Source organism: Mercurialis annua, linkage group LG8 (genome assembly GCF_937616625.2).
Source record: "Mercurialis annua linkage group LG8, ddMerAnnu1.2, whole genome shotgun sequence".
Lineage (NCBI taxonomy): Eukaryota > Viridiplantae > Streptophyta > Magnoliopsida > Malpighiales > Euphorbiaceae > Mercurialis > Mercurialis annua.
In genome coordinates this window covers 9,328,142-9,450,037 of record NC_065577.1, presented here as the reverse complement: position 1 = coordinate 9,450,037, position 121,896 = coordinate 9,328,142, and the positions used below count along the sequence as shown (strand labels likewise).

At 33.4% G+C, this 121,896-nt stretch overlaps 12 protein-coding genes and 1 long non-coding RNA gene across 21 annotated transcripts in view; 5 read left to right on the top strand and 8 right to left on the bottom strand.

Annotated features, from left to right (window-relative positions):
• Positions 1-2,326: 2,326 nt before the first annotated feature.
• On the bottom strand, positions 2,327-7,011 carry LOC126660955 (pentatricopeptide repeat-containing protein At3g53170). Of its 2 annotated transcripts, none has more exons than XM_056104032.1 (5): positions 6,526-7,011; positions 4,762-5,857; positions 4,378-4,449; positions 3,401-3,503; positions 2,327-3,198 (listed from the first exon to the last, which is right to left on the bottom strand). In XM_056104032.1, the coding sequence occupies exons 1-3, from the start codon at positions 6,874-6,876 to the stop codon at positions 4,427-4,429; spliced, it is 1,470 nt and encodes a 489-aa protein (XP_055960007.1). In that variant the 5' UTR covers positions 6,877-7,011; the 3' UTR covers positions 2,327-3,198; positions 3,401-3,503; positions 4,378-4,426. The 2 variants fall into 2 exon arrangements, with proteins under 2 accessions (XP_055960007.1, XP_050210640.1); XM_050354683.2 differs by having other exon boundaries at positions 4,308-4,449; positions 6,526-7,010.
• A 9,927-nt stretch (positions 7,012-16,938) lies between these two features.
• On the top strand, positions 16,939-19,291 carry LOC126661576 (uncharacterized). Its single transcript, XM_050355431.1, has 2 exons — positions 16,939-18,765; positions 18,860-19,291. The coding sequence occupies exons 1-2, from the start codon at positions 16,939-16,941 to the stop codon at positions 19,289-19,291; spliced, it is 2,259 nt and encodes a 752-aa protein (XP_050211388.1).
• Positions 19,292-20,619: 1,328 nt separating this feature from the next.
• Positions 20,620-25,696, bottom strand: LOC126661128 (uncharacterized). Of its 2 annotated transcripts, XM_050354922.2 has the most exons (11): positions 25,307-25,696; positions 23,769-24,614; positions 23,313-23,666; positions 23,051-23,197; positions 22,495-22,965; positions 22,312-22,428; positions 22,169-22,193; positions 21,931-22,066; positions 21,724-21,847; positions 21,122-21,630; positions 20,620-20,995 (listed from the first exon to the last, which is right to left on the bottom strand). In XM_050354922.2, the coding sequence occupies exons 1-11, from the start codon at positions 25,544-25,546 to the stop codon at positions 20,803-20,805; spliced, it is 3,162 nt and encodes a 1,053-aa protein (XP_050210879.1). In that variant the 5' UTR covers positions 25,547-25,696; the 3' UTR covers positions 20,620-20,802. The 2 variants fall into 2 exon arrangements, with proteins under 2 accessions (XP_050210879.1, XP_050210877.1); XM_050354920.2 differs by having other exon boundaries at positions 21,931-22,193.
• Positions 25,697-27,627: 1,931 nt separating this feature from the next.
• On the bottom strand, positions 27,628-30,433 carry LOC126659484 (uncharacterized). The gene is made up of 5 exons (XM_050352770.2): positions 30,306-30,433; positions 30,064-30,214; positions 29,533-29,652; positions 29,301-29,420; positions 27,628-27,958 (listed from the first exon to the last, which is right to left on the bottom strand). The coding sequence occupies exons 2-5, from the start codon at positions 30,181-30,183 to the stop codon at positions 27,893-27,895; spliced, it is 426 nt and encodes a 141-aa protein (XP_050208727.1). The 5' UTR covers positions 30,184-30,214; positions 30,306-30,433; the 3' UTR covers positions 27,628-27,892.
• Positions 30,434-41,575: 11,142 nt separating this feature from the next.
• LOC130014952 (uncharacterized) lies at positions 41,576-44,528 on the bottom strand. The gene is made up of 5 exons (XM_056104109.1): positions 44,415-44,528; positions 44,176-44,324; positions 42,633-42,755; positions 42,438-42,583; positions 41,576-41,622 (listed from the first exon to the last, which is right to left on the bottom strand). Exons 1-5 carry the CDS (start codon positions 44,526-44,528, stop codon positions 41,576-41,578), a joined length of 579 nt encoding a protein of 192 aa, XP_055960084.1.
• A 2,312-nt stretch (positions 44,529-46,840) lies between these two features.
• On the bottom strand, positions 46,841-59,561 carry LOC126661832 (wax ester synthase/diacylglycerol acyltransferase 4-like). Of its 5 annotated transcripts, XM_050355707.2 has the most exons (7): positions 59,247-59,555; positions 58,016-58,606; positions 56,742-56,808; positions 56,277-56,389; positions 55,589-55,798; positions 48,875-48,997; positions 46,841-47,169 (listed from the first exon to the last, which is right to left on the bottom strand). In XM_050355707.2, the coding sequence occupies exons 1-7, from the start codon at positions 59,463-59,465 to the stop codon at positions 47,029-47,031; spliced, it is 1,464 nt and encodes a 487-aa protein (XP_050211664.1). In that variant the 5' UTR covers positions 59,466-59,555; the 3' UTR covers positions 46,841-47,028. The 5 variants fall into 5 exon arrangements, with proteins under 5 accessions (XP_050211664.1, XP_050211665.1, XP_050211667.1 ...); XM_050355708.2 differs by lacking the exon at positions 48,875-48,997 and having other exon boundaries at positions 59,247-59,559; XM_050355710.2 differs by lacking the exon at positions 55,589-55,798 and having other exon boundaries at positions 59,247-59,559.
• A 2,612-nt stretch (positions 59,562-62,173) lies between these two features.
• LOC126659950 (uncharacterized) lies at positions 62,174-65,843 on the top strand. Its single transcript, XR_007635151.2, has 2 exons — positions 62,174-62,413; positions 65,327-65,843. It is a non-coding gene; the product is annotated as an uncharacterized LOC126659950 (long non-coding RNA).
• A 4,601-nt stretch (positions 65,844-70,444) lies between these two features.
• LOC126661575 (uncharacterized) lies at positions 70,445-71,838 on the bottom strand. The gene is made up of 3 exons (XM_050355430.1): positions 71,351-71,838; positions 71,256-71,295; positions 70,445-71,098 (listed from the first exon to the last, which is right to left on the bottom strand). Exons 1-3 carry the CDS (start codon positions 71,836-71,838, stop codon positions 70,445-70,447), a joined length of 1,182 nt encoding a protein of 393 aa, XP_050211387.1.
• A 17,739-nt stretch (positions 71,839-89,577) lies between these two features.
• Positions 89,578-93,682, top strand: LOC126660916 (wax ester synthase/diacylglycerol acyltransferase 11-like). Of its 2 annotated transcripts, none has more exons than XM_050354634.2 (7): positions 89,578-89,804; positions 90,687-91,277; positions 91,591-91,657; positions 92,218-92,336; positions 92,846-93,055; positions 93,155-93,277; positions 93,449-93,682. In XM_050354634.2, the coding sequence occupies exons 1-7, from the start codon at positions 89,586-89,588 to the stop codon at positions 93,587-93,589; spliced, it is 1,470 nt and encodes a 489-aa protein (XP_050210591.1). In that variant the 5' UTR covers positions 89,578-89,585; the 3' UTR covers positions 93,590-93,682. The 2 variants fall into 2 exon arrangements, with proteins under 2 accessions (XP_050210591.1, XP_050210592.1); XM_050354635.2 differs by having other exon boundaries at positions 89,579-89,804; positions 92,221-92,336.
• Positions 93,683-104,448: 10,766 nt separating this feature from the next.
• On the bottom strand, positions 104,449-105,647 carry LOC126661321 (uncharacterized). The gene has a single exon (XM_050355144.2). It carries the CDS (start codon positions 105,613-105,615, stop codon positions 104,521-104,523), a length of 1,095 nt encoding a protein of 364 aa, XP_050211101.1. The 5' UTR covers positions 105,616-105,647; the 3' UTR covers positions 104,449-104,520.
• Positions 105,648-111,260: 5,613 nt separating this feature from the next.
• LOC126661269 (cyclin-dependent kinase C-2-like) lies at positions 111,261-116,195 on the top strand. Its single transcript, XM_050355098.2, has 12 exons — positions 111,261-111,545; positions 111,691-111,772; positions 112,208-112,298; positions 112,411-112,440; positions 112,559-112,671; positions 112,775-112,847; positions 112,934-113,054; positions 113,217-113,334; positions 114,466-114,605; positions 114,693-114,750; positions 114,858-114,928; positions 115,032-116,195. Exons 1-12 carry the CDS (start codon positions 111,436-111,438, stop codon positions 115,582-115,584), a joined length of 1,560 nt encoding a protein of 519 aa, XP_050211055.1. The 5' UTR covers positions 111,261-111,435; the 3' UTR covers positions 115,585-116,195.
• A 607-nt stretch (positions 116,196-116,802) lies between these two features.
• Positions 116,803-117,341, top strand: LOC126661272 (uncharacterized). Its single transcript, XM_050355102.2, has one exon. It carries the CDS (start codon positions 116,993-116,995, stop codon positions 117,233-117,235), a length of 243 nt encoding a protein of 80 aa, XP_050211059.1. The 5' UTR covers positions 116,803-116,992; the 3' UTR covers positions 117,236-117,341.
• Positions 117,342-119,479: 2,138 nt separating this feature from the next.
• LOC126661270 (cycloartenol-C-24-methyltransferase) overlaps positions 119,480-121,896 on the bottom strand; it is a 5,655-nt gene continuing 3,238 nt past the window's right edge. For both annotated transcript variants that reach the window (XM_050355099.2, XM_050355100.2), the window contains exons 7-14: positions 121,835-121,889; positions 121,671-121,718; positions 121,431-121,514; positions 121,119-121,235; positions 120,948-121,031; positions 120,638-120,763; positions 120,401-120,498; positions 119,480-119,878 (exon numbers count right to left, since the gene is read on the bottom strand). In XM_050355099.2, coding sequence (XP_050211056.1) covers positions 119,815-119,878; positions 120,401-120,498; positions 120,638-120,763; positions 120,948-121,031; positions 121,119-121,235; positions 121,431-121,514; positions 121,671-121,718; positions 121,835-121,889 — 676 coding nt within the window. In that variant the 3' untranslated portion in view covers positions 119,480-119,814. The remainder of the gene's footprint in view (positions 119,879-120,400; positions 120,499-120,637; positions 120,764-120,947; positions 121,032-121,118; positions 121,236-121,430; positions 121,515-121,670; positions 121,719-121,834; positions 121,890-121,896) is intronic.

Below are 121,896 nucleotides of genomic sequence, written 5' to 3'. Positions count from 1 at the left end.
GACGTGCCATAACTTGATAGGTTTAGTACACGGATGACGTGGTGGACTGAGTCTCCCTAAGAATTTTTCAAGCAATTAAGTATATTAACATGAGAAAATTCTTAGGTAGACTCGGTCTACCACGTCATCCGTATACTAAGTCAATCATATCATAACACCTCATTAAAATGAGGGTATTCTTGTAATTTCATTATTCAAAAGTGTATACAAATAATAAACAAAATTAAAAGAATTCCCTTATTTTAATGAGGTGTTATGATATGATTGGCTTAGTTCACGGATGACGTGATAGACTGAGTCTACATCAGAATTTCTGCTTAACATGAGATCTAAAATAATCTATGAACAAAAAATTCAAATTATAAATAACAATTAGATTTTGGATCTTATTAAAAAAATCTTAACAGTCATAAAAAAACAACGGATTAAAAGGAACAGGCTCGTGACAAATTGTTGGATGCCGCCATTTCTTGAACACAATACCATCGGAAAAAAGATGATGGCGGCGAAGTTTATTTTTATTAAAGTTGAATGATTTGAAAAAAGAAATCGAAATTGATGAAGAAAAGAATAGTGGAGTTTGAAAAACAAATGGAAGTAGATGGAGAAAAGAAATGGCGGCTAGGGTTTCTCACAAAGAAAAGGTAAAATAGAGAATAAAAGGCGAAGAAGATATTTTTAAAAATAAATTGCAAAACAAAGTAGCTAATGAAACAGGTTTGGTTCAATGGCTGGAGTGGCTTTTGATGGTTCAGGTAGAAAATTAGGCCAATTTTCAGCAGTATTTAGGCACATCTGGGATCTTGGCGATCTAGAATTCTTGGCCTTGAGAGAGGTTATGAATTGGTCCATTAGTAACAATTGGAAGTCAGTCAGTTTTGAAGGCGATGCCGTCCTGGCATCTCAGTCTATTAACTCAGGTGCTTGTCACTTAAGTTCCAGCTGGGGTATCTATCAAGATATATGGCATTTTTCGACGTTCTTCAACAACTGCAGGTTTCGGCATATTAACAGAAAGGAGAATTCACATGCTCATAGATTAGCTCAGGAAGCAAAAGCAGCTTTTGCTTCTTTAGCTGGTGTAAATAGTTGATGTTATGTCCCTACTCCTTGTTCTCCTATCTTTTCTATCTTGGAAAAAAAAAGTAGCTAATGAAACTAGCAAATTATGTTAGGTGTTCATGAAATTATTTCTCAAAATTAGGATAGTATGCGATTTTCCCTTTGGATTTGGGTTATATGAGACCTTTTATGTAAATGGTTCATTTGCTTTAAAGAAAAATTGCACTTCAACTTTTTTAACCATTTAAATTTTATAGTATTTCTTTGAACTCCCTAAAATTTCATAGAAAACCTAATCCTGCCATTTGTATTAGTAGGTAGTTATGAATCAGTGAATTCCTATGAAATTCTTATTTGCTAATGATTCATGCATTTTGTATTTCATGTTTAAATATTGATTTTATCATGAAATAAACGTTATTAATTAGTTCAATGCTAAAACTTACGCTTGTATTTCTTTTTCTAGGACAATCTATATTATGTGTTTTTATTATAAGCCTTTCAAAAATACCTCAACCTTTTCGACCTTTCCTATCTATAACTTAATTTTTTTTGAAAATGTCAGGTCTAATTTTGATTGATATATAAAGCAAATTACTGTGAAACTCCCTATATATATATCATAATTCACAATTTGATATTTCTTATTTAAAATCAAACAATTTTGGAGGTTTTAGATAATTTGCTATAATATATATATATCAATTGTAGCTAAGTAGGCTGATTTCTAAAAAAAACAAACGCCAAACTGTTTTTAATTTTTTCATTTATAACCAAACCTTACCCTTTTTAAACGAAGATAATTAATTGAGTTACAATTGACAAAATTAAAATATTTTGTTGTTAAATGATAAAACATTGAAAAGGTTTAGTCTTTATTTGAAAAATTGAATACTTAGCTATAAAGAATCAAATTAACATTTTTAAAAAGTTTAGCCATTAACAAAAAAATTATATATTGTTGAGTGATTACATCTATATTTCACTAATCATCATATTTACTGATAGGTAAACTCTCCACGGAAATGTTCTTCAATTCCGTTTCAGTAAAATGATAACATAATTTGGAAGTAACAATTAGGATTTATTATTAGGCCTACTCACTCAAAACTCTCCCACCTTTAACCCTTTTTACAGTAACACTATAACATAGGAATTTCCCCAATTTTAATCTAATTTGGGTTCTTGTGTTTCAATTGTACCTCGAATTAAAAATTTCTGACAATTTAATTACTCTAAGGATGAAAAATTCAAAACAACTAAATAGAAGGATAAATATCATATTCTCTTCCATTTGAAAAAATACAAATAAGTCCTTAATCTTTAAAAACATTCAAATAAGTCTTAAATAAATAATCAAATAATTTTTAAATTTTATTATAAAACTAATTAAATAAAGGATTAACCCCTGAAAAACCCCCCACCTTTCAACCTCCCTTCGTTTGCACCCTCACCTTTCAAAATCTCCAATTTTACCCAAATTATCACCTTTCATTTTCAATTGCACCCTACAAGTATTAAATTGGGCTTTTGTCACTAAAAAAAGTTGAAATTGATACTTTATATTTTAATTCATGTTCTAAATAGTCCTTAATGTTTAAATTTCAACAACAAAAATATATTTAATGATATTTTTAATTGATTTATATTTTATATAAAAAAAATTAACTTTTCAAATTTTAGGAAATATGGTTTTATTGTTGAAATTTAAACATTAAGGACTATTTAGAATATGAATTAAAATATAAATTATCGATTTGAATTTTTTTATAGTGAAAAAGGGCTAATTTAATACTTTTAGGGTGCAATTGAAAATGAAAGGTGGAAATTTAGATAAAATTGGAGATTTTAAAAGGTGAGGGTGTAAATGAAAGGGGGTTGAAATGTGGGGTGTTTTTCAGGGGATTAGCCTTAAATAAAAAAAAACACGACCCCATCACCATCCACTATACTCCAATTTTTTAATTTTATTAAAAGAATTAATTAAAAAAAAAAAAAACGCTTTCGACCCCATCACCATCCACCATACTCCTTTGATTTAACATAAGTGAAACTATGTGCAATTTAATCCCATTCTATGTCCATCTTTTATATCCTTCCAGTTTCCTTGTAGTGCAATCTCCAGAGATCTGAAACCTGCTCATTACAATGGTAAGCCAGATGGTGATTCTAAGTTGATAAGATTGAGAAACGGTTACTGAAACGACATATAACCTGCTTGCATTTCTCCAGTCTAACTTTGCAGCACAGACTAACTATTGAACTCCGAGTATTACCCTCTAAGCAGAAAACAATCTAAATGTAGTTTTCGTAAGTCGAAAATGCAGATTGAACTTACCAATGTATATGGAAATATAGAACTGCATATCGAATCCTTTTAAGAATTTGAAAGATGGTCGTCATAGTATCCATATCGGTTGATTAAAAAAGAAATAGTCTCCCTGCAGCAAATACATGAATGCAAAACCAAGTAAAGAATCCCTTTCTAATATATATGTACAAATACAGATAAGTAAATTTAACTTCCATGTCAATAAATAAAAGTGTAATGGTCTAAATAATCTATATCTTTTTGTTTTCTATCAAATATTAACCAAAACTTTTAATTTTCCACTATTTTAGCTCAGTTTCATTCATTGTTCAATTTGACATGTGTTTGTAGTGTTTTCAGCGATGAATTAAAGAAATTTACACACGCAATTTTTGAGTTTAACTTAACTTTTGTAGTTTAATACATATGATTTCTAAAAGTTAATGCATCATATAACATAGGCCTTAAGTAAAAACAACCGAGAATTAACAAGCTGGACGGATTGTAGGTTTTACAAAGGCTTTCATGCCCATAAGTTCCAACATCAAAACCAAACAAATGTCTTTGGGTTACTGCCTTGCTCCAGGGTAAAATGTGGACACATAAATTTTAAGTACCATGACATGAGACCCAACTAAGCCCTAAATCTCAGGAAAAATCTAACAGTTCAGAAAAAAATGTTGAAGAAAAATAAATTAATTACCAAAAAAAATTATCTAAATAAGTTAGCCTCTATAAACCAAGTTTGCTATGATGTGAAGCAAAAAACTAAACCATAGATATTTGCTGCTACGAGATGACCTGATTCACGAGTTCCACATTGGAGCTTATATTTCCTCTTTATGTTTATTTTCTTCTCTTTATTTACAAGTTTCAACAGTTTATAATAAAATTAGTGAAACTATTTCGCAAGCACTAGGAATAATAACCTCACCTGCAACGGAAGTCGACACAAAAAAGGAGATAGGAAAGCTATTCCCAAATTGCACCTCATCTTGAATTACCTATTATCAAGGTTTAGTCCCCATCATTGAATAATAACCACCAACAGTTCTAGGCTTCAATCATCTTTGTTCCTGAACACAGAGGAGGTAAATGTGTCAATCAGTCCTTGTGAAATGGCAACATCAATTATATTTAAACAATAATATGACCCGGAAAAATATGTTTCAGGTTAAGTACTATAAAAATCTAACTGCTCAAGTGTCTGAACGCTATAGAGTAGAGTCATACAAACCATCATAGACTGCAATTTGAATGCCAGCAAAATATGGAATAGAAATTGCCAGCAACATAAAGTGAGAAAAAGTAATACTAGTTATTGGCGATAGGGAAGGTCTTTATAAACCAGTGTACGTGCTATAAGAATGTTGAAGACATCACGGTACCTGAAGTCGTATTTGCTCCAAGAATCTTATTTTCCAACTCTTGAGCAGCTTCGGTCATTCCTTGCGCTATGTAGGCTTGAATCATGGTCGCAAAGGTGATATTGTCAGGTTTGCATTCTCTTTCACTCATTTTCACGAATAGTTCAGTCATTTTTTCTATATCACCAGCCTGACCATAGGCATGGATAATGCAGTTAAAGAAAGTGGTATCGAGTACTACATCAGAATTCTCTACATGCCTTAAAATTGAGTCAACCTTCATTATAAGTCCAGCTTTGCTGTAAGCACTAACAAGAGAACAATAGGTAATAGCATTAGGCTTCATTCCCTGATGCTTCATTATTTTAAAGTACTCATCCATCTTCTCGATATTACCAGCTTTTCCAAATGTCTCAATGATAATATTGTAAGTAACGATGGTCGGAGAGTAGAATCTTTTGTTCATAAATTTCATGACAGAATTTATCTTCTCATACATTCCTTCTTTTCCATATGATTTTATCAGGATATTAAATGTCTTAATGTCGGGGTCTATTCCCATAAGCTGAAATTCATCATACCATTTCTCCATCTTCTCAAGTCGGCCACTGTTCCCGTAAGCCCCAATTACAGAATTAAAAGTGAAAAGATCTGGGAGTGAGTTGCCACTTTCAATCATTTCTGTCAGCGTGTTCTCCATTTCTCTAAACATTTTAGCCTTACCATATCCCTTGATAATAGTGTTGAATGTGACAGTGCTGCATTCAACTCCCAAATATGACATCTCATCAAGAATTCTACCAATCAGATCAAAATGACGGAGTTTAGTGCAAATATTTATTAAAATAGAATACGTATATACGTCTGGTTTACAATCAGAAACCGATTTCATTTCATTAACCAATAAAAATGCCTTGTCAAGTTGGCCACTTTCTCCATAAGCACTAACAAGAGCAGTGTAAACATCAATAGTAGGTTGGAGGCCTTCAGTCTGCATGGTCTCAAAAAGAAAACCGGCTTCCTCAGGTTGCCTGCACTTGCCAAGCATCATCAACAACTTCGTGTATGTTCGGCTTCTTGGCTCATACCAATGTTGCTTACGGAGAAGCTCAAAAATCTAAAATAAACATGCATTTTTCATTTCAGTAGTTATTAGAAGTGTCAAAATATAGTCATACTTTAACAAAAACAAAATGTAAAATATCATGTTTCTTAGAATTTGCAAGAAATCACAGAGATGCAGCTGTACTTGACAACCGGTAACTGAGCTAGTAAGGGCCTTGGCCTCCCTCAACTTTCAAAGAATGTTTAACTTAGTATCTATTGCAAATTGCAATTTGCGCCCCCCCCTTAAACCCTTTCAACAATGAAATATGCATTGCAAAGGAGATGTTATTATTCTATAAGTTTATTTTCGATTACAACTTCGTAGTTTAAGGAAATGCGCCAATGACTTTCGTAGGAAGCATTCATTGTATCACTAACTATAAGCAGGAACACAAAAGATTACCAGAATTATAAATCCAAAATAATAAAATTCTGAAATGAACTTAATATGAATGACTAGGTAGCACGGACCCTTTACTCGATCAACATTTCCCATTTCGGAAACATGTCATCCACTTTGATATTTCGGACACAAAACTTCAATTTTACTTCAATTTTAACATAAGAAACCTTAAAATAACGCTGTTTCACTGTACCCATGTCCAAATGTCCTATTTTCCTGTGTCCGTGCTACCTAGCTTTAAAACATGAACAAAGAAACTACAAGAATCCACAAACCTTAAGAGCCGATTCCCAGCGATTCTCCCTCATAGCATCGTCAAGAGCCTCCAACACAGCCTTAGGCCAAAGCCTATTATACTTGTCCGAGTTAGCTTTCTGCTCAATAGCTTGTATAGCAGCATCAGTCCTCAGAAACCGAGACAAATCCTTCTTGGGATGTCTCTGAAGCCCAACTGGGGCAACTTTGGAACCCAATTTGGATGATTTAACGGCTAGAATTACCGGGTGTACATGAAAGTTGAGTTCTGTGAGGAATTTTATCAAATGGTTGGTGGGTGGTGTGGAGATGGAGTGTGACCAGCCAAAGCTTGTGTAAGAAATGGGCTGTGGCTGTGAGTGTATTGCCATGGTTAGGTGTTGGAAACGATTTTTCCTAAAGTGGCGGGAGTTACTGGCTGTTGGACGAGGATAATAGCTAAACGGTCGTGCTGATTAAGGCCGCCTTTGAAACAATTCTTTTTACTCACTGGAATTCATTTATAAATGAATTTCACGGAAATTCATTTGCAAATGAATTCCGCTGTTTGGAATGAAAAAACTGTAAATTATAGAATTTAAATGAGGCCTAATTACTTAAAAACCACCCACCTTTTAACTTTTTTTTATTTATACCATAACCTAGAAAAAATTTCAATTGTACTCTATTTTCGATTTTTATGTTTCATTTGTACTCCAAAATTAAAAATTTTGATAATTTAAATAATTTTAGAATAAAAATATTAAAAATAAAATACGTATATGATTAACATTAACGTTTTATCAGAATATAGGTAAAAAATGAAGGAGTAATTTAAACTCTTTTTTCAAAGAAAATAGGTCAATTTAACTCATTAGGGTAGAGATGAAACATAAAAATCAAAAATAGGGTACAATTGAAAATTTTCCTAGGTCATGGTATAAATGAAAAAAAATTATAAGGTGAGTGGTTTTTAAATAATTAGGCCTTAAAATGAATTCTGCATATTTATGTTTAAAATGAATTCTAAAATTCAATTCTTTTTAATCTATTCGTAAATTAACCTTATAACTATTTTACTAGATATTAAAATACTAAATTACTAGCATAAGCTATTAACATAAATGAACATATATATTTTTCAATTTTCACAAAATTAAAGTATAACAACATAAACCACAAAATTAGTATTTTTAAAAAATGCCGTGGGCACGCTCTAACTAAAGACATTTCCTGTTTTTTTTTTTATTTTGTCCATTTAAAAGTTACACACATATAATTAAAATTACATAAATAATTATGAAAGAAAAAATAAAAAAATTACCCACTAGTTTATTCAACTAAAATCTGAAAAAATATTAATAAACTAATTGAAATAATTAATTGAAAAAAATAAAGATGAGTTTATAAAACTAACCTTTTTATTTTCAAATTTGTTGTACTGGGTTGTGTAATATGGAATAGAAAAGATGGAACGAAATTAAATGAGAAAGAAAGATGGGATGAAAGTGACGGCATATATGCCAAAAGAGAAGACAAAACCCTTAAAAAGATGAGGGTATTATTGTCAGAAAAAAATTGTTCCTTTTATCATGTGTTGTTCATTTGTAAATTCTATCTATTTTGTTTGGATTTGTAAATCCACAAATTATAACTAACATTAATTCTCTGATTTTAATTCCAAGAATTGTATTTGCTCATTCATTCATTCCAAACATAAAAAATTGGAATTGTAAATGGATTCCAATTTTTTTTAAAGAATTCATTCATTCCAAAGGGGCCCTAAGGTTATCATGTTTTAATTTATATTTGTTTCAGCTTGTTGGTGGAGTTTTTAATTTTTGTTTTTTAAAAAGCTCCACTAAAATATTTAATAAGAATTTTTTTAAAAATTTTCGGAGTTTTTTGAACCTCCAACACCTGCCGTTAAAAAATTTCATTTTGGAATTTTTTACTAACAACTGATAGCTGTTTCAATATTTTTAATTATTAAGATAAAATTATCCTTTCGAGAATATATCGTTTTTTAATATATAAAATTATATAAAATATTTTAAAATACTCTAATCAATTTATAAATTATATAAAAATATTTTATTTTAAAACAACTATTATTTAATAATTTTTTAATTTTTTTTTTATAAATTTATCAAAAAAAATATCTAAATAAGATTAAACTAAAAATTTCTTCTTATAAAAAATAATTATTAATATTTTTATTAAATAATATATGAAATATAATATATTCATAATTTAATAAAAAAAAAACAAAAATTATGTCCTTTAAGGTCATTTTATAGAACAGTTACAGCTAATTAAATCTCAACAAAGACTTATGGTCTATCAGCTAGCAGCCAACAGCTAACAGTTATCAGCAACAGCTAACAGCCACCAGCTACAAGAAACAGCTGAACCAAACAGCCCATAGACTTAATCTCGGTTGCTGCACTTGAAATTTTTGCACATAATATTCCGTACCCCATCATTAAATCCTTTCACTAAATTATTTTAAAACTTAAACTTATATTTTTTTTATAAGAGGCTTAATCACTAAAAAATATCTCATCTTTTCAATTGTCCAAATTGAAGTGGAAAAAGTTCAAATGCGTCGTTTATATTATTTTAATAACATTAGAGCCTTTTATTCTTGGCGTTTGTTTAGAGCTCGGTATCCCTCCTGGGCAGTTTCATCACAACGATGTTCGGGTCCTTATTTTCTTTTTAGAGTCTTGTAGGGCTCGTGGGCGAATCCCGTCGCTGGGCATCTTTAGTTATTTTTATGTTTTTCATAATGTAAAGGTAAGATGTTCGTTTATAATGGCTGTAGGCCAAGGCGATCGTTATTTAAGCTTTCGAGTTTATTAAAGAAATGGACTCCCAAATTTTTCTTGTTACGCATGGTTCCTTTTCTAAGATATCCCGAGGTTTTTCCTTTTCCAAGCCTTCTCTTTCTTCTTTTTCAACGACTCTTGTTGAGTCCTACTTTGCTTCTGAACTGCTTTCAGATAGTAAGACGGTTAATCTTTTATTTTTCCAATTTAGTTAATAGTTATCTTGGCCGCCAGGCTATACCTTTGGCGGATCAGCACTACCTTGGAGGTATATTTTTCTAACTCGTTTCATTTTTATTTTTATATGTAGGATGTCTACCAATCTTAATGATCTTCTTTTAGTCTTTGAAGTAGACATGTCCGCTCTAATGGGCGAAGCGAGCACAAGCGCTTCTCGGCTACTAAATGACCCCATTTATCAGGCTCTTCTTCCCGAGGTTTTAGAGGTCCCTGAAGAAACTTCCAAGGATATTAGGGAGTCTGTTCCTGTCACGACCCAAAATCTAGGGCCGCGACCGGCGCTAGGGAATGGGTGTCGTTGCACCAAAACTCGTAGCAAGCCTAAAAGAAAAGAAAACAAAATCCTATGTATATTTTTATCAAATAAAATAAAAGTTTTCTAAGTATAGATCAAAGCTTGCAAACACAATTTACATAAAACGTTTAACGTTTACAAAACATCCATCGTCGTCCATACATGACGTAAGGAAACCAGGGTCTTACTGCGTGGTCACACATTCCACCTAGCCCTGCCATATACACATCAGAAACAAACAGTTTTGCGGAAGCGAATTCAAAACTTATACACATCAGAGTTTGGCAACATCATAAAACCGTATCAACAAACCACTAGGTCCTGATACTTCAAAACAAACCACTGTACAACTAGGTCTTGACACCACTACTGCAGCGCTAGCGATCGACTTCGTCTTCTATACAAACTGCCAAAAAGATGGACTTCTGAACTAGAACAGATGTCCGGTATACCAAAAGACTACCTTAAAGGAAACACTATGGGGGGGGGGGGGTCAGTCGACACTGAGTGAGTTCATAACTTACAAGTGAGTATATAAAACAAAACGATGCACAAACAATTTTACACAATGCAACCAAATATAAGTCTCTGAATGAAACTTTAATCCTTGATTGTTAAATCCTGATGATCTAGTACAAGTACTTGTTACTTGTACTGATTCTCACAATCCACTATATCAAACGAATAAACAGATAAACGTACGTACGTCCAAACAGAACTAGGTATGAGCCTCGAGATACTTAGCTCGGGTTCATCTATACTAGTCATGAATTTATTTAGCTATGAGTCCCGAGATTTACTCGAGTTCACCCATGCTAGGTAAAACACATAATAATTCACAACCTTAAATCAATGTACCAACGTAGAAATTCCAACTTTGTTAAGCTTAACTGGTGATCACACAGTTCTTATTGCCGCCTAATTGGAAGCTCGTTTCAACAGGTCCATATTGGTTTCAAATTGATGATGTATGTATTTTACACAAACCATTTTGACACTGAAATGATGCTTATGCAATTCGTATAAACAATTTGCATTTAAAAGCAATGCACACGTAATACATCAAATGTAAATATTTATAAACTCACCGCTTGCTAATCCTAACATTGAGTGATCACTTTCTGTCAAACTCGAGGAACTCCTGGTTCGTTATTCGCTTGCCTAGTCGGATTTATGCAAGATACAAATAACATAGATAAGGGTCTAACTTAAAGACGTTAGACTCAAGAAAGAACATGTACCAAACATATCATTTTAGTCGCGTCTAAATTCTATATCAAACTAACTTGATATAGCTTATTGCTATGGCAATCTCATAGTACTATAAAAATGTATCCTCGATACTGTTTCTGTATCATAAAACCACATATCAAAACCTTACAAACCTTTATCACAAACCTCGCTTCAAAACATCACAAATTGCCGTGAATAACATATGAATTTCGCATTCAAACTTCAACAAACGTTACGATTACAAACTACTGTTTAAACTCATAAAAAACATCATCCCCTTCAGCCATAGGGACTGGTTTTGCAGCCTCTATGGGCTGCCATGATAGCCCCGCCCTGAGCAGAGCTCACGTCGGTAATTCTGCCGGAGCAGAATTCGGCGACGCAGAATTCTGCTTCGCCATGCAGCAATTCTGCCAGGGAGGCAGAATTTCCTTGATCTCCGAGCAATGATATGGCTGGCCGGAGCTAGCCTCCTCTACACCTGAAAACAAACCTCAAAACAACACCCAAATACTCCATAGATTTATCCTTAAGCTTAACCAAACCATAGCAATCAAAACTCAAAAAACTTCATCATAAAACCTAACTTTTATTTCGCATCATATCTCCTAAACAACTAACAAACTCTATAATAGATAGAGGGAAAGAGATTACCTAACCTTTATCATTACAATTGTTGCAAAAATATGGAGTTTTGAAAGCTTAATCTTGATGATGATGGTGATGGTAAATACACGGCAAAAAGGAGAGGAGAAAGGGTAAGTATTTCTTTTCTAGTTCTCTTTTATTTTCTTATTTTCTTATTTTGTTTTATGTCTTTATCTTATGCTATCTTAACTTATTTAAGATAGATGAACAAAAATACTCCTAGCCCTTAACCTTATACCATCTCAACATATAATAAAATGTTTGAATTAAATATCAAATTTAACTCAAGCACAAAACCGACGTACTTAACACTTAAAGTTTTATCGGAAAATCTTATTTCTAAACATACATACTAATTTGAATTAATAATAGTCCTTACCTCAGACTATTATTAAATCCAACCATATATAACAATTAAACTCTAATTTACGACCTACTTGACCTAAATTACTCAATTTAGGTACGAATCGCTCAAACTTATCAAAACCTTTTCAGGGTTGTTACATTCACCCCTCCTTATAATAAATTTGTTCTCGAATTTATAATCTTATTCACGTACCTGAATTAAACAGATACAAATACTTTGGTCGCATATGCTCTTTTATTTCCCACGTACATTCTTCGATAGTATGGTTCCTCCAAAGAATTTTTACTATCGGAATCTCTTTAGTTCGTAACTTACGTACTTGCATATCAGTAACCTTCACTGGTCCCTTTTCGTATGTCAACTCCTCGCTTACTTTCATAGTTTGTGGTTGTGTAACTCGTGAAGGATCCGATATATATTTCCGAAGCATGGAAATATGAAACACCAGATGAACTTGTGACATATCAATTGGTAATTCCAACTTATATGCAACCTTTCCTATACGTTCTATAATCGGGTATGGTCCCACATACCTTGGTGATAACTTTCCTTTCTTGCCAAAACGTATTACACCTTTCATAGGTGATACTTTGAGAAAAACATAGTCTCCAACTTGAAACTCTACGTCTTTTTTCTTGGGATCTGCGTAACTCTTTTGTCGACTAAAAGCAGTGTTCAATCGTTGTCTAATCAATGATACCTTTTCCGAGGTAATCTGAACAATCTTTGCTCCTGTCCTCCAACTTCATTCCAACATATAGGGGATCTACACTTAGCTCCATTCAAAGCTTCATAAGGAGTCATTTCAATGCTCGAATGATAGATGTTGTTGTATGAGAACTCTACTAACGGTAAGTAGTGTTGGACCCTTGTCCTTTCAAATTTCTTAATTTTGACTTTGACAATCAACTATGAGTGATCTAATCTTGTTTATTAGTGTATACGAACTCATAGAAACAATCGGAAGTCAATTCGAAGCTCTCTAGCAAAAATCGAGTTTTGGAGTTGCAAGCTGTCTAGTAGCATATCTCGCCCATGATGAACTTTAATCTCGGGGGCGATATATATCACGGGGGCGACACAAAATATCATGGGGGCGATATTTGAGCTGACTAAACCTAGTCGACCGTTGGAGAGAATCTCGGGCGCGACAAATGGATCTCGGGCGCGATAAATGAGTCCGTTGAAGATCCAAGAATATATTTTTTAAGACCCAATGAAGCGTTGACACGAGGCACTAGCCGTTGAAAGATTTTGGCTTATTCAAATATATCGCCCGTGATATTTCCTTCTCGGAAGAGATATTTTTGCTGAAAGCAAAATTTGTTTTGTTTGTTAGTGCTTTGTTTGGGGATTGGTTTGGGTATAAATATAAACCCATTTGCAATGTTTTAAGGTTAATGATTTCCAAATCTTAAAACAACAAACACACAACTTTAAATCATATTTGTTTTGTTGTAGTTTGGGAATAAGCTTATAAACTCCTCAATCATTGTGGATTCTTGATTAGCCTTAGAAAATCAAGTGTGAGTTAGAGTTTAGCTTTGAAAAAACTCAACCCTTATAAGTTAAAGATTAGCTTTGGAAAATCTCATAGTTGGTGTTTAGCTACAAAGTACTAAGTTGGAAGTTAGCTTAAAAAACTTCTTGTGAATCTCTTTTAGTGGATTCTAAATCTAAATTTTTGATTGAGTAGTGGAGTAGGATCGTTTTGTGATCCGAACCACTCTAAATCTCTCGTGTCAATCCTCTAAACTCGTAACCTCTGTCAATTCTTATTTTGGTAATTTTTTTTATTTTGTCGATCTAAGTTTAAACCGATCAACTTTAAAGTTCCATTTCATTTTATTTAAATTGCATTGATGTGTGATTGCTCGTATTAATAGTAATGATATTATGTAAGGGAAGACAAATTTGTTTAGAGGATTTACGATACTATGCAAGGTTTAGCTGTTGTATTTGTCACCAGTCACACTGTTGTTCAGCTTTTTGCTCCTTCTCTTTCGTATCTTGCTCTTATTCATGAACAGAGCAAGATTTGATTTTTGTTATTATGTTAGCGTATAAAATTTGTCTTTAATTCTAATGGATTTGATTTTTGTTATTATGTTAGCGTATAAAAATTATACTTTACGTGTTTGATAATACGCTTCAACTAGAGTTTTAACTTTCCGTTTTTTGTGTGAATTAGAACAAATACATTGCAACCTGTAATTTGTGTGAAATCGAGCTTTACTACCGAGGCATGTAAGAAATAGGGTCCATACAGCGATTCAAGTAATCGGATCATTTGTAACTACTTCTGCGAATCCATGCAAACAGAAAGTAGCACAATTTGCTGCTAAACTAGAACAATATTGGCTTTTTCTTTTTGCATTATTGTCATTTTTTACGTGATTCTGCAACATGTGTTCTTCATATTGGTTTTCTATATGTCTACCTTCTATTTGGGATTTCTCTGCAGTTCATTAGCTGGTATTTATTATTTGTATTGACAATTAACTGAAGATATTATTAATAATTCATACCATAATATGTTGAAATCATATTACTTTATGTTTAACCAACTTGAATGTGCATCTAAAATTGTAGGGGTTTTCTAATGTTTGTTACTTCAATTTTTTCCTTGCTATTTTAATTGTGAGGCTTAATATCAGTTCAACAACTGTGTGCAAATGGAGGCATCATCCAATCAAGAAATGACTCGACAAATTACAAGGTTTAATCTTCTTTTGAATTCTTTTGTTGTATTGACATTTAACATCTGGTCTGCTATGCTAATATGTTGTTTTATGTTAATAGTTGTGCAAAATTGGGAGTCATATCAGGCTTATCTTTTGGGGAATAAAAAGAGTTTTGTATTTATTACTAAGTTAGGGATGTGAATGGGAACTAAAATTTGTTGATATGATGATTGCAGCAAACAGATATATACTACTAGAAAACTGCATTTTAGCAACGGATTTTTCCGTCGCTAAAAGCTGAATTTCGTTGGTAGATTAAGTTTTCCGTTGGTAAAAGGCTAAAATCCGTCGTTAAATCAAAAAAGTTCTGTCAGTAATTCTCTATTTTCTAGTAGTGATATATATATAATGGTTGTGTATTAAGTTTGCTTGTAGACGGCCTGTCAACTTCTTTATAAATCTTATAATTTTTGAACTGTAATGTACTATGTTGTTTTGTTTTTTTGACAAATTGTAGTGTACTATGTTAGTATGTTCTACTAAATTAATAATTTTGGATGAAATTGTAAAACTCGAAAGATAGATGGAATGAAAATAAATTTTTACAAGCAAGAAATTAAATGTTATATGCCAATTATGTTTTATTTAGATTATGACCTTTAAAAAGTTTCTAAAAGGTAGTCTAATCTTTTTAATTATATTATGTAATAAATTAAAAATTATGGAATTTAATTTATTTTAAGAGATTAAATAATTTAATGCAAGATAAGTTACATATATGAAAGATTTTTTATAATCCACATTAAATTTAGAAATTATATTGAAAATTGCATCTTAATTGAACATTACATATTTTTAAATTAATATTGCATACATCTAAATTTTAATTATGAAATTCTAATTTTTAATATCATTTTAATTTTTATTTATTATGAAATATGAAATTGAATTAAATTAGTTAAAGTTTCTAACTCATAGAAATTTTTGAAAATTATGATTATGAAATTTGAAGAAATTCTATGAAATTGAACCATCGTTTATAAAAATTATATAATTTGATTTTTTAAATATATCATTCATAATTATTTTTAAAAATAATGTCATTTGATTTTTATTCATAAATTAAATTATTTTAATGCAATCTAAGTTATAATAATGAAATAATTTTAAACCAACCAATTTAGTTTATTTAAAATTTATATTAATTACATGAAATTAATTTATAGTCACAATCCTAATCCTTTTTGTTTAAGGGGCCTTTCTTTTTAGATGAAAAAAAAGGGTTTTTTTCATAAATCCCCTAAAAAGGCTATGATGTAGCACTTTTCCCTCAGCTTTTTAATATTAGCAGAAATCTCTCAAAAAAAAAAGGAAAGTTATTAATAATCCCCCATAACTCAGCGTGGACTAAATAATATAGGAAATAGGACAATAATGCCCTTATGGTAATATGCGCGTGATCAAAAAATCAGGAAAGGAATTTCTTTCCTAACTAACTACTACAAGATTCTCTCATCTTCAACCTCTAAAAAATCACGCCATTGATGAAGCTTCAAGACTGACAGTGTGCTTCTTCTTCCTTAAACGAGCATTGGATTCAATAACATCAAAAGAAATCAGAGAAACATTCAAAATCAGGTAAATCAGTTACAATGAACTATTATACAACAAGATTTATGCTAATTTTAGATTTTTTAGTCTTTGATTAGATTTAAATTTCGAATCAAAATAGATTGATAACAGGTTCTTCATGTTTACTGTTAATTTTCGTAATCAAATAGCTTTTAAAGACTATAGCTCAAACTAATTCAGCTTGTTTGGATTTATAATAATTTTTAAAAATCTAAAGTAGATTTCAGGTTCTACAGATTTCAAATAAACATAGATTATATATGAAACGTAGATTATGTATTAGAAGCTTCATGTTTATTGTTTATTTTCATAATCAAATAGCTTTTAAAGACTATAGCTCTAACTAATTCAGCTTGTTTGGATTGATAATAATTCTTAAAATTTCTAGTAGATTTCAGGTTCTGCAGATTTCAAATAAACATAGGTTATATATTAAACGTAGATTATGTATTAGAAGCATAGGAATCAGTATAATGATATATTATAGCTATTATAAACCGTTTCTTTCTTTAATAAATGCAGATATGGAGAATATTCTAATATTTGTTCATTATAATGGAGAATGGAATCAAAACATGGAATATATTAACTTTGAAGCAATGGGAATGCTGGTACAACAAGAAAGTAGCTATAGGAATTTTGTGGAAATATTGTCACAACAACTCAATATAAACCATATGTCAACCTTACTGGAGATCAAATATCAAGTGAAAATCAATTATCCCCCGATGAAAATAACAGACAATGGAAGCTTGAAATTCTACTTGGAGCTTAAAAAGAATGCAACAGATTGCATGATATATCCATTATGCGTTTCAGTAGCATCGTCCGGAAGGGAAATAGCGTTCTTCGACACAACATTCAAAGTATCAAATGCAGACATCCAGTCAGCACAACAATCTGCAAGCGCAACAAAATCTACACATGAGATTGGATCAACAAGTGAAAAACAGAAGGAAGCAATATCTGATGTGATACTTTATGCTAAGTCCTTGACAAATGACTTGATAGATAACGAAGATGAAGTAGAAAGTAACTTTAAAGATGAACATGTCATATCAGACACGAGACATAGCGATATCAAAGAAGGACAGTCCTACAAAAACAAAGAGGTTCTGAAGTCAGTTTTAAGCTTCTATGCAATCAAAAACCATTTTCAATTCAAAGTACGAAGATCATGTGAAAGGCAGTATTTCTTGAGCTGTTTGGATACAGATTGCACATGGAAACTTAATGCTTCAAAACAAGGAAAAACAGAGATTTTTATAATTCGGAAACTCAATATCAACCACAGTTGTGCAATGGTTGTCAGAACAGGGGATCAAAGGCAAGCAACATCAATTGTAATTGGAGAGTTCATTAAATCAAAGTACATCAACCTCAAGACTGTTTACAGACCAGCAGATATTCAGAGAGACATGAAGGATGATTACGGAATAAAGATGACATACTCCAAAGCTTATAGATCAAAGGCAGTAGCTCAGGAAATGGTGAGAGGAAGGGCTGACGAATCTTTTTCATTAATACCGAGCTACTTGTACATGCTAGAGGCTAGCAATCCAGGCTCTTACACCAGATTAGAAGTACAAGATGACAATAGCATGCTTTATGTTTTTATGGCATTAAATGCGTCTATAAAAGGATGGGAATACTGCATTCCGGTAATTGCAGTAGATGGAACATTCCTTACTTCAGCCTATGGAGGAACGCTTTTAACAGCATGTACACAAGATGGAAATGGAAAGATATTTCCGCTAGCATTTTGCGTGGTTGATTCTGAAAACGATGGATCATGGGAGTGGTTTATGAAGAGAATTAGAGATGCATTTAAAGTGAGAAAAGACATGTGTATAATATCTGATCGACACGAGAGCATCAAGAATGCAGCCTCTTCTGTTTTTCCAGAATCAGCTCATGCATTATGTACATTCCATTTGTTCAACAATGTTAAAAAGAACTTCAAAAAGACGACAAAAGAACTTCGGGAAGCATTTTATGGAGCAGCAAAAGCTTACACAACTGATGTATTTGACACCTACATGAAACAAATTAGCAGTATGTGTAGAGGTTTAAAGCCATATCTAGAATCTGTTGGTTACAAGAAATGGGCAAGATCACATTGCGAGAGTAACCGACACAAAGTCATGACAACAAACATAGCAGAATCAATGAATTACAGAATAAAAGCAGGTAAGGATCTCCCCGTCACTACATTACTTGAGTACCTACGCAAAATGGTACAAGAATGGAGTTACACAAACAGGCATTTGGCTAGATCAACTTTCACAGCCCTATCAAAAAGAGCAGAAGATATCTTGAATGACAATTACATTCAATCAATGAAACTAGTGGTATGATTTAATTCTATCATGTTTAATGAACAAAATTCACATATAGTTTATATATGGTTCACATCAGGTTACTAAAATTTATCAACATATGCAGGTTTCAAATTCAAATGACAGTGTAAAGACAGTCTATGCACATACAACAAAGTTCATTGTAGATCTAAAAGAAAGAACATGCACATGTAGGAGATTTCAGATTGATGAAATTCCTTGTCCACACGCAATGGCTATACTCAAAGACATGAATCAAGATCCTTACAAATTTTGTTCACATTACTTCACCAAAGAAACAATACTGAAAATTTATGACGAAACAGTTTATCCGGTGGAAGATGAGAGTAACTGGAATGTGCCGGAAGAAGTAGCACAAAAGATTGTCACACCACCGCAAGGAAGAACAAAGTCGGGACGGCCTAAGAAGAAAAGAATGAGATCTGGTACGGAAAAAATAAATCATAACAGGTGCGGTAGATGTCGAAAATATGGACATAATGTGAAGACGTGTAAGAATATGCCTCAGAAAAAATAATTCAATTTGTTAAAGTTAACTTCAGGTTGATTTTAGGTTCTTTTTTAAGATTCAAATACATTTTACTTAAAAAAAAAATTCAATAAAAATTTCAGTTTGTCTATATATAGAATGCTATAATATATATATATATATGTTTCTTACTAGTATAACATATTAATGGAATACAGAATACATTTAATAAAATAACAACATCGTTGGTGATTCAATTTTATCAAAGTTGATGTGAGGTTACTATTAAGTTCATATCTGATCATTACAAATAATTTTAATATATATTCCAATTTAAAAAAAAACTAGTACCATCAAGAGACAAATTTATATATATATATATATATATATATATATATATATATATATATATATATATATATATATATATATTAATGGAATCCAGAATGGATTTAACAAAGTAACAAAAACATTGGTGATTCAATTTTATTAAAGTTGATATAAGGTTACTATTAAGTTCATATCTGATCATTATATATATATATATATATATAAATATATATATATATATATATATATATATATTAATGGTGATTAAATTTTATTAAAGTCGCTAAAAGGTTACTATTAGGTTCATATCTGATCATTATAAAAAAAATTGAAATATTAGAAGGAATTTCTACTTTTTAAAATCTAATATATATTCCAATTTAAAAAAAAACCTAATACTATCAAGAGACAAATATATATATATATATAAATATATATATATATATATGTGTGTGTGTGTGTGTGTGTGTGTGTGTGTGTGTGTGTGTGTGTGTGTGTGTGTGTGTGGAATCAATAATGCATTTAATAAAATAACAAGAGCATTGCTGATTCAATTTTATACAAGTTGATATAAGGTTACTATTAAGTTCATATGTGATCATTATAAAAACAGTTTAAAATATTAAAAGGAATTTTAACTTTTGAAAAGCTAATTTCTATTGCAATTTACAATAAACTAATATTAGCAAGAGACAAATTTATATATTTTTTATAAACTTATGTAGAGTTAATATGGTTAATATATAGTTCATATTAGGTTTAACAAACAACAATCACTATTTATATAAATAATTTTAAATGTTAAAATGAACTTTAAATTTTAGAAATCTAATATCTATTCCAATTTACATAAAACTTATACTAAAAAGTGACAAAAGTATATATTTTTTATACAAATTGTATAAATTAATCATATGGTTCACATATGGTTTATATTAGGTATAATAAACTCACTTTTTATATAAATAGTTTTTATACATACTTGAAATATACATAAAAAAATAAAAAATAATATAGTAGAATAAGTATAAAATAACATAAGAAAATGAAACAAACAGTACCCAACTAAAATTAAAAACATCAAATCTGTTTACAATGCAACACAAAAACACACAAATGAAACAAACTTAAAATAACAACATCCGAAGCACGATAATAGAAACAATATTAAGACCTATTTCTTAAAAGGAACCAAAAAAATATAGACAAGAACAAAAAACACATGGTGTCTAACCACCAACCCTCCTGAGTCTTGGAGGAGCTTCATCATCACTTTCAACTACAGAATCTGCCTTCCAAGTCGAGTATAGATACAATGCGGAAGCGTAGCGAGCACGATGTTGTTTGATATCAAAATCAGGACCCATGACCTTACCCTTAACAAAAAACTCAGCAGCGCAAAACATGTGAACTCCACAATCACTACGAAAAGGAGAGAAGAAGATAAGAAATATAATAGATGCACAGTTCACATAAAGTTGATATAAAGTTATAAAAATCTAAAGCAAACTGCTACTAAATAAGATAATGAAAAAATATAAAACTTACATATCGGTTTGAACAGGTAAGTTTTCAACATTCTCAATCCTGAATGGGTCTGACAACCTCTTTCCCTCATAAGGACCGGTAGTAGTATCAATGTCAGGTCGGGAATCAAAAAACTTGATTTCTTCTAACAAAATTGGAACCAGCTCACTGTAACATTTAACATATTCATTCGCTGATTTGTCCTGTCGGGCTGACCTCAATGAGTTATAAACGTAGATGCAGCGATCCTTGAAATTCAGACGGGCTAATATCCAATGCCAGTCTTTCTTACAATTGATAGGGATAAGAACATCATCGACATCTGACCACTTCGTGTTGCAACGCATGAAACCACCTTTCATGTAAAGAGACACAGTATTTTTTTCGGATACAAATGTAGTATCACCCTTTTTTGAGTACAAATCATAGATGGCTTGCATACGTCGGTCGAAAAAGTTATCAGTTGTCGCACATCTAATATTTTCAGTTTTGATCTTCTTTCTCAGATAGTAAAACAGAACATCAACATGCTGCCAAAAGAACAAAAAGTAAACTTAAGTTGATAATAACTTAACTAATAAATAAACTAAATAATAAAACGGAAAACAAAGGTAAATACTTACAGAACAGGAAATAGGATATCCAGAATGAAACAGGTTATAAAACCATGTTTTGGATTCAATATCAACTACGCCAAAATGAAGGCGAGGACGCAAGATGTCATTCTTCACATCATATATTTTCTTCCTATAAATATAAAGATAAACAAAGTAAATAAAATCAACTTAAATAAAATAAAGGATAAAAATAAAAAAAATTGTGAAACGAACTTCAAAGGCTTCATGCGTCCTTCATCAAGCCATAGCCGAACTTGCTCTTGTTTTTTGACATCGCTAAAACATATGCTTTTTTCATCAAATGGACATAAACAAACACTGCCAATACTTTGCTTCGGCACAATTAAGCCTGAAGAAGATCCAAAATCATTCAAAAAAGGGGACTTGAGTAAAAAACTAGGTTTTCCAATCCTCTTAGAAGGAACTGGAGTGACAAGATCAGATTCAATACCAAAGTTTGCTTGAACATAATCATCCTATCAAAAAATTTAGGAAAAATACAGTTAGTAACCTAATATAAACTCTATAGTAACCTAACACAAACAACAAAATCTAAACTTAAAAATACATATAGTAATTGAAAATAAAATGTACCTTCTGAGATTTCATTTTAGCAATGGTTTCCATTGCATTTTGCATAGCCTCTTCAATGCACTCTTCTGATAAATCAAACGTAGGAGATACTGGCGAAAACTGAGGTTGGCGCGGAACCTATTAAATTGAAAATATGGAAATTAGAAAGAAAAAAAAAACTTAATTTCAAATTATTAAATGTACCTCAACAACCGACGGGACAGCAAAATTTCCACCACTAATTCCCATATCCTTGGAGCAACCGGCAGCTTCCATATTACTAACTTTTGGAAGTTCCTTATCAAAGCCAGATTCAATAACATCAATTTTCTCCTCAACCAAATTATGAACATGTTCAGATTCCATAACATTCATTTTCTCCCCAACCACATCTTCCATTTCTTTATCCATATCTTCCAGTTTTTCATCACCTTGTTCTTCATCAGAAGACCCACCCTCATCACTTTCGTGCTTCGAAGCAGACTTATCCGCAATATCTTTATCAGGAGTTACCTTTTGACAATCAACAGAATCTTCAACTCCTATTCCGGATCCCATAAAACTACCATTAAAACTACCCTTCTTTGAACTCTCCTCAGCAGGAAGATCAACATTTTCTTCCTTCACAACACTTGCTGTGTGCGCGCTAGATGCTGCTTTTTGTGATCGTCTAACCTGATACAGATATGAAGTTCACATTAGGTTCATATCAAGTTGCAAAAACATAAAAAAAACCAAGTAAATTTTTTTTTCACAAAACCTTTAAAACTGGTTCTAATTCAGCAGAAGCAGTATATTCTGAATCAACATGATGTTCATGTTCAGCAGGTTTTCCACCAGAGTACGACTTATCGTCATCATTTTTATTGCCAATAGGCGAAGATGAGGCACCTAACTGTGAATGAACCTGTAATTAGAACAAAGTATTAGAATTACATATAACAAAATATTAGTTATTTAAATAACATAAACATGTAAAACTAAAATCATAATATTAAAAAAGACAAATCAGAATACATTACCTTTTTTGAGTCACCTGTACGCTTAATATTTGAATTCAACGAATTCACAACCTTCAAGACTTCGGAAAATTTCGAAGTGAACAGATGCTTAAATTCCAAAATATCAGCCTGCATTGTCTTCTGACCAGCCATAAGAAATTCTAACTTCTCTTCCATAACACTTAAGTTCAAAGTGTTTGATGTTTCTTCAGATTCTTTCGATAAATCAATTGCCGGAAAATAGCCATCCTGATTTCCAACTTCTTCACTAACATCCAATCCAGCCTTACCTTTACCTTTATTTTTTCTGAAAAAGTCACCTAAATTAAGCGCGTTCCTTTCAGCCGGTGTTGGAACAATAGACCGGAAACTTACCTATGACATAAGAAAACACATATAAACCTAATGTAAACCATATATGAAACAGACCAAACAAAGAATTAAGTAAATAAATATGAAATTTTTAAATGTACAAACCTCATCAGATGACACTTCAGCAAATAACTCTCTGTCAACTGCATAGTATTTTGCAACAATGAAAGCTTGCCAACGTAAAATACGGGGAATAGCAGTTTCATTCACCAACTGAGCAAAGGTATTTTTCGCTTTTGAGCAGCACTCGTAAAACCAACATTGGAGTACATAGGGAAAACCTTGCAGGCGATAGTCGTACCTATTTATATCTTGCTTGAAACTGCCCGGACTAAGAACGGACTTTGTTGTAAAACAATCAAAAGTATACTTGAAGACGTCAATACCCCACGGATAGTCATTGATGTCGTCAGAATCAACTACGTCAAAATCCTTCAAAGAAATACGAGTAGTATTTGGTGAAGCCAGCAAAAAATTTTGCAACAAATGCATAAATGCAAGCTTAAAACCATCCTCCTCCGACTCCCAACGTCTAGACAAAAACATATCCCTGAGTGTTTGCTTCGAAACCGATTGACACCCGCTGAAATACTTATCGTAAAGGCCGTTTAAAACTTTTGGATAACTGTACTTATTACTAGTTCCTTGGCAATTTAAACCAGACACCAACGCGAACTCCTCGATGCCAAACTTCAGCCTATGACCACCTACATGAAACCACATCTCAGATTTGTTCAACTGCTCGACCTCCCTCATTAAAAGACAGTGAACAATTTGGTTCTGCAGTTTAATCTTAGGAATGTCTATAATATATCCTAAGCAAGACTTCTTGAAGAGTTCCAATTCACCAGGACTGAGAGTAGACTTAATTTCAGTAATCACATCGTACGACAAACATGTATCGATCTTAGAATGAAAACGAGCTGCTGGGTTTAGTTTGAACTGCCAAAGCTGTCAAAAGGTAAAAGTGAAAATTAGTATATACTAAAATAACTCAATCTTATCTATATATGAACCATAAAATAGAAAAAAACAAATGAAACTAAAATTATGAACAAAAAATATTGAAAGAACAGACCAAAAAATAGGCATAAAATATAAAATTATGTACAGTAAAGGTTAACACAATTCAATATAACATGTAAACAAAGAAAATAAAAATTATCATACATCAAAATAACTCAATGTTACCTATATGTCAGCCAGAAAATAGCAAAAAAAGTATAAAATAAAATTCTGAACAAAATTATTGAAAAAACAAACAAGAAAATAGGCATAAAATATGAAATAATGTGGATTACATGTTAACACAGTGCATTGAAAACATGAAAACAAGGAATCTAAACCCTAAAACATAAGAAACACAGGAAATAACCAAAATATATAAAAAATTCTTTAAGAAAGAAAAAATTAACTACCTAATTAAATAATGTCAAAAATAATGAAGACATATATTAAAAATCAAAACAAACAGATATAAAAAATTAAAATCAACCCTAAAACTAAATAACAGAAACTAAAAAAAAGTAAACGAATGAAGCCAAAAATTAAAAATCAAAGCAAACAGAGGATTAAAATCAAACAAAAACCTAAAAAATAGAAGCTGAAAACATAAAACAACAACATAATCAATAAAAACAGACCTTAGGAGCAGATTCCTTAGGTTCATTGATGCAAACTCCTTTTTGCTTCTTTGATAAACCGGATAAGTGCTCTGCATGTCTCTTATTCAAAGAAATAGGAGAACGGCGAACTGAAGCTTCTCCAGTTGATTTACCTTTAGCCGATTTTGGAGTTTTCTTCGCTACTGTCTTCATCTTCATATCTCTGGTTTTGATTTTCGGTTTAGGTTGAAGATCAGAGGTGCGGCGTGTAGCAACCATGGAGTTACTGATGAAGAAAAGTGATAGCTAATAAACAGAGTATTAATGGCGAAAATGTAGGAAATCGTGGAGAGAGTGGGAGAAGTTAAAAAAATTGTTGCATTTGAAATGTAATAAATGAAATAACCGTTTGAGAAAAATGGAGAAGAAGAAGTGGGGTATAATGATTCAGTGTGACAGATACACAATAGTCTATATGTACAAGAGGGTTAAAATAGGAATATAAAATATAAAAAGGTAGGCATGAAAAGCATTTTAAAATTTTGGGAGATTTCTGCAAAAAGTTAAAACATGGGTCACTAACATAAACTTTTCAATATTTGGGGGATTCCATGTAATTTTCTCAAAAAAAAAAGATGACTCAGCTGCTCATCAGTCACATCTATTAATAATAATAGAAAAGATTAATTTGATTTTTAAATTTGTGTTTCATTGTCAGGCAAAACACATTTAATTTTTTAATCGACTAAATTCTAAAATTTGTGTCTCAGGGTCAAAATTTGTGTTCCATGGTCGGTATTTTTAATCGATTTTTAAATTTGCATTTCATGGTCGGTATTTAAATATGTCACTTTTAATTGTTTTAGTCAATTTGAGGTATACAAATCAGAAGTTATTAGATCCCGAAACACAAGTTTTGAGATCTAAAGGTTAAAAGTATTTGAACCTAAAATATAAATTTTTTTAAATCTAAAGAGTTTGTTTAAAAAAAGTTAAAAACAATTTATTTAATTCCTAAATACATGTTCGAAAGGCGGATTGTTCACTAATAATCATATGATGCATGAGTGTGAAAAAACAAAATAAACCAAATAAACACCTGTAATTCTTTTGATTATAAAAAACTAATTTTTACACAAATCGTACTGAACATACTGGTTCAATTCTGTTTAAAAAATTTAAATTTTTAGAGGGGTTTTTACAAAAATACCAGAAAAAGTGAAAAACTTACTTTTTTACCATGTAAAAAAAGTTTTTTCAAATATGCCATATTTATCCGTCATATTTATTTTATGTTTATTTTTAGTTTATTTTTTTTTTTAAAAAAATCTGGTATAAAAGTAACTAAAAATAAATCTGGTATAAAAGTAAATAAAAATAAAAAAATCTGGTATAAAAGAAAGTCTTTAGAAAAACATGGTAAAAAATAAAAAATTTTCAAAAAAGTGGTATTTTTAGTAAATTTCCCATTTATGAAATGTTAATTGATTTCAATTAGGTGGCAAATATTTTAAAAACCAGACATATGACCGAACCGATATGGTTCATATTCATTGAATAATGTAACTTGATCTAAGATATAAAAAAACAAATAATTCAAGACCAATCAATATATTTAATTTTAAATTTAAAATAATTACATGAAATTAATTTATTTAAAGTACATTTTAAGCATTATTTAGTTTTAGCCGCGCCATGCGATAGCATTGACCTATTAGTAATATATTTTTAATCTCTTTTTATTTTGGAATTATACCTTTGATCTTTTTAACAGCTAATGAGGGTCTTCTTCTTGTTACATGGCATATTTCAGCTCTTATAGTGTTTTTTATCCCTACTTTTTCTTATTTCTTTGGATGGAAATTTAGCCTAATTTTGGGATCAATGGATTAACTCTTTTATTAAAATGGAATGATTGTTTAAAATCATGAAGAAGAAAAATATATGCATACAATCATATTGTAAAGGCTTAATTACTTAAAAACCACTCACCTTAAATTTTTTTTTCGTTTATACCCTGACCTAGGAAAAAAATTCATTTATACCACGACGTATGTATTTATGTTTCACCTCTACCCCGAGGCACTAAATTAACCTCTTTTCATTAAGAAAAAGTTTAAAATATTTCTTCATTTTTAACCTAAGCTAATTAGAGTTTAATTAGAAATGAATTTTTCTCTAAATGAAGGACTATTTTAAACTTTTTTTTAAATAAAAAAATGTTAATTTAATACCTCGGGGTAGAGGTGAAACATAAACACATACGTCATGGTATAAATGAATTTTTTTCTAGATCAGGGTATAAACGAAAAAAAAGTTCAAGGTGGGTGGTTTTTAAATAATTAAGCCTATTGTAAAAGTAACTGAAATTTCCAATTGCATATCTGCAACATATTCCTATAATAATATATGTACCAATTCAAATAAAACAATATTTAAACTAATCAAAATAGGAAAAAGAAATAAAACCAAATTTAAAGCCAAAAAGGAAAACTCCTAAATTAAAGCGAATTAGGAAAATTCTTAATCCTAAATCAAAGCAAAAATCTCCGAAGGCCCTAAAATAGTAAAAATCATGTCCTACACTGCTCCGCATCAATCTTGTTTCCTCTTAGTCTTACCATGTCACTGGATATTGAAAATCTTCTTCAGTTTGACAACCAGCCTCCAGTCATTCATTGAGAGAGAATGCTATATACATAAAGGAGAAAATTTATGGGAGAAAAAACTCGAACGACTCGAGGCTTGGCAAATTTATTACTTGCATTTCCTTTTCTGAGAATAAATAGGATAGTGCTGCAGTTCTTTGTTTGGAAACACAGAGTATTTGAAAATTTAGACACACAAAATCTGATTAATCAAAAGGAGATGACTCCCTCCCTCCCTCAGTGAGGCGAGTCATGCAGTTCACAAAGTAAAATCATTGGCAGATAGATCAAGCAAACCTAATAATACTAGTATGAACTGCATGAAAGAAACTAATTCAAACTGAAATTGTCGAATAATGAGCATTTTATGTCAGCCGTCGTATATAAATAACGATGAAAAATGGCATAACAATGCTACCTTGCTATTCGTACAATTTCTTTAATATTACTAGGGATACAATCAGACTATGTTATTTTATCTTATTGTTATTTCTTTTCACAAGCTTTATGCACCTAGAGAACTTAGCAAAAAACTAATTTCCTAAAATTTAAAAAAAGGACCAAGACACATGCAAACAACCAAATAAGATGTTGCTAAAGGTCTCTCATGATTTCATTTAGTTTGTGACATAGATTTATGACAATGCATGGAGCAATACAACAATGGCTTATTATTAAATGGTGGAACTTTCCCAGCAAGAATTTATAGAGAAAATCCAATTCTGATGTTTGGTGATATTAAGGAGAAAAGGTTATTACTGTTTGAATTGATGATTCCCAAGTCAAGAGAGCAGCTTAAGCCGTTAGTGCTGGGACAAAATACCAAAAACATAGAAAAAGAAATTGACACCAGGCAGTGAACATTGGTAAAATTGCAAGCACTGGCCTAGCATTTCTTGATGACGTGAAGGTAAAAATGTTGGTAGGGAGGTAAAGTGTCAATATTAACATATTGCAACAGTTCATTCATATATTTGTTGGAGATAACAGCTCAGGGACTGTTCAATCTGATACAGTGATATTTATTTCACACAAACTTAATAATTAATACACATTGACTGGTCGCATTACGAGCACCGTGCGAGACACATAAAGCGAGACTAGTTCCATAGAAAGCATGTTCAATGAAACTTGTGGAGTTAGCTAATTAGTCTATTCATTGCTTCTTTCAATAGGAGAATTGATTGTGTTTAAGTGCATATTCTCATTTTGTCCACTGCTCACAATTCTAAATTTAGGATAATCAACTCAACTTAAATATCTAGAAAATCTAGAAAAATCCCAAGAAGTTCAAAAAGCAAAATACCTTTATAAATAGTCAAAAAAATCAGAACTCAATTCAAAAAATCGATGAGAAAAACAGATTTCAAATGCAAATCAATTACCCGGTAATGAGTTTTAAGAGCATCAATTGACCTCCTCGAAATATGGCTGACAAGAAGATCTCCAAAATCAATATTCATGCCGTTCAGTTTTTGTTGCTCCTCAGGACTGTTGTTAATAATCTACAAAATAACAAAGCACCCAATAGGGCCAAATAGATCAAACTAAGAACCTGGACTCATCGGAAAATGAAAACATAAACAAACAACAAAAGATCAAGATTCAGAATTCAACCTTAATTGCCACCTTCTGGCCTTTCATGGCATTATAAACAGGCATAAAGTCCTTCTCAATGCGGGCAACCTGGCCAACGTCAATAAACTCGTTGCGAGGAACACAAATTGGTGTCCCAACCTGTGTGAATAAAACACCGCATTCAGATACAATTGTTTTATGTACAAACTAACCTTTTTAAAAATACATATAACCGCATTAGATAAGACTTCAAAATACGGATAGCCTGTACCGTGTGTGTGTTAACAAGTAGCTTAATACAAAGGCATTGGCGTCGTTTTGAATACACCAACGGACCATTTGCTCATCAAAATATGTCACAGAATAGGCAACATCGAGTGTATTGTAAGTAGCCACAATGTATACAAATGATGTAATTGGTGACCGATATATTTCGATAAAATTAAGACGGACATTTAAGGGCCAGGGCCACATACCCTCAAAGATAAACAAGCATATCACAATCATTTAGGCACATAATGAAAGCCATCAGAACCAAATAGCATTCCCTAAATTAAAAGTAATACAAACCCTAAGTATGCCTTGGACGACTTCAACTCCCAAGATAATAGGATCATTCAGGCGGAAGATGCACCCTGGTATAATCTTCAGTGTGCAAGGGAACACTGCTTCCGCTGCAGCTATCTCCATCAAATTCCTTCAGATTCTCAATGTAAATTCTCTAGTAAACACAGAATTTTAATTCAGGATCATTACGAATGGTTCAAATTGAATTAGAAAACTAATAATAAAATATGAAATCAAGAACATACTGTTTTAGAGATTGAGAAGAGAGAATCGTGCGATTCGCGCCGTCTGGATAATTGAGCAACGACGTTAATCAGAGGTGTAGCTTTGGCGGCAACAAAACTTGTTTAGTAAAAGTAAAGGGAACAAAAACAATTGTAGAGTTGCTACTACATTTATAGGATAATTGATCCTGAAGATCACTAAACTTTAAATTTTTTCATTTCAGTCATTAAACTATTTTTTTTTATTTCGATCATTAAAATTTCATTTTTTTTCATTTTGGTATTTCAGGCCAAAAATATTTAGGTGGCAGTCAGAAGTTGACATGTGACAACCGGATTTTACAAGTTTTACTTTGAAAATTTATCATACATACATACATAATTTCACTTTTAAAATGACTTTTTGGATAAAATTAAGCATATATGGCAAGTTTTCAGGGTAAAAAAATGAATTCTGGCTGCCACCTAAGTATTTTTGGCCGGAAAATAAAATGAAAAAAAATGAAAGTTCAGTGATCAAAATGAAAAAAAATAGTTTAGTGACTGAAATGAAAAAATTTGAAAGTTCAGTGATCTTCAGGATTAATTACCCAAGAAGTATTTTTAGACTATTTTGTCATTTTGGCCGTTCGATAAAACTGATCCAATGGTGCAAAGATAAAAGGGCTTCTTCTTACATGAATGCTTAAATAAGTGGCCCACTATGCATTTATACGCCAGACTCAATTTTTGTATAGTTATACGCTTTTTGGGTTTAATACATCATTTGACCACTAAACTATACCATTTTATTCTCTGCGACCTCTAAACTAATTTTATGTTTTTTTGGACCTCTTAACTCTTTTTTTGTTCTATTTAACCCCTCATCCGGAATGTGCACACCACGCACGATGACGTGGATAAAATTGCTGACATGGCTTTGCTGACATGGGGTTAAATAGAATAAAAGAAGGCAGAAGGTACAAAAAAACCCTCGACTTTTTCTCAAAAGTACAAATCAGCCCTTTTACTTTTTTTGGGCACAATTAAACCCTCGTATTTTTAAAATTGAACAATTAAACCATTGTTGTTTTAAAATTGAATAAATAAACCCCTTTAGTTTACTTTTCGGACACTTACCCCCTCAAAATTTTGGTAAATATTTTAAATATTAAAATTATTTTTGAATTTTTTTTCTATATGATTATGAGAGACATGTCAGCCATTAACGAGTGTTTCTAATGATGCTGGATGAAAGGGGCTATTTGTTCTTTTTGTAAACAAAAAGGGCTTAATTATACCTCAAAAAAGTAAAAGGGCTGATTTGTACTTTTATGATAACTACGAGGGTTTTTTTGTACCTTCTGCCATAAAAGAAATAGTTAAGAGGTCCAATGGAATACTAAAATAGTTAAGAGGTCATATGTAATAAAAGGGTAAGATTTACGAGTCAACAAATATATTAAGCCTAAATATTTTTTAAATTTAAAATAAAAAGTAATGTACTTTACCTATTATTTGAAAAAAATCATTTAAGGCTTTAAAAATCATGAAATTTAGCGTGTTTTCCAATTTTAACACAAATTTTAAAAATTCAGAATTGCTTTGAAAAGTTTAAAATTGCAAAATATTAAAAGCTGGTGTATTAAATTTTTAAAATTGAAAATTCGAGACACACATTAAAAATTATAATTTTTAAAAAAATTTAGTCTTTATTTAATATTATCACAGTATAGTAAATTATATATTTTATAATATCGTTAAAAACAGACAAACTCCATTTATCATTATTGAAATGTAAACAAATATTTACATGTACAAGAAGTTATATTATATAATTATTTGACTAAATTTCAATATTTATTTATTTTTCTAGAAGATTAATTAGGTAAAAATTAACTAATTATATTTTTGAGAAGGTTAAATGGGTAAAAATTAAAATTTTGAAGGTGCAATAGGAAAATAAAATAAGTTCAGGGGTCAAATAGAATAAAATAGTGTAGTTCGGAGTTAAATAGAACAATTTATACATTTTAATTGTCCTTCACGCGCTTTAAAGCGTTTGAAAACACGCGCTTTTACCACGTTGGAAGAAAAAGGTCAGATCGGCAAAAAAGTTGCAGTGTTAAATAGAACAAAAAATTAAAGAACAAAGGATCATTTTACCCCCTGAACTTGGCGCAAAGTATCAAAAACGTCCAAATTAGCAAAATGGGATCACTTTTACCCTGAACTTGTCAAATTTGGTACAAAAACCCCCTCCCCACTCTCACTTAAGAGAGTGAGATGCACTCTCCGGTTTTCAAAGGTGGTTTTTCTTTTAAGGTGGTTTTAAATAAAAAAAAGGTTTAAAATAGTCCTAATTTTTTTCAAACATTTTAACTTAATACCTAATAATTTAAAAAAAAAAAGACAATTTCACCCCTTCAATAATAAGCTTAAAATAACAAATTAATCCTCCAATTTTAATTTTTTTACAATTTTTTTTAATTTATATAGATATCAACAATTTTATAAAATCAAAAACCGTAAAAAAAACTATACACTAAAAATTAAAATCAACCCTTCGGAATAAGAAAAATTAATTTTCGAAAAAAAAAAGTCTGTTTTCAGGCGAGGAGGAGCTCCTCCTCGCCTGAGAAGAGCTGCTGCTCCGGTAAGGAGCAGCAGCCCTTCAAGAACAGATCCAACGATCTATTCTTGCAAGAACAGATCGTTTGATCTGTTCTAGGTAGAACAGATGTTGCGATCTGTTCTTGGGCAAGAACAGATCGCTATATCTGTTCTTGCCCAAGAACAGATCGCCTCGGATCTGTTCTTGGCGAGAACAGATCCGTGGATCTGTTCTTGGATCAAGAACAGACCGTGGGTCTGTTCTTGATTCAAGAACAGAGAACGTTCTTGAAGGAGCTGCTGCTCCGATGAGCAGCAGCTCCTCTTCTCCGGCGAGGAGGAAGAGCTCCTCCTCGCCGGAAATGAAAAAAGTATTTTTTTTGTGTAAAAATATCTAAAAGGGTCCTTAGATTAATTAGGAGTTAATTATGATTAATTAGAATTCAATTAGGAGTTAATTATAACTAATTAGAATGAATAATGGTTAATTAGAAACTCACTCTCCATTTAGGGTGCCACGTCAGCGTAGGGGTGTTTTTGTACCGGTTTTGACAAGTTCAGGGTAAAAGTGATCCGGTTTTGCTAATTTGGACGTTTTTGATACTTTGTGTCAAGTTGAGGGGGTAAAGTGATCCTTTGTTCAAAAATTAAATTAAGAGGTCCAATAGAATATAAAATTAGTTTAAGAGTCTCAGAGAATAAAAATATATAGTTTAGAGGTTAAATGATGTATTAAGCCAACCCTTTTTCTTTGTTTAAATTTGCATGTATACATTATTTTTTGGTGGTAATTTCCCAAAATACATGTTTTGGCATTTTATTTACAATTTTACATTGCAAGTTTTTACTTTTTTTTTCTGACTTTTTTCATTTACGAAAAATACCTTTTTTTTTAATTTCATAAATACCTTTTTTGGTTTTCAATTTCGGCTTTCGGTTTTTCGGTTCGGTCAACCGAACCGGCCGAAACGACCGGCAGTTTTTTTATATAGTGTAAGATTAGTGTATATATAGTGTTAATTTTTATTTTTTATTGATTTTTTTCCTGTAATTTTTTATTTTATTTTTTATAGTGTAACAGTAGTGTATATATAGTGTTTTTATGATATTTATATAGTGTAAAATTAGTGTATAGGTAGTGTATAAGTAGTGTATTAATGACATTTTGTAGTGTTTTTTGTGATTTAACCATGAAACTCTGCAAATACACCATAAACACTGCAAATACACCATAAATATTGTAAATGCACCATAACTATACTAAAAAACGGCAGAAATACACCATTGATACACCAAAAATACACTAAAACGTAAATATATTATAAAATTATTACAAATGCATCATAAATCAATATTTTCTTTACAAAATCAGTAGCAATAAACAAATCTATGAATAAAAGAAGACAAAATAAATAATTACTATGAATAATAGAACAATTTTATAAACAAAAAACTATAGATCTATAATAATTTATTTACAAAATATTTAAATCACTAAAAAAACCTAAAAAATTACACAAATCTAAAAACGAGTCGAGAAATCCATAGCGCGAACGGAAAAGACGAACGGACTTGCGCGAACGGAAAAGACGAACGGAAAAACGAGCGGAAACGACGACAAATCCATCGGAAGTAGACGAACGGAAGCGCGACCGGAAAGACGAACGGAAAAGTAATCGGAGAAGATAAACTGAAAATCAAATGAAAAAAAGAAAAAAAGAAGAAGATAAGTTTAGAGAGAGAAGAAGAGAGAGAAGAGAGAAAAAAAGGTGGCTATGTAAAAATTTAACCTAAAATGAGATAAAACTTCTTTATATAGTGGATATTCTTGGTAAATAAGTTAGCTTATTAGGTAATGTAGGATAAGAGAAAAATGATGTAAATATTTTACCCAAAACAGGTATTTAGAGAGAAATTCTTAGGTAGAGTAAATCCATCACGCCATCCGTAGACTAAGCCAATCATGTCATAACACCTCATTAAAATGAGGGTATTCTTGTAATATTATTGTTCAAAAGTGTATGTAAATAACAAACGAAATTATAAAAATACCCTCATTTTAAGGTGTTATAATATGATTGACTTATTATACGGATGACGTGGTAGACTAAGTCTACATAAAAAAAATTTATATTTAAAAAATAATTCCTATTTTTTTGTTATCCTTTGGACAATTAAAGAATTACACTTCTTTTTATATATAAAGACTTTCACTAATAAAATAAATGGCCTACATCACATTTATTCGTCTTGACATATATGTTCTCTATTGTTGCTAATTTATAAAATAAACAAAACCATTATTTAAAGGAAACTTAAAATTTTAAGTCACCTAACAAATTTATGTATTATATATTTTTTTGAACTCTTTAGATTTTTCACAAAGATAAAAATAACAAATAAGCTAATTATTTATTATATATCAATTTTTTTATGAAGATATCGATTATTATTTTCAACAATTTATTTATTATATTAAATTTTTTATTTTTAAACAATAAACATCATTTGTATTAGTTCAAAACATTTAAATATTGATGTTTACATATATAATAAAATTATAAAATATAAAATATATAACCTTTTATCTTTTTTTTTATGAATTTAAATTTTATAAAAAGCCACAAAAGGCAAAAGAACTACTACAAGAGCTTACGCCATTTAAGGCTACGACTCTAAAGAAGGAAACACAAGCTAGGAGAAAAAAATGCTATCCGAATTCCTATACAAATCTAATCCCGAGTAAACAAAAGAGGGATGAAAGCATTTGAAATAGACCACCGAACAAGTAAAGCTACGAAAGACCACGTCCAACAAAGAAGAGTCTTTGTTATCAAAAATTCTCCTATTCCGACATTTCCACAACTCCCAAATAAAGACCATTCAAGTCGTAATCCAAAGTTTTGTGCAAACCCCTGAAGGGATAATAGCTGTCCATTGTAACAAGAAATCTTCCAACGTACAAGGCAATACCCAAGCAACTCCTAAACTTTGAAAGACCAAATACCATAATTTCCTTGCAAAGGAACAATGCAAAAAAATGTGATTCATAGATTCACCTTCACCACAATGAACATTACCGTTAATGATAATCCTCCGAGAAGCCAGAAAAACTAGAGACGGAATGATATTATGTAAAGCTGTCCATATAAAGAATTTTATTCTCGGAGGAGCCTCTTATTTCCAGCACAACTTGAAACCGTCCAACTGATTTGAACTCGCTGCTGATAAACCCGCTAAAGAACTAGAACAGTTGCGCAGAACTGTTACCATACTAGTAGCTGAAAATCCTTTTGATGTAGACCCAACACATAAGTCATCATCACCTGCTTGCCGGCCTTGAAGCTTACTCAAGTACAGCCGCTGCAAGTCATCAAAAGATGTAGCTTCCGCAAGCCTTAATCTCCTTCTCCATTTCCAGCCAGTGTTATGCACCATTCCAACAGTGGCCATCTTCATGTTTGATAGCTGAAATAGGCGTGGATAAAGAACTGCAACAGTCCCGGTCCCTACCCAATTATCATGCCATAACGACGTTGAATTTCCATTGCCAATTATGAATCTCACATTATTAACAAAATTCTGCCAAACCATGACATCAAGACAGCAACACTTTCTTATTCCTTTCCAAACAAATGAAATCTGACTGACGTTACCATTAAGAAGATTATTCCAGCTTTCTAACGAAGAGCAAGCTGAAATAACCTCAAACCATAACGAATTTTGATTAGCCGTGCGTAGCTTCCATATCCATTTAAATAATAAGCTTTGATTCCTCAATTTTAGATTACAAATCCCCAAACCTCCTGCATTGAATTCTTGACAGACAACATTCCAAGATATTTTACACCATACCCGAGAAGACGTTGACCCTTTCCAAAGAAATCACCTCATATAAGACTCAAGTTCTATTTGCACATTGACTGGCATAGCTAACAAAGACATGAAGTACACAGGTATGCTGAAAAGGACTGATTTTAGCAAAACTAACCGACCTGCAGGAGAAAGCAAAGAACCTTTCCAGAGTGCCAACTTAGATTTGAAACGCTGAATTACAGTATCCCACATAGAAACTGGGATACGCTTAATTGCCAACGGTAAACCGAGGTACTTCAAAGGGAAATACTCCACACGGCAGCCAACCACCAAAGAAGCTGATGTCAAATCCTCTTATGAAACATTAACTCCCAAAATAGAGCTCTTGTGGAAATTAATTTTCAGACCTGAGATTAGCTCAAAACAACGGAGAATGCGAGTTAAATTATGCAGCTCAGCCAAATCATAAGGAAGGAAAATAATAGTATCATCTGCAAATTGAAGAACAGAGATTGGTTCCGAAGAACCCGAAAAATTAAACCCCTTTATCAGACCAAGATCAACCGATTTTTTTAAATAGATTTCAGACCTTCTGCTGCCAAAACAAAAAGAAAAGGAGAAATCGGATCTCCCTGGCGAACTCCCCTTTTTAACTGAATTGGATCTGTTGGACTTCCGTTAACAAGAACAGAAGTGAAAGCAGAAGATAAACAAATTGACATCCATTCAATCCATTTCGCAGGAAAAGACATTGATTTCATAACATTCAATAGGTAATTCCAATCCAAGCTATCGAAAGCCTTATGAAAATCAAGTTTAAGGACTAAAAGCTTGTCATTTCTTTTTTTTGCAAAATGAATTAATTCATTTGCAATCATGGAACAGTCCATGATATTCCTCCCTTTAATGAACGCCTGCTGATGATCCAAAATTAAAAAAGGAAGTAAGGGGGCTAACCTGGTAGACAGACATTTAGAAAGCACCTTATAAATTCCATTGATCAAACTTATAGGTCGATAATCATTGATGTTTGTACTGCCATGCACCTTAGGAATAAGGACAATAAATGAAGAATTTACACCCTTAGGAATTACGTTTTGTCTGTAAAAACAATCGAAAAATTCCAAAAAACATCTTTGATAAACGGCCAAGCACGTCTGTAAAAGAAGAAATTAAAACCATCAGGGCCCGGCGCTTTATTCTCCCCGCAAGAAGTAAGAGCAGAGTGAATTTCTAATTCCTGAAATGGCCGAATAAGAGTAGCAGATTGGGATTGAGAGAGCTGTTTAAACACAAGGCCTGACAAATTGACGGGGATCGCATGTGATTTATCAAACAACGATGAATAAAAAGAATGAATTTGTGTCCTTATATCTGCCGGAACAGTGAAAGTAGAATCCCCCACCGAAACAGCCGTAATAAGATTATAACGGTAATGTAATGAGGTTGTATTATGAAAGAACCTAGTATTTTTATCACCTTGAATACACCATTTCAATCTAGCCTTTTGAATCCACAAGCTCTCAATATTTTTTTCTGCCTTCCACAACTCAGACCTACAATTACCCAGGAGAGCTGTTTCAACATCAGTTAGAGTCCTTAAATCCGACACAGATTGCAGCCTAAAAATTTCAGCAGAAAGATCGGCCACTTTCTTATTTTGATCTCCGAAAACATCCTCATTCCACTGTTTAATCTTCCATCTCAGCTGCTTCAACTTAAAAACAACAGAAGGATTATTTTCTGCCGAAGATATAACCTCCCAAGAAGAAGAAACAAAGTCTTTGAAATCCTCATGATCCCACCATGCGTCAATAGAACGAAATGGCCTCGGTCCCCAGTCAATTTTAAGATCAGACTGAAACAGAATGGGAACGTGGTCAGACATTCCCCCTTGAAGAGCAGACAACTTGAGATTCCTCCAAGTATTGGTAACTTGCGTAGAAACAAAACATCTATCGATTCTAGAACGAGAGGCAGAATTCCTCCAAGTAAATGTGAGACCTTGTAACTGAACATCAATCATCTCAGACTCATTCAAGAACTCACGTAATGCGATCATGGATGGAGAAAAGCTAACACAATTCAAACGTTCCGAAGGCTCAAGAATTTCATTGAAGTCCCCACTTAAAAACATCAAACCAGAAAAAACAGTAAGGGGAAGCAGCTCTGTCCAAAGTAAAGATATTTCCGCAGCAATGTTACTAGCATAAATGAGCAAAAGACGCATAGAATAAGAGCTGAAAACGAAATCTATGCAAATCCAACGACCTCCTTTTAAAACTTAAGTATTGCTTAAAAGAACCGTATTCCAGATAATCAGTAACCCTCCTGAAGCCCCAACCGACGGAACCCAACAAATATCAAAATCTAAGTTAGGCCAAAGTTTCCTTACCAAAAAAATATCAATAACTTCTCTTTTGGATTCCAACAACCCGATACACGAAAGATTATTTTTGTTGACCACATTACGAATAAAACACTGCTTTCTAGAGTTCAGTAAACCTCCTCTGCAATTCCATGAAATAAAGTTAAAAGGCATCGACATAAAAAAAAATAAAGCCTTGAATAGCAAAACCCTTAAAGTTGCTGATTCTCTAGATCTTTTTCCATGTTCCTAATGAGATGTTTCATTGCTTCCGCTATCGAATCTTTATGAAAAAAACCTAGAGAATGTCCCACATCCCAAATTTTCAAAGCCTCGTCGAACAAACCTTCTACAACTTTATCCTTCGCTGAAATAATCAAGTTGTTCATGTTTTCGACATCATTCATTGAAGCCTGTTTATCCGATGATACCTGAGGATCTGAGTAAGATTTGAGACTACCGTTTGTCAAGATAAGTTTGTGTGGTCTTTTTAATCTTAAAACTGTCTTCTTTGAAGGATTCTTCCCCAACTCGATAACTGACTCCGGTGAAACTATAGCTACAGGCAAGCTATTCTGCACTGTCTCCTGGTTAGAGAAAGCTAGAGGAAGAACAGACTGCATACCTGAATTCTGAACATCCTCCAAACAACCCAAATTATCATTCTGTGTCTGCAACTGACTATCAACCGGATTCTCAACCCTATCATTCTGAATATCATCCGCCTCAGAACCAATATCATTGTCTGACTCAACACCTCTGCTGAAATAAAACGGCTGATCAACTTCAAAAACATGAATAGTGAATTGCACATCCCCAAGATAAACTGATAAGGATTCGTTAATCCACCCATTGACAGTTGAAATAAGAACACATCCTGAATCCAGTCTATCCTTTACATACACCAAAGGATGAATCTTCACAGTTTCCCCAAAGTTATTAGCAATTTCTTCGAACACCTCTGGGCACCAATAAGCTAAGGGAATTCCCGAAATAGATATCCAAGTCATCCTAAAAGTAGGAATTTTAAAGTCAGTCGCCTTAGTGAACGAATGAAAAAATTCAGATAATTCCTTAGATTTAGTTGCCAGAAAATGCATCGCATCCAAATAAGAATCAAAAGAAATAAGAATCCAACAACCACCCATAATAGAGACCTCATCAAAACAAATATTTTTCGACACCAAATAAAGTTTTGCCTGCAATAAGGATTGAGCTGAATTGATCCTTGCCACAACTGATCTCTCCAACCAATCTCTATTAGCTTCCTTAACAGTTTCCTTGTCCAAAGTTAATTTCAACTTTTGAGTCAAAATAATAGAGTCTGCTTCATTAGAGGAATTCCCAGAAGAGATAACCTCAGCGTAGCTTCTTTTGTCCCTGAATGCTGGCTTCACAATCTCCAACGGTTACTTGGGTAACTGCTTATTGAAAACTGGAGGGGGAACATGTTGGACTCCAGAAAAACGCGATCGAAATGCTCTCAATCTGAATTGCCCAATGATTATCATGTTCAGCTGAGCGATAATCCACTCTAACTTCTCCTTTCCTGCTGGCCTTAGGAAACCAAAATTGCAACCTCTCCTTGATAATTTTTTTGCAAGAGTAACTCTTCCAAATACCTTGTATTTTGCAAACGCATTCTCCAAGTCTGAAAATCTCCATGAACTTGGAAAATTTTCAAAGTATATGATAGCCGAATCTTCGTGTGTTGGAGTAGAAACATTCCCGTTGCTCTCATCGTAAGGACGCTCAACTCTATTTCCGAAATAGTTGGCATTCCGGCGAAAGGGGTAGGGTTTTTGGTGGTTTTGGTGGTGAAACGGTTTAGGGTTAGGGTTTCGCATGATACTTCGTTTAACTTAATTTTATATAACCTTTTATCTATATAATTTTATATAACCTTTTATCTATATAATATTAGAATAAGAAAATATTTTTTAAAACGTATTTTAAAAATATCTTCATAAACAATATTTTTATTGTTTTTATTAATATTATTATTAGAATGCAAATATCTTGAAATTGAGATTTGTATATATTATGAATGAATACTAACTCTAATATGAATGAATATAGTTTAAAAAAATTATTATAAATAATTTTGTATAGATAAACTAAAAGATAAAACTTATAAATTATTTTAAAAGAAACCGTTTATAGGATATAAACTAATAAAATAAATAAAAAAAGAGTCGTTTTTCGAATAAATTTGATTTTATTCCAGTTTTAATTACTTATTAGTTGCTCGTTGGTTGATCGTTGGTTTTTCGTCGGTTTCTCGTCTGTTGCTCGTCAGTTGCTCGTTGGTTAATTTTGTATGAGATTTTGTCTTTATTGATTTCTATAACCAACAGATATTTATAAATTCATTTGAATGAATAAATGAATGTTTAATTTCTTTAATTATAATTAAATCAATATTATATATGATAAATAATTATGTAATTATTCGTTTCGAGGTACAATTTGCACTCGTTAAGTAATTAAGAGAGTTTTATTTATCTTTTATTTTTCAAAATATTAAAGGAACAATGACTACGAACATATCTAAATACATTTCTAGTCAATCAAATAAAAAAATTACTAGCATAGTGAAAAATTATCAATTGAGAAATAAATGAGAAAAAAGTATTTTCAAATACGACGATCGAATCAATTTTTTGAATCAACGAGAATATGGATTAAATTTTTCAATAACATGTTTATTTCAAATCAATTAGTAAAAAATCCATATATATATATATATATATATATATATATATATATATTATAAGTAAAATAAATAATAAAATATAGATATTTTATAAAAAATATTAAAAAGCTAAATAAAAAGAATAAAATATAAAAAATTATAAATTAAAAAACTCTTGGAATTTTTAGTCCTTTTTAATTGATAGTGTGTATTGTTTTTTACCTTTAAAAATAATTCAAAAAAGAAGAAGAAGAAGGTAGAGTTGGCAAAGAACAAAAATGAAGATGAGAAAAAGTGAAGGACATGATGGATGGTGAAGAAAGGAGTAGAAGTGCAAAAGGAAAATTAAAAAGGCGTGCGCTTGATCACTTTAGTTTTATGAGGCATTTTTACAAAATTTTTTAAAAAATAGAGTACACCATGTCATTTCCTCAAGGTAATAACAGTAATTTTTTTTTTAGAAAGCCTAATTTCAAATCGGACAGAACCAGCTGGTCAGACCAAATTAACCGGGAAATGGACCCATGTCGGGCCAATTAGATATCAAAATATAAAAGTTAAAAAAAGTTTGTAAAACTGGGCTGTATCTGATATATATTTCTGAAGTATGGAAATATGAAACACCAGATGAACTTGTGACATATCAATCGGTAATTCCAACTTATATGCAACTTTCCTATACGTTCTATAATCGGGTATGGTCCCATATACCTTGGTGATAACTTTCCTTTCTTGCCAAAACGTATTACACCTTTCATCGGTGATTTTTTGAAAAAAACACAGTCTTCAACTTGAAACTCTACGTCTTTTCTCTTGGAATGTACGTAACTGTTTTGTCAACTAAAGCGGTGTTCAGTTGTTGTCTAATCAATGGTACCTTTTCCGAGGTAATCTAAACAGTCTCTGCTCCTGTCCTCCAACTTCATTCCAACATATATGGGATCTACACTTAGGTCCATAAAAAGCTTCATAAGGAGCCATTTCAATGCTCAAATGATAGCTGTTGTTGTATGAGAACTCTACTAACAGTAAGTAGTGTTGGACCCTTGTCCTTTCAAACGCCTTTGTTTTGACTTTGACAATCAAATATGAGTGATCTAATATTGTTTATTAGTGTATAGGAACTCATAGGAACAATTGGAAGTCAATTCAGAGCTCTCTAGCAAAAATCGAGTTTTTGAGTTGCAAGCTATCTAGTAGCATATCTCGCCCGTGATGAACTTTCATCTCGGGGGCGATATATATCACGGGGGCGACACAAAATATCATGGGGGCGATATTTGAGCTTATCAAACCTAGCCGACCGTAGGGAAGAATCTCGGGTGCGACGAATGGATCTCGGGTGCGATAAATGAGACCGTTGAAGATCCAACAGATATATTTTTGAAGACCCAATGAAGCGTTGACACGTGACACTAGTCGTTGAAGGATTTTGACTTATTTAAATATCTCGCCCGTGATATTTCCATCTCGGGGGAGATATTTCTTTTGAATGCAAAATTTATTTTGTTTGTTAGTGCTTTGTGTGGGGATTGCTTTGGGTATACATATAAACCCATTTGCAATATTTCAAGGTTAATGATTTTCAAACCTTGAAACAATATCTCGCCCGTGATATTTCCATCTCGGGGGAGATATTTCTTTTGAATGCAAAATTTATTTTGTTTGTTAGTGCTTTGTGTGGGGATTGCTTTGGGTATACATATAAACTCATTTGCAATATTTCAAGGTTAATGATTTTCAAACCTTGAAACAACAAACACACAACTTTAAATCATATTTGTTTTGTTGTAGTTTTGGAGTAAGCTTATAAACTCCTAAATCATTGTGGGTTCTTGATTAGTCTTAGAAAATCAAGTGTGAGTTAGAGTTTAGCTTTGAGAAAACTCAACCCTTCTAAGTTAAAGATTAGCTTTGGAAAATCTCATAGTTGGTGTTTAGCTATAAAGCACTAAGTTTGAAGTTAGCTTAGACTTCTTATGAATCTCTTTTAGTGGATTCTAAATCTCAATCTTTGATTGAGTAGTGGAGTAGGATCGTTTTGTTATCCGAACCACTCTAAATCTCTTGTGTCAATCCTCTAAACTCTTAACCTCTTTTAAATTCTTATTTCCGCTTTAAATAATTTTAATCTTCCAATTCATAACTCAAAATCCGGTTTGCCATACCCCATAGGGTCTATTAAGTAGGTATCCCAACTTCCTTCAAAATCCAAAATGCAAAGTCGAAGCATATCTTCGAGAGTTGGAATTATTCTTTCAGACTATCCATCTGTCTAAGGATAAGAAGCAGTACTGAAGTTTAATTTCGTTCCTAATGCTTCTTGCAAACTCTTCCAGAAATGAGAGGTAAAAATTGAACCTCTGTCTGAAACTATTGACACAGGAACTCCGTGTAAATTGAAAATTTTGTCAATATACAATTGTGCCAACTTTGCCGCAGTATACGTCGTCTTAATAAGAATAAAGTGAGCGCACTTTGTCAGACGATCCACAACTACCCATATAGAATCATAGCCTTTTTGTGCTTTTGGCAAACCGACTACGAAATCCATTGTAATCCGTTCCCACTTCCATTATGGGATGGGTAAAACTCGCAAAAATCTAAATGGTCGTTGATGTTCCAACTTAACTTGTTGACAAGTCGGACACTTAGATACAAGCTCCGCAATATCCTTTTCCATTCCACTCCACCAATACATCTTCTTGATGTCATGATACATCTTTGTTGATCCAGGATGTATACTATATGTAGATCCATGGACTTCTTCCATGATCTTTTGTTTTTATCCTTCCATTTCTGGCACACACAATCTTGTATTCTGCCTTAAAGTTCCATTACAAAACTAAAATCTTGAATATTTCCTTATTGAACTCCTTCTATTAGTCCTTTCAATTGAGGGTCCACAACTTGTAGTTCCTTGATTCGATCATCCAATGTTGGTCGAATATTTAATTGAGCTAACAAACTTCCAAGGTTTGAAATCTCAAACTTAACTCGTTGGTTATACAATTTCTGAACCTCTTGTACTAATGGTCTTCGCCACATAACAGTAATGTGAGCAAGACTGCCTGCAGATTTCCTGCTCAAGGCATCAGCCACTATATTGGCTTTTCTTGGATGGTACTAAATAGTACAATTATAGTCCTTTAACAGTTCTAACCATCTCCTCTGTCTAAGGTTCAATTCACGTTCATCAAAGATGTACTTCAAACTCTTATGATCCGTGAATATCTCACATGCTGCTCCATACAAGTAGTGCCTCCAAATCTTTAGTGCAAAACTTATTGCCGCTAATTCCAAATCGTGAGTCGGATAGTTCACTTCATGTTTCTTCAGCTGTCGAGAAGCATAGGCTACCACTCGACCATGCTGCATTAAAACACATCCTAATCCAACTCTCGAGGTATAACAATACACTGTGATCCCTCTGTTCCTTCAGGTAAAGTTAACATTGGTGCTATCGTCAAGCACTCTTTTAACTTTAGGAAACTAGCCTCACACTTGTCCGACCATTCATACTTAGTATTCTTTTGTGTAAGGATTCGGGGGGGGGGGGGGGGAATGTTCCTTCTTTTAAGTTAATGAACAATAACCTTTTATATAAATGAATTTGGAACTTGATTAAATTAGATTATAACAGCTTATGGGTGGCAGCGACAAATAATGGCTCGGGGATATCCTCTTATCAAGATCTACAACTTTCCAGCTTCAAAAAAATGTCACACATTTAAAAGGGATCTTTAATGTTTGTGTAAAGAATGTTGACTTGTGGGTTTTCTTTAAATCCCAACTCTCTGTGAAGTTGCTAACAGTTCTTCTATCCGTTTCTAGACTAAAAATTGGTTGGATAATGGTTGTTTTTCTACTTCTTTTCCAGACTTTTTCATCTTCTCTTTACATTGGGATGCTACTGCCGATTTATTTTTTTGATGTTATCCTTTGGTCTTAGACTAAATTTTAATGGAGGCGTCATCTTTGTTTGGGTAAACAACATAATTGTCTTTCCTTCGGGCTTTATTTGTTGTAGTAGCCATCTCATATTCTTCTTTGGATAATTCAGCTGGGGTAATACGAATTCTCCTTATTATTCTGCAGCTTTTGTAAAGACTTTCATTATCATTAGAAATTTCGCTTAATGGCCCTTCGACTTCATTTGGAACACTGTGGTAACTCCAAGAATGTTCATTAGCTGGCTAATGTTACGTCACAGGTTACCTATTGGTTGTTTTTTTAGGCGGAACATGGTTGATCAAGATTGGTTGTTATGCAGGGTTTGTTTAATGACAGAATACAAGTCACTTGTTTCTTTATTATCAATCCTCTTGGAATCTTTGAAATTCTTTAATTGGTAATTGCGGGATTATTTGGGTGATTCCATCTTCGATTCCACAATTCGAAACTCACTAGGCAGCTCTAGCAAGAATTAGTCATAAAAAGTTTTGGATGTCTATTTGCTATTTTATAAGTACTTGGGATATATGGAAAGGACATAACAGGCGAATTTTTAGTAATGAAGAAACCAATGCAAGCTCTATTGTGTTGTGTTCTATACATAAGGTTGTCTCCTTCTATAAATTTTTCCATCCTAGATTTTTTTATTCTGACAAGGACGTTTATAGAAGTTTAGACATTCTTTTCTTTTGATTTGGTAGTTTTTTTCGCTTGCTTAAGTGTGACTTAAATTATCTTGTATCCGTTCTTTTTTTAACCACTCCTTGTAGTTCTTAATACAATATCCTTTCATCAAAAATAAAAAGTGGAAATTACATCCTGTATGCTTATTTTGAAATGTTTATGAAAATACGCTTTAATTTTTCTTGTTGCAAAAATACCCTTTTTTAACTTTTTTTTGTGCAAATACGACATCTACCAATAATCTACCAATGATCTACCATTTATGTACCAATGATCTACCAATAATTTACCAAAAGTGCGTATTTTTAGAGAAAAAAAGATTAGAGTATATTTTATAAACATTTAGCTTAAAATAGGTATTTTTGTGAAAAAATCGAAACAAAAAAGAAATCTATCACAAATGATATTTTTTTATTATTAATAATTATAATTGCTCAAAGAAGAAACTGAGGTACAAATCATATGGAAATTTTAAAATTGTGATTGACATTTATGTTGTTGACAATTGAAACATGCAACATTTATTCAATGTAATTTGCTAATTTTACATAAATTACATTTAGTATTTAATAAAAGCAACTAACGAGACATATGCATCTTTATTTAGGTAATTTCAGAAGTAGACTTTTCAGTAATTAGGGTGTGGCATCCTTGATGAGCTTGAGAGAAATTTGAAAATCATCACAGAGTTGTTGAGGATCAGGAATCATGGTTTCGTCAACTGCTAATATTATTTTGATCTTGTTCACGTAACTCACTACGTGAACAAACAATGCCTGTAAAAAAAAATTCCAACTATCAACTGTTGTTTTTTTTTATTTATAAAAGATCAACTTTTGGTTGTTGAGATAAATAATGGCCAAACTCATCCTCAGATCCCTCTACTCTTCATTTTTTTTCATAAGTCCTTATACTTTAATTTGTCATTTTTGAATTTCTGTATTTTAATTTCTAAACACATGGAATGTGGAGAGTGTGCCACATTTTCCGTTAATAATAAATTAGATTACATAATGACGTGTTAAAATTAAAAAAATAATGTGGCTAAAATTAAAAAACCAAACAATACCTTTTTTAAAATTAAAAACCACTGAAAGTGGTGGCTTTCTTTATTCTATTAATGGAGGAAACCTCTGGTTTTCTTCCATTAATGGAGGAAACAAACCTGCTGTTTCCTCCATAATGGAGGAAACGAGAAGGTTTCCTCCATTATGGAGGAAACCAGCAGTTTCTTCCATTAATGGAGAAGAGACCAGGTCTCTCCTCCATTAATGGAGGAGAGAAGGCCATCACAGAAAGTAGTAGCTGGCCGAATTTGTTTTTTGGGGATTAAAAAAATTCGATATAAGTTAACATTTAAATAAATTAAAATTGTTAAATTAATTTTTTAATTAGTTAATGCTACGCTATTAATTATTTGTAAATATAGAAATTTATAACAATACAATTAAATATTTTAAGAAAAATTAGGTTTGATTTTAATTTGTAGACTAAGTATAAGGATTTTAATGTATTGTAGATTAAATATAAGAATTTTAAGGTATTTTTTACTTTATCTAAAAGTTAAAATATCATATATTTTTTTTCACACTCTCAATGACGGAAAATATGTTACACTCTCCAAATTCCATCCAGAAAATGATATAATAACAATGAAGTTGAAATTTAAGGAACTTGTAAACGTCAAATTGAAGTAGAGGGACTTATTGGAAAAAAAGTGAAAAGTAAAGGGACCTGGGAATTTATTTTGCCATAAATAAATTTACATAAAAAGTTAACAATATTTTATGTTGGCCAAAGATATAAAATAACTCTTCAAGTTATTCTGAAAAACAAATAACCTCTTTTAGATTTCTTTAACCACTTGAGCCTTAATTTTTTTTTGGTGTAGGGTTCATGAGGTTTTCTGAACGGGTCTCAACTATTAGATGACACCTCTAAACCTTTAACATTCAGACAGACTGATTCTCATCCAAGCCTCAATATTTTTAATTGATGAAAAAAGCTTTTTTAATTTTTTTTTTCTAAAAAAAACACTTAAACTCTTTTAGTTTACTTTAAGTAATTGGCCCTTTACATTGTTAGTTATTTTTGTGAAATTTTTTTTAAGTGTTTGCTTTATTTGCACCACTTAAAAATATTGACGGCTTAAATGACAAAAATAAATTAAAAAGACCTGTTTGTTTGAATAATTCCGAATTAGGTTATCTTCTGCCTTTAATATTTTAATAAAATCCAAATTATATAATTAGACAGTAAAAGCTAAGAAAATAATAACACAATATAATGATAAAGTCGTTAGAAAATTAAGACTTCGTTTATCGATTTCTTTTTTTAATTATTTTAATGCATTAATGCACAAAATAAAATATTATTTAAAAAAATAAAAAATTGAATAGTATATTTCGAAGTTCAGTTATAACTGCTAGTTGTTAAGAAAAGAGAAATTAAAAATTAAATTGAATTAATCAGTATGCTTACATTGGGTTGGCCGAAACAAGATGGAGCTATAAAAGCTAGTGGATATCCACAGAAAGAGACTTGTTCTCGAGGACCAGGTAAATTTGAATAACAAATTGATGTTTGTGTTGGAAAGCCGCAAGTCTGTTTAGTATATAAATTTCATAGAAAATACAGTGAATTAATATAAAATAAAATAAATTTCTTATTAGCCTAGGACTTAATGATTGATTTTTAGGTAGTACTTTTACTGTAAATATGTTTATATTAGAGCTAAAAATTAGTTATAACTATATAATCATACATTAACTAAAAATTAACTACCATAATACGATGATGTGTTTCTGGAATTTTTTTTCAGACTTCTTCAATTTTAATATCTTGTCAAAGGGTATTAATACATCTTTTATGGTTCTTGTTCCTAAGGTGGCGGGTTCAGCAAATATTAAGGATTATCGGCCTATTAGTCTAGTTAACGGTTGTTCAAATTGTTAACCAAGACTCTCTCCCGGAGGTTAGCACCGTTGTTGTCCAAAGTGATTTCCAAAAAGCAGCATGCCTTTCTTAAAGGTAGAAGTGTTCAAGAGTGCTCTATGATTGCTAATAAGTTTGTTCATGCGGTGTCAATGAATAAGAAAAAATTGCTTGTGTTAAAACTTGATTTCCAGAAATCTTTTGACAGCATTAGTTGGGACTACTTGTTATCTGTGTTGAGTTGCATGAAGTTTTAAGCTAAATGGTTAGATTGGATGTCATGTTGTTTCTTGTCGGCTACCACTTCGATTAAGGTAAATTGCAGTCAAGGGGATCCTATTTCTCCTTATTTATTCGTTATAGTTGTAGAAGGTTTGAAGCGCTTACTGGATAGATATATGGAATTGGGGCTAATTCAGGGATTTTCTTATTCTGCCAATCAAGATCCTATCGCAATGCTCCAGTTCGCGGACGACACCATTTTATATGTTCCTTACGACATTGAACAAGTTAAGAATTTGACATGTATTCTTAGATGTTTTGAGCTAATTTTGGGCCTAACTATTAATTCCCATAAAAACTCTATTATGGGTATTAATATTAGTGAGATTGATTTATTGGCAGCGGTTGAGATGGTTGGATTTAGGGTTGAGTCATTTCCTATCAAGTATTTAGGTCTTCCGCTTGACAACAGAAAGCTCAATGTGGGCAATTGGGATCACGTGGTGGAGCGTTTCAAATCGCATTTGACTTTATGGAAAGGAACTTTACTTTCTCCCGCAGGAAGGTTAGTGCTTATTAAATATGTACTATTTATGTTCTGATGTATTTTATTTCTATCTTTAGTATGACGAGAGCTATCCAGTCATAACTTGAATCCTATATGATGTGTTTTCTCTGGAAAGGAGATGTTAGTTCTCGGGTTCTGAGTAAAATTTTGTGGAGGGTTGTTTGTCAAGATTTTAGAAGTGGTGGGCTAGGTATTTCTAACTTGCAAGTTAGACATCAAAGTTTGTTGTTTAAATGGATTTGGAAGTTGAGGATTCATAGTAATAATTCTCTTTGGTACAAAGTAGCTTCGAGTTATTCTAATGTGAGGGATTGGGATTTCCTTATAAACGGTGATGTCATAAAGTTATCGTATATCTGGAAAAGCATTCGGAAAACTTGTTGCATTGATCAAAAAGTGTGGTCTATTTTTATTGCTAATCTTAATTTTAAAATTGGCAGAGGTGATTCCATTTCAATTTGGCGTGATCCTTGGATGTCAGAGGGTCCGACTTTTGTTATATTCCCTAACCTTTTTAAGCTCTCAAATCTAAAACATGCTTCTATTAATGTTATTTGGAATGAGGATTGGCGATGGAGGCGTCGGTTGAGAGGTAGCAAATTGTTGTTGCTTGGAGAATTTCAAGCTATTTTAATGGTTTAGTTCCTTAGTTGGAGAGATCAAGCAAGGTTATTTGGAAAGACAAATCAGATACTTATTCTCCGGCTTCTTTGTGTAAGTTGATTGCAACGAGTACGATGGGGGCTGTTCCTTTTATTACTTAGCGTAACAATGTTGAAGTCATAGTGGCTAGTGGTTTGTTGCGTGGAAATGTGCAGCAGCTGAGTATGCAAAATCGTCATCAGCAAATGCAAGGTCAAGATGACAGCGTGGATCTACGGTCTGCAGATGTGCAGCGGAGGCGGGACGATCAATTATTGGAGGGTTTGAATGATTCAGGTTTGAAGGGTCTTTTGAACAGTAACAGAATGCTAGGGCAGGGTTCGTTTGAAAAACTTGGTTCGGTGACAGTTCCTGGAGCAGCTAAAGGTTATTTTAGGGGTACTAAAAATCCTTATTTAATTGTGTGGCATTCTCTAACTCCTCCACGAGTGAAGTTTTTTCTTTGGTTAGCTGTTCATAACCGTCTCCCTTCTCTTTATTTTCTTGCAAATCACAATATTATTAATATAGAAAACTCTCTTCGTTCTAAATGTGGAGTGGTTGAAACTCAGGAGCATATTCTTATTTATTGTTCTTTTGCAAGAAAATATTGGTGTTTTGTGTTGCAGAGTGTTGGTGTTTCGTGGTCTTCCTAATACTTTTGTGGATTTCTTGCTGCAATGGAATCTCATTATCCCTAAGGGTCCTTACTCGAGTTTATGGCGGCTATTGGGTTTTATCATGGTTTGAGATATCTGAAAGTGCAGGATGAGAGGATTTTTTAGAATGTATAGAAGAACATCGATGTGGTTATTTTTCGTTGTTTTTCTCATTCGATCTTTCTTTACAAATCATGTAATAGGAATTTTGTGTATTCGGGTTTGGATTTTTTTAGAAATCCTGCTTGTATTTTATTTTCAAGACCTTGACGTTTTGGCCTTTCCTCCTAGTTGAGCCTTTAGTGTGCCGCCTAGAGCGTGTCACTTCTTATAAGAAAGCTTTGAGTAAAGGTTTTTGCCATCTTTCGTGGCTTTAATATATATATTATTCGTAAAAAAACTATTATGTGTACTATTCAAAAGTAAAAAGACAAGATTTTTTCAGACCGAGTTTATATAGATCTAAATAAAAAAATATCTAACTTTTTAATTCTTTCTTTTATATTCAAACTATTCAACACTTCAATTTTGACTTTTTTTTAATAAATATATTTCAATTTTAGTCAATTTTTTTAAAGACAATTTTTTCTCAATTTTTTTCATATATGATATTTGTTTGTTGAAAGCAAGGTTGCATCTTGGAGAGAATTATTATAAACTAATTTTGATAAGTATCTTTCTATCGAGACAGAAAAGTTGATATATCTATAAATAAAAAATATTTGGACACATTTTGTGTTTTTTAAAAAAATCTTATAATGGGCTAGAATTAAAATATATTTTAAAATAAGGTCAAAATTGGCGTTTTTAGACGGTTGAGATATAAATGAAAAGAAATAAGTGTTTTTATGTAGTTAAACCAAATAAGTATAGATGTCAGACATGTATATTTATTCCATTGTTTTTCTAAAAAAAAGTAACTAACTAAAAAAGATAAAAGAGTCTTGGACGGCAATTTCACTTCAATTTCCGAGGGCTGATTTGGTGATAAAGCTAAGGGAATTACGGAAGATTATCAAAACGTGAAACAAGAATACTTTTGGTAATGTAAACACCAAATTTGATTATTTAAAAACTGATATTTGTTTGTTGGAAGCAGAGTTGGATCTTGGGGAGAAATATGATTCAAATATGGTAAATGGGCAGCCCTTCATGATGAATTTGCTATGGTCTTGAAGCAAATTGAATCTCTTTGGCATCAAAAGTCTAGGCTGAGTTGGAACTTACATGGTGATAAGAATACTAAATTGTTTCATATTATTGCTTCAGTCCACTCTCGTAGCAATTTGATTACCGAAATTTCGGCGGATAACCGTTCTTACTGCATTCTGGATAACATTAGGCTGAATATTCATCTTTTTTACAAGAATTTATACAATTAAGCCGAATATTAAGTCATTTTTTTAATTGAGGGACTGCCCCTTAAACATCTTTCACATACTCAATCGGCTGAATTGATTACTGGATTTACCGAAGCTGAAATGTTTTCAGCTTTAGTGGATTGTGATGAAATAAAGCTCCGAGTCCGGATGGGTTCAGTTTTTTCTTCTATAAAAGAGCTTGGAGCATTATTAAACAAGATATTTTGGAGTTGTTTTCAACTTTTTTCCAGCACAGGTTATTTCCCTCCTAGGTTGAACACGGTTCTAGTGCTTATTCCGAAGATGAAAGGAGCCTCAAACATCAAATATTTTCGGCTTATCAGTCTGATAAACGGAGTCTTCAAGCTTTTTTTTGAAGTTTTGGCTAACAGGTTATCTCCTATTCTTCCTTCAATTATTTTAAAGAACCAATTTGGGTTCATTAAAGGAAGGAATATTCATGATTGCCACATGATTGCTTCGGAACTGATTCACCAAGTCAATACCAGGAAAGTTAAAGTTTTCTTAATTAAAATTGATTTCAAGAAGGCTTTCCATTTTATTTCTTGGGAATTTATTTCGGAAATGCTCACTAAGATGAAATTCGACAAAGTTTGGATCAAGTGGATTTCTTCTTTTTTTCGAATAAACTCAACTATCAGTTTTAATTAACGGATGTCTTTCCAAGAATTTTAATATGGGTGGAGTTATAAGACAGGGTGATCCAATTTCTCCGATGTTATTTGTCTTAGCGGTTAAAGGCTATTTTTTCCAAAGCTATTAATTTGGGTTTGATTGACGGTGTTCATTTGGACGGATATACTGAACCAATTTCTACTTTGTAATTTGCTAATGACACTTTGCTATTTGTTCCTAATGACCTTGGCATGATTAGGAATTCACTACGTATCCTTTCGTTGCTTTTGAATTGGTATTGGGTTTGTAAATTAACTTTAATAAATCGACAATCATTGGTCTGAATGTTGATGGTGCTTCTCTAGTTGCAGCTTCTAGTATTCTCAATTGTAAAATTGATTTTTCGCCAATAGTTTACTTGGGTTTGCCTCTGACTGCCAAACCGGTAAGAGCTAATCTATGGAGTCCGTTAATTAACAATTTTTCTTCTCAGCTAGCTTCTTAGAAAGAAAATTTTGTTGTCTTCTGCAGGAAGACTTATCTTGATCAAATTTGTCCTTAGTAGCCTTCCAGTTTACTATCTTTGTTCCTTTTCTATTTCGCAGTCAGTAATCAATATTCTTGAACGTAATATGAGAAGATTCTTGTGGAGTGGTTCAGGGGATAATATGGGCTCAAGTAAAGTAGCTTGATATGACGTTTGTCTATCAATGTCTAATGCTAAATGTTACTCCTTTGCGTATCAAGAATCAATCCCTTCTTCTGAAATGGATTTGGAAGTTGAGGACTGTTAGTAAACTTTCCCTATGGTTTACGACTGTTTCTAACAGCTCTAGAATTTCTCAATGGCGTGATCTTTAGACGGTAAATAGAACTAAACTCTCTCATCTTTGGCATGGGGTTCTTACGCCTTGTGTGAGAAACTGTTAGATTTGGAATAACTTTAAAGGAGGGCTATTTGTTAGCTTGGGCAATGGAGAAAACACTATTTTCAAGAAATACGGTTTGTTGGGCGTTTAAGCTCCTTTTTCTGCTTATCCAAGGTTGTTTAGTCTTGTTGTAGATGAAAATGTTTTGGTTTCTGAACTATACAATAGGGAGCGGGATTGCTATTCTTTCAGCTGGAATCGTCGTCTAAGATTGGGAGATATTGAATATGCTAGATAACCTTCAGGATCAGTTTCAAAACCATGCTCTAGTGCTTAATTAGCATGATCTTTTTTTGCTGGTATCAAAAGAATAATTTTAGACCAGCATTTTTTAGAATTTTGGTGCAATCGCTGGTTACTACGGGTTCACCTAGCAACTCAGTGCGCCATCCTAGTCCTTCTTCTCTCGCTTCAGTTCTTCATCACACAGCAGGTCAAATTAGTTTTCTGCTGCAGCTCGTAACCTTCAAACACCAGCAGTAGCTCGTCGAAGTCAATCAGCACCAGCAACTCGTCGTATTCAAGCAGCAGGTCATCGCCGAATTGCTGATGAAGTTGTTTGCTCTTTCTTTTAGAAATTCAAGCTTCCTTCAAGGATCCTCTTCTATTTATGGCTATTGGCACGGAATAGAATATCCTCTATCATTGTTTTTGCCAGCAGAGGTATTATTTCTTTTGATAATTTGGCTTGTTCATTTTGTTCTCATGATGAGGATAGCATGCACATTGTCATTCACTGTCGTTTTGCTTGGTTAGTTTGGTCCAAACTATTTAACATGTGTAACATTCTCTCGGTTCTTCCGGCCTCTTTGATTGATTTCTTTTACCTTTGGGATGATATGGTCTTTAAACGGTTTCGTGGGTTATCGCAAACAATTTCGTTCCATTGTGTTTGGGAGTTGTGGAACGTTCGAAATAAGAGAGTTTTCAAGAATGAATCAACGGAGGTGGACTCGGTTGTTTTTATGTCGGTTTGCAAAGTAATGGAGTTTTACAAGGATAACAATCATGAGTTTACTTACTCAGGAACTGAAGTGTATCGCAATTTATCTTTTTTCTGTAAATATGCTTGACTTTCTTTGCCTTTCTCAAGGCTTTTGCCAATCACGTTTTGTGATCGAACTAATATACCCATCATTTATTCAAAAAAAAAAAATAACTAACAAAGATTAATATTTATGATAAATTATTTATTAACAAATATAATAATGAAGTAAAATAGAGAAAGATAAGAGTAAAAGTACCATGGTGGGGTAAAATTTGAGAAGAAGCCTAGCCATGAAATAAGTGCATTTAGCTTCCAGAGAGGCTTTCTTTCGATCGGAATGAAGCTTAGCATCACGTACGTAATCTAACGGATCATCTCGCAGTGCAATGGTGAAAGGGAATAGTATAGAAGATATATGGTTTCCCCACTTCGCTTTTGACCCTTCTTTAATCATATCTTCAAAAGTCTATTTCAATTAATTTTAAATATAAAAATATTTTTACTATTAAATTGAGAATATGAAATTGCATGTGCAAAAATCCGAATAATTGATTTTTGAGATATCCAAGTTATTGGTTTATTGTAATTTGGTGACCGCACTTTACTTCGTTTAGTTTTGATTACTGAATTTTAATTTTATTTTAACGGAGGTTTTTCAGTTAAAATGCATATGTAGCAGCCGGAATTTTCCACGTGATAATCATTTTCTACTTATTCTTTCCTGAAAACTTATTATTTATAGTTAATTTTATTTTATCTTGAAGTTTCTTAGGTCAATTATGCATACATGACAAATTTTAGAAAAAAATGTAAAATTCGGCCGATATATAGGTTTTTTAATCGAAAATCTCCTGCTAAAAACAAAATTAAAATTTAATAGGCAAATTTTTAAAAATTTAAAATGACAGAAAAAATTAAACAATAAGTAAATTCGGTTTACTCACTTGGATTTTTGAAAACGGACGTGTGTTCACAACATAAGATGCTCTGAAACGAATATTTTTCGGCAAATTGTTTTTTACTCTACTTCCATCGTCATTTTCATCCCTACACATACCTGCCATATAGTTTTTAGTTAATCAAAAAGAGTAATTAGAAAATACAACAAAACATCTCAACTAAGTTAACATTCTCTTAACATACACATAATTTTTTTCGATTATGTAAAATAAACTGAAATGATAAGAAGTCCATTTTCTTTTACTAAAATGATAAACTGAAAATAAATCATCAATCATCATAATAAATAAAACCAAAGCACTAATAAAATCACTAATGAATTCTCTATTAAAAAACAGCTTAAAAAACATGAAATTGTATGAGAGTTCGAAATCAAAATTTCACCATAATACTAAACAAGATTTTTGTATCAATTATAGAAGTATGATGAGTTGGTGAGTACTACTTACCATACTTTCTGTTGAGATAACGAGACAAAGCAGCTTGTGTAACTCCTACCAACACATCATTCACAGTCTGAAACAAAAACAAAATGTGTTCACCATGTTTCTAAACATGTTATAATAAAGTTATTGAATATTTAATTTTTATTATTTATACGAAAATCTACCTAGTAGTTATTGTTCCACTTTTACCTTTGTCATTTTATATTATTTCTAGGTAATTGTTTTCATATTCATTTTCTTTTACTAATTTCATTATATCTATATTATATAATAAAAGTAAGGAAAATATAATTTTTTTATCAAATTTTATGATCATATTCTTATTAATTATAAAATTAAAATATTTATTTCTTTATTAAAACTAGGATTTAATTATTGGAATACTAATTAAAGTACTATTACTACATTAATATAATGATTTATAAAAATATTATTATTTTATTAATAAACTATTACTATTATATATCCTTTTTAATTTAATTATTACTTTAATAATTTGTTAAAGTAACCTGCTACAACTCCTTCAAAGTAGGGGCATTCGGCTGAACCGAAACGAACCGAATCGAGATTTTTTTTAAACTGCATCGAAGTTCTAAAAAGGTAAGTTTTTCATAGAGATCCGAAACGGTCGGTTCGGTCATTTTTTGTCGGTTTGGTTTGATTTTTCTGTTCGGTTATAATGAAAACTGAATGAATATTTTTTATGTTCCAAACCCAAACCAAAGTGAATAAGCGAAATTATTTTACAATATCAAACCAAATTTGTCTGGTTAGTTTTTTCATTTTCGGTCGGTTTTTGCACACTTCTACTTCGGTGATTTTTTTTCTTCTTCATAGTAGATAAAATATAGGGTTAATTCTTAAAAAAATCACGAACTTTATACGAAGTTTCATTTTAATCATGACCTTTAAAAGTTGCCATTTAAAGGCACGAACTTTCATATTGTTTCAAATTCATCATTTCAGTGTATTTTTATTGTTCTTCACTAAACCATTAACGAAAGACCTAAGTTATTAATCAACATCAAATTTTATTATCTTTCAGTTAGAGTATCTAGGATTAGGAATTTTTAGTCAGATAAAATACACCGAATTTTACTTTGGTGATAGATTTGAAATAAAATGAAAGTTCGTGCCTTTAAATGACAATTTTTAAAGGTCATAATTAAAATGAAACTTCGTGTAAAATTCATGATTTTTTTAAAAATTAACCTAAAATATATATTGATGTGAGACGGGTGCGAATTAAAGCACGTAAAGTAGTAAAGGGAACTTACTACAGCCATGGCATTCTTGACCAACTTTACATCATCAAAAGATAATGTTGTGTGAACAAATCTCCTAGCAGAAGGTCCAAGCTTTTGAGCTTTAAGTGGGTTTTCAGTATCATTCAAGAAAAAAAAGGTTAACACAAACATCACCACATCCACACCAGTATTCCAACACAGAAGCACTAGCAACCCTAGCTTGATCAACAAGAAACGCAGAAACCCTAATAAAGACTCGTTATTTTTCTTGCTCCGATTTGATTTTCGTGCAGTCGGAATGGTCGGAAGCGATTCAGGGTCCGATACTTGACGAGAACAAGAAAGCAAAAGAGACATGAGAGATATGCCATCACCAATGGAATGGTGAACTCGTAAAACCGCGGTGGCTTCGGCTTCAGAGGTTTTCACTTCCAGGACATGAAAATCCCACAAAGGGATGGACATACTGATTGTGGTTTTGCTGAGGTTAGAGACATAATCTTCGACAAACTTGTCCGGAGAGTCCATGTTTGGATCGAGCCTTGGAATTATTACATGGTTGTCTATGTTTACTTCTGTTTTAACCCGTCTCAACTCCCCACCATGTTTCTCGTCCACAACCTGCTCATACCATAGTTCATTGTTGCATTAATTAATATGAGAATGAAATAAGTCGCCCTGCTAGCTGATACTTAACTTTTATCATATATTTTATATTGTATCAAAATATTAATTTCTATCAAATTATACCGAAATTGTAACTTTTATGTCAAATCAAAGTATTCAAATTAATTTGTCCGATCAAAATAAGTTGATGTGCATGATGTACACCATATTTAAAAATAGCGAATGATTTAACGATCAACAACATGACAACATATATATATATGCTTCACTTGGTCATTATATCAGATCAATAAGTATGAGGTAACTAATCAACTGAAATAAAATTAAATTTTTATATTATTTTCACACGAATTGCAGTTTTAATATATAAAATTGAAACATGAAGCAAAAAATTTGTTCCTTTCTAATGGAGACATCTCACATCCTTTTATCTTTTTACTTTTTCAATCTCAAATTCGCAATTTCAGAATACGGCTGCCACATAGGTATAAAAGAACGGTTGGAGTCGCTAAAAGCACAATATGGTAAGTGACTAATTAAATTACGTTTCGAAATTTGATAACCAAACTTCACAGATGCAAAAGTACAGTATAAACATAAATTTTGTACATGAAAGTAAGTCTGCATTGTTTACCTGCAAACTAGAGAAACGAGGGTGCTTAGCGAATGTGTGAGCAAAGTGGTGTTTGACAACCTCTGGGTTGATCGGCGCAGCGAACCCTAACATGGCAATGATGTAAACGTTGGAATCAGGCTTGTGAAATAGCCGCGACATCGGACTCAATGGTTCTCCACCATCTTCTTCCTCTCTATCATTTTTCATTATTCGAATTGGTTTCATAACACTTTCCATTATTTTTCTCTTACTCTTCTTTCTTCTGATTGTTCTCCAGCTTCTTCTCCCCTATTTATAGATTAATTAGAAGTGGGACTATTAAAGAAAATTCGAGTGATTGATATGATGATATTTAATAACAATCGGTTTATTTTATTTTGATGACAAAATTTTAATTTATTTTATTTTAATTTTTAACATTTATTGTTATTTGAGATTAGGTTTTCTGGCCAAAAATGACACGAGGTAGTCAGATTTTGCAATTTTGAAATCTTGTCACATATGCAGAATTTCATTTTGAGAATTTTTTTAAGCCAAATTATACATACTTCGATTAAAGAAAATAAAATCAAGCGACTGTCAAAAACCACTTCTTCAAATAAAATTTAAGTTTAATAATTAGAACAAAATAAATTAAAAATAAGCTATTAAGTTATATAAAAAAAATAGTTTTGGATATCATTATTTCTGCTAATTAATATATTAAAGGGCTTAAGGTCTGAAAAACTACCGACCTTTCAAGTTTTTTTCAATAGCACCCTCACCTTGTAATTTTTTCAATAGCACCCTATTTTGTATTTCTGGCTTTCAATAACACTCTAAATTAAAAAAATTAGATGATTTGATTACTATAAGGATGAAAAATTTCAAAAAAACTAAATTTAAAGGTGAAATCATACTTTTTTCTAATTGGACACTTTTAAACAAGTCCTTTAACTTAAAAAAAAAATCAAATAAGTTCTCGATAAATGAGTTTAATTTGATGATTTATGGTGCTATTGAAAGTCAAAAATAAAAAATAGGGTAAAATTGACTGTTTTACAAGGTCGGGGTGCTATTGAAAGCCAAAAATACGAAATAGGGTGCTATTGAAGAAATTACAAGGTGAGGGTGCAATTGAAAAAAATTTGAAAGGTCGGTAGTTTTTCAGACCTTAAGCCTATATTAAACGAGCGAAACGTTGAACGTTTTGTTGCGTGTTGCACGTTGAGTTTGTATTAATTTTCTGAGGACACTCAACTATTCATTTAGTACAGTTTGGTTAACCATCTCTTTTTTTAACTAATTTTTGTATTCTAAAAAAAGAAAACCTAATTTTTAATTTCCCTTTCAAACTGGAAGGCGGAAGCTCCTTAAATTGTCTAACTTGTCAGTTTTACCTTCCATGTGTTATACCATGCTGCAGATTCATGCTTATTTTAATTCTTCATCGTTTGGTTAATTAACCAGTTTAATATTGGTTAATTACCAATTTAGCTTTTTTACTTTTTATATTAACAATAATCACTCCTTTATTACTGAAGTAACAAATAAATTACAGCAACAAACCAACAACATTTGCCGGATCCTCATTTATGAACCAACATAAACTCTTCATATATGAACAAAACCATGGTTATTAACATTTTTTTTAGGCTTAATCACCAAATAACCCCTCACCTTTTAGCCCCTTTTCAAATGCATCCTGACGTTGCAATTTTGTCAGTTGCACCCTAATTCGCACCTTTGGTTTTCAATTCGACCCTCAAGTACTAAATTAATCTCTTTTTCATTTGAAAAAAGTTAAAATAAATCATCTATTTTTTACTTTTTATGTGGATTAGAGTTCAAACGAGTACTTTATAAGGGTTTTTATGAATTTTTTCCGAGTGAAAAAAGTCCAATTTGATTTTGAGGGTGGAATTGAAACCCAAAGGTGCGAATTTGGGTGCAACTGATAAAATTGCAACGTCAGGGTGCAACTGAAAAAGGGCTAAAAGGTGAGGTTTTTTTTGGTGATTAAGCCTTTTTTTTATATAACTTACACCGATCCAAGTTCATACATTCGTTTATTCTATGAATCATTTACTTTTTTGTTAATCCCATTCTATTATTTAACATATAACAAATGCAGTGCTGTGCTGCTGTTGCATGAAATTAATGTCACTAATTATCATTTTGGTGATGGTTCTATAAGTTTGAGCAGGAAATTGATAGATTTAGTGCAAAATTTCAAATTAGCATTTCAATTAATTTGAGTTAGAAAAAGCTATATAAGCCAAATAAATTAATATAATCCAAACAAATATTTGTGTTGCAAGTTTGTTCATGTTTGTCACTTGGAAAACATGAATTTAACAGATATAAGTATGTAAATAGGAAAAACTATTCTTGCCTCTCCTATTCAACATAATATCCAAATTTTGATTTCAATGTAAATCCCTATGTTGATTTCAAAAGAAAATAAATTTTTAGGTTATTGATTTCTTCCATTTGTTTGTTTCTTTAGTAACAAAAGAGTTGTTATTGTTAATTTAAAAAGTAAATAAGCCAAATTTGTTAATTAACCAAATAATAAAAAATAAATATATACATGGCGTGACAGCCTTTGAGGCTGCCACATACCATGCTGCAGGAATTTCCTGCTGCCTAGGCAGCAAGAAATTTTTATTAAATAAATATATACATAGCGTGGCAGCCTCCACTACAAAAAAGGTGAGCTAAGGGGACCAAAGTTAGGGACCATGATATTTAAATTGTCCCCAATAGTTAACGTTTGATAAAAATGGGGACTATTAACAAACTTGTCCCCAATTCTTCTAGGCAGCAAGAAATTTTTGTTAAATAAATATACATAGAGTGGCAGCCTCCACTACAAAAAAGGTGAGCTAAGGGGACCAAAGTTAGGGACCATAATATTTAAATTGTCCCCAATAGTTAACGTTTGATAAAAATAGGGACTATTAACAAACTTGTCCCCAATTCTTCTATTTTAAAACTATTGGGGACGATTTTTCTTATATAGTATAGTGAATCCGATCCAAAATAATAGAGACCAAAAATTTAGCTAATAAACAAGAGAACTTAAAAAAAATAGCAGTATTTAATTTTTATGAGTTGGAAAGGGAAAAAAAGTGACGGCAATTAGGTTTTTTTTATTAGTAAAGCAGAGTAAATTTCACAATCTTCTCCATCAAATTCACCTGGTATGTATGTTTCTATGGCTTTGTTAAACATTGTAATATGTTTAAACACAAGATCTATTTTCAATTTAGTGAAAACTTATAATTATAAAAAAAAAACCCTAATTTTGTTTTGATTTGGGGAATAATTTTACTGTGAAAAAAATGGTTGTTAATTTTTTTTTTCCCATTTGGATTACTTTTTGATTTGAGGTTTTTTTTTGAAGTAGATTTGAGTACATATGAATTGAATTAATGGGATAAATGTGGAAAATACATAGCCGCCTTCTAGATTAAAAACCATATTGACGATTATGGTTTTCTACTACCATGACTCGTTTGCTTAAGTGTTAATTGTCTATTTATATTATCTCTGACAACTGAGTTATTTTTAGTTTTGGTTATGCTTTCATTTCTCTCGAGTATTTAGGCAAACAAAACTTTAAGGCACCGTTTGGATTGATGGATTCTAAACGATGGATTTTATACAATCTATGGATTTGGACAAAATCTATCGTTTGTTTAGAAAAAAAATTAATAGAATCCATGGATTTACAAATTCCCTCATTTTCTACAATCCATCATTTTTGAGAGTTTTGATTTCCTACCTACTAGGTGGGAAAGTCCAAATCCACCATTTTTTATAGATGATGGATTGTTATACTATTTATTATTTTCCATAAATAATATTAAGAATCCATTGATTTTATATTCAATTCAAACGATGGAATTTTAAAATTTATGAATTTCAATTCCATTGATTTAAAATCCATCGATTTTGCTAAAATCAATGGATTTTAAAAACCCTCAATCCAAACGGTGTCTAAACTATTTGACCCGTTTTGGAAATCTATGTATATTGAAAATTTTAAATTAGTTGTTGAAAACAAATAAACTTGAACAAGTTAACTGCAAACAGTATAAATCATTAACAACCATAGGCACCACTAAATTAACAATGCAACTTTGAAAAATATATGATCAGTAGTAAAACTATAAAAGAGAGGTCATACTGAAATGTGATGCGTTAACTTTTGGTTAATTTGGCAATGTTCAAAGGCGGAAAGGCCTATACTTGAAAATTTATATTGCAGACATCATTTTTCTTGAACTTGTCTAAGGCTGCCACATACCATGTTGCAGGAATTTCCTACTGCCTAGGCAGCAAGAAATTTTTATTCTCTAAAGTATTAAACGACACCGCCATATCAGCTTATCCGTCGTGTGGGCTCAAAAAACATTTTAAATTTTCTCTATTCTTTTGAAATATGTAAGTGTTGCTCCATATGGCTTATCGGGAGGAGGGGCGGTGAAAGCTAATTTAACTATTTTGAAAACTAAACTGGAAATAAACAACAATGTATAAATTAAAAAACACTGAATTTTTATAATTGTTTTGGAACTGCATACATCCACTCCCAAAGGTATCACTTTTGGAATTTTCACTAACCAGTTTTTTTACGGGCAAAAAACAACTGTCTTGAAATACAGAGATAAAAACTACCCGTTCTAATCTGATTTTCCTACCTCTACCTTTTTCAAGTTTCAAAAATTCACAACCAGTAAACTTATCATCTAGGCGTTTACAATATCTTTAGAAATAGAAGTTTTTGTTTTTCAGAAAATTCTTTAAATACCAAAAAATAATAATAAATAAAACAGAGTTAATAAGACACCAAATAGTGAAGTTCAATCAAAATAGGGAGTAAAACTTTTCAACAAAATATGAAAACACGGTTTAAAGCTTGAAGAAGAATTTTACTCGAAAATCTTACTTGATGAAGAATGAGATAGATGATGTAATTTATAGAGAAACGATTCTCATTAATGCCCTCAGATATTTTAAAGATTCCTTCAAAACAGAGTTTGTTATACAAAACGACAAATGCAAAAGTTTCTAGAAACAAATGGAGAGAGAAAGAGAGAGAGAAAATAGAGGGTACAAAAACCGTTGCCAAGAATAAAGGAAGAATATTTTTTTCTTGTGTGTATGTGGAGATTTGCTATAAGTAATAAACAATAAATCCGTGACATTATCGTAAATCTGTTTTAAATCCGTGACATTATCGTAATATTGTTTATTACTTATTTACACTTTTGAATTGTAATATTACGATAATGCCATTATTTTAATGACGTGTCATAATATGATAGGTTTAGTCTACGGATGACGTGGTGGACTGAGTCTACCTAAGAATTTTTCGTGTATGTGACCGCAAAAAGACAAGTTGATAATGTCACGGATTTAAAACAGATTTGCTATAAGGATTTTTAAAGGTGATGATTTAAAATGAAATAATCATTTGATCTTCAATATTCAGTACATTATTAAGCCCATTTACCCTAACAAAGATCCTAACAATTTCTTCTTTTAGCCCACTTTCTTAACTTGACAGCCCAGCTTTAATTCTTTTGGATTGTTCATTCTTTGGCTCAATCTTCCTTTGACTTCAAAATTAGCTTGAAGACTTTTCTGCAATTCTTTCGAACACTAAACAAAAGCTATTAAATCTTACTTGATTAATGTTGTGTTACATCAAAATTAGGGTTAATCTTTAGCCAACAATCTCCCTCTTTTTGATGATGACAAAACTTTGAACAAATAATGCCAGATAGAGATCAAGGAGTAATCATAGATATGAATGCATAATATGTAGTTTTTGAAAATTAGTTTATCTTCTGTTTAAATTAGCTCCCCCTGAATATTTGTCAAACTTATTCTAAGCAAATTGCTTTAATCTTTCTCTAAAAAATAACTGCACACATATATATTCCAGATTATCTTGACTACAAAGAATTTTGAAAAAAGATCAATCATAATATATAAGGGTAATAGCAGAAACAGCCATACTGAAAATAATATGTAGAGAATTCTGCAAGCAAATGATATTATAGAAAAAAAAAGCACATTTATTTAATAGTTTGTTGCCATGCTAGATCTAAGAGTGGAGTCTGTTGCCGACGAGCATTGTGGAATTTATGTTTATTACACGTTCTATCGTTTTATCTGGTTTATTACCGGGTTCTAGAGCAAGATCACTCTCATTTCTTAGCGTTGGTCTCGATGTCAAGGAAATCGGGCCGTGACACCTACACCACAAGACGAGCCTTAAAAACTCATTTACAACCAATGATATTCGCTGAATGTGATGGTGGTGGAACAAGGGGACCATGTATCATTTGCGAGAAGAGCTCGATACTCAGAATTCATGGCATCGCGGCAATGTTGATGTTTATTAGCTTCCTTAAATGATGTAGGCTCAAGAGAGTTGGAGCTGGAAATTTCAAACTTAAAGTAAATAATATTCTTTATTTTTCTGGTTCCATCTTGAGTACGGGTTATCATTAGATGGACATTTGAATATATTATTTGGAACAAGCCATGTATGTATAGAATGAGTTTTTTGTGCATTTGAGCTTGAAGGAGAAGATAAAAATAAAAGAATTGTGAGAAGAGGGACAGGATGTGGATAGATAATATTTCAGTTTAGAGGTGATGATGTATTTTTGTGAGGAATAGAAATTTATGAATGAAAAAAATATGAGTTGTTGAATTTACAGAAAAAGAAAAATTATTTAAAAACGTACACATATACACATATACAGGTTGAGAAAAGGTGAGTTTTCAGCCTAAGGTTTAAATCTAACCTATTCTGTCAAAAAAAATGATGATGTGAAAAAGGATGTTGGAGAATCGGGTTTCGATCTAGAGAGAGATTAGAATTTAGCATTTCTTAAAAACAGTTGTTATTAATTAATGAGTTAATTTCATATAAAATCACCACCTTTACGTATTTTTTTTATTTTAGTCATATCCTTTAAAAAGTGGCAAATAAAATCATCACCTTTTATTTTTTTGCAAATTTATCACGAATGTGAAAATTCGGTTTATCTTTGTTGCCTTAACAACGCGGAATCAACAAGAAAAGAGTAAGAGAAAGGTGGTGATTTTATTTGACACTTTTTAAAGAACGTGATTAAAATGAAAAAACGTGTAAAGACGGTAATTTTATATGGAATTAATTCTTAATTAATTGATTATTGATGTCCTTACCCTATTAGATGTTTATCTGACAAACTAATTAATTATAGTATTTTTTATTAGGAAAACAAACAAACTAATTATTAATTTTTGGAAAATAAACTAATTGATTATATTTAACTTATTAGTCATAAACCAACAAATATAGCCAATAACAAAAATTACTTTTTTGATTAATTTTTGGGTCAAATGTGAGAAAATGAAGTCTTGGCTTATAGTATTTGAGGATTTAGTCTAATAGTTAAGTCCCTCTATGTACATCGAGAGGTTAAGGGTTTGACTCTGACTTTCTGCAGACAATTGTTTTGTCTGATTTAAAAAATAAATAATTAATTTTTGCTAACACCTATTCTATTTCTAATAAAAAAAAAAGATTTTGCTTATACTTATGAATTGTCCCATCAAATGTATTTGTTTTTCTTATTAGTCATTTAACGCCAATTTTTCTTTGTATATTCAGGAAATATTTTAATGTTTAAACTTCATTTATTATTTTGATATGCACATGTACCGAATTCTCTTTATATTGTCTCTTTCCATTTATTAGAGTTGGGGCAAGATAATCAAAAAATTGGGACTATTCCACTTGCACTCCGAAAACATGTGAATCAAGTTATGAGTGAGACATCTTGATGTGTTTGAAGACGTTTAACAACTAACAAGATTTTCCTTTTATGTTATAGAAATATTTTTAAGAATATTTGATTCCACTTTATAGAAATATTTTTAAGAATATTTAATTCCACTTTATAAGAAATATTTCTATAACATAAACGAAAAATATTTCTATAAATTATAGTTGATTCTGATAGATGTTATTTAATGGAGGTATAAGAAATATTTAATTTTATAGGTATATTTAAGAAATATTTCTATAAATTATAAATGTTTTTTTTTGATATAAATTATAGATGTTGCTCACACGTTTATGTTATAGAAATATTTTCCTTTCACAAATTGAAATTTTTTCTGATAAATAAATAATTAATTTTGTAAGAAATATTTCTATAAATTATAGTGGAATAACCGAATATTTCTATAACATCCATGTTTACAACTAAATAAAAAAAAAATTTGATTCAATTTGTTAAGAAAATATTTGTATAAATGCATTAAAAAAATTTCTATAACATAATTTTTTTTATGAATATTATGTATATTAAAGGCCACGAGAAGTGGCAAAAAACCTTAACTCATAAGCTTTCGCACATGAAGCGGCACACTCAAGGTGGCGCACTAGAGGCTACAACTCAGAGAAAGACCCGAGAAAACAAAATCAATTGTCCGAAAACAAAATACAGAATGGATTCCTAAAAAAATCCAACCCCGAATAACTGAACTCCCTATTACAACATTTAAAAATAAAAGCTGCTTTAGAAAAGCAGTTTAGAATGACCGCCTCCTTAGACGATTCTTTATGCTGAAAGACTCTGATATTCCTGCATTTCCATATCTCTCATAGAATCACGAACGAAAAAACTTGCCAAAGCTTCCAATACAATCCTTTGGGAATGATATTCATCCATTGCACCATAAAATCACCAAAGGAGTGTGGAAACGACCAAAGAATATCTAGTTTCTGAAGAACACCACACTAAATGCTTCGAGCAAATTTATAATGCATGAGAATATGAGATTGAGTCTCAACCACACCACAAAGCGAGCATAAAGAGTTATCAACCGAGACTATTGAACGAATAGCTAAAAAATCCAGAGAAGGTATCCTATCATGCAAAGCAAGCCAAATAAAAAATTTGACTTTTGGAGGCGCATAAGATTTCCAAACAGAAGCAAACAAAAGATGACTCTCATTTGTTTCCCTAATAGTTTGATCACTAAGTGAATCATGCCCAATAACTGAAACTTGCACCTAATTAACAACTGAAGCATCAGATTGTTGACGACCAGAGGCAGCAGCTGAATTCCCATAAGCAGTAGCTGAATACCCAGAAGCAGTAATTAAATTCCCAGAAACAGCAGCAGATGTAGTATGTAAACCATAAACAGTAGGTCGGTGGCCAGAAGCAGCAGCAGGTTGATGGCTAGAAGCAGCAGCAGGACGTTGGTCAGAAGCAGCAGCAGATCGGTGGCCAGAAGCAGTAGCAGATCGATAGTTACTATGAGCAGCAACAGGTTCTTGGTTTCCATGAGTAGCAGTCATATGATTCCCAGCAGCAGTAAGTCTTCGGTATTTTTGAGAAGGAATATGTCTCATATTCAGCAAGTCGTCGTTAGCAGTATTTTGTCGCAGGTTAGCAGCTGAGTGAAACTGCACATCTTCTCTCAATCTGTTAAACACCGGTCCAAAAAAATTGTTGAATAGCCATAATAAAAGAAGCTGAGCTGAACACCTTCGTATTGGAGTTCCAGTAGACCACATCTTGCTTACCCACAATTTCATTCAACATATTTAAACGAGATTGAAGCTCACCCAATATTAAAATTTCAGCTCCTCTTAAACGACGTCTCCAACGCCAACCTGTAACCCAGAATATCACGAATGGTAGCATTCTTTTGGTTTGAAAGCTTATAAAGACGAGGGAACAAGTTTAACGCCGAACCATTTTCTAACCAATTGTCATTCCACAAAGAAATAGATGAACCATCACCAATGGAGTATTTGAGATTGTTAATAAAAATACCCCAAGCATTGACATCATTACAGCAAATTTTCCTTATACCCTTCCAAATGAATGACAATTTTTTCACATCCCCATGAACCAAAAAATTTCAATCAATCACCAAAGAACAACTAGACACCACCTTAAACCATAAGGAGTTATCATTATTAATTCTCAAATTCCAAATCCATTTAAGTAGAAGACTTTGATTTCTAAGATGTAAATTAGAAATTCCCAAACCCCCAGTTGCGAAGTCCTGGCAAATGACCTTCCAAGCAACCTTACACAAAGATCTAGCAAAACCATCCCCTTTCCAGAGAAAACGCATCATATAAGACTCTAATTGTTTCTGAACAAGAGTAGGCATGCTGAAAATGGATATATAATAGACCGGAACACTGAATAAAACCGACTTAATGAGTACTAACCTTCCTGCAGGAGAGAGCAGAGAACCCTTCCAAAGAGCCAAACGGGATTTAAATCGCTCAATCACACTGTCCCAGGAATTAGCCGAAAACTTTCTATTGGTAAGAGGAAGACCCAAGTACTTAATAGGGAAAGCATCGACCTTACAACCAACAGTCTGAGCCGCAGTCAATAAATCTGCCTCATTCACATTAACTCCAGTAATGGAACTTTTGTGAAAGTTGATCGTCAGGCCAGAGATCAATTCAAAACAGCGAAGGATACGCATTAAATTCCTAAGCTTCTCAATATCATAAGGAATGAAAAGGATTGTATCATCTGCAAACTGGAGAAGAGAGATAGGATCATGATTCGTAGAATAACAATAACCCTGAGTGAAACCCAAGCAACAAGAACGAGCAAGAATCTGTTTTAATCCTTCGACTGCAAGAACAAACAGATAAGAGGAGATCGGATCACCCTGTCTAACCCCTCTCTTAATAGGGAAAGGATCAATTGGACTACCGTTGACTAGAATAGAGGTGTTGGCCGAAGAAAGACAACAAGCCATCCACTCAATCCATTTGCCAGGAAAATTCATACACCGCATAACAGAAAGCAAATAATCCCAATCAATACTGTCAAAAGCTTTGTGGAAATCAAGCTTTAGAACAAGAAATTTTTCCTTCCTCTGGGTGGCTGAATGGACAAGCTCATTAGCTATCATAGAACACTCCAGAATACTTCTCCCCTTTAAAAAAGCGTGTTGACTATCAGAAATCAAATTTGCAAGGAGCGGCGCTAATCTCCGAGAAAGAACCTTCGAGAGAAGCTTGAAAATGCCGTGAACTAAACTGATAGGTCTATAGTCCCTGATATTAGAAGATCCCACCACCTTAGGAACAAGAACCGTGAAAGAGGAGTTAATACCTTTAGGGAGTATATTGAGTCGAAAAAACTCAGAAAAGAAATCGACAATTGCATCCTTCATAATAGGCCAAGCTCTCCGATAAAAATAGAAGTTGAACCCATCAGGCCCTGTCGCCTTTTTTCTCCACAAGAACATAGAGCACCAAAAATCTCACTCTCCATGAACGGTCTAGTCAGAAGGTCAGCCTGAGGACCCGTGATTTTTGAGAAATTCAACCCCGATAAGTCATACACGACTCTGTCACTCTTGCTGAAGAGAGAACTAAAGAAATCCCTGATGTGAAATCTGATATCCTTCGGTTCTATGAAGATATTGTCTTCCACTTGAATAGAAGAAATGTGGTTATTTCTATAATGCGTAGAAGCCACACTATGAAAAAACTTAGTATTTCTGTCTCCCTCAACATTCCATTTCTCCCTGGACTTCTGAACCCAAAGAGAGTCAACTCTTTTCTCTGCAGTCCATAAATCAGATTTGAGCTTGCTAAGATCGTCTTTTTCAGCCTCAGTGAGTAACCCAGATTCTGCAGCAATTTCCTTAACAAGAATCTCTTGATTAAGCTCCTTAATACGCTTGTTATGGTCACCAAAAACCTCAGAGTTCCATTTTTTAATGGCTTGCCGAAGTTCTCTTAACCTCCGAATGAGATTTTGAGAATTTAAGCAAACTAGACCCCAACTCTCAGTAACAAAATTGCTGAACTCCTCATGCTATCAATAGAGCGAAAAGGTTTAGGCCCCTAATCAAAAATATTAGCACTGCGAAAAAGAATAGGGACGTGATCAGACTGACCTCTAGGCAGGGCTCTCAGCGACATATGAGGCCAAATTGGTCCGGCGGTTGCAGAAACCAAACATCTATCAATACGTGACTTCGAGAGTGAATTTTGCCAAGTAAAAAGCCTTCACTGAAGGGGGAGATCAAGCAGCTCAGAAGTATTAACAAAATCACGAAAAGCCAACATCGAAGGAGAAAACACTGTGCTGTTCCACCTATCCTCAGGAGAAAGAGTCTCATTAAAGTCTCCACTGATAAAAATAGTACCTATGAAGCCCATAAGGTGAGAAAGCTCCTGCCATAACAATAATCTTTCAGAAGTAACATTACTAGCATAAACCAGAATATGACGATAACGGATATTATCAAAGACAAAGTCAAAAGCAATCCATCTAGAACCCTTAGTAATCGTGACATTCCTAATCAGGATAGAGTTCCATATAAAGACTAAACCGCCTGAAGCACCAGTAGAAGGAATCCAATCGAAGCCAAAGTCCAAATTAGGCCATAAATTGTTAATGAGAAAATTATCAACAATTTCTCTTTTGGACTCCACAAGACCGATAAATAATAAATCATGTGTAGAAACCATCTGACGAATAAATTTCTGCTTCCTACTGTTGAATAAACCTCCTCTGCAATTCCATGAAATAAAATATAGGGGCAAAGACATGGACAGGAAAAAAAACCTCGAAAGGAAAAAGAACCTTAATTTTTCTGAACTCCAGTTGTAGAACCCATTTTTTGCGCCAATTTACGCAAAGTTGCTGATCTGATTTCATGTTGTAGAATACCCAGATCATGCCCTATTTGCCATGTCTTGATTACCTCATCTTCTTGTGCTGATACATCTGAAGAAACTTCCTCGACTCCATTAATTCTGTTCATGTTTGCAATGTTCACATCTGATAAATCGTCTCCACTTGTCCCCTCTTTATTAGAGCAGGATAAAATTTCACCCATTCTATCAATTTTCTTCATCCGCCGTTTGAATGGTGCTGCTATTTTTTCAATAGACTTTTCCACCTCTTTCTCCATAAGGATAGCATCAGAGTTGCCAATATCCTCAACTGTGTTCACATGCTCCAAAGAAATTGTTGTACCGTTGGAATCATTATTTGAGACCTCCAATACCCTCTGTTCAACTCCCATTTGTTCAGCAGCTGTGGTGAAACAAAAGCAGATATTTATCCCTGCTTTTCGGTAGACGCCTGCTGTTGTATTCCTTCTTCCCATAAAACCTGTTGTTCCTCTCCTAACTGTTGGCCCCCATACTGTTCTTTCACGCAAAGGAGCTGCTGTTCTGCATCCAAAATCTGTTGTTCTACACCCAATACCTGCTGTTCTGGTTGATTTTCGTTCAAAATCTGCTGCTCCATAAAGTCTCCTTCCATTCCTGACAGGACTGATTTAAATAACAAAGTGTTATTATCAATCAGTTGCTGATTATCAATACCCTGAAAGTCATTTTCTTCAACGACATCGATGCTCAGTTCCTGTGTGGAGATGGAAATAAGTCCACCTTCCTCATGTCCGACAGAATTTAAAAGTAATGGTTCCTCAAAATGCAAGGAACGATTACTCTCAAAAAGACGATCTATAAGAGCACCTCCAAGCATATGATCATGAAACAATTCCTCTCGTTCAACGATTGAATCAACAACGACATTGTTGAAGGAATTCAGCAAATTAACACTGGGAATAGTAGACTGATCCACACTGTTTTCTACAACCAGAATATAAGAATCTGACCTCTCTCTATTCATGATAAAATCAATTGGCTTGTCTACTTCCTTGATATACACAGGGTATGATTTATCTCCTGAGATCACCTCTAGAGATTGATTAATGTATCGGCAAGAGCTTGAGATAAGAACACACCCCATATCAATCCGATTCCTATCCACAATGTCTGAGTTAATCAAAACCGTCTCACCCACCATATTACCAATCTCTTCGAACATAATGGGGGACCAAAGACAAATAGGTAAACCCGAGATGGAAATCCACACATGACGGTTAAAAGCATGATCGTAATTCTTTGCCCAAACAAATGATTGAAAGTAGCTCATAAGGGAACGACCTATATTCTGCATAAATTTGTTAGCAATAATAGCAGAATTAAAAGTTAATAGTAAAAGATTACCTCCCATGAATGTTAAATTTTCCAAATCAATGTTTTGCTTTGAAAGGAATGACTTTGCCTCGCCGATTGATTCGATGTTGTTTGCCCTAGCAACAATAGATCTCTTTACCCATTCCACATCTGCTGTAACACCTTCAATGAGCTGATCGGACATCTTTAGCTGCATATCATATGAAACTATTGTTCCCTTACTCAATGTGGCCTTATGGATTGCACCCTTCGATGTTGTGGCCTCATGGATAGCACCCTTCGTGAAAGCATCACGGTAAGACCTGTTATCACGCAGAGCAGGTGATAAAATAGGCCTGTTTTGTTGAGCAGTGATCTTCCCTCCTTGAACTGCTGGTTTAGTTGCCGTCTTTGTGGGGAATTTTGCAAGACACGCCCGCAGTTTAAATCTTCCAATACAGATCAAATTCAGTTGCTCAATGATCCATACTGTAGATCTATTAGAATCCGGCCTGAAGAAACCGAAGCTAACGTTCCGTTTTCTAAGTTTCGTTGCTAAAGAAACTCTACCCTTCACACCATACATTGCAAAAACCTTCTCTAGGTCGTGATATCTCCATGTTCTTAGGTAATTCTTCAAAATAGATAACCCTGGGTTCGTCTTGGGAAGTAGAGTAGATCCGTTGTGGCTGCGTTGTCATGATCGTTGCATGGATTGCATGGTTTGAAGCTTGAATGGGGTTAGGGTTAGGGTTTTTGGTGGGGTTTGGGAGGAGAGAGGGGAGAGACATATCGGGCTTTTTTTGCTGTTTTTATTTGTTTCTTACATAAAAAAAATTCTATAACATCTATCAGTTATGAGTGAGATATAAATTTTATTTTACAAAATCATTTAGTACATCAAAATACGTTTGTTACCAGGTTTCTTTTCGTTATGAGTGAGCTTCTGGATGGACGTCATGCGCCCCTTCTATAACATTTCGTGCTGCAGCGGCAGCTCGCTCTACTTCTTGTCGTTGGTCAGACATCCTGACCAAGACAAACAGCGTTATTTAGCCACATAACCGCATATTATCGCAAACGCATACCGTAATAAACGCGCATCTCTTCACATACGAACACACACATAAGACAGACCCACATCCTAGAGGGAAAGCTGAAAGTTTGAAAATCAAACGAATACGTAACAAAGACAAGACTTGAGTCCTATGTGCTGCAGTAGAATCCTAGGAAAATCAATCACTTTTCTAACATAAGCAATGGTAACTGGACCATGCTCTGATACCAACATTGTCACGACCCAATCTCAGGGCCGAGACCGGCGCTAGGGAATGGGAGTGGTTGCTCCGAAACCCGTAGCAAGCCTAAAAACGTAAAATAATTTTTCGCAAATATAATCGTCATGCATGACATAAATAAACACGCGTCATGCAGAAGCACACATGCCAGGCACACATATCCTCTGGCAGTCACAAAATAAATAACGCAGCAAGCGTAAAACGTTTAAAACTTTAAAACGTTAAAGTTATATTTACAGAAAACTACACATACAAGCTGACTTGCAGAACACTTATCTACTGCAGCTCTAAGAGTAAAGTACTGTTTCTTTACATACTCAAAAATACAGACTTCTGGATGTAGGATAGAAGTCCGTTGCTTCAAAGCGTCTTTATCCTGAAAGGAAATCTGTAAGGGGTCAGTATATTGGGATATACTGAGTGAGTTCATACATTTACTAATAAGTATTCAAATAAAACATAAAGTCGTAATCAATCATATGCAACCAAGTACAGGATCCGATTGAAACCCTAATCCTCAAATATGTTAACCGTATATACTCAGAGGAAGACTTATCCAATAGTCCGACCCGGGAGTATTCACACTCTACCACGTCAGTCGCGACAATTCTCTTAATCCCAGTAGTGGGTCTATCCCACTAGATACGGGGCTCAGGTTACACCGTAACCGAGTTCACTCTCGTATCACAATCATACATCTACCTTCAGAATTCATGAACTTAATCGTATTCACAGCTGTATCAAATCAAACTGGTGATCACACAGTCCTATTGCCGCTCAATAGGTAGCACGTTCCATCAGATCAATACTGGTTTCAAATCAAGCATATGTGCAACTCACTTAAAGATTTAATATATAAATCATGCAATTCAAATAGAAAGCAATATAAAATGGTTGCTTGAATAAATACTTCAAAAGCAAATCGTATAAACTCACAGAAAACGCTTATCCAAAAATACGTCGGGGCTTTAGAAACGTCAAGCTTCCCGAGCTCCTGGTCCAGCTCCTTCTTGCCTCGCTGGATCTAAAACAATTTCAAAACATTTGACTCACATCAGAATCCTATTCTAAGATTGACTCTAGACTTGAGACTCGACACATTGAACTCTTATTAATCGTCGTGCTTCTCACGCATATCCCATTAAACGATATCAAACTCGTTTACGGATCGCTAATTACTTCCAATTCAATCTTCTTATAACCTCATTAGGTTAACTACTATTCGATTTCTGATTCAATACGTGAATTCCATTAATTCAATCGAGGTACGAAGACTCAGGGTGCGAGAATCGAAGGGTGCACGCTCGTGCAGGGAGGTACACGTTCGTGTACCTTAGTACACGTTCGTGTACCATATGATGGTACACGTTCGTGTACTTTAGTACACGTTCGTGTATTATTGATGGTACACGTTCGTGTACCTCAAGTACACGTTCGTGTACCACGGTACACGATCGTGTACAGTCGTGCACGATCCCCCGGAATCGATTTCCGGGGTTCCCGACCTGCTATAAACGTAAAAACGCTCCAAACTCAACCAAAACGCGTATTCTAAGCTCAAAACGTTATATATCAATCATAAACTCGATAAAACGATAAAATCGTTTCGCGGTCTAAAACTTTGAATCGAAATAACACAAAATATAATCAACGAAACGGTAAAACGTCAAGCTTACCGTGATTACCCGTCGAAATACGATCGTTTGGAGTTATAGAACGTCGGAAACGGACGAGAAACGGAATCGAGCGATGGAACCGTACGAAAACAACGGTGAGAATAAGAAAAAGAGAAAGAAGATGAAGTCTGGATCCTTCATCTTACTGATGAAGGTTTCCTATATATATAATGGTCAACTTACCATTTGGCCCTTGAAACTTTTCAAAACTTACAATTTAGTCCAAATCGAAATCAATTAATCTTTCTATTAATTCATATACGTATTATTTATATCCAAATAAATAATACTAACTTAAAATATATTATTTTCATCGAAAATCCTCCAATTTCTATTTTCGGGCTTAATTGGCTAATTTGCACTTTAGCCCCTAAACTTTGCATAATTTGCAATTTAGCCCCAAAATACCTCCACATCCAAATTTTTAAAATTAATTCCTTTAATCCCGCTAATTGACTCATTAGATTTTATTCTTGAATTTCCGATATAATTAAATTAAATTCTCCTTACTTTAATTTATCGGGAATCACGACACGTGGCACGACATAATTATCTTAAAATATTTTGGGGTATTACATTCACCCCCCCTTAAAATAAATTCGTCCTCGAATTTAAAATTTACCACGTACCTTGAGTAAATAGATATGGATATTTCTGCCTCATATCCTCTTCTGTCTCCCATGTGCACTCTTCTACAGATCGACTTCTCCAAAGAACTTTCACCATTGGAATTCTTTTCGTTCGCAATTGTCGTATCTGCGTATCGACAATCTGCACTGGTCGTTCTTCGTAAGTTAGTTCCTCGCTCACGTCCACCAATTGTGGTTGAATTATTCGAGAAGGGTCTGGTACATACTTCCGAAGCATGGAAATATGAAAGACCGGATGAACTTGCGACATCTCCTGTGGCAAGTCTAGCTTATAGGCAACTGAGCCTATACGCTCCACGATCTGATACGGTCCGACATATCTCGGAGCCAATTTACCCTTCTTTTCGAAACGAATTACTCCCTTCATCGGTGATACTTTGAGAAATACGTAGTCTCCGAGCTGAAATTCGATATCCTTCCTCTTGGGGTCCGCGTAACTCTTCTGTCGACTGGAAGCAGTATTCAGACGTTGCTTTATCAACGGTACTTTTTCTGACGTAATCTGGATGATCTCTGCTCCAGTGAGCTTTCTTCACCGACTTCATCCCAACAGATAGGGGATCGACACTTGCGACCGTATAATGCTTCGTGAGGAGCCATCTCGATGCTTGAATGATAGCTGTTGTTGTAGGCAAACTCGACTAGAGGTAGGTACGTATCCCAACTACCTCTGAAGTCTAATACGCAAAGTCGAAGCATATCTTCTAACGTTTGAATCGTTCGCTCAGACTGTCCATCCGTCTGAGGGTGAAACGCAGTGCTGAAATTTAATCGCGTTCCTAACGCGTCTTGTAAGCTTTTCCAGAAATGAGAGGTAAATACGGAACCTCTATCTGAAACGATTGACACGGGAACTCCGTGTAGGCTCACGATCTTATCGATATAAATCTCTGCTAACTTTGCTGCAGAATAAATCGTCTTGATAGGAATGAAGTGCGCTGACTTCGTCAAACGATCTACGATTACCCAAATAGAGTCGAACCCTTTCTGCGTCTTGGGTAATCCGATTACGAAATCCATCGTGATCTGCTCCCACTTCCACTCCGGGATGGGTAACGGCTGAAGAAATCCGTAAGGTCGCTGATGCTCCAATTTGACTTGCTGACAAGTCGGGCATTTCGCTACAAACTCTGCGATGTCTTTCTTCATTCCGCTCCACCAATACGTTGATTTGATGTCGTGGTACATCTTCGTGGAACCAGGATGAACGCTATAGATCGTTCCATGAGTCTCCTCCATGATCTTCTGTCTTAAGTCTTCCACATCTGGAACGCACATTCGACTGCCGTATTTCAAGATTCCGTTGACGATACTGAAATCTTGACTCTTTCCTTGTTGAACTTCCTCAATTAGATGCTTCAATTGAGGGTCGTCTGCTTGCAATTCTTTGATCTGATCTATCAACGTTGATCGTATCGTTAACTGAGCCATTAGGTTTCCGAGAGATGAGATCTCAAACTCAACCCCTTGGCTAAACATCGTATGTATCTCGTTGATTAATGGCCTCCGCCATGTCGTTGTAACGTGCGCGAGACTTCCAGCTGACTTCCTACTTAAGGCATCTGCCACTACGTTGGCCTTGCCTGGATGGTATTGTATCGTGCAGTCGTAATCTTTCAGTAGTTCCATCCATCTCCGCTGTCTGAGGTTTAACTCTCGTTGGTCAAAAATGTACTTGAGACTCTTATGATCTGTAAAGATCTCGCACGTAGCGCCGTATAAATAATGTCTCCAGATTTTTAGCGCGAAGATCACCGCCGCTAATTCTAGATCATGCGTCGGATAGTTCGTTTCGTGCTTCTTGAGCTGTCGCGAAGCGTATGCAATCACTCGACCGTGTTGCATAAGGACACATCCTAGTCCAACTCTTGACGCGTCACAGTAAACTGTGAATCCTTCCGTTCCTTCTGGTAACGCTAAGACTGGTGCCGTTGTCAGACACTCTTTTAGTTTCAGAAAACTGAGTTCACACTGGTCCGTCCAGTTAAATTTCGCGTTCTTTTGAGTTAACTTCGTCAAAGGTATAGCGATCTTCGAAAAGTCTTGTACGAATCGTCTGTAATATCCCGCTAAACCAAGGAAACTTCTAATTTCCGTAACTGATTCAGGCCGTTTCCATTCTATCACAGCTTCCATCTTCTTTGGATCAACCTTAATGCCGCTTTGTGAAACCACATGACCTAAGAAAGCCACTTCCGTTAGCCAAAATTCACATTTAGAGAATTTGGCGTAAAGCTGATGCTCTCTTAGCGTCTGTAGTACTATCCGTAAATGTTGAGCGTGCCCTTCTTCTGTACGCGAATAGATCAAAATATCGTCAATAAATACGATCACGAACTGATCCAAGTATGGTTTGAATATTCTATTCATCAAATCCATGAAGGCTGCTGGGGCGTTCGTCAATCCGAATGACATAACGAGGAACTCATAATGTCCATATCGAGTTCGGAAAGCAGTCTTTTGTATGTCATCGTTACGAATCTTCAATTGATGATAGCCTGATCTTAGATCAATCTTGGAGAAAAACTTCGCTCCTTGTAACTGGTCGAACAAATCGTCGATTCTAGGTAACGGATACTTATTCTTAATCGTCACCTTATTCAGCTGTCGATAATCGATACATAATCGAAGCGATCCATCCTTCTTTTTCACGAATAATACTGGTGCACCCCACGGGGATACACTCGGTCTAATGAAACCGCGATCAAACAATTCTTCTAACTGATCCTTAAGTTCTTTGAGCTCTGCTGGCGCCATTCGATAAGGAGGTATCGATATCGGCTTCGTGCCAGGAGCCAATTCGATACAAAATTCAATCTCGCGATCTGGGGGTAATCCAGGTAATTCCTCTGGAAAAACGTCTGGATATTCCGACACAACTGGCACATCACTTAAATTTACACTTTTCTTCTCCACGTCTCGTACTACCGCTAAGAATCCTTAACATCCCTTCTTCAACATACTACAAGCTTTAATAGCTGAAATAATACTCGTAGAAGATTCCATCTTATCGCCCTGAATTGAAACCGCTTCAATTCCAGGCGTGTTAAACGTCACCGTCTTCTTCCGACAATCCACGTTGGCATAGTGCTGAGCTAGCCAATCCATTCCTAGTATAACGTCAAAAGCTAATACTTTGAGTAAAATTAAGTCGACTAACAAATCTCGTCCTTGAACTTTCACAGGACAAGACGGGTAAACGATACTAACTTCCACACTCTCTCCGACTGGGGTAACTACGGATAAAGGGTTCCTAAGGTACGCTGGTTGCATTCCTAACTTACTAGCAAAACTAGGCGAAACAAACGAATGCGTAGCGCCCGGATCAAATAAAATTAGTGCGTCTTGAGAAGCGATAGAAAAGGTACCTTGCACCACCGCATTGGAAGCCTGAGCCTCCTGAGGATTCAGTGCAAAGACCCTAGCTTGACTTCCGCCAGCCTGCGAAGTCTGGCCAGTACCGCGTCCTCCGCCATTTCTTCCTCCACGATTTCCATAGCCACGGCCTCTCTGACCAGTAAAGGTACTTCCTGTCTGATCATATCCTGACGCTAACTGCTGCGCGGTTCTCTGCTGCTGATAAGAAGGTTGTACTACAGTAGTCATTGAGCCTTGGGGCATCTGCCTCGGACAGTCTCTAGCAAAATGGCCCCGTTGACCACAGTTAAAACATGCTCCATTAGCAGTGTAACACGCGCCATAGTGCCTCCTATTACAGTTCAGACATAAAGGAACTCCGCCTCCCATGTCACTCATCGATCTGGCACTAAATCTAGTGCCTGAGGTACTAACCCGTGTTCCGCGTCGAGGTCTTTTACGTTCTCGCTGACGTTGTGTGTATCGGGAATAATTCCCAACATATGTCTGAGTAGGCGCACTCTGTACGCTACGAAACGTATTATCTCTCACAGGTGCAACATTGGAAGGGTCAGGAATTCTTCCAAAACGGATCAGAGAAACTTCCATTTGCCTAGCGCTATCAATCAGTTGCACTAGGGTTCTTCCGATATCAGACGTCAGACTCACAAATTCAGCTCCTAGACCCTCTACAAACCTCGAGTTCACTCTGACTGGGTCTGTAGTCAAGTCTAGTGCAAATCTACTCACCCTAGTAAACTCCGTCACATACTCTTGCACAGACCGATTGCCTCTACTCAGGGTCAACCACTGGCTACGATAACTCTCCGTCACCGCATATGGTAAAAAGTATTCCCTAAAGTGGTTTGCAAATTCAGCCCAGGTCATAGTATCCATGGTTGGCTGAATATGCTGCTGAAACCAATCTTTCGCAGGTCCTTTCAATGACATTTCCACCATAATGATGGTCTGTCTCTCATTAGCGTGCAGGCGTCGAGCATTACGTTCTACTTCTTCGAGGAAATCGAGAGCATCGCCTGTACTGTCAAACTTAGTTTGCTTGAGGCGCATGTAAGCCAAAACGATATCTCGATCAGTGAAAGCAACATTGCGTAGCTGTTGCTGTTGAAGTTGTTCACGATGCATATTCTGCACCTCTGCCTGATTAGCTTGCATAGCCGCAATTCCCGTAAAAAACTGATTCAGATCAAAACCCACAACATTAGGTTGCTGGGCTTACGCTTGCACTCCAGGTGCCTGCGCCTGGGCCTCTTGGCCACCACCTCCTCCATGAACAGAAGACTCATCTTGAGCTTCTGGATGGACGTCATGCGCCCCTTCTATAACATTTCGTGCTGCAGCGGCAGCTCGCTCTACTTCTTGTCGTTGGTCAGACATCCTGACCAAGACAAACAGCGTTATTTAGCCACATAACCGCATATTATCGCAAACGCATACCGTAATAAACGCGCATCTCTTCACATACGAACACACACATAAGACAGACCCACATCCTAGAGGGAAAGCTGAAAGTTTGAAAATCAAACGAATACGTAACAAAGACAAGACTTGAGTCCTATGTGCTGCAGTAGAATCCTAGGAAAATCAATCACTTTTCTAACATAAGCAATGGTAACTGGACCATGCTCTGATACCAACATTGTCACGACCCAATCTCAGGGCCGAGACCGGCGCTAGGGAATGGGAGTGGTTGCTCCGAAACCCGTAGCAAGCCTAAAAACGTAAAATAATTTTTCGCAAATATAATCGTCATGCATGACATAAATAAACACGCGTCATGCAGAAGCACACATGCCAGGCACACATATCCTCTGGCAGTCACAAAATAAATAACGCAGCAAGCGTAAAACGTTTAAAACTTTAAAACGTTAAAGTTATATTTACAGAAAACTACACATACAAGCTGACTTGCAAAACACTTATCTACTGCAGCTCTAAGAGTAAAGTACTGTTTCTTTACATACTCAAAAATACAGACTTCTGGATGTAGGATAGAAGTCCGTTGCTTCAAAGCGTCTTTATCCTGAAAGGAAATCTGTGAGGGGTCAGTATATTGGGATATACTGAGTGAGTTCATACATTTACTAATAAGTATTCAAATAAAACATAAAGTCGTAATCAATCATATGCAACCAAGTACAGGATCCGATTGAAACCCTAATCCTCAAATATGTTAACCGTATATACTCAGAGGAAGACTTATCCAATAGTCCGACCCGGGAGTATTCACACTCTACCACGTCAGTCGCGACAATTCTCTTAATCCCAGTAGTGGGTCTATCCCACTAGATACGAGGCCCAGGTTACACCGTAACCGAGTTCACTCTCGTATCACAATCATACATCTACCTTCAGAATTCATGAACTTAATCGTATTCACAGCTGTATCAAATCAAACTGGTGATCACACAGTCCTATTGCCGCTCAATAGGTAGCACGTTCCAACGGATCAATACTGGTTTCAAATCAAGCATATGTGCAACTGACTTAAAGATTTAATATATAAATCATGCAATTCAAATAGAAAGCAATATAAAATGGTTGCTTGAATAAATACTTCAAAAGCAAATCGTATAAACTCACAGAAAACGCTTATCCAAAAATACGTCGGGGCTTTAGAAACGTCAAGCTTCCCGAGCTCCTGGTCCAGCTCCTTCTTGCCTCGCTGGATCTAAAACAATTTCAAAACATTTGACTCACATCAGAATCCTATTCTAAGATTGACTCTAGACTCGAGACTCGACACATTGAACTCTTATTAATCGTCGTGCTTCTCACGCATATCCCATTAAACGATATCAAACTCATTTACGGATCGCTAATTACTTCCAATTCAATCTTCTTATAACCTCATTAGGTTAACTACTATTCGATTTCTGATTCAATACGTGAATTCCATTAATTCAATCGAGGTACGAAGACTCAGGGTGCGAGAATCGAAGGGTGCACGCTCGTGCAGGGAGGTACACGTTCGTGTACCTTAGTACACGTTCGTGTACCATATGATGGTACACGTTCGTGTACTTTAGTACACGTTCGTGTACCATTGATGGTACACGTTCGTGTACCTCAAGTACACGTTCGTGTACCACGGTACACGATCGTGTACAGTCGTGCACGATCCCCCGGAATCGATTTCCGGGGTTCCCGACCTGCTATAAACGTAAAAACGCTCCAAACTCAACCAAAACGCGTATTCTAAGCTCAAAACGTTATATATCAATCATAAACTCGATAAAACGATAAAATCGTTTCGCGGCCTAAAACTTTGAATCGATATAACTCAAAATATAATCAACGAAACGGTAAAACGTCAAGCTTACCGTGATTACCCGTCGAAATACGATCGTTTGGAGTTATAGAACGTCGGAAACGGACGAGAAACGGAATCGAGCGATGGAACCGTACGAAAACAACGGTGAGAATAAGAAAAAGAGAAAGAAGATGAAGTCTGGATCCTTCATCTTACTGATGAAGGTTTCCTATATATATAATGGTCAACTTACCATTTGGCCCTTGAAACTTTTCAAAACTTACAATTTAGTCCAAATCGAAATCAATTAATCTTTCTATTAATTCATATACGTATTATTTATATCCAAATAAATAATACTAACTTAAAATATATTATTTTCATCGAAAATCCTCCAATTTCTATTTTCGGGCTTAATTGGCTAATTTGCACTTTAGCCCCTAAACTTTGCATAATTTGCAATTTAGCCCCAAAATACCTCCACATCCAAATTTTCAAAATTAATTCCTTTAATCCCGCTAATTGACTCATTAGATTTTATTCTTGAATTTCCGATATAATTAAATTAAATTCTCCTTACTTTAATTTATCGGGAATCACGACACGTGGCACGACATAATTATCTTAAAATATTTTGGGGTATTACAAAAGTGATCCTTTGTTCTAAGTTAATTTTAAGACTTCTTACATAAATGGCTCTTTTAGTGAGGTAAATATTTTTTAACACTAGGACAAGAAATTGTTAAAACAATATGCTTTTTAATTAGTTTATTTTCATAATTAACTAATAACCATTATATTAGTTTATGTAATATTAGACCATATAATTAATTATAGGTTACTAATATACTATTATTACAGTAATAATCTTACAAAGAGATGGTTTCACCATCTATTCTTTTGTGTTTAAGTTGATTTTTCTCTGTTCTTTTATTTTAACTTTTTTCCTTCTTCAATATAGTGATGATATTATTATTCAATTTTCAATTACGAGAAAACATATTATAAAAAAAATTCAGTCATCGGTATACTAAAATTTAGAGTTTGGATTACTCTGCTAAAAAACAGGGAATTAGCGGCGGAATTATCCGTCGCTAATTCCCTTTATTCCATCACAAATGACACTTTGCGATAGATTTAATCCGTCGGAACATTTTTGGTCGCTAAAATGTTAGCGACCAATCAACAATTCTGTGGCAGAATTAGCGACATAATGTTCGTCGCTAGTTTTGCCGCAATCCGTCGCCAATGGTCCCCAGCTGAGACCAAAGCTGAGACCGTTTTGGCGACAGACGGCTGAGGCAAGTACAGCCTCTACCCTAGTGGACCCGGACCAAGTCTATCCGCTGTTGAGGGGGTGATAAAGCGGCGTATCTACGGATTAGGCTCAGTTGGTTCTGAATACGTCGCCTCGTAGCGGAGTACTTCTAGTAGATGAGCCGGCAGCTCCTCTCAGACCGTGTCGCCAACCGCCGAGGAAAGGTTGCGTATCGATCTCATCGCTCAGTTTGCGTATACGATCCGTGATCAGGTCCAGATTGCAGTTGTAGCGGCGATGCAACAGCGGGCCCAGGGAGATGTGCTACCCACCCTTCCACCGGTTACTGATGATGGTGTCACAGATGACGACACCGCAGACTTATTTTATTGTAGTATAGGGACGTTTTTGGTATACAGTTTTCATGTATTGTATGTTATTTATATATGTCTTTTGTATTTTCTGTGTTGTTTATCTTTTTTGCAATTTGTGTGTATTTTAGCAGGGTTTACAGTTAATTAAAAAGCCAGAAAACGGCCAAATTCTGCTCGGAAAGTCCAAATTCTGCTAAAAGGATGGCTATTGGAGACGGATTTGTCCGTCGTGGGACGTCGCCAAACGCGTCGTCCATCGACGCGTTACGCAACGGCCCTTGCCATTTGGCGACAGATTTTTTTGTGGCGTCGTTAATTCATTTATCGACGCCACAAACGCCTCACAGTCCGTCGGCAAATCCGTCGGAAACGTAATTCCCGACAGATTTATGCTTTTTAGCGAAGGAAAAATCTGTCGCTAAAAAGCAGCTTTTTAGTAGTGCTACAATTATATAAAAAAAGTTAAGTATGACTCTCAAAATCAATTATCCTATACTTGGTATCGTAGTTAGACCTGTTCATGGGCCGGGCTTGGGTGGGCTTGACTTTTTTAAAGACAAGCCCAAGCCCGCCCAAGCCTGGTTCGGGCTTTAAATATACTACCCAAACCCGGCCCTAATGCACTATTTTTACGGGCTCGGGCCGGGTTTAGGCGGGCTTACGTTGTTTTTTTTATAATATTAGAAGCCCGAGCCCGCCCATAAAAAATTGGGTTTTTTTGCGCTCGGGCTCGGGCCAAAATTTGGTGTCCAAGCCCGGCCCTAAGAGGACGGGCCTGGGCGGGCGGGCCGGGTATCCAAGCCCATGAACATGTCTAATCGTAGTAAATCAAAAATTCAATCAAAAAATATATATAACGTTTTCAGATAAATTTATAAATTTTTTGTAATAATTTAATGGGTTAATTACGTACAAAATCGCCACCTTTACACGAAATCTCAAAAATAACACGACCTTTAAAACATGTCAATTCAGGGTACTACTTTTCGTTTTTTTTTTTAAAATAACATCGGCAATTTTCAGTGGCTTTTCTTGCGGACGTGGCATGACATGTGACAGATCCATCAGGTCTCCAACTTAGCGAAATTTTATCTAAAAATATGTTCATGTCGTTTTTGAAAAGAATTAAAAGGTAATGTCCTGAATTGACATGTTTTAAAAATCGTATTTTTTTTAAGATTTCGTGTAAAGATGATGATTTTATATGTAATTAACTCTAATTTAAATAAAAAATATTATTTAATCCACCAATTTGTACTACCTTCTTTAACCCATATTCTGTGACAGTATTTAATTCGTCTAATTTTCCTCCGAAAATATATATCTCAAAAAAACAACTTTAGGTGGCAATATTTAATTTTGCATTTGGCATTTCCATTATCATGCCTTGTCGGGTATTAAATAACCAAGGGCCTCTCTAATATCACATCACATGGTGAATAACATTTTCTTTTCTTTCCTTCTTTTTCATTTGTGAATTATTGAATTTTCCAATCAATTATTTTTTTTTTGAATTTTTTTGAATTTTTTTTTAGATAAATTCAGTATATCACATCATTTGTGAACCAATCTATCACATTATGACACGTCATTAAAATAGTTACACTATTGTAATTTTACTTATTACTTTTTGATATTTTCGAATAGTAATATTATAATAGTATTATTATTTTAATGACGTGTTATAATGTGATAGGCTTAGTCCACGGATAACGTGATGTACCGAGTCTACCTAAAAATATCTCTTTTTTCAGATAATATACAAGATAGAGCTATTATATTTTTAATATATAATGTATATCTATATATATAACTATTTCTAACTATTTATATATTTTTATAGGCCATTTACGTTTCCCATGCTGTTTACGTTGAATGCATCGTAAATAGTCCCGTTATTATGACAGTATGATGCTGTAGTCAATGCTTTTGAGGTTCGTTAAGCCTTTTCTGTAATTTTTCTAATCTTTTTTTTAATTCTTCAACAAAAAAATAAAACTGAAATCTCATGTAATTCACTTTATCTTATTTTAATTCATCCATCTCCCTACTCCCCACCCCACCCTTTTATATAAAGGCTTTTTTTAAAAAAAAATAGTTTATTTTTAGAAAAATTACATAAATATACTTTTTTTGGTAGTTTATTAGTAGAATTATTAATAATTCAATGATAGATTAGAGGTAAAAAAAAGTATTTTTGTAAAAATTTTAAAAAATAAGATATAGAAGATAATTTCTCTTTGTTTAATTACCAAAAAGTTTTAAAAACAATAATTATTCTTTTTAAAGAAAATTATTTAGAGGCCCCTGATGTATATCATAATTAACAGTTTGGTACCCCTTGTTTCAAAAGTTTACTTAATGGTTCCTCAGTTTTAATTTCGTTAACTGAGAGATCCTTCTGTTAATTTGAGTGACTAAATCGTTTAACGGATTGAAACTCGGGCACTAAATCGTTTAAAAGTGAAGGACCAAATCGTAATAAAATTAAAAGTGAGGGACCAAATCGTTCATAAAACTAAAGGTGGGGTACCAAATCGTTTGAAAATAAGTGTCAAAATTAATGGAGGGACCTAATAGTTAACGGAATTAAAACTTAGTGACCATTAAATAGACTTTTAAAACAAGAGGTATCAAACTGTTAATTATAGTATACCTTAGAAACTTTAGCGTAATTTTCTCTTCTTTTTATAACTTTCTCATTGATTTACTTCCTCCTCATTGCTATGGCTTCCCCCTCCCCTCAACCCTAGAGAAACTCTAATACTAGCGAATTTCACACCAATCTTCTTAGTAAAACCCTTGGCCATAACCTCAATTTTAAGGTTAGGAAGCTTGATTCCACCCTGTCGGACCATTCTGTTCAGAATAATTTGATTTAGTTTGAGAATTTTCCTAAAATATGGAGATATCATTATTTGGAGAAGATGTTTGCTCGGTATGATGTTGTTGGTAGGGTCTCTTTGACTATAAAATTTACCAGGCGGAGTTGTAGTTTTAGCTTTTTTAGACCTAATTCTAATGAGTTGCTCTGGATTCTTTCCAATCGAATATGATCCTCATTTGGTTTTAAATTATTTTTTTATTTGTTTCTTATTATAGATAGATATTAATTATTTAATTATTATATATATTTTTATTAATTATATTAAAAATATTAAAAGATACTTAAATTATATCTACAATTATGACTGATAAACAAAATAAACTATTTATATATATACATTAATTTACTTCTTCTACATAGACATCAAAAAAATAAATTTTTTCAATAATAAGGATTTTACTTTTAGGGTGCATTTAGAGAAGGGTGGATTTGAATTTAGATTTGGATTTGAGCCAAATCTTTTGTTTGGAATGTAGAATTTGTTAGATTTGGATTTAGATCAAATCCAAGTCGATTTTCGCACATGCAAAGTTGAAAATTTGAAATAACTCTTAAAACTTATTAGTTTCAAATTCTAACTCATTATTTTTATTGTATTAAAAATTGCCGATTCAACTAATTTAGTCAAAATCGACTATGATCCGATTTGAAAAGAGAAAAAATAGAAAATAGAAAATTTTAATAATATTAATTTTGACCGGTCTTATCAAAATTTAAACCGATTCAACTAATTCGGTCAAAAATTAACTATGATTTGATTCGAGAGGATAAAAAATTTAAAATTTCATTAATATTTATTTTGACCGGTCTTACCAAAATTTAAACCGATTCGAGTAATTTGATTGAATATCTTTCTAAATTATAGATGGATACTTATTATTTAATTATTATATATATTTTTAGTAATTAAAGCATTTAAAATATTAATAAATTATGTCTACAATTATGACTGTGACGAGCAAAATACATTATTTGTACATAGACATTAATTTACTATTTCTACATAGACATTGAAAAATAAACTTTTTTTTTATAATTGGAGAGGGGGAAGCGCTTGTAGGAGGATTTGAACCCACGACTTTAGCATTTGCTGTCCAGCGCTTATACCATTTGAGCTACAGCTCGTTGGTAAAAATAAACTATTTCAACAATTAGGGAATATTTATCTTTTAGCTAATACTTTGCTTATTTTGTTAGATACTCCAAACAGATCAGATGGGTAGACAAATTGTAATAGATGGATAGTTAAGTGACCTCAGAAAATAGAGAAATACTTGTTGCCACGTGTCGATATACGAATAGTTTATATTCTTACCTGGCGAAACTGGTTCAGACAATAATTTCTCTAGAAGATTGATATACATCATATATAGCCAGCTTTCAATTAATTCACACAAGAGAACGTATAACATTTTGCTTGTTTAACAGTAATTAATTAAGAGACACAGAAATAATGACTTTTCAATGATATTCCCACTTCGAGTTACTCTATAAATAGGGAGAAGAAGGTGGAGAAGAATCAGAAGGAAGAAGAGTAAGAGAAAAATAATAATGGAAAGTGTTATGAAACCAATTAGAATAATGAAAAATGGAAGAGAGGAAGAGGATGGTGGAGAACCATTGAGTCCAATGTCTCGGCTATTTCACAAGCCTGATTCCAACTTTTACATCATTGCCATGTTAGGGTTTGCTGCGCCGATCAGCCCAGATGTTGTCAAACTCCACATTGCTCGCACTTTCCCTAAGCACCCTCGTTTCTCTAGTTTGCAGGTAAACAATGCAGATCACTTGCTTTCATGTACTATATTTATGTTTATACTCTACTTCTGCATTTGTGTAGTTTGGTTATCAAATTTCGAAAATTCATGGACCTATCCTATGAGGTGTTAGAGAAATTAGAAGAAAGAGAAAATAATGAGAAGAGAGAGAAAATTGTGTTAGATTTTCTAACACCTCATTGGATAGGTGCATGGAAAATTCATGAACCGGGATTAGGTAAGAATTTCCCATCATATTGTGCTTTTAGTGACTCCAACCGTTTTTTCGCTATAAAATTTCAAATTTGATTTTTTTTTGATAATTAGGGAAAAGTGAGACTCGAACATGAGACCTTTTATAAAAGTTGGCATTTAAAGCACCATCTTTCATTTTGTTTCAAACCTATCACCAGAGTAGAATTCAGTGTATTTTTCTGACTAAAAATTATTAATCATACATACTTTAACTGAAAGATAATAATATTTGATGTCGATTTATTATTTGGTTTTTCATTAATGATTTAGTGAAAATTTTAGTAAACAAAAATACACTGAAATGAAAATTTGAAAAAAAAAAATAAAAGGTCATGATTTCATTTAACAACTTTCGAAGGTCGTGATTAAAATGAAATTTTGTGTGCATATCGTGATTTTTTATATAATTAACCCTTTAAAATATATAGTGTCAAGCACATCAACTGATTTTGATGGGACAAATTATTTGCATAAAAGTTATAATTTTGGTATTATTTGATAGAAATATATCATATACAATGTAAGACATGATAAAAGTTTAGTATCACTCGAGCCACTTATTTCATTGTCATGTAATTAATGCAACTGCGACAACAGAAAATATAATTAATGAACTTGGACAAAAACAATGTATGAGCAGGTTGTGGACGAGAAAAATGGTGGAGAGTTAAGATGGGTTAAAACAGAAGTAAACATAGACAACCATGTAATAATTCCAAAGCTCGATCCAAACATGGACTCTCCGGACAAGTTTGTCGAAGACTATGTCTCTAACCTCAGCAAAACCACAATCAGCATGTCCATCCCTTTGTGGGATTTTCATGTCCTGGAAGTGAAAACCTCTGAAGCCGAAGCCACCGCGGTTTTACGAGTTCACCATTCCATCGGTGATGGCATATCTCTCATGTCTCTTTTGCTTTCTTGTTCTCGTCAAGTGTCGGATCCCGAATCTCTTCCGACCATTCCAACTGCACGAAAATCAAATGGGAGCAAGAAAAATAACGAGTCTTTATTAGGGTTTCTGCGTTTCTTGTTGATCAAGCTAGGGTTGCTGGTGCTTCTGTGTTGGAATACTGCTGTGGATGTGGTAATGTTTGTGTTAACATATTTATTCTTGAATGATACCGCAAACCCACTTAAAGCTCAAAGGCTTGGACCTTCTGCTAGGAGATTTGTTCACACAACATTATCTTTTGATGATGTAAAGTTGGTCAAGAATGCCATGGCTGCAGTAAGTATTTAAATCAAATCAAATTAAATCAAATTAAAATTCCGAGAGTGTATTTTCAAATTGAACAAGTCAGTTCGATGTTTTTCGGTTATCTTTGGTTTGGTTTACGTTAAATCCTATCTAAAATGTTTTTATGCCAAAACCGAACTAAACCAATCCAAACCGAATATCAAAATTTAATTATCTTAATAAATTGAACCTAACTAAATTTGTCAATTCGATTAGGTTCTTCAGTCGATTCTGCACACCCCTGTATATATAATAAGATATTTAGAAACACGTCAAACTCATTTTGTTGTTTTTTTTTCTTCAGACTGTCAATGATGTGTTGGTTGGAGTTACACAAGCTGCTTTGTCTCGTTATCTCAACAGGAAGTATGGTAAGTCCAACTAAATTTAGAACTTAATCAAATAGACATTTTTAATGTAGGTGGTGTGATCTAGTGATGGAGACTCTCTTTTAAATCAAATTGAATCGAATTAAAATTCCGCAGTCAAATGTAGTCGATTACCATTTTATAAAAAAAAAAATCTTATCCAACATTCAGCAATTAAATGTAGTCACCAACTCATGGTGTTCAAATTGGTACTAATAAATTTCTTTTTAGAATTATGGTGAATTCTTTTTTTTCTTTATATTTATTATGGTGAAATTTTAAATTACTACTCTTATAGAATATTATTGATAATCAAATAATAATAATATTAATCGAGTTCGAGCTTTAGATTTTTTTTTCTGCGCATTGATGGGCTTTGCTAGAGTTAAAGTCTGCATTCCCATCAAATTGATAGTTTTGTCCAAAATCAAATAAATTATTTTTTTTAATTTTTATAACTAAATCGAATAAAAAAATTAATTTTTTAAAAAATTAAACATTAATTTTTCAAAAAAAATTAAACAGCAAAAGAAAATACATAAAAACTGATTTCATATATATAGCAGGTATAGAAGATGGAGATACAGGTAGAGGGAAAGGTAGAGGGAAAAACAATTTGCCAAAAAATATTCGTTTCAGAGCTACTTGTTTCGTCAACATGCGACCATTTTCAGGAATCCAAGTGAGTATTTATGGGTAATCGATCTTGAATATTATTCAATTTCTTTTTTTTTATTTCCGCAACTAAATTTTGATTTATTTTAATTTAGTTATCAAATTTAAACCTTTTAATTTGTCTTTTACATTTTAATTTTATTCCAACATGAGCTTCTCATAAGAAGTAAATATGGCAGTTGATTTTTTATTTTTTTGAAAGCTGCCTATATATGAATAATTTGATATAAAACTCCAAGCTAAAATGAAATTATACATATATGATCATAAAATTTCAGAAAAAAATTCTCGCGTGAAAAATTCCGGCTTTCACACGCATTGCATTTTGACTGAATCCATTGAAATAACATCAAAGTTCAGTAATTAAAACTAAACGAATCAAAATGCAGTCACCAAAATACAATAAAGAAATAACTTGAATATCTCAAAAATCATTATTCAAATATTTGCACATGCAATTTCATATTCATAATTTAATAGTAAAAATATTGTTATATTTAAAATTAATTGAAACAGACTTTCGAAGAAATGATCAAAAAAGGGTCGAAAGCGAAGTGGGGAAACTATATAGCTTATCTATTATTCCCTTTCACCATTGCATTGCGAGATAATCCGTTAGATTACGTACGTGATGCTAAGCTTAATTCCGACCGAAAGAAAGCCTCCTTGGAAGCTAAATGCATTTATTTCATGGCTAGACTTCTCCTCAAATTTTACCCTACCATGGTACTTTATTCAATAATTATTTTCTAAATTAATAAGAAAATTATCTTATTTCAAATTAATTCATTGTCATTTTCTATGATATTTATATATACTGAACAGACCTGCGGCTTTCCAACACAAACATCAATTTGTTATTCAAATGTACCTGGTCCTCAAGAACAAATCTCCTTCTGTGGATATCCACTGGCTTTTATAGCTCCATCTTGCTGTGGCCAACCCAATGTAAGCATACTCATTTATTCAATTTTGATTCATAATCATTTGTCTTTTCATAATAACAACTAGCAGATATAGTTCAACTTCCAAATATACTATTCTCTCCGTTTTATAATATTTGTCGCATATGACTTTAACACAAAAACAACAATTGATAACTGGAACTTTGTTTTACAGGCATTGTTTGTTCATATAGTGAGTTACGTGAACAAGATCAAAATAATATTAGCAGTTGACGAAACTATAATTCCTGATCCTTACCAACTCTGTGATGATTTTCAAATTTCTCTCAAGCTCATCAAGGACGCCACACTCTGATTGCTGAAGGCCTACTTCTGAAGTTATCTAAAATAAAGATGCATATGTCGTATTAGTTGCTTTTATTAAATACTAAATGTAATTTATGTGAAATTACATTGAATAAATGTTGCATGTTTCGATTTTCAAAAAACAAAAATCATCCGTAGTCTTTAAATTGACATATGATTTGTACCTTTCTTTCTGTTGCGCAATGATTATTATTTATAATAAATAAATGTCATTTGTGATAGGTTTCTTCCAATATTAATCTATTATAAATATAATAGTTCAACAAATTATATATATTCACTAAGGAATACTAGAATTAGCAACAAAATAATTTTACAGTTAAGATATTAAAATTGTTACTGTTAATATATAACAAGAAAATAGTATATTCCACACCCGAAGAAATCGAAGGGAAATCCAAGGAAAACGTCGCTCGAATCAACTTTTCAAAAATTTCACAGAAAATTTTGTTAATCTCTCATGTATGGATAAAGGAAAGCAGCAGTATGCTCAACAACAGCCCCATCAGCAGACTCAGCAATGGAGTTACCGACTGCCGGCTCCTCATAATGGACCTCGTCTTCTTGCTCGCCCTCACAATGCACTTACCGCTTCTTCTTTAGATCCATCAATGATTGAGCAGTTTCAGCAATTTCTTGCATCTCAGGCGCATGCCATGTCAACTTCATCTCAAATAGGTTTGTCATCTAGTTCGTCAGGTATATCTTCTTCCTCCTAGATTTTAGATTCTGGTGCTTCGAATCATATGTCACTTAATTTGTCATCTTTTACTTATTTGACCCCTAAAGTTTATGTTCCTATCATGAGTGCTACTAGTACACCTATGCCCTTGCAAGGTGTTGATTCAGTTATTGCACCTTCTTTGTCCTTATCTAATGTTTATCACATTCCTAGTTTACTTTAAATCTTGCTTATGTTGGTCAAATTTGTGATAATGGTTGCTTAGTTTCCTTTTCTTCTTCTGCTTTTTATGTTCAGGATCCAAAATCTCAGGAAGTGATTGGGACCGGCCATAGGGAAGGAGGACTTTATATATTGGATCAGCTCAAAACTCCTAAGATTGCAGCTGCTGTTCCTGGTGTGGATGTTTCGTCTTTTCGTTTGAGTCAGTCTTCTTCTGTGTTTTATTTATGGCATTCCCGCCTTGGTCATGTCTCTAGGTCTCGATTAAAATTTTTAGCGTCTACAAGAGTTTTAGGAGATTTGAAAACTCGTGATATTTCTGATTGCAGTGGTTGTAAACTTGCAAAGTTCGCTGCTTTGCCTTTTTCTAAAAGTAATACATTTTCTATTGCACCTTTTGATCTTATTCATTCTGAGGTTTCGGGACCTTCTCCTATTTTTACAAAGGAAGGCTCTCGTTATTATGTCTCTTTTATTGATGATTGTACTCGTTATTGTTGGATTTATCATATGAAACGTGGCTCAGATTTTTTTGGCATCTATAATGAGTTTCGATCTCTTGTGAAAATTCAACATGCAGCTTTTATTAAATGTTTTAGATGTGATTTACTAGGCAATACTTCTCATGCTTTTAAGGAACTTCTTGCTTTAGATGGAACATTTTACCAAACTTCTTCCATTGATACTTCTGAACAAAATGGGGTTGCTGAAAGGAAACATAGGCATATTCTTGAGACTGCTAGATCACTTTTATTGTCTGCTAGTGTTCCTAGTGAAATTTGGGGGAGGCATCTCTTACTACTGTTTATTTTATTAATAGGATTCCTACTTCTCATGATTTTGGGTTGTCTCCTTATGAGAGATTGTATGGTAGTCCACCAGATTATTCTTTTCTTTGTGTTTTTGGTTCTACATTCTTTGTTCTTCTTCCTCATGTTCAACGGAGTAAATGAACTTCACGGTCTGCTATATGTGTATTTCTTGGTTATGGTGTAGGACAAAAGGGATATCGTTGTTTTGATCCAGTCAGTCATAAGTTATATATTTCTCGTCATGTTGTCTTTCTTGAACATATTCCTTATTTTACAATTCCTGACCGCCTCATGGTATATCTATGTCTGATCTTGTTTGCATTGATCCTTTTACTGATGATGATGATGAGCTACCTCCTGTTGAGAATTCTGACACTCCTATTGTCCCCTCAACTACAGTCTCTACCCAATCATCTTCTAAGACGGCGGATACTACTGAACATCGATATCCTGTGCGAAATCGTAAGTCTACTAGACAACCTGATTTTGATTATTCTTATCTTTCCAGCTCATTTTCTTCATTCCTTGCTTCTATTCATTGTCTTTCTGAGCCTACATCTTTCAAAGAGGCAGTTCTTTCCTCTTTGGCAGCGTGCTATGGCTGAGGAGCTAACTGCTCTTCATCAAACCCATACTTGGGATTTAGTGTCTCTTCCTGTAGGAAAACGTGCTATTGGTTCTCGTTGGGTCTCTAAGATTAAACTAAAGCTGATGGATCTATTGAAAGATATAAAACTCGCTTGGTTGTTAAGGGTTATTCTCAAAAATATGGTATGGATTATGAGGAGACTTCTGCTCCTGTTGCAAAAATGACTACAGTTCGAACTCTTATTGTGGTTGCTTCTGTTCAACGTTGGGATATCACTCAAATGGATGTTAATAATGCCTTTCTGAATGGCGACCTTCATGAAGAAGTCTATATAGTTCCTCCTTCTGGTATTGATCATCAACCTGGTGAAGTCTGTAAACTTAGGAAGGCTCTTTTATGGTCTTAAACAGGCTTCACGTGCCTGATTTGAGAAATTCTCTACTGTGATTACTTCTCTTTGTGCTTGCCTGAGTAACCATGATTTTGCTTTATTTGTCACATGTACCTCGGCTGGTCGAATTTTGCTTTCTCTTTATGTTGATGATATGATTATTACATGTGATGATGTTATTGGAATTAGCTTGTTGAAGTCTGAGTTGACTCGAAGTTTTGCTATGAAAGACTTGGGTCCCCTTCGTTACTTCTTGGATATTGAAGTTGCTTCTTCTCCAAAAGGGTATCTTCTTTCTCAATCTAAGTATATTTCAGATATTTTTGGGCGTGTTCGCCTCTCGGAGAATAAGACTGTTGATACTCCTATTGAGCTCAATGCGATCGGTACTCTATTTCTGATGGGTCTTCATTGCCAGATCCAAGTCTTTATAGAACAGTTGTGGGAAGTTTGGTTTATCTCACTATCACTCGCTCTGATATTACATATGCTGTTTACATAGTCAGTCAGTTTGTTACTGCTCTTGCTATATTGAGTTATCATTTATCACTGTGATTTATGGCCAATTTACCGAGTGCTTATCCTATGCATTATTTGTGCCATGTCATATTTACAACAAGTCAATGAGCATTTGCGATAGGGAATTTTTCAATTTTTAAATTATTATTTATTTTTTTTATTATCAATTTTTCCATATGGCTAACGCATCATTGGCGTGTTGCACGAATGACATGGCGCAATGGTTGCGTGTAATAATTTTTCCTATTCACCACCCTCATGGAATTTTTACGGGAGGAATATATTAAAAAAACTACTTTACTCGTGTATGAATTCATAACATTTAATTAAAATAAAAAAGTTTAGGCAAAAGTTTTATGTAAAATTAAATGAAAATATTAGATAATAATTCAATACTAAATTTCACTGCAATAGAACTCTAGTTAATACATGAACACTAAAAATAATAAGTGCTAATTAGTTAGACCAATTTACATGAACCAAAAAAATTTAAATATAAAAAACAGAAGTTATCCTATATTTACATATTAATAGTAAAAGAAGTATGAGAACTTAAAATCTTGCCGAAGGCAAACTATTCTGAACATGAAAAATTCATCAACCTAGATCAACGTATCACCAAACTTCAAAAAAAAAATTAAAATTAGTTTAAGCAAATCTGAAACCTGATCGGGTTTAGATAAAATATACTCAGTTTTTATAAACATATGTAATGTAGTAGTTTATGCAAGTAGGAAACAACCACAATCCCACCAGCCTCATACAAGGATATATAGTGTTAGAGTTAAACTAACAATATATTTGTTAAAATATAATATTAGAGTTTTGCTCTGAATTTTCATTGATCGTAAAACAATGGAAAATATGTGGCTACAAAACTATCACATTTTCTACTTTAAAACGAGGCCTAATGCTTTAAATTCTCTCGATCTTTTAACCCCTTTTCAATCCTCTCCTGACGTTAAAAACTTATCAATTTTATTCTATTTTGCATTTTTGTGTTTCAATTGTACCCTGAAATATTAAATTAACGTTTTTTTTTATTTGGAAAAAATTTTAAAAACATTCTCCATGTCTAGCATATATTAATTGTATGTTTTTAAAATTAGTTAAATTAATTAAAAATTTAAATTAGTGCTAATTTGATTATGGTTTTTAGTTAGTTTTTAAAAATAAAAGACTTATCTGTACTTTTTTGAATAAAAAAGAAGTTAATTTCATCTTTAAACTTAGTTAATTGAATATTTCATCATTTAAGTAAAAAATAATAATAAAAATTAAAAAATTGGGGTACAATTGAAAACAGAAAGTTTAAAAGTGGATAAAATTGACAATTTTTTAACGTCGGGATGGAATTGAAAAAAAGTCTAAGGTAAGGGGTTTTTGAGCGATTAGACCTTAATACAATAATGATAATCATGAAACTGCTATTCTAAAAAAAATCTTACAAATTGCAAAATCCGTTTTTTAAACAAAATCAAAAATAAATCTATGCTAAAAATTACCAAATCTTTGAATCACATTACTATTATTAGTTAATTCATAACATAATATTTCAAATATTTAAGAGTTTACAAGTCACAACATCAAACATAATGAACACATAAGAACTACTGCAAATAAAAACATTTAGATAATTATATTGTTATTAACTAGAGAATAACTCCATACCTGGTTTTTTTTTTTTGATGAAAACTCCATACCTTGTTATAAGTGTCTATATAATAAACATAAACCCCCTAGAAACATTCCAATTCCTAAAACGAATACTTAATTCCAAAAATGTTCCACGGCCACAGTCATAGGCATGCATTTTGTAGTTCAATAATAGAATTATCTCAGCTCAGATTCAAGCTAAGGCAGTTCAGGAGGATATTTCAGATGAGTCGGAAAAAACATAGAACATTGGTGTTAATATGGGAATTTTTTCAGAAGCTCACAAATCAAAAATTACATCTTTTCTTATTGAAAGATTTTTCAGGGATCCTTTGAATGCTTCTTGAAGCATCAGCTCTTCTAGGTGTTGTTAATTTTGTTATGTTTAGTACATTTAACTGCATTTCGTGGAATTGTCGAGGAGGTTTGGCTTTTTCAAGAAAGCAACGCATAATCCTTTCTTTGGTTACTAAGAATTCTCTTTCTCTTATCTGTTTTTGAAACTAAAAAGGAGTCGTTTGATGATTTTTTGGTTCGCAGGCTTTGGCCGAATATGGATTTTGCTTATCGTTTTGTTCCATCAAATGGAGCCTCAGGAGGTATAATCCGCATTTGGGATAACCAGGTATTACTTCCTGTCTCTATTTCTACAGGAGATCGTTGGATTGTTATGGATTTCTTATGGGATTATGTGCCTGTTAGACTTATTTGTTTATATGCGAGTAATTGTTATCGGGAGCGAGCTGCTTTTTGGCCTCTAATTATGGAAACAATCTTGGGTGATCAGATTTGCATCCTTATGGGTGACTTTAATGAGGTTCTCTCACCTGATGAGAGATTAAACTACACCTCTTTCTCTCCGTCCATGCAGCTTTTTGTTGATTTTATTCAGGGTTCGAACCTCATTGAATTGCCTTTGCAGGGTCGTTTCTTTACCTGGCAGAATTCAATTTCGAGATCGAAAATTGACAGGTGTTTTATTTCAGCAGAGGCTTTGGTTGTTTGGCCAAATTGTTCCCTTTCTGCCTTGCCTAGGAACTATTCGGACCACATCCCACTGTTGTTTCGATCAGAGGTTATTACCGACTGGGGTCCAAGACCATTTAGGTCCATTAATGCTTGGTGGGAGCATAAAGATTTTGAATCTTTTGTTGCTAGTTCTTGGGAGAATATTAAAGTTTCGATAAATGGAGATATTGTGTGCAGGCTTCGTGAACTGCGTTCTTTGATTAAGGGTTGGAACCATAATGTTTTTGGTAACCTCAACAGTAAGTTGGATGGCATTCTTCAGTCTATTCATGCTCTTGAGTCAGATGCTGATTACTCTGAGCTATCTGCTGCAGATTCAAATTGTCTTTCCTCGCTCCATGCTGAGAGTTATTGCGTGCCCAAGCAGCTAGAATCTCTGCATCAAAAATCTAGAGTGACTTGGAATCTCTCTGGGGACAGAAATACCAAATTTTTTTATACAGTTGCTTCGGTTCATTCAAGGAGTAATTTATTGTCTGAGATTGTGGTGGATAATTCTACTTTTGTTCGGCCTTGTGAGGTTAAAGAGCAGATTTTTACGTTTTATAAGAAACTTTTCAGAAGGGATTCCAGTGTCCCTTTCTCCCTCGACGGTTTAGAGCTGTATCGTTTATCCGATTCTAATGCCAAGGCTTTGTCTGTTGCATTTTCGGAGGATGAAATTTTTCAAACTTTATTAAGCTGTGATGACAACAAAGCTCCGGGTCCTGACGGTTTCAATTTCTTTTTCTATAAGAAAGCCTGGTCTATTTTCAAAGCTGACATTCTCACTACTAGAAAACAGTCATTTAGCGACGGAAAAATCCGTCGCTAAATGACCAAAATCCGTCGCTAAACACGTTTAGCGGCGGATTTGCGACGAAAAGGGTTTGTCGCTACATTTTTTGTCGCAACGTTTGATAACGACGGAAAAAATATTTTGCGACGGATTTTGGTCTCCGTTTTAGCGACGGAATTTTAAATTAGCGACGGATGTAAATTCGTCCCTAATTTAAAAAAAAAAAATTTAAAATTACATCGTTAAATAAATTTTATTTAATCAATCACTCATCCGCGCCATCCGTCACTCACCCACCCGAGTTAAATCACCGACCCGCATCCACCTGTCAAATTTCGCTAACTTCCTAGTAGGTCACCCATCCTTCCATTGCTCCCACTCAAGACTTTTTAACCTTGTAGTTCTCCCGCGCATAACTCCACCTTAACCAGCTCATATTAACGTTATATATTTATGTATATTATACTTAAATGTAACTAAAAACAACAAATATTTGTTTCCATAATTTAATCCCGGATTCTAAGATAATTTTTATATAATTAATAATTTTTTAAAATATTTATATACTTTAAATAAATAAATAATATGTAATTATTATTTCATAAATAAGGTTTAATTATTATTTTATAAATAAAAACATTATATTGAAATAATATAAATTTAATTAAAAAATTTAATAACTATTATTTTATTAAATACTATCTTAAATAATATTTGATACCTTATAATTTTTTTTTGACAATGAAAATTAGCGACAGATTTGAAATCCGTCACTAAATTCCTTTGCAAAAGGCGTAATATAGTGACGGATTTTAAAATCTGTCGCTAATTGCGGAAAATAAAAGGCGGGAGTATTCCCGCCAATAATTAGCGACGGATTTTAAAATCCGTCGCTAAATTTTAACAAAACAATTGGCGGGACTACTCCCGCCAACTTTAGCGACGGAAAATCCGTCGCTAAAGTTGGCGGAATCACTCCCGCAAATTTAATATTGTGTTTAGCGACGGATTTTAAATCCGTCGGATTTTAAATCCGTCGCTAATCAAAAAAATAGCGACGGATTTTAGATCCGTCACTAAAATTCGTCGCTAAAACGCTGTTTTCTAGTAGTGTTTTGAGATTTTCCATTCTCTGCACAGTTCAGGTACCTTTCCGCCAGGTATTAATACTGCTTTTCTTGTTCTAATTCCGAAATTAAAAGGTGCCTCTAATATTTCAGATTTCAGACCGATTAGCTTAATCAATGGAATTTTTAAATTGATTTTCTAAGGTGTTAGCAAATAGACTTTCTCCTTTGCTACCACAGCTCATCTCAGAAAATCAATTTGGATTTATTAGAGGAAGGAATATCCATGATTATCACATGATAGTTTCAGAGATCATTCACATTGCTTCTAGACGAAAGGAGAAACTTTTTGTTCTGAAACTGGATTTTCGAAAGGCGTTTGATAGTATTTCATGGGACTTTATTCTGAAGATGTTGGCAAGAATGAATTTTGATGGTCGTTTGCTGAATTGGTCTCGGCTTTTTTTGTTTGCTCTCAGCTTTCGGTTCTTGTCAATGGTAGTCCTTTTAAAAAATTTCTCTATGGGTAAAAGTGTGAGACAGGGTGATTCGTTATCTCCTATGTTGTTTGTTTTAGCTGTAGAGGCCCTGAAAGCTATGATTAATCAAGCAATTGCTCTTAACTTGTTGGAGGGAGTCAGAATTGAGGGTTATGCTGATATGATTTCTATTTTTCAATTTGCGGATGACACTTTGCTTTTCATTCCTCAGGACTTTGACATGATTAAGAACTTGCTGCGAGTTCTTAGATGTTATGAGACTGTTTCTGGGCTGTCCATTAATTATCAGAAAAGCTCTATTCTTGTTATTAATGTTGATGAAGATTCTCTTGCTACTGCCTCAGGTATTCTTAAATTCTCTGTTGATCAGTTTCCTATTACTTATTTGGGCCTTCCGCTTTCAGTCAAGCCGGTAAAAGCTTCTCTTTGGAAGCCTGTTGTCTCGAGGTTTTCAGATTAGTTGGCTCTCTGGAAGGGCAATTTGTTATCTCCTGCAGGCAGATTAATCTTGATTAAGGCAGTTTTACATAGTTTTCCAGTTTACTTTATGGGTTCTATGGTTATTCCGCAGTCCATTATTTCAGCATTGGATCGTTGCATGAAGCGCTTTCTTTGGTGTGGTAATCCGGAGGGTAAAGGTATTTGTAAGATTGCTTGGAATAGAGTTTGTCTCCCTTATGACCAAGGAGGTTTAAATTTGATTCCTTTTCGGGTTAAAAATCAAAGTCTTCTTTACAAATGGCTTTGGAAGTTACGTGTGAGAGGTTATTCTCTTTGATTTTTTGTAGCAATTAATAGTTGTGCAATTAATTATTGGCATGATTTTGTTAATTGCAATATTAATCATTTTTCTCACCTTTGGAAAGGAATTCACAAGCTTTGTGCTTCTAACCATGTGGTTTGGTCTATGTTTGTTGTGTAACTTGGAGGAATCTAGTATGCACATTATTTGCCATTGCCGTTTTGCATGGAAATTTTGGTGCTACCTTCTAGCCAAGTGTGATATTTTATGGGTTTCACCTCCTATGGTTTATAAATTTTTCAGCTTATGGTCTTCCTTTTCGCACTCTTCTTTCAAGGATATTTGGCGTCTAATTTGGTTTTTCGGCATTTGAAAATTTTGGAAAAATCGGAATAATAGGGTGTTTAATTTTTTAGAGAGTTCGCATGAGTCTCTAACTTTATTGTGTATTAACAAGGCGGTCCACTTCTATTCTTCTTTTCATCCTCATTTTCCATATAATGGAAATGATGTCTCTAGATGTTTGGATATTTTTGTAATCTCGTTTTGATTGATCTTTTTTAAATCGTTTGTCTTCCACTTTTTGTGGTAGTGCTTAATAAATCATCATTTATCCAAAAAAAAAATAGAACAATATTATACAACACAGCTTTTTCCTATCAATCCTTTTTTTTTTTAATAGATATCAATTCCATACCTTATTAATATATATACACTGATCATTCATCCAAAACAAATAGAGAGATTTTAAATGTGACAGTTATAGAAGAGAGATTACCACCATGATCAGCTCCGTCTTAGTACTTTTCTATTCTTTTTTCCATTAAAAAGATTCTTTTATTATCGTGTGAAAACCAATTAAAGACCATTTTTTGTGTCTAACTCTGAATAAGGACAAACTGGTCAACCTGCATTATTATCATTTAAAAACCAAAGTTTTGTCTCCAACTTAAAATAAAGACAACATGCAAAAATATTGTTCAAAATTATCCTTCAGTTCCACGCATGTCCACACTATTGATCCATGAGACAATTGTTGGAATTTTTTAATTCCGATATGGGCTTCCGTAGTATGGGCTTAGTTAATGGGCCAGTGTTTTATTAAGTCCGTGTGATCAAATAAAGAGGGACTGGACTCTAATTTGTGTGTGGAGGATAAAGTGCGGGCTGGAGTTAACGGGCTTTGATGGGAGCCCGTTCAACTCCTTAAGTAGTATAAATAGCTAGGTCCCTTCCTTAATCTCATAAGAAGTATTCTCTGGTTTTCTTATAAAGTTCTAAAGAAACATAAAGTATAGAGAATAAGGCCATCTCCTGATTGAGATCTAGAGGAAGAAGATCATAGCTTCAGATCAAGATGGCGTCTAGGGATCAAGAACTCGAAGTTTCCAAATCAGGTTCCGTTTCTTGATCTCGTATTCAATTCAATTGTTTATGTGTTTTAACTAATGCGTATATCGATCTGGCTAACAACAATATACAAAAATCTGATTCAAATGTACATTTTATAAAATCTGTCTTTTAACTTGAAAATATCAGTAGAACAATACAAAAGTTTGAACCACACCTTCATCTGCATGACACCACATTTTATGAAAATTCTGATTCAAATTGTACATTACAAAATCAGTTTATCACTGTGATTTATGGACTATTTAGCACCCTGATGGAATATCACAAGTGGAATTTACAAAAAAAAAACTACTTTACTACTTTTATCTATCTTGTCTGAGTTCATATTTAATTAAAAATCAATATGTTTAGATACACCTTTTCCATAAAATTAAATTAAAAATTAGATAATTAACTCAATTCTAAATTTCATTGAAAATAATAATCAAGTTAATACAATACTGCCCTAATTAGTTAGACCAAATTACATCAGATAAACTAAAAACTAGAAGATAACATAAAACACAAATTATCCTAAATATTAAACTAGTTGTACAATTTGTTCATCTCCATTGTTTGGAACGGGACGGCTGAGATTAATCAGTGCAAGCCAAAGTTTCCCTGGATCTTCTTCTTCAGCGACAGGCTCGTCATCATGGCCGATTGGGTCTATAATTTCCTGATGAATGTCTTCTCTGCTAACCCTAAATGACCAAACCTGAATGATGTCACCTGCGTCGAAGAACTTTCTTTCGATTAGCTTCCCCGTCTTCTCATCATATTCATCCTTATTTCTCTTCATCAGTTTAGTCCAATATGTCCTCAAGTTCAGATTACGGGTACTCGGCATATTCCACTTTTTCAGAATCATATCAGACACAAAACCGCACGGTTCCAAGACTTTAACTTTTAATTCTCCTCCCTCATCGTATAACAAGTCTGCCTCGTCCTTGGTAAGAAAGGTACGGTCTTGTACTTGCAACTCAGGAATTGATAAACGATCGTGACCTGGATTTACATCTGTTGGGTACAAGTATTTCTGTATCACCAGCTTCGCGTTTTGGCCTCCAAGTGCTGTGATTTTTGCTTCCAACTCCGGACGAAGGGGCTCTGGATTCAACGCTTTGGTTGATCTCACCATGGGTCTGGTACTTGGTTTCTTGATTTTCTTCTTCTCCTGGACTTCAGTTTCTTGTTCAATCTTGATCTTTTCTTTATCTTCCGCAAATAATCTCTTGATTTTCTTGGTCTGTTTCACTTCAGGTTCCCTTTCAAGAAACTTTCGTTTTCCGCCAATATTCCTGACATTTTCTTGATTTTGATAATCAAGATCATGTTCCATTCCTGGAATAGAAGAAATCTTCACATCATGATTACGAGCGGAAGGGGGCGATCGTTTTCTTCGAGGAATAGGAGGAAATAGGTGATGGTTGTTGAAGTTGGAGAGAAGAGAATGATTGAAGGAAGGTGCATTAGCAGCAGTAGTAGTAGTAATGTTTGATGAACGTCTGATGTGTAAAGCTGTGACAACATCCATTGCGACCAAATCAAGAACCTGGAGTGGATCTGTTGTTCTTTGCTTAGCATCTGCTTTAAATTTATCGAACGACCTTGGATTTACAGGAATCACCATCATTCTTAATGATCTTCTCGCCAAAAACTAGTAAATATTTGGAAACTGAAATATAAATAAAGACTAAAATAATATGCATGTGTAGGTATTTATATAGGAAATAGAGTATTCGATTAATATGATTGGCTAATATTAATTTCTAGTCGTAGCTTCCAAGCTTGAGTGTTAATCTAAATAATTAGTTGGATTTTGTGACATAATGTGATTGGCTAATATTGATTACATTAGATTCTGTTCGAGAGGTGTTGTTAATTAATGTGGTATCTTATGTTCCTTTATTTCCTTTTCAGAAAATTATTTTAGTTAGTAGTCTTTAAGTTCGAAGTAACAACTGAATTTAATAATTAGAATCAAACATAAAAGGAAAAAAAGTTACTAGTTAGAATCAAATATATACATTAATGGAATTAGAGAGACCTGTTGGTCTTTAGTGGTGGCCGAAAAAAAATTGACTCCGGCAAAAAAAATTGATTCAGGCGAAAATAAAGAAGAAAAATGAAAAAGTGATAATTGACCCCTAAATTTTAACCATATTATTTTGTTTACTTTGACACGTCATATTTAACAATAGTTTGTTATTTAACGGAGCCTTGCATACTTTTCATATTCCATCCACTCAAGAATATTAAAATTGGAAAAATGATGAGTACATGGATTTGGCCAAAAGTTTCTTACCATCTAATACTATATAATACATATGAAATTTTTTAATGCAATGATGCTGAAAAAAGAAAACGTTTACAGGGACAATTTAGTCTGAAAGACAAGGCTCAATTTTGATTAGGTTCTGATTGGTCACTTGTTTTTTGGGATTTTTGAAATTTTAAAAATGTGAAAATAGGGTTGATTTTTTTTTTTAACAAAAATACAATATTTACTTGAAAGTTTTATAAATATGCAAAATAAATAAAATTATTTACAAAAAAAATATTTGTATTTATTATTGTTATTATTTTTATATACCTAGATATACCGTCAGTAATGTTTTAATATATTTCAATGTGTATATTGTCAATATAATATTATTTTAAATTTTAAATTTATTAATAATTTTCAGTATAACAGTGGTATAATTTCACTATTCTTTTATTATAATATAAGTATAAATAATTTGGTATGCTAGTGGTATTAGTTTTATTACAATTTTATATTATATTAGTATCGTTATACGTACTTCATGTGAAGCTCGTAATTTAATCCGTTAATATATGTAATTTTTCATTTGGCATAAAGAAAAATTATTAATCACTATTCTTTTTGCTATTTGGTGTGTCATGCATTCACATGGCTAATCGCATATGCAGAAAAACATTTAAACTCCAAACTAGATGTAACTACGTACTATACTAGTCACTAATTATTAAAAAAACCCGGAATTGAAAAATCTATAAAATGGTGCATCGTCAAGAAAAATATTTTTAGGAAACAGAAACACAGCAACACACTTATCGATCAAACAAAAGCTTTCACCATGAAATTCGGGGTAATTGATTCTGACCATCATTGAACTTTTGAGTTTTTTTATTTCAGTCACTAAACTATTTTTTTTTAATTTTGATCACTGAACTTTTTTTTTTCATTTTGGTATTTCAGGCCAAAAATGCTTAGGTGGCAGCCAGAAATTGACATATGACAACCAGATTTTACAAATTTTACTTTGAAAATTTATCACAAATACATAATTTCACTTTAAAAATGACAATTTAGATCAAATAATGCATATATGGCAACTTTTTAGGTTAAAAAAAATTAATTCCGGCTGCCACCTAAGCATTTTTGGCCGAAAAATACTAAAATGAAAAAAAAAAAAATCAGTGATCAAAATGAAAAATAATAATTTAGTGACTGAAATGAAAAAATTAAAAAGCTCTGTGATTTTCAGGATCAATTACCCTGAAGTTGACATTACAATGTTAGGACCAAGTGAATAAAGAAGCAACCACAATCCCACTCGCATCGTTCAAAGATATTATAGATGCTCGAAATTGTGACGGTTATGACTTTAAAATGATAGTCAAAATCACAAAAATGCTGCTTTTAAAAAAACAATCTTACAGATCGCAAAATTCATTTTGTTATCAAATCAGAAATAAATTTAATTTAAAACTATAATTAAAGGTTTACAAACTCCGAAATAAAACTTGATGAACACATAAAAACTAGTGCAATAAAAAGAAGAAAATCATTATATTACCATTGACTACAGAAATAACTCCATACATTGTTATAAGTAAAATAATATATTTATACATAAATTGTGGCAAAGTGGGAATCAAACCCACAATATTTTAGGGTACAATTGAAATACAAAAATACAAAATAGAATAAAACTGACCAATTTTCAACGTCATGATAGAATTGAAAATGGTCTAAAAAGTCGGGGTTGTTTTTAGCTATTAAGCCTAACTATTAACTATAGAAATAACTTCACACCTTGTTATAAGTAGAATACTACTAATATTTATACATAAATTGTGGCAAAGTTGGAATCAAACCTACAAAACAGCTTTTCCTCATAAGAAAACTTTTCCTATCAAAACCATTTATGTATATAGTGCAATATTGATCCATGACATAATATGAAACATCAAATTCAAATGCACGTATGATTTATCTGAATCAAACACAACGGAGACACGGTCGATCGATAATGTACATTACAAAAACAAGCCTAAATGGCACATACCTGAACAATGGGACTTGGACCAGATTGGCTGGTCACCAAATGTCTGCTGCCGAAAACTCCAGCACCTGCAAATTCAACGTCGCACAACCCAACATTGCAAAATTGAAATTAGGTGTGGCCACATCGAACAGAGAAGAGTTCATGGAGTGATATACATGACAGATTCCTCTAATTTTGACAAAACAAAATTGAAAAGTTTTGTATCTAACTCCACAACATCCAAACATGTTCAAAAAATTATCATATCACTTCCATGACTATACACGATACTAGACTGTATTGATTGATGACACTATTTAAAAAATCTGACTCAAAATGCACATTTATAAAATCTATTTTTCTAATTTATTACCCTTCTATGTATAATATTTAATTAAATAAAATAAAATCATATAACTGAATACCAAACTTCATAGAAAATAATCCATTATATGAAAACTAAGAATGTTAATATAACACCAAAAAGATACTTGATTATGAATTGTCCTTATAATCCTGCTCTACAACTTCATCTCCATTCTATATGGTGACTGCAATTCTTTTCTTACGAGACTAGATGAATCTATGAAAAAAACTACTTTACTTTTGTATTGTATTTGAGAACTAATTGATAATAATTCAGATCTGATAACATTTAATTTAAATAAATAAAGTTTGTGTGAAATTTTTATGTAAAATTAAATAAGAAGCGTACACAACTCAATACTAAATTTGCTTGCAATTAAAATCTAATTAATATCTGAAAATAATATCCCAATTACATAAAAAACTAAAAACAAGAAGATAACATAAAACAGAAATCATCCTAAATATTAAACTTGTTGTACAACTTGTTCATCTGCATTGTTCGGAACGGGGCGGCTGAGATTAATCAGTGCAAGCCAAAGTTGCCCCGGATCTTCTTCTTCAGCGACAGCAGCCCCTTCGTTGTCTCTGCTAACCCTAAACGACCAAACCTGAATGATGTCACCTGCGTCGAAGAACTTTCTTTGGATTAGCTTCCCCGTCTTCTCATCATATTCATCCTTATTCCTCTTCATCAGTTTAGCCCAATACGTTCTCAAGTTAAGATTACGGGTTTTGTTCATATTCCACCTTTTGAGAATCATATTCGATACATAACCGCACGGCTCCAATACTTTAACTTTTAATTCTCCCCCCTCGTCGTATAACAAATCTGCGTCGTCCTTGGTAAGAAAGGTAGGTTCTTGTATTTGATTCACAGGAATTGATAAACGATCATGATCTTGATTTACATCTGTTGGGTACAAGTATTTCTGTATCACCAACTTCACGTTTCGGCCTCCAAGTGCTGTGATTTGTGCTTCCAACTCGGGACGAAGCGGTTCGGGATTTAACTCTCTTGTTGATCTCCTCGTTTTCTGTTTGACTCCAGTAGTAGTACTGTTTTTTCTCTTTCGGTTTTTGTGTTTGACTAATTCAGTACACTCATATACAATTTCATCATCAGCATTGATATTTTGACGATGATATACAGAAAGCGGGAGAATGTTCAAAGCCGGAGAAAGATTCAGATTTAGATTAAAGGTTGGCTTGGGTGGATGTGTTGCGTTGTGCTCAGTGTTGATATTTTGTTGATTGGGATGATGAAGATCGTCATGTTCAGGAAGCGGAACGAGGTTCAAATCGAACGATCGATGCCTTGCTTTGTGCTCAGCATCTGTGCTAATCAGTTGTAACGAGCATGAATCTACAGGAACTTCTGTTTGGTTTGGCGCCATGATTCGTAGTCGATAGAAATAAAATGAAGAAGTAAAATGCATTGGTATATATAGGGAAAGCGTAGTATAATTTGATTCCTAATTCAGTAGAGAGTACTATAATCTGATTCCTACTCTCTCTTGGATAAGGACAACCTTGACATTTTATTCTACCCAAATATTTTAAAATATTAGATTTTGGGTTGACTAAAAGTTGTTCTAAAGATGTATGTTGACTTAAAAAGTTTTACAAAATTAGAAAGGAATAAATCTATCTATATCTATACTATATATAAAAGCACGGATGGGGGGGACAGGCAAATTTACTGAATAATCCTTTTCAGTTTATTACTAAATAAAGGTTTTATAGTCATTAACTAATTAGTTATTTAATTAATCACTATTGTAATAAAAGTCCTAATTAGAATAGGTAGCTAAATTGTCTCCAAATTAGTAGGAATACCTATCTTTTAGTTTGATTTAACTACAAAATTAAAATATTAATTATAAATAAAAAAATGATATAGTTATAATAAATTTACTAATATGTACATTGACGAGTTACGTTACGAGCCACGTGCATAGCACGTAATGCGAAACTAGTATTTATAAATATATGCATAGTATAATTTTAGTATTAGCTTACTTTCATATGTATGCTTTCAATATACTATTAATTTAAATTACTTAGTAGTATTAATTTATCAATAACTTTTTATTTAATTCGTATTAATTATCAATATTTTTTTGTGGGTTTGATCGGAGGAAATGGATTAGTTGGCCAATTCATTATTTTCTTGATGAACAGACCCAACTGGGCCTGTTCATCTATAGCGAGGAGTAGAGCTCCGAAGAGCTGTTGCTCCTCGTTTGAGATGAGGAGCAGCGTCTCCCTTCTCCGTCGAGGAGTCTCCTCTTCTTCGTCGGAGCTGAAAAAAATTCAAAAAGGCTCTTAGATTAATTAGTGTTTAAATATAATTAATTAGAGTAAATTATAATTAATTAGAAATACACTCCCCAATTAAGGTGCCACATCAGCGCAGGAGTGTTTTTGACCCGGTTTTGATCAATTCAGGATATCAATGATTCAATTTTTCAGCTTTGGACTTTTATGATACTTTATGCCAAGTTGAGGGGGTAAAGTGATACTTTGTTCAAAATAATTTTAAAATTGAGATACAAAATTCATTAAGTGCTTAAATAGGAAACAAGATAAATATTAGAGTTGTAATTTCACCTTTCCCTTTTGAATTTTGATGACGAATACATAGCTTAGATTTTTCCTTTACAGAAACACAGAGAGGAGATTGCCTCAAACCATTCTCGCCAAAAAAAAGTGGCGATCTTAATTTTAATTTTTTAAGAGACAAAAAAACTTCAGTAATTTTTATCTGTTTGTGCTAGTATTCGGAAACAATGGCGATTGCGGCTTATGGACAGCTCAATCTGAACGAGGCATCGATTTGGGGTTCCAGAAGTGTTGATTGTTTCGATAAACTAGAGCAGATTGGCGAGGGAACTTATGGGTATGTTCTATAATTCTTAAATTTTCATTCAATTATTGATTTTAGGGTTTTGTTTCTAAGAATTTCAATTTGAAAGTGAAACCCTTTTTTTTAATAGTAAGACATAAGCTTGATGTTGGCTGTGCTTTTTGATTTTGTGTTGCAGACAAGTTTATATGGCAAAGGAAATTGAGACGAGTGAAATTGTTGCTTTGAAGAAAATTAGAATGGACAATGAGAGAGAAGGGGTACTTTTTTATACTTCTACTTTTATGCGCTTTCTAATTCATTAGTTAATACTTATTTTTACGGTTATTGTGTTTTTATTTTCGATTTAAGCACATCCTACAAAACGTGTTAACACACATCCTAACCTTTCCGAACTTCTCTTGCCATATCCCAGGCCGGTTTAGGCGTTTTTTTTTCTTTCCGCAAAAGATGTTGTTTTGGCCGTTTTGAAAGACCAAAACGATCGGATAAGGCATTTAGGCTATAAATGCCACCAAAATAAAAGGTCGGGCTTTTTTATGCTGAAAAATGAAAAGTTGGGATGGGTGGTGCCACGTTTGGTAGAATGTGCTTAAATCGAAAAAACACAAAAGGTGATAATATTTTATGACAATTATATTAGATTAGATTGTTATATGTTCCATTCTTATGGAAATTTATTGTATTTTATGTAGTTTCCAATAACAGCAATTCGTGAAATCAAAATTTTAAAGAAGCTGCATCATGAGAATGTGATTAAGCTGAAGGAGATAGTGACTTCTCCTGGTAATGCTTGAAGATCTTTTTCTCTCTTCGACTCTGATGTGTACTTTGTTTATGGTATAAGCATAGTGTTTATCTCCATAGGCATCTAAATGTTTTGGGGATTGCTTTTTAGGGCCTGAGAAGGACGAGCAGGGAAAAGGAGGCAAGTATTACTGGTTATTGGTCACAATATTGATGGTTTTTTTGTCTGAATTGATTTTGTAAATGGTTATCTTGTATGATTGGTGATGATTTGTGACAACTTAAATATGGGATTGCAGATGGTAATAACAAGTATAAAGGTGGAATATACATGGTCTTTGAATACATGGACCATGACTTGACAGGACTTGCTGATCGTCCTAATATGAAATTTTCAGTTGCACAGATTAAGGTAGTACTGTGGTCAGTTGAAGTGTATGATGCTTGAAATTTCAGTTCCTTTTAGTTTATCTTGTACATAATTAAAGATCTGACTCTACTTCCTTTTATTGTAGTGCTATATGAGGCAGCTTTTGACCGGGCTTCACTATTGTCATGTAAATCAAGTACTTCATCGTGACATCAAAGGTTATTAAGGGTTACAGTAATTCCGTGTTGAATTTCTTTTTTCTCTTCCTAAGATGTTGAGCAGCTGAATTGTGTTTTTACTGCAGGATCTAACCTTCTTATAGACAATGAGGGAAATCTGAAGCTTGCAGATTTTGGGCTTGCCCGGTCATTCTCAAATGAGCATAATGCAAATCTTACAAATCGTGTAATTACATTATGGTACAGGTAAACTCTTGATGAAGAGAGCTCAAATTTGATAAGTTCAAACTTTTTTTTTGTTGAAATTAAATATAGAACATTTGTTTCCTCTGAGGAGCACTTAGGGCAAGATACAAGAAAATGTCAACATGAATGCGTGCATACTTTAATTTTGTTTATTTTGAGCAGACCTCCGGAGTTGTTGCTAGGGACAACAAAATATGGTCCAGCTGTTGATATGTGGTCAGTTGGTTGTATTTTTGCTGAACTTCTATATGGGAAACCAATTTTTCCAGGAAAAGATGAGGTGAGTAGATTACTTCTTTTCTATTGTTTTTATTGGATAATTTGTGATCAACTATTATTTCAAATTTTGATGTCATCATAATTCGTGAACCGCTTTGCTCCTCCGTCCTGAACGAATACGAATAACCCAACTAGTGTATGTATGATTGGCTAGTGATATGCATTTGTAAATCAAATTGTAGTGTATGCTTGATTGGCTAATACTATACATTGTGGTGGGGAAGATTTCCATTTTCGGGCATAAATACTTGCATTATTGACAAGACACTAAATCCTTTTAATTGTTCCTAACCTACCATGTCGTGCTGCTCAATTTTCAAGTTACTAGCTTGAAAGTAGCTCAAACTAGTTAGACTGGACCTGATTTCTGACTCAAAAAAGAATTCACTGCAAATTGCCACATTACTATAAATGCATGTTTACCTCTAAGTCGCTATTGATTTATCAGCTTCTCAAGTATTTTTTTCAAAATATTTTGATGAGATATGGTGAGAGTCCTGGGAGTCAATTTGGTCATTTATAGTAGCAGGCGTTTTCTGCATGCAGTAGTTATTTATTACTCCCTCCGTCCCAAATTGATAGGCATTATTTGCATTTTCTTTGTCCCAAATTATAGGCAGTAATTTATTGCTTGAACGTTTAATTGTCATATATACCCTCGTTAATTATAGTTGAATGCATTGAAAATAACACAAAAAATGCTAAAAGACAAAATTACTACTATAATAAATGAGGGTAAGTGTGGTATTTGTTTATAAATTTACTCATTTTATCTTGATAAGTACAATTTCTTAAGACTTGTGTTTGTCCTAAACTGCCTATCAATTTGGGACGGAGGGAGTAGTTTTGAGTTCCATGAGTTGGCGTCCACTAGCTTTTGACTTGCTGTAAGATGATATGTAAACTAAACAGATGTAAAGAATGTATAAAGATTACGCGGCACTATTGTGATCTTTTTTTTTTCTCTGTTTCTTTTTCATTTCTTTTTGTTTTTTGATGTAGTTGTTTTTGGTACAAATATGGATTAAATAACGCTGACAAGAAATATGTAACTGCGGTTCTCGTCGAGTAATTCTTGCATCAGAAATTTGATTTTTCTACGATTTTAAAACTCTTCTTCCAATTATTGCAGCCAGAACAGATAAATAAGATTTTTGAGGTATGTGGAAATCCAGATGAAGTGATCTGGCCTGGGGTTTCCAAGATGCCCTGGTATAATAATTTTAAACCAAATAGGCCGATGAAGAGACGTCTCAGGGATATGTTTAGAGGGTAAGTTTTAGAACTAATGATGATTATTTTATGTTTATATTCATTCCTATGCCTTGACCTTACTGATTTCTCCCCTTTTTTTCATAGTTTTGACCGTCATGCTATAGAGTTATTGGAGAAAATGCTAACTCTGGATCCTGCTCAGGTATCAGATTGTAAGATATATTTTTATTTGAAGCATAATGCATCACTACGTTGTTCTTTACTTCTAGTGTGTGGTGACTGGATATTTTTTTCTCTTTTGGAAAACAGAGAATATGTGCAAAGGATGCACTTGATGCTGAGTATTTCTGGACCGACCCGTTGCCTTGTGACCCTAAGAGGTTTGGTTGACTTCTTTTCGGCTTTTTTGACTCAGTACTAACAAGCGTTTTTATCAGAATGCTATTTGTTGTTTGCATTAACCTGCTTTTTATCTTGAATCAGTTTACCTAAATATGAATCGTCACATGAATTTCAAACAAAGAAGAAACGCCAGCAACAAAGGCAGCAGCATGAAGAAAATGCAAAACGGCAGAAGCTTCAACACTCTCAACAGCATGGCCGCCTACCACCAGTTCAGCAATCTGGGCAGGGGCATATGCCTATGAGGTCAGGGTCTAATCAGCCAATGCACAATTCTCAGGCCCCGGTTGGTGCAGGGCCTAGTCATCATTATGGGAAACCTCGTGGACCTGCGGGTGGGCCAGGCAGGTACCCTCCTAGTGGATCAAGTGGTGGAGGATACAATCATCCCAATCGTGGGGGTCAAGGTGGTGGAAGCTATGGGAGCGGACCATATCCGCCACAAGGGCGGGCACCACCCTATGGTTCAAGTGGCATGCCTGGTGCTCCACGCGGTGGAGGCAGTAGTGGTGGATATGGAGTTGGTGGTCCTAACTACCCTCCAGGCGGTGCTCCATATGGTGGTTCTAGTGCCGGTCGTGGCTCAAACATGATGGGGGGAAACCGCAACCAGCAGTATGGCTGGCAGCAGTAGTATAATTTAGCGACTAAAATGTACTATAAAGAGCGTGACAAATTACTGCACCAGAGAGTACCGATAAGCATGATTGGCATCGATATTTATAAGTATGGTTGGTCTTCAATGATGGTTAAATTATATATGATCCTTCAGATGGCTCTGCAGATTCTGATCAATGCCCATCCCACTGTTGTATTCTGAATCCCAAGTTAGCTGTTAGGAGCATTATTATTATTTTATACATGTCTTAAGGAAGCTGAGGGGTAAGTAGGGATGTATTTGAGTTGAGCCAAATCAGAAACATCTCAAGTTTGAATAAACCGGTGTTGCCGTTGTCAAGTTTGAATGAACCGGTGTTGCTGTTCTCAAGTTTGAATGAACTGGTGTTGCCGTTGGTTCAAGGTTCAACCACTAATACAGCCAGCTATGTAAAAAAATATTTATATAAAGTAGAAGCTGTAAATCAAATGAAAGTGGAAAGAGTTCAACTTGAAGAGCTACAAGATGGAGTTGAGAACAAAAGAACTAAGAATGAAAAAGAGTTAAATGTGTGACTTCTGTTTTTTAGGTTTTGTAAAAACCTTTGAAGGTTAAACTGGTTCTTGCGGTGGTTCAATTTTTCGTCATTTTTCGGTTCAAAGAGGGCTAAACTGAAAATTCAGTTTTTAAAGCAGAATTGAGATGGACTGATGTCTGATTCCAGATTGAACTGTCTGGTCCGGTTCGCGTTTTAAAACTACGCTTAAAAAATTGACCTGTCATTTGATTGAAAATCCTAATTGCTTTTGATATTTTGGCTAATTTTACCCCTTTTGCTCGAAATTGTCTAAAATGTTTCTGCCACCTTTTTGTACAGCGTTTCAACAATTTTTTGTCATATCATTTGAGGGAGTAAAATGAACCAAAATGTCAAATTTGAGAGAATTTTATTTAAAGCCACAACCTTGGTTTTATTTGATCATTTGTTACAAAATTGAAGGAGAAAATGAAGCTTTATTGATTACTCAAGCTATATATTATGGGGAACTTTATCTTCACCAAATGTGCAAAACGTGTGATAAACGTTAGTCCAAACGACAACAACAAACCACCAGCAGAATTTTTTGTTTTCAGAAGAAAAAAAAAACTATTTATAAAGGCGTATAATGCAAATATGGTAAAGTAAAAAAAAAAACAGCAAAAGCCACCTATTTATAGTCTTATTATACAAATTCTGTTATCTCTAAACCAAAATTTTAAAAAAAACATCCTCTTTACCTCTATTTTCTTGGCATATAAACATATTTAATATCTTTCATTTTCTTTCATTTTCCTCTTTTCTTTCTTTGGTTTCTTTCCCAAGAAACTGAAGGAAAGAATTGAGTAGAGGAGAATTTAAATTTTTTTAGTTTTAGTTTTTTGTTATGTTTTGAGAGAGACCGCGATGGGGAAGTACATGGAGATGTTGGATGCTGGGGTTAGAATACTTACAAGATTTCAATCTCATTGTCCACAGACTGCTCGCATGTACTACCATCCTCCGGCTAACTCCGACGATCACCCCCACCACCACCACGACCAACATGGCAGCACCGCCACCGGAAGTGACGTGAACAGGGTAGGTTTTTGCTCTCCTAAGGCGGATAGAGGGATGGACGCGAAAGAGTTCATTCTTTTTTCGGTTTAAGGAAAACTAAAATGATTCGGAGTTTAAATTCTGCTATTATCCATAGAATACGCCCTTCCGAGGAAATAAATTAAGAGTTATTATGGTATTTCCTATATTTTTGTTATATTTTCAATATCGTTCTTGATCAACTTGTTCTTTTTCCATTATTATGAAATCTAAATTGCAAAGAAACAAAAATGAGAAAACATTGAAGACAATTTTTAGATGGATGGATTTTTATTTGTTTGGTAATAGAAAATGTCATAAGAATATAAGGATTGTGAAAATTTACTGCTGATTGATTGATCAATTCTAGAGAAAATGCTGCCTTCGGGTATACGTTACGGAATGTGGTTCTAATATTGCTCATAGAATCAAAGGCCAATAGATCATGGCAAACATTACACTCTGAGAGACTTTTTAAAAAGTCTTTAATAGATACTCCTTACGTCAACAAAAAAATAGGCTTGTTTTATTTACACACATATTAAAAGATTTAATTTATTTAGTTAGAATAATACTAATTTCTTATAACACTCTTGTTAAATAACACTCTTATTAAATAGTTAATGCATTCTTCTTTTGTGGACAGAGAAAGTATCTGTTATCATGACAAAAAAGAAATGTGTACTTTAGCCCCTATTATTTTAAGGCTAATCACCTCAAAAACTACCGACCTTTCATTTTTTTCAATAACACCCCGACCTTATAATTTCGTCAATTGCACCCTATTTTGTGTTTTTATGTTTCAATAGCACCCTAAAGTATTAAATTGAACTCTTTTCGTTTGGATAAAGTTCAAAACAAATTCTTCATATTTTTAAAAAACTCTAAATGTCATATGATGTTTTAAATTATACGTATAAACCCTATTTTCTATAACAAAAAATATATAAATATATAAATAAAATAAAAAATCACTGCCTCCCTTCGGACCCGCCGCCGCTCTCGGTCACCATCTCCGTTTGAACTCCGTCACCGGTCTTCCATGGAAGACGAGCACCGGTCTTCCATAGAAGACCAGATCTGCTGATCTTCCCCATGGAAGACCAGCAACATATTTGCTGGTCTTCCATGGGGAAGACGATCTCGTCTTCCCCAAGGAAGAGCAGATCTGCTGGTCTTCCATTGAAGACCAGCAGATCTGGTCTTCCATGGAAGACTAGCTGGTCGTCTTCCATGGAAGACAACCAGCTTGTCTCCGGTAGAGATCGGAGAGCGGCGTGTGGCGGCCAGCGGGAAAGGCGGATTCCGTTTTAAATATTTTTTTAATTTTGAATTAAATAATTAATTATATATGTATTTAATTAATTTTTTATTTAGGATTTATTTGAAAATTTTTCAAGTTAAGGAATTTATTAGAATTTGTCCAAGTAGAAAAAGATATAAAATGACCCTTAAATTTGTTTGTTTTATAAAATTTAATCCTTATAATAGTAAAATCATCTATTTTTTTTAAATTAGGGTGCTATTGAAACGTAAAAATACGAAATAGGGTGCAATTGACGAAATTATAAGTTCAGGGTGTTATTGAAAAAAAAATGAAAGGTCGGTAGTTTTTAAGGTGATTAGCCTTAGTTTAAAATTTTATCATTACAAAATAATTTTATATACAATCTAGATTTATATATTAATCCAAATTTATATATACAAAGATTTTAAGAACCATTATCCAAACGTGTTAAAATGTAAAATGGCAAAATAATGTTTTTTCTTTTAATAAAAGTAAGTTACAAAAAGGATCAATTACTAAAAAATGTTTCTCTTAATAAATTTTTTTAATTTTATCAATGTGTTTAAATTTTGATAAATTATAAACAAAACCTTTTATTTCTTTTGCAATTTTACGCATTTTTTTTTCATTTTTTTACAATTTCAAACCGACCATCTGAAGCTAATGTAACTAATCAGAAGAGACTAAGTGTACACAGTGCATAGCAATACATAGCGATTAGTCACATCAGCTTCATATGACCGGGTGTGCATGAAAATGCAAAAACTTAAGTCATGCATGAACTTATAAAAATTAATTTGCAAATATTACTTAAGATCAAACATTTTTTAGTAATCAAACCTTACAAATATAAACTTCTAAAATTTCACAAATATTTCTAAGCATTAAAACGTAAAACTCAGATAAATTAATGTGCAACATAGCATAAAATATTAGGAATCTCCAAAATAAAATAGATAATTTTTTTTACTACAAAACGGACAACTTAGAAATAATGACCAGGACACATGCACATGGCAGACAAAAGAGAAAGCTAACAAATATTTAACATTACAAGATAAAGGAAAGGATCCTACATAAAATCCAGACAAAAATGCCAACTACTTGGAAAGGAAATCTATTATCTTTTTAGATTACTTAAGAAACCAACACGAGAAAGCTGTTTGACGGAACTAAATTAATCAAGCAAATAGCGAAAGGTTCAAACAAAACCAACTCTAGAAATTAAACACAGATGCGAAAAACAAAAGCACTAAAGCAGCTGCCTATTTTTGTTCTAGTAATCAGATACGTATTGACCCAGTAGAGACTGCCCGGAAGATTCACTAAATAAAGCACCATGCTAATTAACTTGATTTGAGGCTTACTGGTTCTCTGAATGCGGTTTTTGAGCTAAGAAGAAAAACATTGGTGTGAAGATCTCCTTCCTGAAAGATACAGCAACATAAATGGAGTAAGCATTGACGGATTAAAGATGTGCACGGTTTAGTTTAATGTAGTAGAATTTAAAACCAGACTATTCCATAAGGGACAAAATAAAAAAAACTGTACACCGAATATTTTATAATGTTTTTCGATTTGATTCGGTTTACTTCGACTAATATAGGTTTAGTCCAAAACTATATATGATAACTAAATTAATATATATCATTAATTTAGTTAACCATTGGTAGAAGCCAAGCCAAGCAAAAGCAAAATTGAAAACCAAACTTTCTACTCATTGACATCCAAATCAAAAAAAATTAACCATTTTAACTATTTGCTTCGTATAAACAGTGAAATTTGATTTTTGCTCAGTCCTAATTAAGGATGATGGCATGCATCTGGTTACATTACATCATGCTTCCCAAAACTAAGCGAGACTGATGACGCTGAGTGCACGCGAAGAGTCTACTATGGATATAAAGCTAGGAAAAAAGACGGAAAAAGAAAGTGGAAAGGAAGCTCACCTTCCACCTTCAACCAGTCCATCTGCAGCCTTCTCAAGAAAATTTTGAACTCTTTCACTTCCCTTTGGAGCAAGTCCTGTAAATTCTAATACCTTCACCTGCAGGGCAGAACAAGAGTTCAAGATTAAATGTTTATTAAATTGACTGTTTTGAGGCATAACCAGAGAATATTAATGTTTAAGTCGATAAACAAAAAGAAATAGAAAATCAAAAGTAGACGGATATTTAAGCCGTTACCATGTTTCTAGTAAAGAATTTTCCAATTGGTGTTAACCTAAAACCGGTGAGTGAAAAATGACTTGCGTTCAAAGGCAAGTACCATGGCACGGGTGAGCTTACTGCCAAATCACTGGACCATATAACCTTCACAGCAAAACAAGATCACTTTAATGCGAAAACAGTATTTATCATTAACAAAAGAATGTGTCAAAACGTGAGGCTTCCTGCCATGCAGATTTTTCGGCAGATCTAGATATCCAACATAATACAGATAATGCAAGGCTGTTTCGAGAAATAAAAAAGTAATGGAAGAAAGGCATTAACTCACATTGAAACCAGCCTTTTTCAGAGCTTCAATGCATTGTCCGGTTACCCTAATATCTGGAAGGCCATCACCTATTTCAATCTCCGCCTGCAGTAGTGAAAGGTTTACTTACAAATATCTTCTAAAATTAAATTGACAAGGAAATGCAAACTGAGTAACAGGAATATATCTAACCTTAATTTTCTGATGTTCTTGGTTGTTGGGATCAAAATTGTCAGTCATGCACCATTCATATGCAACAAAAGATTGCCCAGGCTTCAATACTCTGTAAATCTCACTGTAGACTCCATACTGTTCAGAACAAAATCAAAATTTACAAACACAGCCCGAAATGAAGAACCAGAGGATTCTTTTGATATGACAATGCAGATTTTAGAGCCTTAAAAATAGAGACTGACAAGTTTATAAGAATAAGGCATTTAATGAATAAAAGACGGAATAATGTTCAGAAGAACAAAGTTTTTATAATAATATCTATAGACATACTGCATCTGGTGCATGGCAAGTAGCTTCAATTGCATAGACAGCATCAAAACTATTGGCAGGAAATGGCATTTTCATGAAGTCGGCCTGCACAATCAAGACAGAACATTGATCATTCATTGTAAAAAGATCTTACCATGTCTTAAAATATTTGCTTATGATGCAATGCCAATATCTTAATGTAAGTATCATTCATTAACAACTGAAAGGCGAGGAAATGGAAAAGAGATAATCAGTTAGAACCTTCACAAAATCACAGGTCTTATCCACTCCTGCAACGCGATTTAATTCCTGTGGAGCAAGAAACTTTATATTAAAATCCAATTCGCTGATCAAAAATTCTAACTGCTACAAGTGCAGTATTTTTTATTAAGCATATGATGAAAAAGAGATGCACGTGCACCTACCTTTCCTCTTGCTATCTGATATTCATTGTTGTTCAACCCTGTTACTGATGTCGAACTGCAAT

Coding starts and splice junctions, on each gene's coding strand:
- LOC126660955 (XM_056104032.1), bottom strand. CDS start 6,876: ATGGCAATACACTCACAGCCACAGCCCATTTCTTACACAAGCTTTGGC. Junction 5,858..6,525: donor GCTGGGAATCGGCTCTTAAG/GTTTGTGGATTC, acceptor TGTTTATTTTAG/ATTTTTGAGCTTCTCCGTAA. Junction 4,450..4,761: donor TGGAGCAAATACGACTTCAG/GTACCGTGATGT, acceptor CTCTGTGTTCAG/GAACAAAGATGATTGAAGCC.
- LOC126661576 (XM_050355431.1), top strand. CDS start 16,939: ATGGAGAATATTCTAATATTTGTTCATTATAATGGAGAATGGAATCAA. Junction 18,766..18,859: donor TTCAATCAATGAAACTAGTG/GTATGATTTAAT, acceptor CAACATATGCAG/GTTTCAAATTCAAATGACAG.
- LOC126661128 (XM_050354920.2), bottom strand. CDS start 25,546: ATGGTTGCTACACGCCGCACCTCTGATCTTCAACCTAAACCGAAAATC. Junction 23,667..23,768: donor CTGAAGTGTCATCTGATGAG/GTTTGTACATTT, acceptor CTTATGTCATAG/GTAAGTTTCCGGTCTATTGT. Junction 21,631..21,723: donor GATATCCTATTTCCTGTTCT/GTAAGTATTTAC, acceptor TTCTTTTGGCAG/CATGTTGATGTTCTGTTTTA.
- LOC126659484 (XM_050352770.2), bottom strand. CDS start 30,183: ATGGAGATAGCTGCAGCGGAAGCAGTGTTCCCTTGCACACTGAAGATT. Junction 29,653..30,063: donor TCGTCCAAGGCATACTTAGG/GTTTGTATTACT, acceptor TTATTCACACAG/GTTGGGACACCAATTTGTGT. Junction 29,421..29,532: donor GCCAGAAGGTGGCAATTAAG/GTTGAATTCTGA, acceptor GTTATTTTGTAG/ATTATTAACAACAGTCCTGA.
- LOC130014952 (XM_056104109.1), bottom strand. CDS start 44,528: ATGGAAGAAGTCCATGGATCTACATATAGTATACATCCTGGATCAACA. Junction 44,325..44,414: donor AAAAGGATATTGCGGAGCTT/GTATCTAAGTGT, acceptor CCATAATGGAAG/TGGGAACGGATTACAATGGA. Junction 42,584..42,632: donor TTTAGATTACCTCGGAAAAG/GTACCATTGATT, acceptor TTGACAAAACAG/TTACGTACATTCCAAGAGAA.
- LOC126661832 (XM_050355707.2), bottom strand. CDS start 59,465: ATGGAAAGTGTTATGAAACCAATTCGAATAATGAAAAATGATAGAGAG. Junction 56,809..58,015: donor TCAAGAATGCCATGGCTGTA/GTAAGTTCCCTT, acceptor TTTTTGTTTCAG/ACTGTGAATGATGTGTTGGT. Junction 56,390..56,741: donor TTATCTCAACAGAAAGTATG/GTAAGTAGTACT, acceptor ACTATATGGCAG/GTATGTGTAGGGATGAAAAT.
- LOC126661575 (XM_050355430.1), bottom strand. CDS start 71,838: ATGTCTTTGCCCCTATATTTTATTTCATGGAATTGCAGAGGAGGTTTA. Junction 71,296..71,350: donor ACAGTGTTTTCTCCTTCGAT/GTTGGCTTTTCG, acceptor CTCCCCCTTCAG/TGAAGGCTTTTTACTTGGCA. Junction 71,099..71,255: donor AAATTCACTCTCGAAGTCAC/GTATTGATAGAT, acceptor CTCTATTGATAG/CATGAGGAGTTCAGCAATTT.
- LOC126660916 (XM_050354634.2), top strand. CDS start 89,586: ATGGAAAGTGTTATGAAACCAATTAGAATAATGAAAAATGGAAGAGAG. Junction 92,337..92,845: donor GACCATTTTCAGGAATCCAA/GTGAGTATTTAT, acceptor TAATTGAAACAG/ACTTTCGAAGAAATGATCAA. Junction 93,056..93,154: donor TCAAATTTTACCCTACCATG/GTACTTTATTCA, acceptor TATACTGAACAG/ACCTGCGGCTTTCCAACACA.
- LOC126661321 (XM_050355144.2), bottom strand. CDS start 105,615: ATGATGGTGATTCCTGTAAATCCAAGGTCGTTCGATAAATTTAAAGCA.
- LOC126661269 (XM_050355098.2), top strand. CDS start 111,436: ATGGCGATTGCGGCTTATGGACAGCTCAATCTGAACGAGGCATCGATT. Junction 112,441..112,558: donor GGACGAGCAGGGAAAAGGAG/GCAAGTATTACT, acceptor ATGGGATTGCAG/ATGGTAATAACAAGTATAAA. Junction 113,335..114,465: donor TTTTTCCAGGAAAAGATGAG/GTGAGTAGATTA, acceptor CAATTATTGCAG/CCAGAACAGATAAATAAGAT.
- LOC126661272 (XM_050355102.2), top strand. CDS start 116,993: ATGGGGAAGTACATGGAGATGTTGGATGCTGGGGTTAGAATACTTACA.